The following is a 144,179-nucleotide window of genomic DNA, read 5'->3' as shown; positions in this document are numbered from 1 at the left end:
AGAGACTCTAAAGGACATATAACAGTCCCACCTTGGATGGTTAATCCAGGCTAACCTTCATTTATGGTTGAGAACGTAGATGGTAAAAGTAAAATTATGTTCATTAAATGTCCATTTATTGATTAACATATGATCTCAGCTGAGCAATGCACATCCTTTTACACAGTGTGACGGGAGCTGAAGTGAAGCACGGGATTGTGTAATAAAAGAGGACCAAACCCAATGTAATATTAAAAGGATCGTATGACCATTTGACCATATGACCATATGATATAGGACCATATGACTTTTGTTGTGACAGATATGCAAGACCCCCATCAACACCACAAAACGAAGTTAAAAAAAAAAAAAAAGAAAACAAATCCTAAATCTGTTTGGAGCCTACCTGCACTTTCCCAAGTCCCTCTTTATTGGCAGTTTTCCTGACCTTTACATGCTCCTAAAAATGTGTAGTCTCTGCTTCTTGCCTGAACAGCAGTGAGGATTTGACATGCAAATAACTTTTCTTGGGCCCATTACCAACATATCCTCACCTTAATTTATGAAAAGGAACATGCTCCTTGATTGGCAGGCAGAAATTAGTTACCAAACAGAGTTTACTGTACCTGATAGTTCTCACTTTAATATACTTTACTATAGTATCAACTGAGTCAGTCAGGAAAACAAACGAGAAATATTCAACCATTAAATACCAAAGTGACTTCAGGTTAACCTAATGAAATTAGTAAGTCGTACAAAAATGGAATTTTCCAGACATTTTGTCATGTGCTCTGCCTCAAAAGCATCTAAAGTTATTTTGATCATGTGAGAAAACCAAAACAAGAAATAGCTATATCTGCTAATCTACATGGATTGCAAATTAGTGATACTATTGATGAAGATGTGTTGACGAACCCTGACTCACTTCAAATTTTGTAAAATAATATCTAATGAAGACTGTTAATTACTATTAATTAGTAATTATGTTCAGTGTTTACATTTATGATTATGTTAAAGTAATGACAGCTGCCATTATTAGTGATCCATCATGATTACTCCTATATATGCAATATTTATTGCATCATTACACTATCCACTAGAAACTTTAGTAGGCATTCTGATCAACACTATTCTCTGATCAAGGAGGGGGTAAATTTAATGAAACATCTGTCAATGATTCATATGCTGCGGACACTGTCTTTGTTACACTGAAACCAAAAAAGGAGAAATCACACCAAGTCAATTGTCTTCAGCTCCATTAAAGCTGTCATTTTGGAAAGAAACAAGAAACATGAATTTGGCTTTAGTCTTGTTCTGTTAATGGAAGACATTTTGGCTGACCACATTTTTGTTCATAGCCTTTAACCTTCGCTGTAGGTACACCATTTTTTTCATTCTTATTAGTTACTGCTAAATGTCTCATATGAAGTAGTACATTAAAAATCAGACATTGTTTGACAACTTTAAAATCACTGTAAACTTTTCTTAATATGTCAGTTCATTCACACCAATATTTTCTCATGTCTGGTATATGGAAGATACTTTGCAGGTATATATTCCATTTTCTCTGTGGGACAGAAAACGGACAACCAGGATATTTAAATGGTAATGATGGGAAGCATCTAATCTGCGAAAAGCACAGACACACATCTCGGAATAACTGGCACTAGAGACATGCTGTTTGTCAAACTAGCTCTCAGATAGGCTTTGAAATTTGCTCAGAGTGATGTTAGTCCCAGTCGGAGTCAATGGGATTTTGATGTTTAAAAGGAAAGCGATCATGACATTTACAGCATCAATGATGACATCAATGCCACAGCTGCAGAGGACAGAAGGAAGAGCGTGTGAGTTGCTCCTTAGTTTAAACAAACACAGCTATGCTCATATCCAAAACAAAAACGGTCCCAAGAAACACAAATTGCAATGTGAATAATACAGGGGGTCTGACTGCAACATTGCTGCAGACATGAATCGCACTCATACTAATACTGAAAATAAACAGGCCACAGCAGTGTTCGAATGAATTTAAAATTTTGGTGAAACAAAGATAAGGAGGGAGGGGTCAGAGTTTGGGACCACCTGATCACTGGCAAGTAGAGTGCTCAGCATTTACTACAAGTACTAAAGTACTAAGCTTGTTCTGGGAAGTGTAGCCATTACAGTTTCTCAATTGCTTAGACACAATTCCTGGAACAGCTCACCATTTTCTCAAATCTCCACACACAATTTTAAATCTCACATCCAACGGTACAAATATCTAACTTCTGGGTCCCAATTCAAACTTTGCCCTCAGACAACACACACACAAGCTGTCAAAAACACAGACTACATGACTGTTACACATTGGAGGGATTAATTCAAAACACTACCAAAATATTTAGAACAGGTTTTCAGAGAAATAATTTGAAACTTTGTAAAATCACAGCACTGACTATCCAGATAACCCTTTCAGGAACACCCTGGCAAGAGAAATTCAAAACAGTACTGTAATAAATACCTCTTACATTCACAGGCAAAGTTTGCAGGGAGTCCATGAGCACATGACGGTGGCACAGATTTCATCTGAGATTACTTGTCTTTGTCGTCGTCGTCGTCGTCGTCGTCGTCGTCGTCTCTGTTGTCTTGCAACTTCGGCATTGTTAGGATCCATTGTTCCAAAGCACATGGACATGCCTCTAGGTCCTTTTTATTGACCCTGCAATTCTGATTGGTGTGTTAACTGTTAACAATTTTGAGGCTTAGTGTTTGCACCTGGAGAAATCTGTGGTCTTTGAGATTAGGTTGTGATGACCTGAGTTAATTATACTGAGAGCATGTGTTTGCTGAATGAACATATAGTGCAATGAATTATTTATTTGGCCACTTTTGTGCAGTGTTGTGCAAGTTCACACTTCACAACAGCTAGCTCAAAGTTCAGTTCACACAGATTAAAATGAACAAATTCATTTTAATCGGTTCATTTTCACAAGTTCAAAGTTCATAGTTCACAATTTTTAATTCTGAACACGTTCGCAGTTCCAGTTCATTTCTTCCAATTTTTAAATGAGCTGCTCCAGGGACTATTTCATGCGTACGTCTACATGCGCAGTGATTGTTACGCAGGATATGGGCAATTGGTTGGGAGCAGTCGAGCAGTTTATCTGATGAGTTGCACTCAAGTATGGAATAACGCCGTCTGTGTTTATTCATCAAGCAGTAACTTTAACACACCCAAGGATTCCGAATCTTGCGCAAACCTGAACGAGCTCAAGTTCACGTTCTTTAGTTGCAAACGGATACGTTCAAGTTCACCGGAAAAATGATCACGTTCAATGAACGCGCTCTTTTATCGCGTTCATGCACAACATTGGAGTTCTGAATATTGAAACGTGTGGAAACAGGTGAATAGTGTTTACAGTTGTGAGAAAAGTGTGTATCTTTTGAGAAATGAGGCAAGGCTATAGGTTTTCTTGCTGAGGGAACCGTTTATAGTATGTTAGCTATTGGGAAAAACTGTAAAAACAGCTGGTTACTAACTGGCTATTAACTGCAAAAGGCAAAATTAATGTTAAGAATTTTACTTCGGAGATTCAAGTAAATTTTATAAAATTATTAAAATTCAATTAAAAACTTGACACCTGCTGTATATCATTCAAAACTTTAACACAGATAGCTAATCTCTTGGATTTCAGTCATTTACACAATTACAAAAGAAAAAAAGTATCAATAAATATAATTTATTACAATAAAGGTTAACCTTAAGATGTGTGGTGTAATGGAACAGGACTTGAAAATGTCATATTGTGCTGAACAAGACGGAGGATGGACGAGACTGGACCTGCTAGGAATTAAGCCCTGATACTTCATGCCACAGGCAAAACGTTACCACATTACTAAAAGATCTGTTTTTCAGACAAAGGGAGATAAAGAACCTGGAAAGCTGAACTGTGGAAATTTTCTGTAGGAATGCATGTGTAATCTGGTAAAACAGGACCACCTAGGACATAACATCGTAGTGAACACAGCATCATGGACGATATATAGAAACAGAGGAGTCAGAACAAAGAACTTGTTTGCAAAAAAGTCAACTTGTACTTTTGCCAGTGCTTTTTAAAACAGGAATCGGCAAAGAAACTGCACTGCAAGTGACAACGTTTCTTCACTATATTTCGCTTTATGGTTACAAACCTTTTGCACTAATTTTACAACACACCAAATTCTGTTTCCCCTGATCTTTGATACAGAGACATGAGAAGGGTAATACTACAGGCAACCAAAATGGACGCTTTCAGTTACTCTGACTTGGTGTGTTGATATAAAATAAGTATGCCAGGTAGGCAGTTTATCACTATTAGAAAAGCTCATAGTTTCTAGTTTGCATTGTGTACAAAACCATAACCAAGTTTTGAATTTGTTCACTGTTTCACTCAATAGAAGCAGTTGACTTATGTTTATAAATATTCAGGCACAATCATACTGGAGTTACTGACCTGATTTCTGAATTATCCACTGCTGTGGAGTACCAAGAACAAATGATGACAGCAGTCAAGCTGTGCTTGCTGAGAAAAAGGACTCCATTCTTTGTTAGCTCACACACTGATGTGTAAAAATACTAGACATTAATCTGGGCCTATTTACTAAAAGACAATCAGTCATTTTTGTTAGTGAGCTGTTGATTAAGCAAAAGTGTGACAGTAATTAAAAGGCAGAGCATCACAGCCGATTGGTCTCTTGACATTCACACTGAGCTGAGCAGCCTTCCCCCGACACATTAGCAATCACAGGCAGTAGGGTCTGTGGGAGTCACGCCTGCATCACATGCCTCATTGCCACTGCATAGAGCAGTTCTAATACAAATCTCTGTCAGCTCACCAGCTATGAATATCATCCTCCCAGTCAATAAAAACCACCCGGAGCCACAGTGCCTGTGTGCGTGTGTCTGTGTATGTGTGTGTGCGTGTGTGTGTGTGTGTGTGTGTGTGTGTGTGTGTGTGTGTGTGTGTGTGTGTGTGGGTGTGTCTGTGTGTGTGCACGCGTGTGTGTATGTCTGTGTCTGTGTGTGTGTTTGTGCATATCTATGTGTGTGCTATTTATTGAGTGAGTGAGTGAGTGAGTGAAAGAAAGTGACGTAAGGCCAAAGCAAATGCTGCTACGTTGCCATGGTGTCAACTGAAATGTACAGGCTCAGCCAAGATAGCTCCAGTATAGGACTGGAGGAAGGAGGGGGACTCAACTGTTATGTAACAAGGAAACCTTTTAAACTGCACACATTTACCCACAAATAACAACATGCTACTCCCTTTCAACTGCAAAATTCCCTCTTCCAAGACAAAAAGGCAGGAGTGAAATGTAAAAACAGAACTGACATACTAATGGTACTAATGGTAATTGTACTACTTCTACAATGGGTACACGCATGTACTCATTTCTTTGAATTTGCATTGTGGCATTTCATTTACTAATGCACCATGTTTGTCGAAATCAGCACATTTTTGTTCACAATAATGTGAAGAGGAACAATTTATGGCAAAATAGATCATATGCCCAAAAATAAAAGTGGTGCACACACACTTCAATGGAATAAATACAGTGCAGTAGATAATGCAAGAGACTGCAGCAAAGTACAACTGAGAAAATACACCAGACATAATTGCTCTCAAGGTTTGGATGCATTCCTGATTTCTCTCAGCTGCACCCCATGACCTGCCCAGCCCAAGATCCACCGATCCATTCAGTCCTGAAAACAGTCCACTGACCTTACAGAAACTATAAGGTTATAAGCATATATTGTGTCTGACAGAGCAAGCCATATTTCAGATTGTGTTTTGACTTTGTTGGGTCGTTCTTTTCTCAGTTCCGTTTTGCATATGGCAAGTCTGCTCTTCCTGAAGCAAAATTAAAAGTAATGTGTCAACTTGGAGGTTTTTAGGAGATATTTGAAGGAATAGGAAGTTAAGCCTCATTGTGAATTTGACATTTTTTGCATTGGGTTAAAATGTATCCTGATCACGTGTCTTCAGGATTAAAACTTAGAAAGCAGGTGAATCAATTGAATGTAGGTAACTAGTTTGCCTCTAAAACCTTAAGACATAATATTAGTGATAAGAAGTTATCTTCAAATATACTACAATTCATATGTCTGTAGTAATACCTCCATTTTGTTTGTGCTTTGTTACAAAGAAAATTCAGACATCTTACGTGTATGCTGATGATACCAATGTTAACATTGTCTAATGGATGCTTAGAGATTTTATTTTTACTTTTTTTACACTTTTATGCAGCTCTATTGTTGATTGATAAAGTTCAGTTTCTCTTAGCATGTGATTTGGCTGAATCACACTTCCAAATTTTGTCCATGTAACATGTAATCACACATCACAGCAAATAGGTGTCAGGTTTCCCCCTAAATGTACTGTAAGGACAGACAGGTCAGTGGAATTAGCTCTATCACATTTGTTTGTGACCTTCGCTTTCCCTGGCACTAGTCTGTTATAGCATGCATTGACACAAAACCAAAGCTGTGTTTAGAGTCATAATGTGATCAAGCATTTGGAAACTGCACAGCTGAGAAAGCAGAGGCACATAACTGGGAGGTTAGAGAACAAGTCAATAGCTACCCACATTCGCCTTCCTGATGGAGTAGCTTTATTATAGCGGCTTTTCCACCACCCACAGGACACACAATGGAGCCACCTTGTAGACTCTTATTCTGGCCTAGCAAACTGAGAACAACTCATCTGAAATACAACATTACCATTATGATCAACCATTAAGATCAATATGCACACCTTGAGGCCTTTCACAAGTTTACTACAAACAACCTGAAAGAGCTGCATACTCAGTAACCACTGGTAACTAACAAACATATCATGTTGTGTAAGAAGTTGGAAGAAATCACATTTATAATATAAAAATGAAGAACATTGCCAATTGACTGTATCTGGGTTTTGGCATGCAGGTGGCTTAAGGCTTTCAGATGTGTACCCATGCTTACAAAGAGGTATATAGAGGTATATGTGTTGATCATCATGTGTTGATAGGCTCCTTTAAGACTGCATGCAATAACAATTTACACATTAATAGAAAAATATATAAAATAAGAGAGAATTCATTATAAATCGAATAGCATTATTATCATATTTATAATGTATCGATGCTGATCTAAGATGTTCAGTTCCAGATACGGTATGTAAAATACCATGCTGGATTGGACATTGAATCTTCCCACTAAGAGCCTGGCAATTGCAGGTAACAGCATGCGGTGTATACTCATTTAGGCATTCTTAATTATTCTTGTATGTTCCATCCCACTGTCTCACTCTCTTTGTGATATGAACCTGTGTTTCCCTTCCCCTGTGTATTGGAGAAGCCCCCTGATTGGTCAAGCTGTGTGGTGTGATTGGACTGAGGTTAGTCTACATTGGTCACTCACCAGATCTCTGATTGGCCCAGCTGTCTTGTGTGACACACTGGCACACTTTTGCTTTGGTGCACTTAAGTATACATGGTATATGTGTATATACACTGAGTAACTTTTTACACAGAAACAGTAGCACTCAGTAACCCTCACTTTAAAGGTTACACAACCAATTTAATTAAATGGCTCTACCATATACAAACATGTATAACAAATATGCAAACATTGAGTGAATGAGTATTACAGTATTGTTTACATTGTAAGTTGCCAAATGTATGTAACTTTTACTTCTAGAAAATAAAACTGCTGATTTGTTTAGCTGATGGAAAGTTCCCATACATTTGCATGAAATTATGTATAATATAAACATAGCACTTTTTTGTCACACAGCGTGAATGGCTTGAGCCATTTTAAGGCTCTTGTTTTAAAATGGAGGCCAGGGTCATGTTTCCAGCTAGTGAGAAAGGGCTGACCTCTTGAGGCAGAGTAGAATGGGTGAGGTGGGGGAGGGGTGCAACTTGCATGGGACCACACTGGGAAAGAAAAGAGGAACTAGAGGCTCACAAGACCTTCCCGGTGCCGCATTACTTTTTCTTCAATGTTTAGAATTTAAAGTTTGGTCAAACTTGGTATGTACGTGTCTCTTTCTACAATGTAGTTTCCTATCATCCATTCAAATGGACTTGAATGGATTTTTCAAATGGTTTCCAATGTTACATTTTAAAGACGTGGAAGATCTATGCAGTACTATATTCACCAATCACAAAAAGTTATCCTTTAGGACCATTTCATTGCAATTTTCAAATGGTGAACCAATGGCACATGTTTAGGACATGCACACAGAGCACAATTCAGCATGTTAGGAGAAACTACTGACGTATATTGACAAGTACTAAGGAGTTTAAAAGGAAACAAGTGATCAAAATGCTCAGTTGAATTCTATAGTTTATTCTGGAAGATACAGGAGTGCCTCACCTCTCCTCTGAGGTCTAGCATGCAGTGACTGAATCATTCACTTACTGAATCCTTTCCCTCTATGCTCGAGTTTTTGCAGGAACTCATTGCAGTGTGGAGTCCAATTGCACGTATTCATGCAGAACAAATTGTTCTGTCCCTCCACGATGTGCTCTTCTGGATACTGTTTTCCTGATCCAAGATCAGATCAGCTACCTAACTTCCTAATCCCTGCCATGTTGTGTCTGTGGTAAGATCAGTGATTGGAGGCTGAACATTTCCACCCTGATTTTCATTTCTAATGGGTTGTTTTTGTTTTTTTTTTCTATTAAATGATATATTTTTCAACACAAAATACCTACTCTAATTTGCAAACAAATAATGACATTTTCTGGCATTCCTTTGATAAATAAAAGGAAATATTCCAGTTTAATACACTCTCTCTCTCTCCACTAGGTTATATAATGTGTGTTATATACATCCTATGATGTAATCTGTGTTTTTGTGAAAGAAATACCATGGTTGTAGAAGGGAGTCTGCAGCAGCAGTTGTTTCAGTAATGTCTTGTGTGAGTGATACAAGCACCAGAAAACAATCCAATGGTTTGATAGCCTTTTGTTTATAGTGTCATTCAGTATACAGCCACCATTTTGTGTATATGCAAGCCAGTTTACATCAAGCTAATCTATGATCTTAAATAAAATTTCAGGGTACAGTAAAATAATCTACCATCAAATTTGTCACATTTCATGATTCTTATAATGTATAGCAAATCATCTGTATACATACTTACCTGAAAACCCCTCAATATATTTGAAACATAAAAGCAGAGCGGAAAAACAAGGGGTAGATGAAGAGGAGGAATGTGGGAGCAATTAACACATTGGGTGTTATTGGGTAAACCAGTCAGACTAGGTTTAGGTATTTAAGTAGGGTTGAGGACATAACATATAAATGCATTCATTGCCTATTTGTAAGAGCGATACCAAATTAATTACAGTGCAATCCATGTACAACATAGGAGGAAATGTGCCAGGTTCTTTGCCCTCCCCCCTCCTCCTTTGAATAGCACCCCAATCCCCCATCTAACACCCCTCATCCGCCTCTTCCCAGAAGCAGTCCCAATTTTACACCCCTCCCATGACTCTTTGGCCACGGTGGAATTTTCCACAGCCTATGGAAGATTTGCAGATGGGCAAGGAAGAATGAAAATAGGGCTATCTTCTCGTGCAGATGTAAAGTATTGGGTTTCAAAGTCACAGAGGATGTCAACAAGTTGCTCAGTAGTACACACTGTTCTTGTTTAAAGGAAAAAAAACAATGCTTGTTTTTTTTTTTCCTTTGTCGTAGGCATTTCCAGAGTTGCATGCACTGGCATGCAGACTTTGTCCCGCAGATTGGTCTATGTGGATCGCTGTCCTTTGCATGCACATTGCGGATATGCTCTTTTTGTGCATATTACCAGTCTCAGCCTTTCTCAGCTGAATGGTAGACCACCTACAAGAGGTTAACGTTAACACTGTGTTCTGTCTGCGTCTGGAAATGTATGGTTCCTTAACTCAGAACAGACGTGTTCCAAACAGCCAAGGAACTACGCAGTGCCAATCCAAAATGGCTTTTTTCTTTTCTTTTGTTTTTAAAGTATTGCTACAAGACACTCAGTGTTACAGAATCAGACTGCAGAAATGTGACTTTATGGATAGTGGGTTTGAGGTTCAGTCTAGAGCCAGGATAACATTAAGATGTATCCCAAGGAAAATACAAATGATTAAATTTCAGTAGTGAAGGAAATGTATTCCCCATTATCATTTTCATTAGAAATGAAGCAAGTGATTCTTGTTTTACTTTTCTTATACTCAGATTTTGTGCTCATATTAAAAGATTTCATGAACATCTCTCAGTGTCACAGGACCTGTGAAAAAATGTTACCACTAGTGATAATGCCATTACATATATGTGGAAAACATCTGGTTTATGTGAAATAAAACAAAAACCTGCCAGGCTAAGCTTTAAGAACCTTCAAGGGGAGTATTTCATAATTTACACGTTACTGCAATTGCAGGGAGAGGATACACTGTCAATTTAATATCTTAAGATAATTATGCTCCACAAAATATATGACCAGGAGGAAACTTTTCATAGCTACAAGAACAATATATGAAACATGCAAGCAGATCCAATTGTTTGAGTGCTTTGGGGCTCAGACTTTTTCATAATATGCTATTTCATAGTAGAATTTATCCTATGGGTAAATGAGAGCATACAATAATCACAATTCAAACTTGAAATCATCATGTACAGTACTGTATTCCAAACTGAACTGTTTACAACAATCAAGTTAATATCTAGGCATATTCTTCAGTCATATAATAGACTGTGCTGGTGGAGGTACAGAATGTGATGGATTTGGAGAGCATATTGATATACATACTGGAACAACTGATTTACGGTGTAGTCTAAAAATACCCATGTTGTGTTTTTCTTTACACTCAGTGTAATTGGTTAATATGGCAAAAGAGTAACATTTCAATGTCACCCTATATTTACCTGAACTTCCCCCAGAGTATATTAATCCTTACATGGCAATAATAAGCAAAATAGTAATTACAGTGAATTAAGGCCTTTTCCAAGCAGCAAAGGGCTGCCAGTATTTCATATTGAGCCATTGTGTGGTAATTACATGGTAAAAGATCAGAGAACACTGTTCCCTCCACAGCTAGGGCTCTGTCAAGCTTGCATGCATGACAAAAGAATGATAGGTAGTGTTGGTTGAGCTTGTTTGCTCTAAATGCAGGTAAAAAGCCTCACCTGTTTCAGCTCAGATGGTGCTGATTCAGCTCTGATAAGATTTAATTGTGACAGATACTGTCACAAATAAAAATACTGTCAGCACTTTTCATGTTTATGTAAAACCACTGTGTTTTTGAGAAATGTAAACAGAAATTCTGACCTGAAAGGCATTCAGCCTGCCTCAGTTTATGAATACATAACCAAGACAAATATTAACTGAAGGTGACAAGCTTTATTAGACCTACTGTCAAAAGAGATTCAGTGCAGAGTGTGTCTGGCCTTGGCAAATGTCACCATTTTCCTGTTGTTATGCAGCTGTACTGCTTATCTTTAGTTAAATAGCCATGTAAGCCAGGGAACACTGCTTCTGTGATGCACAATTTCTTGTTGCCACATGCGAAAAGCAAATGCCAATGATTAAAAATCTCCATGTACACATACACTGTCCATAAAGGCTGTCTTTAAGGCACAATTTTCTCACATGCACAAATATACATGAATACGCAACTATGAATGTTGCCCTCCACTCTAAGCCTTCCAAAAAGTGATGTTATCAGTTTCAGCATTAGGGGCAACACAATAGTTACAACGCCACGCCAGAACTGAACTTCACAGTATACTTCTCCAATACTAATGTGCAGCGACAAAACCATTTCACACCCAATGTAAACAAATTATAGACCTGAAGAGGCAGTGGAAAACAGAGTTCTGTGTCCAAAGTATGCTTTATCCAATGAGGATGGAGAAGGCTGACATGTTCCTGAAAGCACAACAGTATCTACTTGATGCTTGGTTTTACAGGTCGTAATGTCATATATAGTATATTATACTACAGTGTTTTTAGTATGGCTGTCTTGATTAGCAAAGTTACTTTCTGGCCTAGTTAAATTCTGGCCTTGATATAGTATACAGGATAGAGTTATGATGCACAATATGCAGAAACTGTTGGATGAACATCTGTTATAGGCAGCTGACACATTGAAGAAGTAGTACAAACATTTCAAGAGATTAGCTTGAGGTTTGTTGGTTAAAGGGTATGATTATCTTTTTATATGAAAGGTCCTGACTTCAATTTCCAAATGATAATACAATCTCTGATTCTGAGCAGCATGCTATGATGAAGTATGTACGAGACAATGACTTACTTGCTACTCTAATCCAACTTCTTGCATGGTGAAAGCCAACTCTTAATTTAATCCCTCTTTGTTACTATATGCATCCTTCACAATGTTAATATGACTTAACATGACGCGTATATCAGTATGTATTACCTGGCTCTCTAGTCTTCAGACTATAGCTTTGGGTACAAGACATCCTGTCCTGTTCATACAACCAGCAACATATCTTTTTGGCAATGATCATTTTAATGGAGGGGGTACTGTGTCTCAAATCTGAAGCCTTTGGGGTAGATTCACCTATGCTTTGATGAAAGGGCTGTTACAGGAAGACAACTAATTCAGACTTTCCCCAATCAATAAGATTTGAAAGATAAGAAATGGGGGTGTGTTTTCCAGTTCCTTTTGTCAATGAAAAACATTGTGATCTAAACTCTACTGTGCTTGAATGTTAAAGGAACAGGCTTCTCCAGGGCTTTGAATTGCCTTGAGGGACTCATAATGTCTGAGCATGTTTGGTGAGAAGGCAATGTGTCCAAATCTGTCAGAAAGTGGACTTTCCTCTCCCACGGTTTCCCACTTTTCCTTTGAATCCAGAGTCCTGGAGAGCTATTGCCTTCTGTCACTGAGAGGTACCACAGCTCAGCAGGGCTGCTTCAAAGCCCATTTGTACATGATTGTGAAATCAGCATTTTCAGAGCTGAGCATTCAAACAGTGCGTTTTTCTCTCTCCTGCACAAAAAAAATCAACATTGTAAGTCTGACAAACTATGCAGTCTCAGGTGAACATTCTGCCCTGTAAAGCATCCATTTCTGTGCAAACATTTTTCAAATCAAAATAAAACTATACACATCTCAACCATAAGTGAGCGTCCCTAGAGACATGAGGAGTGTGCATACACACTGACCAGTCTGGCTGCATTACTATGAACAGCTGAAACAGCCACTGTTAGATTGCAGGGACAGGTTTACAAAGCCAGCCGCTCTGTTCTCCAATGACAGAGACTATTGTTGCAACAGTCTCCCATATGAAGAGAATTCTAGTCTTCACCTGGTGATGCATGACTTTAGTGTTTTTGTCTACTAGTTTGACTCATTGAATAGACACTGTGTGATTGCTAAAGTTGTCTTTCCAGGACTTACCTGAACATATGACACTGCCATTTTTGTAGGTTTTGACCTGCAGTAGCAGAGTCATGTGGTCCCAGCACTCTCGCGGCTACTGCCCCCTAAAGACTACATATGGCACAGCGTTGCTGGAACGATTCACATTTTGCCAAGGGCTGAGGTGTTTCCAAGCCAGGTGTAGAAGCCAAGATAATTGTTCCTAGTTTGAGTGCACTGGGTTTGGTACAGGGGCGTTTCTAGCTATTGAAAAGATCAGGGGCTAAGTCAAGTTTGCCTGGGGCTTGTCTTTTTTTCTTTTTTTTTTTTGAAGGGAGATCGGCATTGGTAGGTTGGGGAGGTTATATCTATCTTTATAATACACAAATATAACAAATAACACCTTTGGACGCTGCAAGTCAAGTTCCGCTCTGTTACACAGTCTGTCAGTTGTTTTGCTATAAATACCTCCTTTTTCAGGGCGAAAATATTCGGGGCTAGGCTTAAAATATTCGGGGCTATAGTCCTGAATGATCTGACCTAACGACACCACTGGTTAGGTAAACACATAAAATGCCACTCAACTGATTATCATGCCTTTCATCATGTATGGTGGAAAATTGGCTAAGCAGATAAGCAGGACTTGCATAACCTTTTTCCTGGCAGTTAAATTGCACAATGCCCTGTGTGAATCCAAAGGATATTTTGTTCCACAAATATTATGCCCTCTACAAATGCAATTAAATTGATTGACCACTTTGAAAGTGGTGATGTGATGTTTTTGGGCTATCTTGCATGCACAGCATGTTTAAGATCTACCCACAGATTTTAATGATGTTCAAGTCAACTTCAGCTTGCGTTTCTTGAAGTAGTTCATGGTGGATTTTGAGGTATGTTTTGGATAATTGTCCTGTTGTAGAAGCCAGCCTCTATTCAGCTTCAGTTTCTTGACTGACTGTGTGACATTAGCTTCCAGAATTTGCTGATATTTAGTGGAATCCATTCTTCCCTCTACCCATGCAATGTTTTCCGTGCCACTGGCTGCCACACAACTCCAAAACATAATAGATCCACCCCCATGCTTAACAGTTGACAAGGTGTTCTTCATCAAATGCTGCTCCTTTTTTCTCCAAACATACTTTTGGTGATTGTGGCCAAAGAGTTCCATTTTTACTTCATCAGTCTCCAGCAAATGCATTTCCAAAATGCATCTGGCTTATATAGATGTTATTTTGCATACTTCAGACTTTGACTTTTGTGTTGAGGTTGCAGGTAAGGTTTCCTTCTGATGACTCTTTCATGCAGATCATGTTTATGCAAGCAACACTGCACAGTGGAATGGTGCACCACCACTCCTGTGTCAGCTAAACCTTCCTGCATGTCCTTTGCAGTCATATGGGGGTTTTGCCTTACCTTTCTGCCCAGCATACGAGCAGTTCTATCTGAGAGTTTTCATGGTCTTCCAGATCTTGTCTTGACTTCCACAGTTCCTCTGACATTTCGGACAGTGGAGTTTGCGAGCTGGAAGTCATTTGATATCTTTTTATAGCCTCCCCCTGCTTTGTAGGCATCAATTAGCTTCATTTTCAGATCGTCAGTCAGTTTCTTTGAGGAGCCCATGGTTGTTCAGCGTTGGCACAAGGTTTGAAGAGTCAGAGCATTTATTAAGCTTTGGAATTGGCATCAGCTGACAATTCCTAATGACATTTTTTGACCTGCCTAATGAGTCCTAATGAGTTAGTTAAGGCCTAATGAGTTAATTAAGTTCTAAGACTTTACAACTGGAAGGGTGCCCAAACGTTTGCACATGCCACAATTACCTTTTTTTCTATTTTCTATTTTTGCCCAAACTTTTGCATACAACTATATGTATATTTATAGTGTATATATATACTGTGTGTGTGTGTGTATGTGTGTGTGTGTGTGTGTGTGTGTGCATGCTGATTTGTATCTGTTTGCTGCACTAGGAACCAGCTTACTGTAGCTGACCAGTAATAGAGAGTTACTGAGGGAGGTGCAGGTAGTTTCTAAATTGTGTTAGGATTTTCCTCACCTGTGGTCCCTTCACAATTATTAATATATGATGTAAATAATTATTTAAATAGATTTTCAATATGTTTGAAATGCATTCAGTACATACTTTCCAATATGTATATTTTTATATTTAAAACAATATATTTTATAATAGAAATATATTCATAATATTAACCAGGAGAGAATTTTTGTTGACCCACATCTTGATGACAGAAGACTTAAATAACTCCCTGTGGTTACCTACTGTACTTAGAGGGATTAAGCCTCTCTCACTCTCTGGTTCTGTGAATCTCCCTGGTTCTCCTTCTTGCTCTCTGTCTCTCCCTCAGGCTCTGGGTCTTTCTTCCTAACTTGTTCAGTGGCTCTGGTTCTGTTTTTATATTATGTTATTTTCGATCCATTTCAATTTCAAATTCATATTTGCTTTGAATGTATATATGACAGTCATATATACATACACACATACATACATACTGTAAATGTATACAGTGCATGAGAAAAAAGAATAAAGGAACAAATAAAAAAAGTGTCTACAAACTTAAACCAGTGAACAGATAATGATTAAACTGGTCATATATTAATAAGAATTGGTGGTTATTCACTGTCCCTTAAGCTATGGCAGGCTGAATTAAATAGTGTTGCTAGTGCTCCAGTTGGTATTTGCTTCCTGTTGTGCTGTGGGACTTGTAATGTGAAAAGGAAACTGTAATGGTGAGACAAGCCCTATGCATAACTAGCAATTACCAAAAGTTGGATGAAAAAGGGGAAAATGCGAAAAGAAGAAGTACTGGACTTGTAAATGTAAAACTACTTACTCATATGTTTGATGCGTGAAATGAGTATGAAGATATGTGCTGTTTGGATATGCAAAACGTACACCTAATTTTGTATAAATTAATGTCTGTTAGCTATGTTATGATGTGTTACAGTAGTCCTGTTCCAAAAAGCCAAAATATTTATTGTTTCTCCACAAAGATTGGATATTAGTAGATATTCCAGCAGCCCCTGTGTAACATCCTGAGAAGGCTTAGTAGACAGTTTTATGTTCTATTTCTTCTGAACACAGTTAAATAAAAAGACCAAAAGAGAGGGAGAGCAAAAAAAGTGCAATTCCACCAAAATCACAAAAGTATGAAGTATACGTATACATGACACATCTCTCAATGGTTTGCTCAGTCAATGAATCTCCACATAGAAGAATTAAATTATTAGAGAAAATAAACACTTTTTATAATAATGATAATAATTTTAAAATATTCTCTCTGGTCCACATTCTATACCTGTCCCTCAAAATGACTATACTGACTTTTAAAAGGTTTATATGGGTGGGATTAGTTTTGTTTGTATGGCATTAAATATCTGTTTGAGGCCACATTCACCCTCAGCAGAAACTAAACCACATTTGACGTATGGCAAGTGACACATTCTAGAGATGGATTGCTGTTTCTTCTTTTTAGACCCCTGAATACTGCTACAAGGTACAGGACTGCCCACCATCTGCTTATCCATGCTTATTTCCAAAAGCCTAGGTAAAGGTATAGTTGTTTGGAAAGGGACATATCTAGCCAAACTACCAAACTAATGAATGGATACCCCACATTAACACTGTAGTCCTGAGTATGAACTAAGCAGCCCATGAAAGCTTGCATTGCAGTGATAACTAGCATAGCACTGTTTGAGTCAAACACAGACTTAAGTCACTTTTGTATTTGTTCTTCATGATGAACACACAGATTGAATAAATGGAATGAAGTTTATTCAATGATGGAAAAACTACAAATTGAATTAGAGCTTTTTTAGATGCAGTGTGTCCCCTTGTAGTACTACTGTAATTTTAAATGTATCCAATAATTTCAAGCAATCAATCAGAGAAGGTTTGAGACTGGATTCTCTTTGTTATTGCCATTGGTCAATGAATGGTCTCTCCTTGAATATTGTACCTATGTGGAGTCTTTTATCATTAGGGGACAATAGCTGGTTATATAATTGATTCATCTGTGTGCAGTTGTCTGGGATCCTCAACAATGACAACTTGTTGGCGCCTGATAACCATTTATAATTAATGACGTGAGCCCTGATTTTCCATACATCCTTAACACACAACAGATTTCCAGTAACACAGTCTGTCTGTGTCAACATCTGCCTCAATGTCAGCAAGTCAACTAAACAATGAAAGCACAGCAATGTATGACTGTAATGGTATATTACTGTTTCATGCAGCCATTTCAGGCTTAAATGACTTAGAGGTCATGCAAACTATGGTAACACATCTGTTTCATAATATTGTCACATATATAGCTTTAATTTAATTCAATTTTATATATAAAAAGCTGAAAATTTAACTATTTAAACATGTTCCTGACCCAAAGATGCACAGATGATGAGCAAGAACTCACGCCCTCTTCACTAAGAGATTAAGCATCGTCTATCCATCTGATGTAGGCACAATACTTTTCCATCGCAGCAATCCCTAGAAACCAGGTGTAATCCTTCAAAATGCTTTATTTTCTTTAAAATATATCCTTTGGATTTAGAGGTTATGGACAGTTCTAAGCAAATCACAAAAGAGTCACTGAAAGAGGAGATTGCGATTGTGCAGGATAAGGCATGTGAGTGGATGAAGTCCGAAGTTTCCACATTTCTTCTTGGTCTTCAGCTGGTAATGTTACAGTACTGGCAGACTGACTGTAAGGCGAAAAGATTCACTCAGGTCTGAAATACTGATAGAATTACCTACAGTTAGCCTCCATCTTGGCGTAATCAACAAAACATTGAATGGATGTAATATTTATTTGTCTTTAAAATGGATTTTAATCTGTTTTGCTTTGTTCACCCTGTTTGTAAATTCACTTTTTGCTGCTCACACTTCCCATGACTGCACAAAAACAGAGTTTCTAAATACTTTCATCCCATTTAACACCCTCTGAGTAATGATTTCTATATTGAGCAAATGCAATGTCACCTTTGTTCACAATTATGTGGCGCTATAGTTATCATGTCCATAATTGCACATTATAATACAATACAAACAAAAATTGTGAAATGGATGAAAACCTTGCTTTAGAAATTGCCTCTGGTTCCCTTGGTTCTATCATAAAAAGCATGGTTTAGAAAAAACTTCCCAGTGAGAAGACTCTCTGTTGAATGAATAGAAACATATATTTCCCCAACCAAACATGAAACACATTAACTGAATAATAATAATTTACATTTCATTGAAAATTAGGGCATTGACCAAGTGCCACTCACATAAGTCTCCAAGGTTACAGAGTTTCATTTGAAAGATATTTAGACAGAATGTGATGCTTATGTACACAGACAAATCAAACAACACAAGATAAAATGAGGTAGGTTCTGTACAGTACAAAAGTAGGAGGGGTGTAACTCATTACATAATCCAGTGTTGACCCAGATCACCAAATTTGATACTGCACCAGCACAAATGGAACCATCTGTGGAAAATTTTAAGAAGGTATGTTCTTCATTAGAGCCAATTCCCCCCGACCACAAAATGCAAGACCCCGCCCCAGGATGACTTTGCAGTTTTTCATATGCTAGATTATCTGCAAAAATCTATAGGACAAATCTATGTAGTTCCCAATTCCCACACTTCATATAGTTTCAGTTATTTTGTCAAAGGTGAATGATATTTTCTCTCTTAGGCCATATGTTCTCACTTTGTGTGCATAAAATAGTTTCTAAGAGACACAGCACCTCTTTACTTTTTTAAATATTATCTCTCACCCAGCTTTTCAAATCAGATTATATTATTGTATTTTGACCTCCTCACAACTGAGAGTGTTATCTGTCTTTACACTCAATATGATCTAAGATTAAAAAAGAAGTCGTTGTCAGGTGGAGAAAGAGTTTTCCTTTTGGGTATTTCATCAAAGTGCTGTGATAATCTACAAATAACGTTGCACATTTTAAATTAACATCAAATGGTTTACTTTCTTGCAAGTGAGTCAATAATCAAGAAGTATGCATCTGACACTCCCAGAAGTGGGCAAACCATAATAGCATGCGTTTAAAATACACAGAGCAATAAAAAAAGCTGTTTCCAATTGTTATTTTTTTATGCATATCCCTCCTTCTCTCTCTCTCTCTAGCTCTCTCTCTCGTTGTCTACATACAGTGGCTTCAGAAAGTATTTAGACCCCTTCACACTGCACACTTGTTGTGTTATACACTTAATCTACAGTGGATCAAGTGTATTCTTTTGGCCGTCAGTCTACACACATTAACCCATAATGACGAAGCAAAAACATTCTTTAGAATTTTTTTGCAAATTTATTAAAAATCAAAAACTGAAATATCTCATTTACATAGGTATTCAGACCAAATTGAGCCTGGTGCATCCTGTTTGCTTTGATTAAACTTGAGATGTCTGTAGAACTTGATTGGAGTCCATATGTGGCAAATTGTTTTAGAAACAGACACACGCCTGTGTATATAAGGTCAGGCCAAAACCAAGCCATGTAATCTAAGAAACTCTCTGTAGACCTCTGCAATCATATTGTGCGTATGTATGTGTGTGTGTGTGTGTGTGTGTGTGTGTGTGTGTGTGTTTGTCTGTATGTCTGTCTGTCTGTGAGAGAGAGAGAGAGATTCCCAGCTGAGGCACTGCTTCTGCACCCTTGGGCCAGTTACTACCCAGAATTGCCTCTGTAAATTCTGTTTTATTGGCTACATGAATATTAAAGATATTTAAAAATCAGGTCTAACTCTGGGGTCCTATATGACCTGGAAAAAATAAATTATCTGAAGGTGGATTTGAGTCAATGGACAATGCATATTCTCCATGGCCTCACCTCACTATTCACATCACATTGTTTAGAATTCTAACAAAATAATTTTATTTCACAAATTCAGGACTTTGTAGTAAAGCATCACTGGGATCTGAACCATGTCTTCCACAGATTTACAAAGTATTTTTCCATGTGTATGGGGTTTTCACACTATAGCCTCAAGTCTAAATCTAGTATAATACAGTATGCACTATTTGGATAAGATGTTTCAGCACACATTCAGCACACACACAAATAACATTGCAATATGTAAGTTTGATGTATTTAAACTGTATTTACAACCATTTTGTTGTAATTATAAGGTATTTCCAATGGAATAACCAAGCGTGAGAGCATTCAAGGAATTATTGTAGGTTGTGATCCAGATTCTACTGTGTCAGAACAATGGCTGTGAAGTTGAGGCCTGACATGTGTATCGGATTTTCAGCGAAGGAGGTGAATGGTGAGGTGAATTCTTCCCTGCGAGTCCATCCAATCCCTGCCCTTTTTCTCCGTGCAGCTGGCCCTGGGAGACCTGCTCCTTATGAGAGAACTGTTGCAGCTGCCCCGCGGGACAGACATGTAAACATCAACACCAGCTGAAAAACAAGCATGTAGCCGACAGGCTCATCTCAGAGTGGAAGGAAAACACTGAATGGTTCAGCGCGTCCTGGACCTCCCCCGCTGACAGATCCCAGCAGTGTGGTCTGTGGTTTCACTCTGTTGGTTCAGCTTGGAGGAGATCAGTGGAGGCAGGGGTCCTTTCTCCATAACAGGCAATGCGACTTGAAGGACATCAGGTGCTGTTAGCTCTGTCTCTTTTGGCCACAGTGTTCATGGATTGATTGGTGTGTCAGATCTGGAAAGTGGAGCATGTTGACCTCCTCTGATCTTCTTTTTCCATCATCCTCAATGTAATGATGGACACTCTAACTGCAAGGCCTCTGGCAATGTTGAACACGTGAGTAATCAAAAAAGTCCAGCCTAAATTTTGGGCCCAGGCTGATATACTCTGAGTCTCAGATAGAATTACAGTGGCCAAAGCAGTCAATGCTTCAGTTGCATTAGAGACTGGAGTGTAACACTTCAGATCAAGGGAGAATAAAGTGTAACATCTGTTGTTGTGTTCCCAGGTGGTATCAATGGATATGGTACATGAGGATATACTGTACTGTCCTGATATGGTCTACTTTCTGTAGACTCAGATATCTAGAGCAATTCTCTTCACTTGAAAGAGATGGGAAAGGGAAGGGAAAGAGGGAAACGGTATATAACAACATATCAACATTGTATTTACATTTATCCCATGTCCTTACCTCACAGCTCTGCTCTTGCAAAAAAATTCCACTGCAGCATTCCAAAAGCCAAACAAATACCATACTGTGAGGCACAGTGCAAAGAGCATACCCACAAAAGTAATATGACCAGTATTTTGAACATGAACATGTATTTTCATATAATTTGAAGTAAAGTAAAACACAGTTTTAAAAAAACAGAGCATGTCACGTATCATATTACATCATATTTCATCAAATATAGATTAAATGCCAGGAGCAATTGCGTGTATGGAGTTCAGCAACCTGCCCATCAAAGTTGTGACCACTTTCGTGAATATAAATGATTCAATACACCAGCGTTTCTCAAACCTCTCCTGCAGGACCCCTTGTCCTGCATGTTTTAGATCTCTCCCTGCTCCAACACAGCTGATTTAAATGATCAGGTTGTTATTAAACAGGAGTTCATGAGGAGTTGATCACTTGAATCAGCTGGGGACAAGGATAAGGACAAGGAGTCCTCCAGGAGAGGTTTGAGAGACACTGCATTACACTACAATGTAGTCTCAATGTAGACTGAAAATGTCAAGATTTCAAGATTTCAAAACCCCCTGTTATCATAAACATCATGTTACAATCATGATTGTGATATCCCAACAATTACAAATGATTACTCTCCAAACCAGGCATCTCTGACATAGGCAGGCGTACTGTGTTACTACGAATGCCTCTGTTTTATGGTAACTTTTACCATAATCTTTCAGCTGCAGAGCTGGCACAGTCGGGTCCGGGAGTGGCAGAAATGTTTGTACCTTTATTTGTGTAGATCAAATCAATGCAGATGGCAATGTAAATAGAAAGCAGATTGTAACATTTAACAAAAAAAAAAAAAAAAAAAAAAAAAAATTCGGCAATATTGTGTGCACCGCAGAAGACTTTGGAAAATATTCAAGCAAAATTTAAGCATGACTGCATTTTGTGATTTTAATCTTTTAAATCAGAGTAGCTCCAGTCCTTAACAGCATAGAGTCATGCAGGTTTAGAGTCACCTGTTGATCAACAGCTGGTTTACACCAGTCAATACAACTTTCTGCCCAAGAACTGACTGTTATTGAGTCAATAACAGCTGAGGCAGAGTAAAAATCAACAGACCCTGCAGCCTTCCAGGACTGGAACTGCCAATCCCTGTTTCAAATGTAATGTACTGAAGATCAAATAAAGTTTGAACTGCAATAACAGACAATAATCCTACCCCAGTTGTTCCACATGGGTAATGAAAGGTGACGATAATTTCATCATGAACGGAGCAACTTGATGAATGGAGTAACATGATTGATGGTTGAATGGGCTATTATTATGAACACACCCCACACTTTCAGGTGAGATGCTGCAATGGGAGGATGGGAGCACTGGGCAGCTGCAGCTCTCAGGGAAGACTGAATCTGGGGCATATTAGTCTGACAGTGAAGGGGAGGGGAGGCGCTGCTTGCGAGGAAGGAATCAAGCCAGCAGAGAAGGTCAAGGAAGGCCCTCCAGTGGATACATGGGATATAGCCCGGTCTGAGGATCACTGCCTACATCTGCTGCAGCATCAGCATATATTAGCCACAAAGCTCAGCACAGGACATGTACAAGTTAAAGGTACGGTACAGGTACAGCAGAGATTCCAGATCAGGAGAATGGTGAAGGGGATTGCACATAAGTGAGTGTGTCATTGTGCAATATGTTTTACAGAGATCAGATGAATTTGGGATTCAGATGTTTTTGTAATCTGTAAAATCTGTAGTTTGTGTATGTCATACTCACATATATGAAGAGTGCCCAAGGAGTAATCCAAGAATGCTATTCTTTTTTTAACAGGATTTGTTTGTACAAGATTACCCTTAAGTGTGTTTAATAAAACCTGTAATTTCAAGTGATCTCTGTCCTCTACTGTCCTTATATTGTGCAATGCTTGTGCACGAATTTCAGAATTTCAGAACCATCAACCTCAATGTCCAATCTGTGAATATGCTTTGAACCAAAATGGCACTTAACTTAAAAGAAGCATAATCTTGATTTGGCAGAGCTTGAAATGGTTTATTGACCCTCAGTCACACTTGGTTTAGTAGAATATTTGGTTTAAGGCAACACTGATGCAAGAATTAGATAGCAGAAATAAGTTGTTTATGCATGATGGAATAAGAGGAACATTCTGTATAACAGAGGTTCTTTTTTGGGGAGCAAATCCTCAACATCAATGGCTTTGCATCATGGTCTTTATCCAGCCCTTGTTGTTGTTCATAGTCTGCTCCTGGTCAGAGTACAGCTGCACACCCAGACATGACAATCCAGTAAATATAAAGATTCTGCATCACAGCAACCTGACCTCAGGAAGAGCATATGCATCTACGGGCAGTATGGTGGTAGCAGAATAGCCAAGCAGCACCAAAACTGAAGCAGTAATTCAATAAGCCTAATGCAGACAGCCTAATTTAATAGATGCCACACCATGCTCTGCTTTGTGACTGCACTCCATTGCTTTGATGAATTACACGAGTGGGAGCCAGCTGTCTGTTGAAAAAGACTGACTGGGGCACCTGCCATGTGGCCAGGATTGTTGTGAACAATGCTATTTATAATTACCTTGTTCTAATCAATTTCAGTTATAATTACAATATGATTTTTAATAACTTAATTATTAATTATTAATAATTAACTTAAACTTAATATTTGTCCCTTTTCAGAGTGAATGACATACTTTATGTATCATCCATCTACATAGCTTCATATTTACTGAAGAAATTTAAGTATCTTACTTAATTTTAATATCTATAGTGTCCCACCCTCAAGATGAATGGAGTGATCTCATCAGTGTGTAACATCTGATGATCGATTGTAGATAAGGGTCCATTCCCCTCACTGCCTGGTAAGGTTACACTACTCTTTCCAAATAGATGCAGTGCATTATCAGAAGCCAGTGGAACGAGATCAGAAGGGATGAGATGTTGTAAAATTTGCACCAATGAAGCATCCGCATTTGATATTGTACAGAAAGAATCTGCAGACCCTACTGACCATTGCAATGTGGTCAATAAAGTCAAATGAAAGCCTGCTGTCAAATGTCAATCCAAAGCTCTTGGAGATCTTAGAGACTGAATCCATGTTTTGATGGTGATGAGGTCCTGAGGGGACAGGATATAGCTGTCACATGGAAAAGAACAGTGTTTGCAAAGCTGAACCTCAGATGATCTATATAAACAACAGAGCCAAGTGAGCTCATCTATAGCAGGAATGGAAAGGTACCAAGCACAGAGCCCTGGTGGACCCCTGTTGAAAGGCTGCTAAGGATTGATATAGACCTTCTTGAGGCCACCTTGTAGGAATACTCAGAAAGGTAGGTTGACATCTAGATATGAATAATGCCCAAGATGTTCATCAGTATCAGGGTAGATAGAAGGATATCGGATCATTAATTTTGAACAACGCAGAAAGGTCTAGAATAATCAGGACAGGGGAGCAGAAGGCAACTTTCAGACTTAAGTGTACCTTTGACAGAGTTTGTCTTTTTGGCAAGACAATCAAACTACAGATAAGGTTTCTTCCTTATTCCTTTACTCAAAGGAGTTTTTACTTGTCACTATCATCCTGGCCAGCTTTGTGGGGGTTCAGAGATTGCCTCGTTAGATGATATGGTTCATTTCATTGTTCTTTCAGGCCTGTTTAATCCATTGTTTATTGTATTAGTTCTTTCTCTCTCTGTAACAGATCCCCCAAATCTAACCTATCATATGCTACCTTGATAATTAATTGATTACTTGATCACAAGTTCATAGTTCCTTTGCTTTTCTTTTCTTATTCTAAAGCACTCTATTTTAAACTTATTAGGAAGCACAATATAAAATACTATTGATTGAATAAGATGGATAACTTAAATAAATGAATCTTGAGTAAACAGTAACTTTGCAAAAACAGATCCAGGAAACACCACATGGCTTTGCCTGCTTATTAGGTCAATGTAACAAAATGTAATGGGCAAAGTCTAAGCATTGAAGTACCCCCCTCCCCTTCCCCGTTTCTGTTCTGTTTTACGAAAATAGTATGTCAAATAGAACTGTCCCTCACTTTGGCTAAGTCACTCTGGCTCAATGTTTGTTTTCCTCCCAAAATATCCCCACATCTGTTTGCTAAAGTAAATGAATAACAGAGGTCATGCTCGGTTTGAAAAAAGTCACTGTTCTTCCCTAAAGATGTCCTAAGATATACCTTTGCATTTTTACATGTTTCAGTGAAATATGTTGGCAGTGAACTGTAAGTGGCAGTTTGCTGACATAATGTCATAATATATGCCAAATATTACCTGTAATAAAGTAGGAAAGTAAGATCCATATTTGTTTTCTGGAGTGACAAACATTTTGGGAAATATGTTTGCAGATGCAGATGGACTTCAGATCTTCTTGCATATGTCCCTCCACATTACTCTTGAACATGGTGCAGCTTGCTTCAGTAAAATCATCGTGCATGAACACAGTTCATGCAGAACAGCAAGAAGTAGTGTTAGAAGTCTTTCCAAGATTTGAGCTCGAATTCCAAACATTTCAAACCTCATACTACTCATCTACTACATGTGAAATGATTTGTCCCAAAACCTATGAATGAACCATCAAGCTAGTTTGAAGAGATTTGTGGAAAGGGATCTTACCAATGAAATATCCTATGAAATAAATTACCCTTAACTGACTCCTCTTTGTGAGTTATATGAGATTAGGAGACGAAACATTTCTTGACTTGAACTTGACTTCACTGTCTCTACAACTTGGTGGTACCTGCAACTTGACAGTCCCTATAGCTTAAGGAACAGAAATTCAATTACTTGAAGAAATGTACATGTAAAAGAGGGATATATCCCTTTTTGATTAGAATGAACACGTAACAAGTAACACAATGCAATGCTTCCTGAATTATATTTAGTGTTATGTCTGATGTGTGTCTGATGTGGAAAAGCTCATTGAAATTGAAGGCACAATGCAGTGCATACAATGTACATCTTAACGAGTTAAAGTATAAAATGAAGTGATTTGACAAATTATAGAATCAGAAGTGTTCCTAACAATATGAGCAGCTGACGCAAACTTTGTCAGATACAAGCTAGAGTACCCTGGGGCGTGTGTGTCATCATCATATATTTTGCTCACCAATTCTTCGGAACAGTACAGGTAGAACCACAGCATGTGTGAATATGTAATTATGACCATTTTCTAAGATTCCAGTGTTATCTGGTTTTTCAAAGTAATTTTTGGATAGTCTGGGAATACCTGGTCACAGAGGGGATGCAGACTGTAGCCTGGGAGTCAAACACCAGGACTGAACCTTTGGCTACTGCTGGGATATAGACAAACAGTATCAGAGTTCAGGTGCTGTTTTCTGACTTATTGCCAATGCAGCTGGACTCTTCCTCTGGGCTCGTTTTCAGTGTTTGTGTTACAACGGATGCCAGGAGACAATAATGATGAGAACAACACTGGAACACATGGAAATCCCAAGTGGACTGCTGCATTGTTAAGACAATAATAAATAATCAAGCTGAAAAATAATGCTCATATATTAGCTTATCTTCTTCTTCAGTATGTCACTAATACATTACTTCCCATTCCATACCTATTCCCCTATTTCTTGTTACCTATAAGTCACTCTGAATAAATACATCTGCCACATTATTAAGAAGGACTGTGACCTGTTGCTTTATGGATTGTCACAATTGTAGAGACCATGTTGCATGCCATGTTCTGATGTATGTACTGTGTACACTGACTTTGTGCAGCAGATGTTTGTGCTGCATGTGAGCTACCTCTCTACAGCAATAGTCCAAGTCCAAGTCTATTTTAATATGTAGTATGGACCAAGAATACTGCATTTGCATTTGTTGTTAAAGCAGAGTAATTCACATTCTGACCTCATGGCATTCAGGGGGCACTGAGTGAGTCTGAGTAGCCTTGCTAGAGAAGTTGTCAAATTAAGGGCAACACTATGAAATGGCATTCCAAAAACCACTGCATTGACTATGTCAGTCACCACTGCTAGCTCTTAATAAATATACATTATTTATTATATAAAAGAGAGGTTACTCACAGAACACCTCTCTCTACAAAGGTCTAGTACATCTAAAGAAAAAAAATAATGGAAAATTACATATATGTGGCCATGCCAGAGGGTGGCTGTCCACTGCAGTCTGAACTGTGAAGATAAATTATGTCACACATGTTAATATAAAATGCACGTACATCAAAAGAGTTTTATTTCCATTTTTCATCAGAAATGAATGTATATAGGAAGCTCTGTGTGTATGTTCTGTCCTTAGGCTTATAAATAATTCGTATTAGGTGTGCTTTAAATGCATTGTTTGGCAAAAGATGACATGTGACACATTTGTTTTTTTTTTTTGTTTTTTTTCTGAAAAAGTAGGGTTATATCCATTGTTGATCTGAAATGGAACTTTAAGCCAGCTCCCACTTTGGATACAAGATGCAACTTGTCTGACAAACATTATCTCTGCAATTAAAACATTCCACTGTTCAACCTCTTAGCTTTATCTATATAGAAATATTTTTTTATCTCTGTCAATCAAAAGTGATTAGCTAATTTTATGACTTCTACATGAGATGTTCTTGTTTGTTTGCATTTTTAATTGACAGTCAACTGTCAGAATTGGGTGTTTAGTTAGCTAGCTTCCTAACTGCAGTGTATGTAAGAGACTGCTTCACAAATTTCAAATTCATCATGATCAAGCTACAAAAGGAGTTTTTGACAAATGGTGCATGGATGTCCATGGAGAAAAATACAGGGCTTTCAAAGAAAATCACACACAAAGAAGTGACAAGATCAGAAAACATTATGGGGAAAGAAAAACAAAACAAATAGGCTGTTGTCACTCAGCTATAGCGAATCAAGGCTTTTATCAAGTTGACAAACTAACCGAAGTCAATGTCACCCTCAAATACCTCAGACATATAGCATTTTGAGAAAAAAAAACTGATCTGGATTTCATAAAATAAAACATGCTGTGTTAGATTCAAAATAACAATGGTTCTGTCATTTAATTAGCTCATGTCATAATCAGACTGAAAAGTGTAAGCTTATACTTTCTTATTTGGAACTTAAATAATAAACATCAAGTTAACAAAAGTAATGCAAATGCATATATGGCATTTTTGAATGAAACTCTTCATGTAATTTTTAGTTTACAGACTGTGTAAATCATATTTTGTTGTTTTTAGCCATTCTTTGATCGTAGATATCCTATTCATGCATATTGCTAATTAGAGGGTAAACTTCATAGGCCATTATTTTGAAGGAGTTTATTCACTGGACCTTCCAGGAGACATATTTGTTCTTACCTTTATGATTTTACAGCTGTTTGATTCTTCATGGAATTAGTGTTCAATCTTCGTACCCAAGTCCTAAAAAAAGACCAGTATGTGAACTTTCTCAACAAAGCCTTCCTGTTTTATTTCAGTCAGGCTAACGTACAAGGTCATGGTTCTATTTCTACCCAGGCCTTTTATTTAAAAAAGTAATTTCCTGAAATGGGAAAATAATAGTGTTAACAGATTACACCATGCCAGCTTTCTGCCAATGGCAGGCTTGGGAACTGTTCCAGTTTGGGATTTCCTCTCAGGACTGTAAATATTATACTTTTCTGGTTCTACCCCAGGCACACACAGTGGTGCTGTGACTCAGTGCTGCAATCCATCCATCATTTGCATTAACAAACAACACTTTCATACACTCATGCTTTTCTGTTTTTTGCAAGAGACTGAATCAGTAATGCTTCCTTGTAATAAGGCATCTCAAATTTGCCTTGCATGACTTCAGATGGCCTCACAGTTTATCCTTATTGCAGATCTAAGCGCTTCCTCCACGCCTGTTTCATGTCATCTCTGCAGGGCCCAATCCCAGGATTAGGGCACTGCTTCACTCCAGTGCAGGATTTCCATTTTGAGGAGATGAACAGGGATTGATTAACTTTGCTGCCTATGTGCTGTTGCAGAGGGCTTACGGTATAAATAAGAATCTGATGACCTATGCTACCTTTTTTATGCCTACTCTAAACAAGAGTCCCTTGCAGGAGCAAGTATGCTGTCTTCATCTTGTCTTTTTCAATATGTCTGTCATCTTGTCATCTGTCATAATGAAGACCATTCACAATAACTCGCCTGCAATCAGTTATATTGATTACTCGCTTACAGACATCAAAGCCCACTTGAATTGTCTGTCCATAGATTCTTTTTTCCTACAAGAAATGAAAGTCATATTGCAAATGGCATTATTCCATCGAGATATGACTTTAAGCAGAAAATAGTTGCTTGAGCTTGACATTTTATTCAATATGTAAAACCTTCATACATGTTCAAATCTGGTTCTGTTATGATATCCAGTGTTTAGAAAGGCCTCAGATGGTTTGCAATGTAGAAACAGCCACTTTCTTCAACACATGAAGCATGGTTCTAAGAAATTTAAAATTTTATGTAATTTTCTAAAATATCTCCATGGCAGCAAGAGGTCTGTCTTGAATGTTTTTGTTTCCACCCTTGCAACCACTTCAGTGTAGTACTAGAAACAAAAATATTTCTAATTTAAATAAATGAGCAGGTGAATATGGGATGGATTTTATGTTGGCTGAGGACATCACATGCAGTCACAAGATGTGTTAGATATTTGATGCAAGAACAATGAAGTCAGCAGTCAATAAAGGCTTTAATACTAACCATGCAGAGTAGCAGCTTGCATACTTTCCCTCTTTAAATGATAAGACTTCTTGCTGATTTCATTTTATATCTGAAAAATGTATATGTGTACTTAAAATACAATATATAAAGCCATGAGGATAGCATACAGAAGCATTATAAAAGACATTTATTTCCAGTGTGATGCTTGAGAGAAACAGTTAATATTTAAAACTTACTAACAATGCACACTGAGCAGAGTAAACAACCAGATCAGTTAAACAGTGCCAATGTAAGTTCAGAGAGCTAAAGCACATTAAACATATACTGAACCTAATGATATCATTTTGAATCTCTTGAATTCTGTTTTTCCAATTTTTTGGATATGCCACTGTCACAGCATGCCAAACACTCATTGCTTTGGAGGGGTGAGGAGTCTAAGTCCCATTGGCTAACCACTGGGGAACCTCAGGGATCGGTGCTTGGCCCCCTCCTCTTCTCACTATACACAACCTCACTGGGCCCAATCACTCAGGTGCATGGCTTCTCCTACCACTGCTATGCAGATGACACCCAGCTCTACCTCTCGTTCCAACCTGATGACCCCACGGTCTCAGCATGGATCTCTGCCTGCCCCTCTGACATCTCAGCCTGGATGAAGGAGTGCCTTCAACTCAACATAGCCAAGACGGAGCTCCTAGTCATCTCAGAAAGGCTGTCTATCCAGTATGACATCACTATACACTATACACTATACGGCTCAATAACACTAACTCCATCCAGGTCTGCAAGGAACCTGGGGGTAGTGATTGATGATCAGCTAAAATTTACCGACCACATTATGATGACTGCCAGATTATGCAGAATGCCCAGAATGTCCTTGTCCAGGCTCTTGTCATCTCAAGACTGGACTATTGCAATGCTGTCTTAGCTGGCCTACCTGCATGCACAATTAACCTCTGCAGTTGATACAGAATGCGGCTGCAGGGCTGGTTTTCAAACAACCAAAGAGGCTCACATTACATCTCTCTTTCTCTCTCTCCACTGGCTCCCTGTAGCTGCCCGCATCATGTTCAAGGCCTTGATGCCTGCATACAGGACGACCAACAAAACTGCACCTATCTACCCGAACTCACTACTACAAGCCTATGTTCCCTCATGACCGCTACGCTCTGCTACCGAACAACAGGACCTGGTGGTCCTGTCGCATCGCAACGCAAAATCACCATCCAGAACCTTCTCCATCGTTGTCCCCCAATGGTGGAATGAACTTCCACACTGTGTACAGTGTCAAATATTAACTTGATATCATGACAACTTGCTTCAATGCCTAGTCCAAGCATGCCACCAGTTACTAACCAAAAATACAAACAGCAGGATGACTGCCATTGCTCTGCTGAATTTCAACTGAAAAGGAGAGAGAAATATAACGTAAGCAAGAGATGCTAATGGATAGTGCAGCTGTGCAAGCACGTGTGTAGCGTTTTTGTAGATATTTAGAGTAAGTAAAAACCAAACAGCAAAGATATAATTTAATATAAAATATAAATATAAAAACATACACACAAATGCATACACATGCATGCACAAAGAAAGGCTTTGAAAACTAGTCAGATCTCGACTACACCAACCCAGTCTTTTCTTCCTCTTTCCCTAGCCCCTCCCTTCATTAGCTATTATGTTAGATAAGAGAGCAGAACAAGGTTACACAATCCCTGCTATTCTCAGGCTGTCGGCAGGGCCTGCTTTAAAAACCAACAAAAATGTGACTTTCATTCCCTGCAATAGAGCAGTGAGATTCCTCACTCAGTTCATTTCCTGTGCATAAGGAAAGCATCTTTCTTCCCTTCCTTGTCCCATCTGCACACGCTCCCTTACAGCTGGGTCCTTCGTGATTGGTTCCCTGGCTACCATGGCAGCCAAGTAGCTTGGAAACTGATACTTCGAGGAGGGGGTGTGGGTGTACAGGGGATATCCATCCACAGAAATTCCCCCATGGCAAAAAAGCAGATGGTGCCAATATTTTTACAAGTTTACAACCTTTTCCCCAAGGGTGATACTACCTTTTTGAAATAAAGTAATTTATCATAGGGCCCTGGAGTCAAATGTTTATACAATTTTTTTTTTACTTTTTTACATTTTGGATGTAAACATATCAGATACATTTCAGCTACTGTGCTCTCAATGACCACTGCAGCAAAATAAAATAAAGAAGAGAGTGAAGGTGAAAGGGGATTGGACCTCTTGTAGCCAAGCCATCTACGGCAGCAGCAGCCAAGCTTTCAGCTCATAAAGCTCTAGCCGGAAACAACATGTCTTCTTGTCCTTACAAGCTACAGGAGACTTCGCATTTTACTGCCCATCTCAGGGCCACAGATCAGGGCAGTTGGCATGAGAACTCTGGGAATGAGAGCCTGATTAAGAGACTCTGACGCCTCATTCTCTTTGTATCACTAATTAACATGGACCACCATGAGTCAGCTAGAATAAAAGCATCTCCTATTCAATTTCTGTCAATGGCAGAGTAAAGGCATTTGCTTTATGATCTTGGTCCTTTGTTGTTACAAATATCCAAACATTTGAAAGCCCAGTATGCTTACAAATGCTTTATCTGTTCATGTGCTGTCTGTGGTACCTCCTAGAACTTGCCTATCTTGAATGAGGAAAAGTTCTGTTCTATGAACTTGATGAACTTTCATATCTATGACCCACTTGCGGACATAAGCGTTCAGTAAGTTCACACCACACATACTTGCCTAATTAGAATTAATGTTAAAAATTATCAACAGAGATTACATTCCCAAATACCCTGTTGAATTCATACTTTCTCATCCTCTACATGTCTTTTTGATGGAAGAGAACTGAGGCTTCACTCATTCGTGGTCTGAAATGCATACCCGTACTTGTGAGGTGAAACCAGAACAAACTCAACACGATGAAAAATGAATTAAGTTCCTACTTACTACCTTGTTTTGGAACACTGTGCCAACAATATTAATTTACATGATCAAGTTTTAAGTTTCACAAGTACTTTTCACACCAGGAAGTAGGGCCCATAAGAGGACTGAAAGAGGATTAAACCTGAAGCCAGTGGGCCAAATGTTCCAAGGCATCATTTAGCCATGTAACAATGACTTTTAGAGCTACAAAGGTGAATAGGTGAAGGTGCATAGGTGACACCCATGAGAAACATTATCCTTAATGAGAGACAACAAAGAATCCATTGGGGAGGACCTTTCATATAGAACTGATTATATTTGTGAAGAATCATAAAATGCTGGCTCAATGTCAGAGATGAGCTGAACTGTAAAGCTGGTGTTGCAGCACCCAAGGAACACAATAGACCATTTAATCCTTGGGGTATTGCTGGTAACTGAGACTTTTACTTGACAAGCCTGTTGCAGAAACAAGTCTGAGATGGCAGGTACATACTGGAAGGGATTCGAAGGGAAGGACAGTTAGTCTACTTGGTGAGGGGGAAAGAAATTGTTAAATGCAATAGGGGTATAAGAAGTTCCAAAAATGAGTCCAAACAGTCCAAATGTCTTTCAATGCTTTGTCTTCACGGTTGTTTCACGATTTCAGGTATCTTCAAATGGACATTGCAACCCTACCCATCTGCTACAGCTTTTATAGTTCTATCCCAAAACTGCTTCTGTCCCGAAACTGCAACAGCAACTAAAACAAAGCCACCCCGCAATATGAAGGGGATGAGATGGTTAGGTGAAGAGGAATAGAAAGCACAAAAAATACATCAGGGAAAGGTTGCAGTCTGGACAGGGAGAGAGCAGTCTAAAAAGAACACCCTGTGGGAGTGCAGCCAAGGACCAGAGCAGAAAAGGTTAAGCTATCATCCAAGGGGAGAGAGGGCATGCTGTTTGCTTGAACCAAACGTTCCCTCAGAATGAAAAAAGTTCCTGTTACGAACAAGTTGATATGGACACCTCCTTTAACCAGTGCAGTACTGCATGACACTTTCACTGAGCTTCACTTAGCAAGGCCAAGTCATGGGCTCCAGCCAATGGGCCTTTTCTGAGTTGCAAACAGCAAAGTGCAGAAATGAGTGCTTGTTCTTTGGATCCTTCACAGCTTTATGTAATGTTCTATACTGACTTGCTCTGGCACTGATCCAAAGACTTATATATAAGCAGATTTGTGTGTGCTCGTGGTGCAGTAATTTGTTTTCCCGCTTCTCGTGCGTACTTCATTGTACCTTGCACTAACATTGCAGGACGAGGAACAATCAGGGACATTGACTACAGTAGTACAAGAAACTATCACTGATGTCACAAGGCTAGATTAGCCACGCAAACCCACAAATCATGTAGCACAGTTACCCCATTATGACAAGTAGTAAGCCATTGTTTTAGTAGAGAAACTTGTCTGACTTTCAACTACCAGCTGACAATGCATGTTCAAAGATCGTAGTAGAAGCAATGCAACTTTGTGGTGTTGTTCTGTGTAGCAGGGTTAAAAACATGACATGCTAAACACCCAGTCCAGACCATACTGGCTCTGCCCATAAATAAGTGGATTAGAGGTGGCTGCTTGGACAGAAATGGCACTCAGTAAGCACATAGCCAGCCAGAGGGCATCGGATATCTTCCCCTAAAATGAGCATCTTAGCCGCTTGGAACCAGTCATGAGGCATGATGCAGCAGCGGGGAAAGGTCCTATTGCTGGATGGACTGCACAGGAAGTGAACAGAACTACCTAATGGTGTGTTCACTGTTCAGGCATATACAAACATAAAGTGGAAACTTTAGCCTAGTACGTACATTCCCATTCAGATTCTTGCCTTCCCACACAGGGCACAAAGCACCCCCTCCTTAAAAGTGTGCGCAAGATCAGTGACCTCATAAATGAATTCCTGAAGGAAGAGGCACTCTGCTTATCCACAAACATGAGCATAAAGCAGATGCTGTGTAGATCCAATTTTCTTTATGTTATATGGGTGCATTACACTAATGACCCGTGGCCAATATCAGAAAATACAACAAAGGAATTGGTGTAATTGCACAAAGATAGTGACAATTGTGGTAAGACCAGTGATCACAGATGTTTAAATAAATTGCTTCACATATTACACTGACCATATCTGAATCAAACAGTGTGTTCTGTGCTCATCATGAACAGTCCAAGGTGATTTTACCATGAATTCACCATGTGGCTTTAATTTTGGAATCTGGAGACGACTATGGATTTTCATATGTAAACAAAACCTTCAAAAATCTTTCACAGCATTGCTGAATCTTTGCTTTCCAAGTGTATGGACTCCAATTACATACAGTTATGGCTCAACAGTGCCAAAAACACAGTGTAGACAGGGCGAGCAAGAGCAGGTTTCCTGCACAGCAGAAAGGAAAAGGATATGCAGTACGCAGCCTGAAAAGAGTGAAAACATACAGTGCTCCCGTTTGAAGTTAGCTTTACAAATATGCCTCAAGGACATGTGCTTCAACTGCTTCTTTTATTTATTCTGTACTTCAATGGTCTATGTTTTGTAAGATGCTGTTTTGTTTATTTTGTTGCTTTTGTATTGTGATAGTGTCTGTTTGTGTATTTCCACATTGGAATAAGTCAATTGGCAATATTATTTGTAGTATCAAAGAAAGATTTTGTAGTTGCTCAAGGCTTTACACAAAACAATGCAACTTCCTGCAAACTTGCATTCATATGTGTGGACAAACCTGAAAGTCTCAGTTTATAATCTCTTTCAGTGAACCTCATTTTGCTATCACTGAACACTCCACTTCCTTCAATATGGCAGTTATGCATGATAATTTCCAGTATCTGCTAAATGTTACATTTTTATTCCCAAACTGACCCGTAGATGAAAATCCACAGTGTTCCAGTGATTCACTTATTGTGCCTGTAAGATTAAGATTGGATTTTCCAGAATGCCTATGTTCTTCAGCCAACCATTTCTGCAATATTATGCACACTGCATGCAAGCACTCATGTCTTCAATGTAGGCTTTTCTTATTTGTCAGGGAAACTGAAACAGCAAGGGGGCCATCAGGGCTGGATTCTGCTGCCATTGTGTTCTTGAGATCGAGGCTGCATTATGCACCTTTTTTGGCAGGTTAATTTGCCAAATGGCCAAGCCAATACCTTGTATGGTCATAGAAACACAAGATCAGGCCATGAAGTAACATTGTCACCCTGTCATGGCTCCTGCAGCTTAAACCAGCTGGGCTGGACAGTGCAAATGCTGTCCCTTAGCCCCAAGTATACAAAGCCCCGTTATCCCCCTTCTTGGCAGGGTGACAGATTGCAGGAGTGAGTTTTAAAATACTGTGGGAAAGTCAATAAAGTTTAAAGCTTCCCTTCTATTTCATTTTAAGGATGATTATGTTTCATTGCTGGTAAGGAAAAGAACAGGGATAGTTCGGTGCCATGTGCTGTCAAGCACCTCTCATATGTAAGCAAGCCCACAAGTACGATACTCTCATCATGAGCCTGTACTTACTGACCACAAGTTTTGGAAACTGCAATACTGTACCTACTCAATGGCAGAGGTGGAAAACCCCGGCTTCAAAAAGTGAAAGTCCTACCATGTATTTCTTCTAGTCATTCACTAAACAAGGTGATTTCACTAATTAGCTCCTCTACCTTGCTGAAGAGTGCTAATTAAATTCAGCTGGTGTAGTGCATGGGTGGAATGAATATGTGGCAGGACTTTTACTTTCTGAAGCCGGGGTTTTCCACCTCTGCTCAATGGATCACAACCAACAAAGCAAATGCTTATGGTCTGACTGGGTCTCACACAAGACTCTTGTATTAAGGCTGTTGCAATGCTTGTGTGAAATGTCTTCATGTGTTATACACTGTATGAGTGTATATGTGCTTTACATTGTAGCTTATCTTAAGAAGGGAATTACACCTTCAGCCAAGAAGCCCCAAAATGAAGCCTGTCTGTCTAACAACAATCAGCCTGATATGTGGACTCCCAGCATTGTAGATGGGTTTATGGGAGTCTATACCATCTTTGATCAGGTTTCAAAAGGGCATTCTCAATTTTCCTTTATATGTTTTGTTCTAAACTGTATCATTTCAGACACCTGTCCGTCAACACAAAGCAGTTTGAATATTTCAATTCATTATGCATACTATAACCCAAGTAACTTCAGCATATAACCAAATATATGTAATGGGATGAAAGTACATTCACTCACTTGATCACAGAAACCTTTCAGATTGACTAGTATGCAATATGTGGACATTAATCATCTTTATACATTGTCCAGGTGTTGGCATTAAGCACAACAGATATTTTATTTTACATCATCATTTGTTTATTCTTTTCAGTGATCATCTGTTGCATGTCACCAACAGGAAGCTGTGTATAGTCAAAAAGCAAATGCAGAGTGAAAATGCAACAGTGGCCAACCTTCAGGAGGTTTTTTTTTTTTTTTAAACTGTAAAATGAAAAGTGAAAATTGTTAAGAGGCTTTCTGTGTTCTCAGAACTGCTGGGAAATTCTCTGTTTTAAACCCTCTGCTGTGTGTCTATTGTCAACTTATTACCAAACATGAAAAGCAGTCTAATTTGTGAAACCTAATTCAATTCTGGCAGGCACTGGAACCTGTCAGTTATCTAAGACACACAAGAGTAAACATGATTTTTAGTGGGAACATAACAAATATTTTGGAAGTGTCCTGCCTTCAATGCATCATGGGTGTCATTTTTCATCATGCTGTTTTTCTGAGGCATAGTGTCCCCCACTGGTTATATGCAATATTACACCTTGTTTACCCTATTCTGTTCAAGGAAGTTGCTGCAAAAATACATGAAGATGAATGAGAAATGTACTGAACATTCTGTACCTATATACTGGTCTTACATCCACAGACCCTGCATTTTGCCCATTAATGTTACAGAATAGGTATGAATACTGCAAAACCATATAATTAAAGTAAAGATCATTTGATACAAATCCATCCAACCCTACAAGTGTGTTAATGCACTTTTAATACATTATACTATTGTATTAATACTTAATACAATTAATAATAAATAAAATGAATTAATAATTAATACATTGAAAACATTAATACATTGAATCAAATTAAAATGAGTGCTTGTAGTGGCCTCTGAGCAATAACGTACAGCAGGGTTAGTAATTTAATAACATATACAAACAATGACCCTAAAAGATATGGTCAATTTCCTGAAGGTGTTTTGGAAATTTTGTCCTAGCAACAAGTAACAGGCACCTCATGCAGTCTCTTTGTGAAAGGAATGTTATGTAACAGATCTCTCTCTGAAAAATCAGTTTGGTCTGTAGCAGTGAAGCAGTACAGCTGTGAGATACTTTGTTGCAGTTCATTGGTATTCTGAGAGCCATTTAGAGAGGCTTGGGATTAGTGCAAGGTCTAAATCTCTGCAGCTGAAACTCCTACTTGCTGCTGGGGCACAGTGCTAACAAAGGTCTGATTGGCAAGTCCACTGGCCCCAGCACAACACAGATGTGGTTCCACTCCTCATGGCACAGCTTCACTGGATGTAGTACTGTGACTGATGCAGTGAGAGCTCAACTACTGTTTGTCATCTGGGAAATGGTGAACCTCATACTTGGATCTACTCTATGAGATAACCCTGCAGTTTCACTTTTTTAGGGCAGCACAACAAATCTTATTTTTGTGTGTGACCTCTGTATGGGAAACAGGTGTTTTCCAGTCTGGTTTCAGTTACATCTCTTCACTGTCATTACCCTTACATCCTCTCAATTCATTACAAAGATACAAAGCAATGATTGTGAGGATCATACTGGATGTCATCACAGCAAGAAACACCTGACCTCTCTACACATTTTCCTGTTCATGTGTCATTGTGCTTCACAACAGTCCTTTGAAACAGTTGAAGGCAGTGAAAACTAGGTCAGTGTTATCTAACCGCTGTAGGCTTAGGTGGACCTCAGACCGATACTCTTTCCAGCATTTCATCTGTTCCCCTGCCTGCCCGCTGCCTGGTTATCGATGGGTGGGTCTGTATCAGGGTCTGTGTGAGGGATAATAAACAGATTTTTTAAACATTTTTTACACCTGTGAAATTAAATGTAAAAAAAAAAAAAAATCTAAAATAATGAATAAATGAATTCAGTATAACTTACTGTGACGGAGTGCTGTCACCACGGTTGAGTATGCGCTCTGACTGCTCTTTGGCATCGCGGCCAAAGTCGCATGTTTAGTACCCCGTAGCCCCGGGTTCGAGTCCGGGTAGGGTGACTGCTCTCGCCCTTCGCTACACTTACCAATTGCATTGTGGAGTCTGTGTCCAAAGCACTGGAGATGGTTCCACTCATTCAGCTTCAAACCTTTGATCATGTTAGTTAGATCACGCTGTCAGTAGTCACGCAGACTTGTCTGTCTTCCCTGAGTTTCCAAGCAGCTAAATGTCGCCCGTGTGGTCTTCATGAAAACAGCATGTCTGGAGGCAAACACTTTGCAGTGTCCGTTCTTCATCGATGAAGTGTACCGTTAAACTCATGTAGGGCTGCACGGTACGACTGCTCCTAAGGTCTGTCGTGGTAGCATAAAATAATGTTTTTTCCAACTTCTCCGCTATTCGTTCACATGTAGCAAAATACAGACGGGGTAGCACTACATCCGCAAAATGTTTTCGGCTGGGCAGTTCTTACTTGAGACCAACTGTTTGTAGCAATTTATTGAACATTTTTCTCTAGTGGAAATGGGAATCATGTCTTTTGCGATATGAAATGCCACCGCATTCGTAACTTCTTTCCACCGGTAGCTCGCCTTGCCATACGGACCAGCACCAGAAAATGCGCAGCTAATGTTAGCTGTCTTTTAGCGGGAGGTTTGGATGTCGGGGGGCAGCTTTTATATTTTTCTTCCCGTTGTTTTACGCATTTCTCCCATTCTACAGGGTTTCTCTGTCGTAAATGCTGGAACAAATTAGTCGTAGGCTACTAGCACTTTTGTTTACAACTGACTTTCGACACACCCTACACTTTAAATTGCTTTGTTCCACATCCAGCTCTTCAAATCCATACCAATTCCACCGAAGTAATATTTACACCTTTCTTTGCTACCAGCTGTGAAAGCTACCTGCCTCCATCTTGCTGTGTTGGAATTTTTGTATTCACGCGCGACAGACTCAAGACGTAGTGTGACTGACAGACGAGTAGAACACCGCCTCCCACCTCAAGTAACAGTCAATAAATGAATCGCGGAATGAAATAATAACTGTTATCATGCTGCTGCTTACAGAACGTTTATCTAGTTCATTTTTTAAATCGATTTGAATGGTTTTCCTGTTTTGAAAATCGTCTTTTAAAAATAAACCGCATTAATCGAGAAAACCTGGAAAATTGTCGCCCAGCTATAGTTGATTGTAACATTTAAATGAAATTCAGCCATTGCTCTTACACTCAGTGACCACTTTATTAGGTACACCTCTCTAATACATGTTGGCTAAACTGACGTTTTTTGCAACTACACAAACAGTTCAAAATTTCTTTTTAAATGAAAAACACCATTTCAAATGGACAAAAATGCCGTCAGAGAAAATGCAAAAGAATCAAAGGATACTAAATATCAACAAATTAATATCTAATGATAAAAACTTGCTTGGACAGCAACCAGTACCATTTCTGCATTCCAGGAATGTACCAACCCTTTATATATTTACTGGTAGAAAAATACAGAAGAACACTAAGTCTGAGCAATTTGTGAGGGTTTTGTTTTCATGATATTGTTACTGTAACACACAAGTACACTTCTCATGCGACCACACAAATTGAATATTGTGCTTGTAGATGGAGCTGAAAGATATCGGTAAACTGTCATACACAGTGTGATTTAAGATTTAAACTGCAAAATTTTATGCTGCTTAGTGTTAACAGCTGACGAAACTGAACAGATAAACTATACAGGTGTGATCTAAGGTTTAAACCATTGAATTTTATGCTCCTTAGTGATGGCAGGTAAATAAAGATCATAGCATGCCATAATGGTAATGTATTGATCTGGTGAAGATTGTTTCTTACTGACATCTGCTGGCATGGAATACAATTACAATATTACATAATCCAGTTTCAAGTACAGTGCTCTACCATCCCCTAATGGCGTCATGTAGAACTGAATTGATACAAACTAAGAAATTCACTATATTTGTTAAATTCTACTCTGTAAAGTATGATTCTGCACTACTGGCCATGTTATTAACAATAAATGAATGAAACCTCAATATACTCAGATATTCAAGTCTTTCCCCAACAAAATGACTTGTATACTATCAAACAGTTTTCCTGCTGTATTGTCAGCATTGCTATGCATTTATTATTCTCTGCATTACATGTCATCCATTTACATTTAAATTACATTACATGGATTTAGCAGATGCCCTTATCCAGAGCAACAGTGTCAGACTCCCAGACCAGTGAGTGTGAGCATAACACCACTCAATCCCTAGGACAAGACAACTTGTGTGATCTGACTAGGCAATGGAAGCCAAGTATACTACGATACATCAGACGCTAGAACACAGAATCCAAGATACATCACAATACTGCACGTAAAATAAATATATAATAAATACTGGAGGTAGCAGGTGTTAAGGGGCAGGGACTGAGGTAGAAATGAGATGCAGTCTGAAGAGGTGGGTCTTCAGTCTGCATCGGAAGATGGCCAGCGAGTCCTAACCTCCGTGGGGAGTTCATTCCACCACTGAGGGACCAGTAAAGACAGGGACCATGCCTGAGAGGAGCGACCCTGTCATCACAGGACAGTCAGTTGCCCCATAGTTACAGAGCATAGCGATCTTGACATAGGGTTTGAAGATGGATCGTAGGTATGAGGAGGCTGTCCCATTCACTGTCTTGTATGCCAGCACCAAGGTTTTGAACTTGATGTGAGCGATAACAGGAATCCAATGAAGTAAGATGAGGAGGAGAGCAACTTGACTACGTTTAGGGAGATTGTAGACTAGTCATACCGCTGCATTCTGGATTAGTTGTAGGGGTTTGATGCCACACACAGGAAGGCAAGCAAAGAGGGAGTTACAGGCATGTCCAGGCATAAGAGGACCAACTAGGAGCTGTGTTCCTACATAATGATATAGGGGCAGATCCTTTGGATGTTGTACAAGAAGAATCTGCATGCCCGACTCACCACAGCAACCTGAGAGGAGAAGGACCGTTGACTATCAAGCATTACACCAAGGCTTTCGACAGTACTATTGGTGATAAGGCTTGTAGAGTCTAGGCTGAGGTGGAGGTCCTGAAACGGGGAGGAGTTGTATGGGATGAGAAGCATCCTGATTTTAGCCAGGTTCAGTTTTAGGTGGTGATCCAGCATCCACTGTGAAATGTCTTTCAGGCAAGCTGAAATGCATGCAGAAAAGACAGGAAGAGTTCTGTGTCTTCAGCATAGAAGTGGAATGAAAAGACATGGGAGGAGATGACAGAGCCGAGAGATTACATGTTAAGGAGGGAGCTGTGTACAAAGTCTTCAGGGACACCAAAAGACAGGCTACGGGGTCTAGACAACCCACCGTTCCAGGACAACATGAAAGACCATCCAGAGAGGTAGGATTCAACCCAATGGCAGTGTCAGTGATCCCAAACATAGCTAGGGTAGACAGAAGTAGAGTGTGGTCCGCTGTATGTGCAGAAAGGTCTAGAAGAATTGAGACTGATGAGTGGGAGGAAGCTCTGGCTGACTGAAGAGCTTCAGTAATGGAGAATAGGGCAATCTCTGTGGCATGACCAGCAAGACTGAAAAGGGAGAAGTAGGTTGGTCTGGGAGAGAAAGGAGGATAGCTGGTTAGCCACAGCTCATTAAAGTGTTTTAGATAGACCAGTCAATAGTTCTGGACAGCAGAGGTGTCTTAACTTCTGCAGGGGTGTAATTTGCACCTTCTTGAAGGCTGCAGGCACACAGCCACAATAAGTGTCTTTATCTGTAACCACACTCTAATGTTACCCCTGGCGCAAGTATTCATGGAACAGATCAACTTTGGGTCTCACCTGACCAAGACCTCTGAATAACTGAATAACCTCTGAATGGCTGGTTTTACAGTGTTCCTCTCTCAGAGGACAGAGAACCTAAAAACCAGACATTGATGACAAGCTGTTCTTAACAGAACACAATCCTATGCTAACCTTGTCTTTCCAAGTACCTTTTCAACAACATTAAAAGAACCAGTATGTTTCTCACCTCCTACTCAACCCAGCTACAAATGCAGGCCCCTGTCCTGATGGAGACAGCAACTCACTGTTTACCAGTCACAGTGCATGCCCTGGCAGACAACTTCAGCTAATTCAGATTACTGCTGCTAGTACAGTCTTCAATCTCTGAAAATATGTCCATGTTACACCTCTCCTCATCCTCCCTCACTGCTCTCCAATCACATCAAATTAAAGGCCTATCTTACCAAGGCAGTCCAATACAGCTCATCCCTACCTTCAAAGCATCATGACACAGGATACAGCAGAAAGATTATCATGTCTGAAGAGCATAAAGGGGGTCCTTACATTAATCAAGAAAAAAGCATTAATTTCACTTACTCATCTCTGTTTTCAGTTTTTTGGAGAAGTGGTAATGGAGCTCAGGTCTTTCAAAGAATGACGCTCACATGTGTTGTTGCTACAGGTTTGATTGCAAAATTCAAATACATTCAAACATCTTTTGATTCATAACAAATCTGTAAAGCCCAGGCTTTAAAATGTTAGCTTACCTTGCTTTCTGGCTACAGGTAATGATAAATGAAAGACAGCTTTTTTTTTTTTTGGAATACTTAGAACAAAAATTATCAGAAATTACTGAGCATGCAAAAAGCACTTAATGAACTTAATGAAAGTGACATCCAATTCTGATACAAGGTTATCCAAAATAAACACCTAACAGTTATGCTGGCCAGTATGTTCAATTCAATTAACATACCCACTTTTTACCATTCAGTTCAACTTACTTCTGAGTATTATGTTCATACCAAAGTCTGGTTTGTGTAGTGCAACAGACCAAGGAAAAAGGAGCCAAGATAGCTCATGGAGTAGACAGAGTGGATGCAATTATTGAACACTTTTAGACAAAGGTGTAAATGTGCAAATAGGAACCCAGTGGATGCACTGGCATTTTATCAAAAACAAATATCCAAGTTCAGGCAAAAACCAACACACAAAAAAAATCTAACCCCACTTTGGTGCCTACCTTAACTTGTTGGGTGAAGACTCTGTATATCCAGGCTGCTAAGCAGCTTACCAAGGCAAAACAAACAAATAAAGCCATAAAATGTCATTGTAATCCTCAGTCCAGTCTAAAAGTTCAAATCCACCATGTTCAAAGACCGTCAGTACACTGATTTGTCCTGTAAAGTTTGTGATGAAGTTCTTTTTTCATATAGGGTGCTTGATGACCCACGTAGGTTTTAGGTGCAGTGATTAGGGTTGTAAGGGCTAGCTAGCAGCTATGGTTTCCTCTGTTGGAGTCATCCTTTCCTAATGTGCCATTCCTCACATACTTGTCCCTTCATTCTTTCATAGTAGCTTGAAATGATGCTCACACAAGCATGACCAACTTTCCATTAGTAAAACTGCTGTTACAGCAGGGTACCTGTTATGTTACATTAAGAAAGCAAGACTACATGCTGAATTAACTACTCTTAATGGTATAAATGCTATTTTAAAAGATTTAAAAAGTAGAATCAAAGAATCACAAGTTCTCCATCAACCACTCATGGAATTATACTATTTAAAGAATTTAAATGTAACTGCATTAATGAGAATAGAAATTGACTATGGGGGATACTTTATGCAACCACATAGTGCTGCATGCTAGCAGATTTGCTTGTTATCTCAAAATGGTAAAGCACTGAGGACTTTGGGGGCACAGTCACTTACATCAGTTTAGACTAAAGGAGTAAATAAAATGTCTCTCACTCTCCAAAAACAGATTGCCATCCTTTTTAGCCTGTAATTTATATTAAACTGTATTTTCTACATATATCAGCAGTATATTAGGAGCTGCACTAAATATTTTGTCTGATATGGACAGAGTTTAACAGGTGTTTGAACTCAGCCACACATCACTGTCTTCTACTCTCATATTTCCTCAGCAACATAGTTACTTGATCCGTGTACGCACTCACAAGGCACTTATCAAGTGGTCAGACATGCATCAGCATGTATTATTCTTGTCACAGATCCCCGTAGTCAGTCATTCATTTGCATTCCAAAACAATAATTAGTAGGAATAAACAGTGTAATTGTATCATTAGATTTGGAAAGCCATGTGAACATGACATCTTGTGAGATGTATGTGAGAGAAGTTGCGTGCTACTTAAAAACATTTCTCAAGAAGTCACATTATTATTCCTGTTTTTATCACCACTCTTGCCTCCTACACCATTTTATCACTACAACATTCTACATGATAATACAAAATAAAAATGAAGAAATACATATTAGATCCCTATGTAAATGACTGGAAGAATGAATGTTTTGAAGAGATAATGATTGTGACTAAGAAACATTAATATATCCATAGCACCATAAAGACAATTCTCTCCTCACTTTGATAGTCTTCCTGATTGTATATGTTCATGTTCATCACCTGCCGCTGTGCTATCCAGTTACTCCCCTCTCAGCCCTGCAGGGCACATGCATCTCAAAGCACAGCACATACCATGGTCTAAACCACAGTGGCTCTCCATCAATCCCTGCCTGCCTTTGTACTTCTCTGCAGTGGCCCATCCATTTGTCACCCTTTTCTACCAAGGCCAAACCAGGTCATCAACAGACCCGCAGAGGTGGAATGAGCTATCTTCATTCATGAGCCATACTCATCAAAACAGCAAAGCAGTATAGTTACTATTTACTTCATTAGAAACCTTATGGAAATGCTCCTTGTATTGGCAGACATATTGGCAAATGCTTTTATTAAATATGCCAAACAAACTGAACACATGCAGGAAACAATGCATTGCTCAAAGAAAACAGCTTTGTTAAGTTTGACAGTTCAAAAGATATGCATTTCAGAGAGCTTTAGTCTCCAACTTACTTTTCCAATGGTTCCCGTCGATCCAGAATGACATCACTGTTCAGATAAGCTCAACAACACTAACTCCGTCCAGGTCTGCAAGGAACCTGGGGGTAGTGATAGATGACCAGCTAAGATTTACCGACCACATTGCTACGACTACCAGATCATGCAGATTCACGCTGTACAACATCAGGAAAATCAGGCCCTACCTATGCTGCGCAGCCCCATCTCAAAACTGGACTACTGCAATGCTTTCTTGGCAGGCCTACCCGCACGCTCTACTAAACCTCTGCAGTTGATACAGAATGTGGCTGCAGGTCTGATTTTCAGCCAACCACAAAGGGCTCATGTTATAACTGTCTTGTTCTCACTCCACTGGCTCCCTGTAGTTGCCCACATCATGTTCAAGGCCTTACTGCTTGTGTATAGGATGACAAACAAAACTGCACCTACCTACCTACCTGAACTCACTGCTGCAACCCTACTTTCCCTCCCGACCACTACGATCTGCCACCGAACGGGGCCTGGTGGTCCTGTCACATCCTGGCATAAAATCACTATCCAGGACTTTCTCCGCTGTTGTCCACCAGTGGTGGAATGAACCTCCACACTTCTTCCATTCTGCTGAATCCCTCTCCGTCTTCAAGAAACATCTGAAGACACAGCTCTTCCGCTCTCACATGAGCACCTGAAACACTACCCCCTAAAAGGAACTTCTCATGTCTCAAAACTATCTCCCACTAAACTATAAAATAATTTTTTAAGAATCTAATGGTTTAACACACTCCTTAGCTTTACCTGCTAGTTTGTACCTTGCCTGGCCAACCTTTGAAACTTGGTCATGCAGTGCTTCTAATATTGTTGACCCCTGTTTTATTTTTCGCTTGTATTGTACTCTGCCTCACTTGTAAGTCGCTTTGGATAAAAGCATCTGCCAAATGAATAAATGTACATGTACTTTGGACTATACCTTCTCCAGCCTCAGATCTGCCATATCTTTCAGTTGTATCTTTGGACCCAGAGTGCACAACAGAAGATGATTGGTTGGAACTTATGAATTAAATTAGCCTTTTGTAAGTGGTCACAAAGTGGGTGCAATGCGCTGTATCATTTCGTTCCTCCTGTTCGACTGCCTTAGGAGCCTAACACAACTGTAAGAAGAGACCGCTTTCACCCCGAAATGGTCAGTGATTGCATGCATTTTTCTGTTTAGCACAAAAATTCCAATGGGTTGCTCTACTCTAGTAAAATTTACACGTGACCACGTACTATGTGCTACTTTGGAAGCTGTCACCTTGATATTTTCTGTCAAACACATAGTGCCCTAGAGCACTGACCCGGGACCCTTTTCCGTTGTTTGTACTCTTTGTAGTGTACTGTTTGTACACTTTGTCACTCTAGAATTGGGTTGGGTGAGCTGAGTTCGACCATGGAGGCTGGCTATCTATAAACCTGCCTGGTTTAAGGGAGCAGTTCGCTCCGAAGTGTCTCAAGCGTATACGCGACTGCTGTTGACTTCTATTGAAATTTGAGATCGCGTTGCAGCGTGGTTTCAAGTATAACTGACTACATGTTGTGTGGAGGAAACCTGCTGACTATTCGCAATGACCGTCGTATATCGACTCGTATAGCTGGGGTTTGGGATTCACTTGGTCATTGCAGAACACCTTCTGTTAGTCTCCTGAATAGCATAAGCACACTTAAACCCGAAAAGATTTATAAATTCTTTTGTCACTGGGACAAGAAGTTTGATACGGTGGTGTGTTGCAGTAAGGTAAGAAACTCTGTCTGCATCCAACCAGTGTGCATAAGCGCGTTTTTGCAAAATAATTCAGTAAAGAGGTGATGACAGCTGAGAATCAGTACCAGCATAACGCTTCTCCGTACGTCACTACCAAGTACAGACTTAAAACTTTTTTGGCGAGTGCATGCGTTAAATGGCTGAATTGTCCAAGAGAATTTGTGGATAATTTATCCTATATTAGCCTGACACATTCTAGTTGCGTTTCCATGCAAAACTGTCAACACCTCAGCCGAACATGTAGGATGAATACCGGTTTATGAATTGTATTTTACGAAAAGTGTACAGAACATGTTACCAGTTCGTCGTGGATAAGTGTGTGACATAAATTTATTTCAGTGGTATGGTATTTATCCGAACGGATTGCTGATATTGCGAGTAGGCTAAGCTTCAATTGAAGGAGATGATTGCTGGTTTTCTGAATAAATGGAACATGGTTGATATATTCGCATGGTTATATGATCTGAGTGAAAACAGCTGAACTTAAAGTTGATTGATTAGCACAGTGATCCTCATGTTTCTTTTGATTTACGCAAATGCAATGCTTATTTAAGAGTTATGTTCGCCGGTATTTCAGTTTATGGAAACATTTGTATTTGGAGGTGCTCGAAAGTAATACAACGGAAAACGTTGCGAAAGTAAGTTGTTTCTTACATTCTTACTAGCCACCCTGCCAATTAATGTAGACCATGCCAAGCTTTCAGAATGAAGAATTGTTTTATCATCACTTATTGTTCCCCGTAACATTTTCATCCTAACCTTCTAATGAAGACTTTTTTTTTTTTTACAAAAACCTTTTAATCCATTCTTTAATAATTTCATTAAAGCAATGGTTTGACATTAACGTTTGACATTTGACATAATTGAGGAGGGAGGCATTCTTAACTAAATTCTTAATCCTTAATTAAATGGGTTGGAGGAATTCTTCCTTCTGGGCCAAGCAAGCCAAACACTGGTCCAGTGATGCAGACTTTAGGTTCGATAAAATGTTAAAAGGAGGTCCTGACATTTTATCACCGTTGAGTGTGTTTGGTGTGTTCAGATGCTCTAGGCAATGCTGAGATTTACATTTTGCCTTGCATTATTCAAAGCTCATCCACACCTGTGGTCACTGACATAGTTTCCTTATGTCATCAGGGTCAGAGGTGAAGTGGGGAAATGGATAGATGCAAGCCCAGAATTCTAGTGGTGAACATGTTGAAGCAAGGTAAATTTCTCCTTTTCCCTCCAAGCAAGTCAGAGATTTGTATCAACCATAGGTTTTTACTAAGTAAGAGAAGAGGCTAGCCTTTTCATATTCAAGATGACTCAATGGCATTTACTAAAAGAATAGGAGTAGTGAGATTTGTTTCCTGTCCATATTCTGGCACCCCTGTATATGAAGAAGTCATATTGGCATAGTGGCTGTGGGACATCCATATGTGGTTTGGCAATATATCAGACTGTTTAAGCCAATAGTACACGTGTAATGTCAAATATGATGCCAACACATTTGCTATCACAATTGTTCTAATGGGAAATTTGCACACTATACAATAATGAGAGCTTGCTCCTTCTCAAGACTTAGGAAAAGACAACACCAGAAAATGCTCATGGTTATTTTTGTCTTCATCAGCATTAAATACTATTATAAAGGGTTAGGCAAATGGGAAGTGAGTATAATGTATAAAGATGACATAAAATGATGCACCTAAAAGTAGAGTTGGAACTATATTCTTCCATCTACTCGGTACAAAAGGCAAAAGCTGCCAAGAAGGAAACTCTTGTGTTACCATGTGAACAGGGACCAGACCAGAGTGCTGTGTGATGGGCCTACTTAAGATCTCAGGTTCTTGACAAAATTGTATGCCTTACACATGCCAAGGGCAGAGCTCACCAAGAAGATGTGAGAATTCTCAGCCTGGTTTGTGAAACCCACCTGGTAATGTCAGACACATGACCTGTTTTAACAGTCTGTGAAAAGGCCTATACACAACAACAGTAGATGTCTTTGTCATATACTGAAGTTCCAAATGAAGATTTGGGAAGAGAACTTTCAGATAATCACTATGCAATTAACTAAGTCTAGCCAAACAGTAACTTGCCACTTCTCTTCTGTGCCAGCTGTTCACAGCATCCATCCTCTACCCCATCTCCCCCTTTCTATTCCCTGTTTATGAAGTCTAAAAGGGGGAGGGGGGGTCACCAACATTAATTCATGGCTAGGTGTGATCCTTTTGCCAGACTCCAAACCAAACAAGTGTACCACTATAACCATATCAATGTGCTGTGCTGTATGAATGGTACTATTTTATTGAAAAACAGCTGATATTTTCTGCTGTCACTTTATCTGATTTGTCACTGGTAGCTAAAGCAATACACAATGCGGCTATGCTACCACAGCCATATTTACATAGTACTAAGTGCAAGTGAAACACTCTTTTTTCACACTCTCCATTCAGTGACTTTTTGCAGTCACACATATATATTTGTTGTGCATAAATCTGTTACATTGGGGTGCATTTGAGAAAATGGAGACCAAATCAACAGGCTGAATCGGGCAGATACTCAGCAGATATATTTACCTCATCAAAAGAGTAATGTGGGGATGTGTCAGAGGTATTTGTGGTCTTTTTTAGTTTTTATGGCATACCTTTCTGCCTATACTGTCCAGTGTACTAGTGATGTTCATTATGCTCATTTTCCTGCTTTCAGATGCTGCAGTGGAGTTAAATGCATGAAGAAATCTGTGGAGACATATACAACGCAATCTTGTGTAGCTGGTAATGTATCTTAGTAAGGGGAAAATTATTTAGAGAAAAAAAAACAACAGATGTCCAAACAGATGCGAGCAGGGCTCAGTCCTGGGCTTTAAGGGAATCCAAAGAATTTGAATAACGACACCTTTTCACTGGGAAGAAATGAAATAAATTGCAATAGTGACAAGGCACTCCACTTTCTACCTGACAGTGTTACTTCTATTAACTCTGAGGGGAATGTCAGGAGAGTACACCCTGTCTAACTTGTCTTCGGACAGTTTTTCTACTGTGCTAAACTACCCATACACTGCAGAATCACATAATTGGACTGTGGCAGAGAAGCTCAGTGGACGGGCCTTTGAGGATAACAGAGCCCCATGTGGTACTGTCCATGTTTGCAGCCAGTCACTCACCCCTGTTACTGTTGGCCTCATTGCAGCAAATTCACTGGAGGCTTTCCACAGCGGCCACCAGAAAGCTACCTCAGGTGAGCAAGACGCAGTACGTGAGGGACCAAAAAACAAAACGATGGAGCAAGTAAAGGCAGATCCTATGGAAAAACAGACAGCCCCATTTGTGTTTGCCACCATGAAGAAACAGGGTGTCCAGGGAGACCCTGAGAATCGCCCTTACAAGTGCACGCACTGCAGCTGGGCTTTCAAGAAGTCCAGCAACCTCCTGAGCCACATGGACACACACAGAGGTCTGAAGCCCCATGTATGCGAGCTGTGCGGCAAGGCCTACTCCCACCAGGGCACTCTGCAGCAGCACAAACGCCTGCACACTGGGGAGCGGCCCTACCACTGCCCCTTCTGCGATCGCACCTATATCTGGTCCTCGGACTACCGCAAGCACATCCGCATGCACACTGGCGAGAAGCCCTACACCTGCGCATCCTGCGGAAAGGACTTCGTGCGCTCGTCCGATTTGCGCAAGCACGAGCGCAACATACACGCCAACAACAAGCCGTTCCCCTGCACGCAGTGCGGCCAGACCTTCAACAAGCCCCTGTCCCTGCTCCGCCACCAGCGCACCCACCTGGGCGAGAAGCCCTTCAGCTGCCCAGACTGTGGGAAGGAGTTTGCAGTAGCCAGTCGCATGGTGGAGCACCAGAAGACCCACAGGGGGGTGCGGCCCTACACCTGTCCCATCTGCTCCAAATCCTTCACTAAGTCCTCCAACCTGCTGGAGCACCAGACGCTGCACAGCGGCCTGCGGCCTCACAAGTGCTCTGAATGCGGGGTGGCTTTCGCCATGGCCTCCCGCTTGGCACGCCACCAGCGCGTCCACACGAGGGAGCAGCCGTTTGGGTGCCGGGCCTGTGGCATGTCCTTTAGTCGCTCTGCTGCCCTCAAGCGCCATCAGGAGCAGCACTGCAGCCAGAGGACCTAGACCCACAGCGAGTGTGGCAAAGCCTTCCAGTCTGCACTGCAGCTGTCGTAACACATGCCATACACTAATCTATTATAACATGTAAAATCCCAAGGAACATGAGGAACACATTAAGTAAGCTATTTCTGCATATACTAGAAAATATATCAATTACTGCTAAATCAATATACAGTGGTGCTTGAAAGTTTGTGAACCCTTTAGAATTTTCTATATTTCTGCATAAATATGACCTAAAACATAATCAGGTGTTCACATAAGTCCTAAAAGTAGATAAAGAGAACCTAATTAAACAAATGAGAAAAAATATTATACTTGGTCATTTATTTATTGAAGAAAATGATCCAATATTACATATCTGTGAGTGGCAAGAGAGAGAACTTGACATCAATAAGTCATGGTGAAAACACAACTATCTACCTTCTTAGCTAACTACTTTGGTCTCACTTTGAGCCACAAATGCAGTCATATTACCACCATAGCTATCTAAAACAGATGGCTAGCTACATTAGCAGAGTGTACATGTATTTTTAACCTTTCCTTTTCCACTGCAGTAATGGACAGCCATATTATACATACACAAATAAGAAATCAAGCATGGTAATCTGTGCATTCATGCCTGGGTGTGGTGATGTAGCCTTACTAAAAGCCAAGTAGTTAAGTGCTTAATTCAGCAAATACTACCACTGTGTCTACCCACCACAAACAAATATTCATTTACTACATGTATTATTTATATTGTACTGCAAAAGTTTTTTTGCTATCCTTTGCTAGCTGGCTGACACATTGATCAAAGGAAGTAACACAAAAGAGTCAATGGGGCCAGCACTAGGATTACAGTGTCATCACCTTCAGTAACACACTAGTTTGAGCAAATGCGCGTTAAGTGTCATGGTGAGGGGTATTTTTATGTTCAAATAGTGAGACTTTTATGGATGCAAGGGCAGAATGGCTGAAGTTCCAGTATAGCCCATAACCCCTGGCCTCTTGCTGTGAGTAGCCTCCATGTCATGTGTTTCTGACATCAAAGGGTGTATAAGCGCACTCCACTGGACACCCTTCCCCGTTAATTACTATTTCAGTAGAATCTGCACAACCAACATGTGTATGTGGATGGAACCAGCAGCCACAACTATCATTAATGACATCATCTCCATGATTTATGTGATTACATTGTGGGATCTACTTACGTGGTGTACATTGTTGCTATTGTTGTGGGATACCCCACGCGTTATTGCTGGCTTGATCAAAGTGGAAATTTGAGGGCCACATAAGCCTAAAATGTTGCTGCAGGGCTGATTCACATGTCAATGCACAACACTGAGGTGTAGCAGCTAGGTGAGGATTGTAGCAACTGGACTGAGACACAGCCAATAAGTAACTTGGCGAGAGACGTTTTGGCTTCTTGAGCGTCCTCCAGGGCTTGTAACCTGAACTCCAGCACCCTGAGGGTGTCAGCTGTTGGTGCAGGCATCTTAATTTAGTGTTGTATTTTTGCTGAGGCTCCATATACTGTAATAGATTTCTCACAGTTACAACCTTCAACATATTCTTAACCTTTACTACAAGAATATTGGCCAATTCATCATGGACCTGTTTTTATAACCATATGAAATTAACCATGCAGGATAATGTCTACCCAGCCAAGTGTATTCAGAAGAAATGTTTTGTTGCTGCAATAACTTTCATCAGGGTCAACTGTGGAATGACACATAGTTCAAAACAAAACGTACAAATAACAGCTTCTGCTAAAAAATGAAGCTATATTAATTTGAATGTATGAAGAAAATAATTCCTCCCAAACTGTTTTGCAGGGATAGTGACCCATGAATTTTAACTCTGTCAGAGTTTCTTTTCATACTGAATTACCAAGTTAAACTGAGTTATTTAAATTTGTAATTGATACAAGTAATCTTCCACTCTTCCATTAGGTCCTGTTACATGTAATGAGACCACTGTCTCACACTGCAGCTCTGATATACTTACCAAAGGTCGGTCAGAATCAACAAACAGCATAAAAATAAAGTTGTAACATAATATAGCATTGTAGAAAAGCCTTTATTGTGAAATGTACAACTTATGCAAGGAGACAATTTAGAGCCCATTCTCATTTTTTATATGTCTCCCATTTTCAGTTCAGTTTTTCAATACTTGGTGTAGATTCATTGTCTCTAGGGCTACTTCAGCTTTGTCTGAATGAAAAACAATTTAGAATAGCAAATATATTTTCAACACACTGCCCCAATATTGTAATTTAACCTCATTAAAGCACTTTGTGATCTATGATGCGGACTGCAGTGCATCTTTGGTGTAACGCAGCGCTACGGTGAGAAATTCTTGCTAAATGCAACAGGATTACCTTTCCTGCTGAGCCTTGTCAAGAAGGTCCTGAACAGGCTTGGCTTGTGTCACACACAGCTGCAGTGCAGAGTAATGGTAAAAGGAGATGGCCCTGATTGCTGTGAAATTCCTTCCCCTGACTGATAAGCATCCTATTACATTTTCATCATGCTTTAGCCAGCATCATCTTTAACAGCCACCGTGGCCCATCATCAGAAACGTGGCTTCAATAAATCAATACAATGATTGTGTCTACAAGATTCATGATTTATCTTGACATTCTTTTTTGTCTTGTTATTACTGTTACTTTTAGTATGAATGACAACAGCAATGATAATAAAGTTTTTCTTTTTTAAGTACTTTCCTAATTTAGGAACACAAATTCTGAGACAGATTGCAAAACATTTCAGGCATATTAGGCAAGACAATATTACCAACAATAGAAAACGTGTATATTAAATCAAATAATGAAAAATATGATGGTATATAAAAGACACAAAAGCAACAAAACAAAAACAACTGTAGCTACCAAAGAACAATGACAGGTGTACACTAGTTTAAAAAGATGGGATTTCAGTGTACTTTTCATGGTGCTCACTGACTTACTGCAGTAAGTAGTACAGCTGAAAGGGTAACTGTCCCTGGTGCAGAGTTGAGATATTGTGATGATTACAGTAAGTGGCCAGCACTGGACAAGCAAAGAAAATGGGTGTCATTTGTAGACTTGCAGATCAGCAAATTAGCTTAGTGGCACAGCAATGCAAAGATTAATATGTCAGCACTGGTATCTTGTACTGGATTCTAAATTTAACAAGTATCCAGCTGAGCTTGTGGGTGTGAACTGGAGTGATGCTGGGATTTGGGGTGCTTAAGGGGATCCCAAAAGGGAATGCTAAATATTTCTGACCATGTTGAGGGTTGTCAAAAAATTGGGCCAAAACACCTGTTAAGATTGCATTACAATAATCCAAACAAGACCTTAAGATGGCCTGGATAAGAGTTTCATTATCTGTGTGTGAAAGAGCATGGTGTGATTTGATGTTAAAATGTAATTTTGTATTGAAGTATTTAAAATGTTCTTAATGTTTCTTCAAAAACTATGAATATAGGATGACACCCAGACTCTTTGCCTCAATAAAAAGAACAACTTAAAACCCATCAATAATAGGAAATCATCCATTTTGGACTGGACCACATCAATGACTTCAATTCTCTGTTTAGTTTTAGAAATCCAACTTATCCAGTTATCAATGTCCAGAAAGCAGCTGGCTAGGACAACTGGTGGTAATTTAGATGTATAATCAGCGCTGACACGAACAACAATATTCCTTCTGACATAAATTAGTAGAGCAGGGAAACTGTCTGATGGCTATAGCAATCCATTAATGGGGGAGCTCAGAACACTATGATTGCCTGTACAAGATGATGTTAAAACAGAATCAAGATGTAACAGGTATTTCTGAAGTTTCTCAGCAGGAACTGAAGGGTGAACAACATACCTTATCTGCCCATAAACTGATTCTATAGTTTGTAGTTCAAGGTAGTTCATTCACGAATTCAAAACGACAGAGTACAACATAAAACCCCTCCTCAATGACAGTGTCAGAATAACCCAGAAAATTCACAAGCTTTATCTGAAAAACGACTGGAAGCATTGCTTCAGTATAATCTCATTAAAAATAAATATTCTTAATAAAAATAATATTATGTGAAAACTTAAGGGTAGTAAAAAAAAATTGAAACATCAATCAATGAGACATGGATGTTGAAATACTGGTTTGAGAAATGTAGAAAAGAAATTATTTCAAAATGATTTTCATAATATATCAATTAATTTACAGATATTCTTACAGGAATGGACTATTGCCAAATTAAAGTTATTTAAATAAAACTGATGTGTGCAATTTTTAAAAATATTTCCACTATAACAAAAACTATACAATGTCACAAATTTGTAATTTATTAATTGTACATCCATATTCTTCAGCAACCCCAGGTTTGAAAAAGGAGAAATATATCTGATGTGTGTTCATTTTTACAAATGTTTATAAGATTAAATGAATAAATATTAAATACTGTTAAGGTACTTTTAAAAGCTTCGCTCATTTCTATTAAAGTTATGTATTGTGAAATGTATATTCAGTGGCTTAATTAACAAAAACTTACACATTTTATATATTTTCAATATGAACTTTTAACATAATATAAAACAGTAATTTTAATATTAACTCTTACAGTACATTTTAAATCCCACAGAAATTACAAACAAAATTAATTACTTGACTTGCCCCCTTTTGAAAAGTTGAGATGCTTATATTTGGGCCCAACTCAAGTCAATCCATATAGGGTAACAGGAACCTTCTCTGCAAATTACACAGTCTGGGAATGTGTGTGTGTGTTACTGCTGTAAGCCTACAGAGTTGTACACCCAACTTATGTCTGGCTGAAGTGACCCAGCCCTTATTCAATTGTGACTGCATTAATGACACATTTGCATCAGTATATTTAATGCATGTATGTGTATGTGTATGTCATCTGGTACTAAATGTTAAACCAGGCCAAACAGTGGTGACATGAGAAGGAGGCAAAGCAATACAGCCTTCCACCTCACAACAAGCTGTTAACACACACATACATTGTACTGGGGTCTTTGACATGCTGCACTGATATATACAGGCATTGCCTTTTCTTTGGCTTTTGTTCAAGGTGTTAATCATACAGAATGCACAACCTCAGGTGGTGGCTGCTGTGACTCATCGTCCATCTTCTACTGCCACACCCAGCACATTTTCCAGTAGCAATTTCCCCAGGGCACAACCTCAGCTGCTCACTTTCTTCAGCAAATTGAATGTGATGGACAACACTGAAAGCACACTAATCACACTAGTGTTTCCAGTGTATTTTTGTAACTACTGGACACTGATGGAGTACTGGAGGTTTGAAGGGTCATCCAGAAAAAGAAATAAGGGGAGGTGGCCAAGAGGTCCCAGAGGTGGCCTTCAGCTTCAGCCTGACATCAGAATCCAGTCAATGTCTTCCCTGTTACCCAGCTTTCATGAATATTATCACAAAATTGTGGTATTGAGGGTCCTCTAAATTATAACAAAGGAGAAGAAAATAAAAACTGATAAGCTGAATAGGAAAGTGCTTATGAAGTGTTTATGTACTTGTTCAGCAAAGTGTCCACTTTACACAGTCTCTTACCTAAGAGAGGGCCAGCGAGGTGGACCCAGGGGAAGAATGTCAACCTTCGAAACTCTGCAGTCTCCCTGCGCAAACCAGATCATATCACAAGCAGTTAGACAGAAACACAGTGTTCTTGGCTGTACTCCACCCAGCATTATAAGTGTTAAGACAGATGCTATTACATGTGGCAAGATCACTGCTTGTACAGGGTGCTTAAGTGTAAAAATAGTCTAGATACAGCAGAGCATGGCACCAACAATCTTAATAGGAAAACACTAAAACTATAATGACTACACTACACCAGAATGGTTTAAGGGATAATATAGATCATACATATATAGTATTGTGCAAAAGTCTTAGGCTACTCTGAAAAATTCAAATTAAAGCCATGTATCTGAACAACATTGTTCATTTGTTAGAAAACACACTGTATAACACTGAAGTAAACGAAAAAATTCTTGTGTTTTTAAAACAAGTCAGTATTTTTTTATGTAGCCTCCCTTCGAATGCAAAACTAAAGTGACTCGCTTTGGGAGCCTATCATGAATTTTTTTCAAGTAGTGTGTCACAAAATTCTTCCAAGCTTCTTGCAGGATTTTTTTTATCTTCTCTCCCTCTCTGTCTGTGAGTGTGAGTGTTAGAGTGTGAGTGTGTGTGTGTGTGTGTGTACACATGCAAGTGTGTTAACGTTCCTAAAATAATCATGAAACATGAAACAGAGCCATGATACTTCATTTTTTTCACATTGTCAATACAGATTTCTTCATGACTGAATGTCTACATGCACTGAGATAATTCAATAACATACTCACCGGCATTTTTAGAGAAGGGGTTAAACCCCGTGGATGCAGGCAGAGATAGGAATGTGTCAGGTGGGGGAGGAGGAGGTGAGGACAGAGGGGGTGCTGGTGTCTCCTTCAGAAAGAAGGTAAATCTGAGAAGAGCCCCTCTATACTGCAAAGGGACAAATGGCCCTGAACCAGCTAGGTTATTAAAGTGGAAAACAAGCTGCTCGTAAGCTGGGCTGTAACCCTATCAGCATGTAGCCAGTTTTTGCCTTAAAATTAGCCCTAAAATGCTGTTTTGTTTTATTAAACCTAAGGACAATGAGAAGTAAAGTGTTTGTTGTATTTACTGTTACTATAATTTATTGCTCTAATGGCTGATTATTTTAAATGTGGATTAATGTTATTAAGTATTTCATGGAAAAATCAAAAATGACGAAAACCCTATAGTTCTTAGAATTTATAGTCATTTTGCAGCAATAGAAGGCAACAACATGAGCTGACCTAAAAATGTGTCCAGTGTCACGTTACAAGATTGCTTGTTGTGCCCTTTATAGACACTGAATTTACCTTTTCCATAGAGGTATGCTTTAAATCTTCAGTACCCTCCTTCTGGATGTCTTTAGGCTTTGATTTGAACCAACCACTAAACAATCCCGATTTAGTGCCCTAGAAAGAAGATGAAAAATGAAACTTGACTTATCTTCAGAAGTGAGGCGGAAAGTGTACAGAATTTAGGACAGGAAGTGGAGCTGACAGGAGGTCATGGCTCACCTTTTCAGGCTGGGCACCTCCCTGCCCCGTGGCCATTCTCTCCTGGACAGGGGGCTGCTGGCTGGCCTGTCTCTGCTCGTCTGGGCTTGGCATGACCTCACCCATCTGCACATCCAGACACGCAAAACGCAACAGGCTTAAGGCATTCACGTATGCCAATTCTGAGATAGAGCTTTTAACTCTAGCTCACTGCAAACAGCTCAGTTTTTGCACCAGGAGGAATATGACACATCAGACCCACCCCATGTTAATGTTTGTGCACAATGCATGTTTGCTGAGGATACTGAATGTGACATGTGACTTAAATCAGTGGACAAGGTGTTTGTTTTTTTCAGAGTCCTCCTCTAACTTACCCCACAAGTATCAGGCTGGCTCTCAACCCCTGTGTACATGTAACAAAACAAAAGCTTGATTACCTTATCTTATGCCACACAGTAGCTTTAGCAATTATAAGGGTTATAAAAGCATGGAATCACTGGGAAATTTTCCCTGAAAAATTTACATTAATGTGAACGATAAAGGAATACAGACAGTGTGCATGTACTCCCTTCCCTTGATATAATGTGGTTTTACATCTCGTGGTTCAACATTGTGTGGCATTCCTGAAAAACTGAAGCCAACACTATAATTGGTAATAATTTAGACACAGAAAGATTTATATACAGATAGATAGATAGATTGATAGATTGACAGATTGACAGGTAAATCTTGAGGCTTTTCTCTATTAACATACAACTGAAGTAAATAGAAACATTGATTCCATTCCAGATTCAAGCTGATTCAGTGTCTATAAGCGGAACTAAGATGCAATACATCCTGAACACTGCATTTCAATGCAAAGGGCTTATGGGGCAGCATAATGAATCTCTGAAAAAATTTCCATGGAAAAGATGATTCATCACAATTATATTCCATTGTTGTTTAGCAGGATTAAACAACTAGTTATCCAGCCAGATGGATAACTGTACTGCTACATTTAGTTTTAAAGTAATGACCCAGATGTATAATGAATAATTACAAGTGTGGCAATTCTGGGCCGGTGGTGCTGGCCATGTATAAGAAACCATTTTTCTGGTGCCAATGCACCACAGCTGCTCTACATACAGACCACCACAATTTTGTGATAGTATTCATAACACCCAGAGCCTTCAGAACAAGTTCTCCCCCAGGTATGTGTTTGTCAAAAATGGAACCGTATAACCTACTTACCTTGACCAGCTGAGAGTTGACCACTGAGTGTTGGGTTCAGAGGTGCAGTCTCGGAATATGTGCCGTTTGTTAACACAAGGTTGCAATCTTGACCTCCAGTCACCGGGGTTGCCGCAGGCTGGCTGTGTGCTTGCCAACTAGCCTGCTGCGTCCAGGTATAGGGTGTGTACAGTTCAGCGGCATTTTCAAACTGTAGGTGCTGAGCATCTGGATGCTGAATGTCACCAATCATTGTGTCTGGGGAGAGCTCATGATCATCTGTATAAGGATCTACAGGGAATCCAAATACGAGAAACTTCAGGAAAACTTAACATCAGATTAAAGTCCCATTTTCAAAACACAGTCTTTAAAATCATCAGCCAGCCATAAGACTCAAATATAAAGTGCACACTTCTGCCACCTGGTGGAAGAAACACCACCATGCAGAGGCTTTGACACTGGGAATGATGTGGGACTTCGGGGTTACCTGGATACACTTTCTTCTCCTCATTTGCCATTGTATGTTCTTCAACAGCTGATTCGCATGTGTCAGTGAAACCATAGCTCCCCATCTAAGCAAATGCATTAATTTTACTGAGACATCTTCATTTGCATGTTGTGAAAGATGCTTCCCGGTTCATTTGAGCTCATAGTGACTCTTACCCTCTGGCAAACAGTAGTAAAAGACATTTCTAAATATTCATGACTTTAGCATGTGTGAATTTACAACAACAATAACAGCAAACACAAAGTCAAAGAAAGTTAATAACTTTGGATAAACCAGGATATGAGATAAACTTGAGGGTCTTCAACAAAACTTGCCTAAAGCAGGTCCAGTACTTGCCAGAGAGTGAAGCAGCACATAACAGCGATTCAATTTGAAACCAAGATAAATGCCATGATCACAGCTGAACAAGTCCCAAAAGAAGATTCATTATTTCTTGGGCAGATATTCTTTATGGGAATCAAAGTGAGAGGAATATTACCTGCCCACAGCTCTCTTCTTAATAAGGGAAAAAACAGAAATATAAGAAGAAATGAAACTAAAACAGAAGTATCTGTGTCTGTCAGTACTATAACGCTGTGAGTGATTTATCTCTGTGGTCCATCCCACACACATGCACACATCCTCACCTGAGCACCCTGCTGCCGCAGCCGCAGCTGTGCTAGCCAATCAGGGTCCTGAGCGGACCTGTCCGCGCTGACATCACTAAAGTGTGGATCTGATTGCTTAAGCCTGTCAGCCAGCTGTGGGGGAGGAGGGTAACAGTGCTGAACAGGCAGAACATGCATCTACATATACAAGTCTAAAAGGGCACACTTATGTATACACTTAACCACAGGCATGTGGTGAATGAGGTCTGCAAATATCAGCCTATGTGTGTCATTTGTGTATCTGTGGTGGTGCGTTTGGCATGTGTGAGCACACGTGTATGTGTGTGTTTCTGTGTATGTGAGGGTTTGTGTGTACTCATGTATGGTTGTATGTATATGTGTGTGGGTGTGCATGTGTGGGCTGGTGCTCTACCTTAATAACCTCTCCCAGGAGGACTGTGCTGGGGGTATGCTGCTTCAGCAGGGCTTTTCCTATCACCTCACAGTAGTGGAAGGCCTGAGGCGCCAACCCACAGTCCAGCAGGCGACACGCATACAGGAACTTATAGACCTGAAAAAAACAGCTGCCTGAGTCCAAATGATGGTTCAACAATTCTCAGTACCCCACATCAGCATTTGGAATCAGAGATATGTATTCAGAGTTAAGTATTCACTATTTGGAGTAAACATCTGATTAGTCAGTAGACTGGGAATATCTCTCACCTGGAAGGAGGGAATGAAGAAAGAGGAGTCTCCCAAGCTTTGGCTGTATTCAAATACCTCGGTACACTGGATAGCAGAATTCCCGGCGAATTTCAGGAAAGGCAGACTAAGGAATATACAGATGCCCACATCATGATAAACTCATTGTTTAGTTGGGTTTTAGTATGGTACATAAGCAGTACGGACATGCAAGCCACTATCTGACTACTGGCTATGTTTGAATCTGACCTGCTTTTGGCTGTTAAAAGGTCATCACTCACTATCCGGATTGAGACAAAACTGAGCGTACCTATGGCTGCTTCCCAGAAGGACCAGTTTTTCTGCACTGGAGGTGTACACTCCAAAAGAAACACGTGCCGTCAGATAGCAGAAGTGGGCAGCGCCGATCATGCCCCGAGTGGCTGGAAAAGAAATGTCAACACCAAACCGCAGTGAGATGGTCTGAAATAGGCCGACCAGCTGACCACAATAAAACTCTCCACAACAACCACTTAAGTGTAAGTGTCCAAACAGACTGTTTTGGCTGATACCAGGACTAACGCTGCCATTGTGTATGAATATTCACTGAGCAGGAGGTCCATACCTAAAGTGTCCCCCATGGTGACAATGGCCTTCTGATGCACAGCAATGTCTTCAGTCTCGTTGGACAGCATGACGGCCAGGTGGGGCTTCCAGTCCCCCCACCTCTCACTGCCACAGCACTGTGGACAGGATAATCTGACACACTACACTACAGACCAGATGATCTACACTCACAATGCAATATAAAATAAGACAGAATTAGCTTGTGTTAAAATCGGACAGCAATAACATTCTTGAAGAGCACTACAAGAAAATCAGTCTTGTACATGTTTATCATCATCTAGATATCAGAAAATGCTTTTGATAATGTGGTTAGAGCATGGGTTTAAATGATTGTCAGGATATAGTGTTACTGCTATAGTAAAATTAGTTTTACTTGATGAGCCCCATTAAAATATCTACCTCTTTGATCAGACAACTAGCAGAATATAAATGCATCGGTACAGCCAGCTAAAAAAAATCTGATCAGTGAAAGCACTGTGTTGCATGTCTGAGCCACTGCATTGCCCTGTGGGTGTGTACTGCTTCCTCGTAGTCACTGGACGGAGTGAAACTGGCAGTGCACAGCTGGAAGTTTCCAGGGATAAAATGTGACTGCGGCACATGAGAAATAGGGCAGTAACACAGTGGGTGTGCACTGAGCATGCTACATACCATGGTGATGGTGGGAATCCTCCCAGAGAGCAGCTGGAACAGAGTCTGCAGGGGGTCGCAGGTAGACAGACTTCCCATGAACCTGCAATGCAGCACCAGCCAAAAGGGTGCAGGCCACATACTTGTAAATACCAAACGCTGTCCTGCAATATCCCTACTACTATCTTCCACACCCCCCACCCCATCCCCTCCCACTATCATTTCTGCTACTCACTCCCGGACAGAGGGAGACACTGCTGAGCTTAGCAGTTAGCATAGTGTGCATGGTAAAAGCCACCAGGATGCAATTACAAGAGCTTGCTGGTGGCCTGCAGCATAAGCGTTCTCCCAGTAAGGTCAACTCCTCGTTTTTAAAGGCAGACAGGCAAGCCCATTTTGGTAACAAGATACACCTGTCGGAGACTTGACAGTGAAAATGTATATACAGACAGTTGACCTCTGAGTGACACAGTGTGGTAATTAACACCATTAACATGCATATCAGATGAATATCCACATAGTCATGTAAATGACCTGTTTAATGTACCACTGCAGTGAAAGACTTGACATCAATTAATCAATATCATTTTATTCAATACAACAACCCTGCAAGGACATGGCTGTATGATTTTGTATCATGTGGCTGTTTATTTTAGTATAAAAAACAATGTTTATGTTATTGCATACTATAACAGTAAATATGTTTTTAAAATATTCCCTGATGTGGCTTCAGAAACCAACATGCAGAAATGATTTTCTACTCTGAAAGAACTCTCTAACTCATTTCTTCCAATGTTTCAACATTTTGAAATAAGACTTGAGATGCACTTGGGAATTAGATATTAAAACACACAACCTTAAGAGTGAATCTTTTAAATCACTGAATCTTTGTGGTCAGGTTCATGCCAATAAATCACAGTGGCAACGTTCACTTACCTGTTCAACACAGTGGTGTAAGACCTGTTCTCCATCTTACTGGCCAGGAACAGGGCATGTCCCCACAGGTCACTCTTCATGGCCAACTCCAGGGCCTCCTGAGTAGCCGACAGGACAGCAGGGCATGAGTGAACTGGACACTGATGTTGTTAGTAAATGCGATGTACTGTACAACCCACTCATGTCCTGAATTGACCTAGCCACAAATGAGTATCCCAGCAAGTGTAAGACAAAGGGCAGTAATGTGGAGAATGGTTACCATCTAATGAGAGCCCTATGGATCACGGGTTCAGATTCCCTGCTGCCATTTTCTTCAGCTGCACTGCTTTACATACAATTCAGCTTTATTAATGGGTGAGTACTAGACAATACGAGACACAATGCATAAAGACGTCTATACTGACCCCGTATTTATTAGGAATATATAGACTTAAAGGTAATATATTCATTTTATCATCCAAGAGATAGGAAGAAACTTCCTGATGCATGGTGATAGATTTCCGCTTTCCACGTTACCATGTTTTACTAGGACATGACCTACTATGTCCTTTTGCAGAGTATCAAGAATGACACACATGGAGACCTTGCGTACATCTGTGCATATGAAAAATGTGCCTTGCAGTGCTGAAAGACACTGAAAGCTGTAATGCTTCAAGAAATATGACCGAATGAAGTTGAAGGAAGTTGTCCTTCAACAGGCTGGAAATTTAAAGTTTATTAAGTCTATATTCTGTACTACTTAAAAGCAACCATGCATGTTTATTGAGAGGAGAACATAACCTTTTTCAAAACTTTCAAACCTTTTTCCTAACCAGCTACTCAAGATTTCCATAAATTATGTTGCCAAAATAAAAATTTGATAAGGAAAAAGCTGAACCTCCATTCCCTGCTCAATAAACAGACACACATGGCAGCTCTGAGGACAGCCATTAATCGTCCTTTATCGACTGCGACTTTGACCTTCTTCCTCCCAGACAGCAGGAGCTGGGTGTATGCCTGCAGGGCCTTCTCTCCAGGTTTGGCACTGGACTCAGGGGCCCCAGTCAACAGGTCGGCGCTGTCCAACACCTCCATCTCAGGGGTGGGACCCTCACTCAGATCGATGAGGCTGGGCCCATCTGAAGGGCCAGGCTTGCTGTCAAACTGCCCTGGGGAGCAGGAGTCTCTCATCAGGAGCTCTGCGACATCCGAGCCCGTGATCCTCTGCACTCGGAGAGAAAGGGAGAGATTTTGTAGAGCACTCAACAGGAGCTGTCTGTGAGCTTTACACTGCATCAGCATTTTGACTCATAATCACAACGTTTGAATCCTGAGTGAGACATCTATGTTGAACCCTTGAGCAAAGTATTTCAGTAACAGTAATTATCTAGCTGTACATACACATAACATGTCCCATGTAAGGTAATGTAATTTGCCATGGATGACATGGTGTTTAAAATGATATATTTATGATAACTGGATAACATATTTCTGACCAACTAAATGATCAGCAACATTGCAACCAAATTTCAGTTGATCTCTATTGGCATAACCGGTCAGGTGGATACGACCCATCTTTGTCGTTGTGAATAAAGATAAATCAGGTACTCAGACATTTAAAACATGAGACAATAATAAAACTGTTCCAAACATTCTACTTCAAATAACAACACCTGTTTTCCATATCTTACACAAGCTCAATATATCTTAAGTACCTACACCATTCTGTCTGCAAAGAAGTACCAGTAGCATCCACAAGAGGGCAAAAGAGGCACTGTCTTGCAATGATTCTTCCTTCAGGCAGGTTTCTGCCTTCTGCAGTGCGAAAGAGATTGCATCCACTTTGTGCAGGTCCTCCCTGGAAAAGCAGGTAATGTTTTTGGCAAGTAACATGCACAAAAAACTGACCAGGACCATGTGTCATCTGTATCATTAGGCTGAAACCAGTTTTCTGCCACAAATACATTGACGAGTACCAAAGACTGTTTGGATGAAGCAACATACAGACGATGGAGTTTGTGTTCTTTTTTATATATTTACAGTCTGTGGCTCTGCTAATGAACTCTTTCTGAACTATGTATTACTATTATATACTGTATTATTATAACTAATTAAGTGCTGAAGTGGAAAAAAATCATTGAAGGGTAATTTTGACATGAGTGCATTATGGACAGCTTCAATCTCTCTTGCAGATGAGTGTACCTCGCCAGTGGTCCAGGGAACTCTCTCATTTCCTCTTGCTCCTGTGTCTCTGCCAGGATTACCTGTAGAAACAGCCAATCACACACTAACACTGGTCTGAGCACTCTGTTCTCTGCAGTGAAACTAGTCTAATCACAGCTAAATGGACATGAGTCTGTATCAAGGTCAGTGAAATCATTAGGAGAATGTGCTTCACTCTTGCTGTAACACTGGCCCTCTAAGCCTTGATCACCAGTGGAATGAGAAATACTCCTGTAACGCTGGTTACAGCAGTAGTTGTCATTCTACTGAATGAGAAATAATGCCGGTGCTATTTTAGTTGGGTACAAACAGTAAACATTTTTGTATCATTATTTAAAATCAAAGCCCCGAACAAATCAGCTCTGACCCACTCATGAAAGTACCTCCAAACTGTGAAACTCCACCAGGGCAGGATCCCCCTGCGAGACCAGGCTGGGGCTGACCCGTATCAGCTGACCGCCTGGTCCGAAGCTGACCCTCACATGAGGCAGAGAGAATTTCAGCGGGGCCTCCACACATGGGACAGTGGCGTGCTCTGGAGACATACACAGGAGCCATTATTGCATCACGCTGCAGGCAGGGCCTCACTACTGTGTGCAGTGGGTCACAGACTCCAGCCCCAAATGGCATAGTCATTGAGGCCCAAGTTGCCCCATTCACTGATCCCTTATGGTGCCTTATTCCATCTTCAACAGGTTTAAAAGCAGCCAATAATTTTCACCAGGACAAACCACTGTATTTAGTGCAGTGCCTTTATATTATGTATTGACCTCAATAATTCACATACTCCAATGCATCAAAATAAAAAGAAATCACTGACACTCCCCAAAGCTGCTCTGCAGAACAACAGCTGCTGGAGGGTGTTTCCTGCATGGAGCTTCAGCAGCCACGCCCTTGCAGACAGATTCAGTACTAACTGAAAAGGTGTTAATGACATAGGTGTGACTCACTTTCACTGTGATTATGCACATAACACTGACACTATTTACCATCATCTCTTACAGCAATTCAGATGAAAATCTCAATAACTGAGTTACTTAATTGTACAATTACTCATTCAGCGGGATACAAATAAGATTTAAATGCCAGTTACATGGATGTACTGACCATGATGAGCTCACTGTAAAACTGGGTGCAACACATTTCTACTTATTCTAGTTACATAAATCTTACTGAAATACTACAGCTGAACTGCTAGTAGGAAAACAAACCAAAAATGTTTGCTTGTCCAATACCAGATAAGGTGGAATCAAAGTAATTCCCTGATACCTGAAATTCCTCAGTACAGATCTAGCACATTTTCCCATTGCTAAAACTTCAAGACAGCAAACTAATGGAAGCAGGAGTTCTGCATAATGTTTAACTTAATTGTTTTATAACAGATTCATCGTCTGAAAAACTTTAATCCACTGTTTAAGTTTTTGAATGAAAAAAATAACCTTGGAAGTGTCTGTTCATTGTTAAACAGAGCAATGCATTACAGTGAAAGTGTAATCAGCACCAAAAATCAAAGGGATAAACAGACAAAACAATTCTTAGATCTCTGACTGGCATTAAGAGTGGTGCCTGGTGCCCAGAAAGATACTTCTGGAAGAAATGACCTCTTCTTCATATGTCTTGGAGTAAAAGCCAGCATACAGTCCTTTCAGATATGTGTTTGACCCCCAAGAATGATGATTTGTGATGCGGCAAAAACCTGTAAGGGGGCTCCAGCGAGACTGTACGGGTGGGTTGCTCTGCTCCGCATCATCAATGTACTGGCTCAGCTCATAGGTGCTGGAGGACAGCCCAGACATTTTGGATTCCACCAGGGCCCCAGGCCCATACAGAGAGACCTTGAAGATAAGCACACATAACTAGCCCTGACTAACAGCACCATAACTTCACATTGACAAAGGATTCCTGTTCTAAATGAGACAGCAGATTCCCACAACCACTGTGTACGTACTTCGCATCAAGATGCTATACTTCATCCATACATCCCATCAAATGACATATGAAAAATAAATCATTTTTCTGGGTATAATATCTGCATTCACATTCACAGTTTTTCTTTTTTAAGATTTTCCCCTTCATATCACCTTTTCTGCTGCAAGAGTGCTACTTGCATTTACAGCAGTCCCACAATGCACCACTGTGAAGCGGGCACCAACTGGAGGACAGGTGCTGCTCCACTGACATCCAAATAACTCACAGACGTCCGACAACTCGCATTCAAGACCAGTGCTGTTGCCAGTTGATTGAGCTGAGAGCCATTTTTCTTTCCTTTATGTAAGCTTTTTGATCAGGGTTTACCTCTCCTGAACCTTCCCCATTTTCCCTGGCATGGCCTTCATTGGGAAAGATGGGGTCAAAGCAATGGTTCTCTGTTGGCTGACTGCTGAAATGAAAGGGATAGAGTCAGTTCTGATTTTTTTACACAGTAAGTGTTTCAGTTAAGAGGGTATCGGGTACTGAAAAGTAGTATGGATCGGAATAACCAAACCAACCTGTACTGTTCTGTGTAAGTGGTGCCAGTCCAGTCTTGTTGATATTGTCCTTCCTGATATGTCTCTGACCTCCGGTACTCTTGATCAGGTATGCTGTGAGTCCATTGGCCAGCACCTGGGTATTATTAATTACACATTTATGTATCTGAGAACTATTTGTTGGAGCAATAGCAATACGTTACTCATTTTAATTTAATATTTGAAAAAAAATCTTGATGAAAAACACACCTTAATTAGCCACAATATACAGATCACCAGTCCAGGACAAGAATACTCTGATCATGTACCTGGTTGTTTGTGGTGTCTGGTGTTATAGCCATTATCATAGTACCCATAATCCTCTGTGGTGTACCAAGATGAGTAGTTGTGGGGATGGTGGTCATAACCCTGTCTGAAAATGACAGGAAATACACTGTCAAAAAATGTCTGAACTCCACATCTGAAAGGCATAAATTTTAGGCAAAGGTTGCAAACACCTACACAGCCTAAACAGTCTAAAAATATATTAAATATGACAGCATCTGTCAACTTCTTGCACACTCCAAACTATAAATGACACAAGAGAATGATTTTTGAAGAAATCATGCTTCCCCATTAGCATAAATCAAGGCTGTACAAATGCTACTACCTCTAAAATGTCTGGACTGACTGACTCATTGACTACTCTGTACAGACCAACCTTGGTTGCAGCCAGCCACCTGACCAATGTGGATCATAGCCCGACCTAGAGATGGGAGTGCTCCAGTAACTGGGGGAGAAATCCGGTCTGGGATGGGGGCTGGAAACATAACTCCCAGACCTGGGGTCTGGAGGCAGATGTTGCTTTGCTCTGGGATCTGGGTGTGGGTGGTAGGCTTCACCAAGGTGATTGGGCCTATTATAGCCCTCCCAGTCACAAGACCTCGGTGGGTAGCCAGGCCTGGGACCATAGTACTGAGGTTCCTGAGGCCCAAAGCCTCGCCATGGGGGTCCTCTGGGATCCATCCTCCCTGCTCAACCAGGCCTCAGAGTGCAGCTGCGTTAAACACCTGAGAAAAGCAGAACTCTTTATCTGACTCTTCACTTTACCACTATGGGCAAAAGGGATCACTGTTAAGAACAAATTCTCATTGGCTGTTCACCAAAATGAAACAGCTACAAATTGATTCAATTATTTGTTTAATTCAAAGTAACACACTCATACATACACAAATACAGGGGATCTAGAAAGTCTACACACCTTTTCAAAACTTCTTGTTTTTATTGCCTTGAGGCCTGAAATGTAAACCCATCAAATCAGTTTTTCTACTTTCATTCAGACATTGCAACCCACAACAGGCAACACATTTCTTAATATTAATTTAAAATAGAAAAATTAAAACACCCTGGTTGCAAAATTTTACACACCCGTTAAAATGGTAGTTGTAATTGTGCTTAGATCTAACCACCATCCAAATTATGTGAAACGCTATTTGACTAAACCTGTAACTGCCTGAAGTGATACTGCTTAATCCAGGATAAAATCCTGTAGGTTTTCTCAGCAAGTTTCCTTGTTTCTTAGTACATGCCAGTATAAAGAAACATTTATGGGCAACAAAGAGCTACCAAAACATCCCTTGGATTGAACTGCTGAAAGCTAAAGCTCAGAAGAGGGGTATAAAAAGATATCAAAGGCCTTACACATATCATGGAACACAGTAAAAACCATGGATAAAAAAATATGGATTGAATATGGCACCACCAACACCTTGCCTAGATCAGGCTGTCCCTCCAAGATGGATGACTGTGCAAAGAGGAAACACAACAGCCGCAAAACAAAAGAGCTACAGGACTTTATGGCAAGGACTAAGCACCATATGCGCATACCAACCATTTCATTCATGTGTTCTCCACAATTCGGAGCTACAGGCTACACCCAGTCTTGTCCAAATTATGCAAAAATTATGGAAAAACATCTCCTGTTGCCATATGGAAAACGGTGTTGTGGTCTGATGAGACTAAAGTCTAAAGCCCATCAGCCTAAGAACACAGTCCCTGCTCTCAGGTAAGGTGGTGGCAGCATCATGCTATGGGGCTGTTTCTCTTCTGCAGGGACAGGACCTCTGGTGAGGATAGAAGGGAAAATGCTCAGTGCAAAATACCAAAAGATTTGTGAAAAAAACCTGCTACCTTTTGTGAAAAATCTGAAGATGGGGAAGAGTTTCATTTATCAGCATGAAAACGACCCCAAACACACAGCCAAATCCACAGTGGAATGGCTGATAACAGGAAGACCAAAGTCCTGGAATGGCCCAGTCAGTGCCCTGACTTCAACCCTACTGAAAATCTTTGAAATGACATGAAGAGAGCTGTTTATAAGTGGTCCCCTTGCAATCTGAGTGAACTCAAACTCTACTGTAAAGAGGAGTGGGAGAAAATTGCAACATCTACATGTGGGAAGTTGGGAGAGACTTATCCAAACAGATTCACTGCAGTTATCAAGGCAAACAGTGCTTCCACAAAGTATTAATTTAAGGGTGTGTATACTTACGCAACCAAGACAACATTTTTCATCTTTGATACCTCTGAAAAACTGAGACATTTGATTTTCACTTAGATATTGTTGGTTACAATGTGATACAACTTCACTTGTCTTGATTTCAGTGTTTCACTTAGATATTGTTGGTTACAATGTGTCTGACTTCACTTGTCTTGATTTCAGACTTTGAGACACCAAAAACGAGAAACTTTGAAAGGGTGCACAGACCTTCTATATCCACTCTACACATGGCAATATATGCCTTGTGTGCCTAGACTACATCTGTACAGACTCCCCTAAATCACTTAAGATATCAGATAAATGATCCTGGTAGATTATGGATCTGGATCTGGGAAACAGAGTAACCTAAATTCAAGCTTGACAGACGTGTGTTCAATCGTGTGGAAAAAAAAACAGAAATTTAGACTTACAGTTCAGCTCAGCTCGAAACTCTCTGATGTCCCTGTAGCTGCTGTCAAAGTACACCTTCCACATCAGCTTACCGAAATCACAACACTAACTGTGCCAGGTCGACCTGGACCTGCTCTTTTCCTTCACTTCACATGGGCAAAGTTCAACTATGGATTTATGGCATCATATTTCAATCTAGTCTTCCCAGCTATAGCAATCAAAACATATCAGGTAGATAAGGTGGTTATTAGTGTGGCAGGGAAGAAATGCCAAAATACTTGTACAAACAATTTAAAGTTCCAGATAGGTAAAATCAAGTACAGTCTTAAGGATTTATTGTCACAAAGTGAGCTGGATGGACATTCATGAGAGGATTATAAAAGAGAATTTAAGGCTCTACCTTGCAACTTGGTGGTTTAAGAATAAATACTATTGCTAATATATATTTATACAATAAATAAATAAATAAGATTAAAAAAACAATCAAAACAATTTCTTAGTGTTGATGCTCTTCTAATTAGATCACTTCGTCATGAGTAATAAACGGACTGTAGCTGAGTAGTTTAACCAATTTTAACCAATATTTAAGAAAGCTTTGTTAACTCATACAACCCCAGGATTCGTTCGCGAGATGTCAAACGGTCCCACGCAGAATGTACACTAGCTACAGGTTACTCGCTACAAGTTTCACGGGACGTCTCACGCCCTTTGCAACTATCAAACTTTGAATTTAAAAACTTAAAGCCATTGTGAATGATTAAAATACAAAAATACCTGTCATAATATTTCAAAGTCGCTTACTTACATGCGCCTTTTTCTGTTTATTTTGGATTATGGATTTTTTGTACTTATTTACTACGCCTTGAAGGGTAGCTCCATACATGCTCTGTTTTGTGAGACTTTGCCGTTTATTTGCCACGTTGTGCGGAACCATTCACTGGTATGCGGGCGCATACGGAAAATGAATCAGTGCAAGCCAACTGCAATGGTGTTGGATAATCTCCATGTTGAGAAGGGAAGTTTGCTAAGGCAGTCCTCCACTGAAATTGGACCACTAAGGCTGTGTTAAATTGTTTAAAATACATATTTAACATTTTTGTTGCACTAATCTAAACATGTGAATTCTTTACAACTTTAGTGAATTGGCGTTTTTGGAATGCTACACAGTGGACATTACCAACCGAAAGTGGGTTAGCTCACATCATCACCTCTTCAGCACATGTTATTGTTGATGCTACAAGATAGGAGACATTGATGTATTGTGCAATTCTGTAAGTACATAAGAATAACCCATCTAGACTCCTCATTTTGACTCCTTACTGTAGACCTCAGAGCCTGTCTAGCACAAGCAAAGCTGGTCTTGCAATACCAGCCCTAATAAACTACTGTGTGCGTGCGTGCGTGCGTGTATGTGTGTAGTACTTGTTCAGAAGCTCTCTTGTTATTCTGACAGAACTCGTCTTGAGGTAGCTTCTGTGTTTCACGTTTTCGATACAGTCTTGTTCTTTGGTGCCCATAACCAGACACAGTATTTTATATGTTATCTGATGAAAGTATTGTTTAACGTTAGTACAACTTACAATTAATTTAACTTTTATTTATGCATAGTAGTGTTTGTTTGTATTTTATATTCTAGCATCCCATTTGCCTTTTACTGTTTTTGCACAATATCTCTATCCAGACAGACTTACAATCAACTATAATGCTATTATTATTACTTATATGCTGTTGTTAATTTTCCCTTTAATTGTTGGTATTTGTTAATATGTTAAATGTTAAGATGCAACTGTAGTGAAGTTCTGGACGCAGTAACTGTTGGGTTTGTAATACCTTTTGTAATATCTTTATTGTTATGAAGCACCACCCATTCCCAGTGTTGCATGCACTAAATCTCTTCACCATCTTTCATTTTTCTACTACAATATTGAAAGAAGAATTTAGGATTACTTTTTCATCTTTAGCAATGTGCTTCTCTAAGAGTCCTCTAGCAACCAACATTTATTTTTTACATTATTACAATTTACTTGCATATTTTTTTAAACTCCAGAGTTACAGGAGGCAGCTTTGGCTGGCCAATTTACTTGACTGTGTAGACCTCAGTAGCTAAACTAAATCAGGCCTGCAAACTTCATCAGGATTATTACAAGGAAGGGTCTAAACAAGAATTTTCAGTGGCTGATGTAACACATTGAGTTAATACACAGGTCATAACTTAGAACCATAAAACAGACATCTACAGCACATATATAATAGTTGAATAGTTTGCTGTATTTGGAGAGGCATAAATGTAAATTTTGGAAGGGGGAAAAGCCAAGCCTATGATATAGTTCATTGAGGAGACAAATCTAACAGTGGATAAGTGCATAAACGCATAATTAAATTGTTTCCTTCCAAGGGTGTGTAATTAAGTAGTCTTAGTCTACATATTCTACAATAAAAGTATTGAAAGCACAACCAACAGAGAAACAGAGCAAAACAATGTTCAAATATACCTGGATAGCTATACTGGCTGTGGACAATTTGAAGATTGGTGAAAAGTTTTAAAGTCCTATGAACTTCCTAGGTTTTACCTTTTTTCAGTAACAACATACAGATTTAACACAAATTGAAGCTGCAAGAGTAATAATTGCACATAGGTGTTTGCATTTGTTTAGTTGAAACAACACCACACAACCAAATATACTTTATATAGTAACTGTCTCTCTTTGGGACAATACAAGATCATGATTATACAATTTTAAGATTAATTGGTTTATTGAGAGGGGCACCTTGGAGCGCATCCTCAGTTGGTGTCCGAAGGCGTTGGGGGAAGGGCGATACCGCTGGCGCCATGACCAAGTCTTAAGGTCTTTGGCGGACACAATCAGCACAGCGATTCAAGACACCAAGAATCAGCATGCCCCCCAAACAGTCCGTCACCTTCATCAGAGCTGGGGAGAAGGCACACCATCAGCCTAGTTCCATGGGAGGGCTTCTTGTCATCGCATGGGACTGGCAGCTCCAGGTCGACCTAGGAAGGCAGCTCAAGTTCCCAGAAAACGTCGCAACCACTCCGCTCCGCCCAGACATGGTGTTAACAACTGAGTCTAGAAAGCAAGTGGTCCTGCTGGAACTTACAGTCCCCTGGGAAGACTGGATTGAAGAAGCCAAGGAGCACAAAAGGGCTAAATACACAGACCTCGTCACTGAGTGCTGGAGCAATGGGTGGAGAGCCCGCTGTGAGTCAGTCGAAGTTGGGTGTCGGGGCTTTGCTGGCAAATCACTACTGTGAACTCTCCAAACTCCTTGGTGTTAAAGGACTGCAGCACAGAAGAGCCACCAAGAACATCCTGGAGGCTGCTGAAAAGGCCTCACGGTGGCTGTGGATCTGGAAGGGGGATCCGTGGCTTAGTGCGCCACTTGGACACAAGTCAGGGGCTGATCACCCCTGGCTGGGTTGCTCGGGCGAGGGTGTATGATGATTAAACACCCGAAACACCCCATGACCCCAGGTTCATCACTGAAGATGTGTCCAAGTAGCATCAGAAGGTATATGCCTGAACTAAAAAATAACAAGATACAACTGGGAACAACATTCAGCTGCCTACATGAAACTAATCAAAATTTCCACATAATTGGCATAGTACTCATTTTATCTAGAAAATTAAACAAACAGTGCAAACTTGTGTAAAAAAATGAATATGAGAATTTTGTTCAGCCTGAGTCAGGACACAGACAAGTAAACATGTAGGACTGAATGTCTGTGTTTACTCAATAGGACCTCTGTTGACGTCACCATAAATACTGAAACCACAATTATAGTGGCCCACTGAACACCGTCATCCACTGGTGGGGAGAGCTGGACAATATACTGTAGCTGACAGCTGAAGAAATACAACAATATCATGTTTTCTCTCTTGAAATAAAAACTGACCTCTTTGAGTAAGTGAGGCCCAGTCTCTACTGAATTTCAACTGTTGAACAGTCAAATTAGTTTATTTTCAGAGCAATGTTCCAACATTTCATGACTGTTTCAATGCCTATTACATTTAAGTTTTTGTTGGCACATTTATTTGTACGTACAGGCCGTCTTTGTATAACTGAGAGGTTTTGTATTAAAGTGTGACATTAGTGAATCACATGGTTTCCAGTTGATCGGCATAGAATTATAGAGGCTGGCATCCTTCTGAATTACACTATAGTGGGAATTTTAATAGCCTTTCACTTCAGTATGAATTCTAAAAAAGCGAAAAACCGTTTAAGCCTGGTAAGCAAGTCATGCACCCACGTATGTACTGCATATGCACACATATAAGCATGTACAGCATTACACAGCAGCATGCTAAAATAATCCTGAATAGTTTCTGTTTAAATTGTACTTTCCCAATTTGTCTTTACTTCAGCTTTATTATACAGTACATGTATTTACATATGTAGTAAAAAATGAGTTAGCCATGTCCCCACAAATGATAGATTAGGAAACATTAAAGCTAATGACAATGTGGAAATATAGCACAGTTTCTGTTTCTAAAGTAGGCCAATATATGCTTATTATTTAAAATACGTGATAAATTCATAAATCATATGAGAAAATATATCGTTCTACACTATGATTCTGATGACAAACTGACATTTTCTTGTGCAAGTGGATGCTTATATTACTTAAGGTTTCACCTTGAAGAGGCTATAAACGCACTTTCAGTCTAGATCAAACAAAGAAAATTAACCGTTACCGGACGTCGCCCATTTCCTGCATTTTCCTTTACAATAGCTGTCGATTACTTCCCGTATTTTACCATGAGGTGTCGCCTTTTAGCCGTTTTACCTTGTCGAGTCCGAAATGCGGTTTATTTTTTTTTTCTTTCATTTTAATGGCACAAGAAAAATGGCCATTTAAATGCATTAAAAGAAATGCAAGGATTGCTATTTTTGTTTCTATTAGTGCAAGTCGTAATGCATCGACACAAATTTCTATTTTCCACGTCATCACTGAAATGCTTTGTTAATGGAAAAAGTTGATCTAGTAAGCAGATCTATTTCCAGTTTTCAATACAACTATCCAAAATCAAATACGCAGCGTTGGATCCAGTACCGAAACTGTTACTGGCCCACACCTTTCCAAACATGCAAATTTGTGGGCTCACCAACCAACGGCCACTCCCCAGCCATGTCCAGCCCAAGTTAGTTAGCATATGGCCAATAGGCTTCTAAATGCAAATAATGAAGAGGGTAATGAGAGGGATTTGATACTGTACTCGCAGAAGTTGTCGCAGACCACCGAGGACGCTTCTTTCGGATACTGGGAGAAATAAGGAAAGCTACTGGATAATAGTACTTGTAGAACCAACGACAAGCACTACAGGGATCTTGGACTTCATTGGATTTAAATCGGATTTTATGTGCAATATGACATTTGAAGAGCTAAGTGGGGATCATTCTGCAGAAAGGTACGTTTACACTCGCTTGGTAGCTACTTAGCGAACTTTGGTTTAAAATGGTTTATTAAGAATGAATTTTGAGAGCATGCCAACTGATACTGAAGCTAGCTGATAATAAATCGATGTGCTTATGTGCCTACCACTCGATGCTCCAGCAATCCAGCCAGATAATACGTTAAACGTTGACATCCACATCGTTTGAAGTTGGTGACAAACGAAATATTCTGTTAACCGAGCTCGCGATAGACCTCGTAGCTACACAGCTAGCGTATGGTCGCCACAAATTAATAGCTTTAGGTAACTATTTAGGTATACACCTAGATAGGCTGTATAGCAGGTTTCATTTAAAACTGAAACAATTTTCTTCAGTTACACCATTTCAAAGAAACAGATATAGCCAGGCAGGATTAGCCTCATCGATGTAATGCACCACTCAGTGATACAAATGCTCAATTTTAGAATTGTGGCATGAAAGATTATTTGTTTCGGTTGAAAGAACGTGTTTGCACCTGTCGATAGCTGCAGTGCGGGTGTTCTTAGTGGAAGCCCGCGACGTTTTCAAAATGAACGGTTGTCTGTTAGCGATATAGTATTGTAAGGTGGGTAGCAAGGTTAAATGACGTTTCATTTCAACTCGGTAATTTGTTTTATTCTTTCAGGATGGATGCAGTGGCAAAAGCATTGGAAGAGGTTCTTAGCTCTGCATTACCGCAGGGGTGTATCACTGTTGGAGTTTACGAAGCGGCTAAGTCACTGAATGTGTAAGTTTTTGGTGTTGTCTTTTTACGATGCTATTATGAAACTGTCTATAAGACTGATTTTCTTTATTTTCTGTATTCTTTATTAAAATTCTAAGAGCAGGATTGCGACTTTAATGCACACCGTACTTATCGTGGCAAAGCTGTCTAATTGTGTGTAATTCGTTTTTCCACTACCAGGGATCCGGATAATGTGGTATTATGCCTTCTGGCCACAGACGAGGAGGATGTCAAGGACGTCGCTCTTCAGATCCATTTTACCCTGATCCAGGCGTTCTGCTGTGAGAATGATATCAACATCCTCCGAGTGAACAACATGAGGCGTCTTGCGGAGATCCTTGGAGGGGTAAAACCGGGTGGAGAGCCAATGGACCTACACTGCGTCTTAGTCACGGTAAGTGTCATTTGCCCATCGCGCCGTGGCCGTAACTTGAAACAAAAATTTGTTGAACGGAAATAAGCATCTCTTAAATGTTGTACTACTTACAACCTTCTACATCAGCACGTATGACTCATCTCACCTGTTCTGACTTAGAGGTATATACTCACATGAAACCTATACCGGTATACTATCTATGCCAGAAAAAAAGAATATGAGGTTCCTACTATGTTGTTATGTTCCTATTAGGTTTTTTGTTTGTTTGTAAGAAGGAAGTCCAGATTCATATTCCTCCTGTAAATTAACAGAGTAGAGGAGGATAAGACTGGGTGTGAACTATGCAGTTTGCACTTTCATTTGCATCTTTGATTTTGTTAGTCACCTGTCTGCACAGTGCAGCCCTTTTATGGTTAATTCGACAGAACAGAGTGAGGCTCTTGCTGCCCAGGGAGCTTGTTTGCCTGCAACGTAGATTGTGGGCTAAGATTTCAAGGGGACTGGAGCAGCAATAATTGGCTGCTCAACAAGTCATCTAATTCCAGTTTCTGAGATTGGGTGGCTTCTTTGGCAGACTGCAGGGTATTTCCTCTGGGGCACTTCTGCAAACAGGCATTCTAGGAACTACTCACTAGGGTGAAGACTGCATATCATGAAAGGAAGTTCTGTGAACATAGCATTCTCAAAAGTTAGCCAGAGACATGCTTTATGTAAAACACACTGTCTAAATTGTCCTACCTAAGTTGCCTTTGGCCAGCGAAGAGATCAGCTGGCAAGCCATACTTGCAGCAGCTTACGTCTGGACATGATAGTGGTTCCCTTTGATTTTTTTTGTTCTTTTTCTTTGATTCAATGCATGCTTTTACAGCACAACATTAAGTGAATGAACGCTTTCTGTGTTTCTTTACAGAACCCACAGTCATCCACATGGAAGGACCCAGCTTTGAGCAAAGTGAATGGATTCTGTAGAGACAGCCGCTGCTTGGACCAGTGGGTGCCAGTCATTAACCTTCCAGAACGATGAAAAGGGTGCAGCAAGGATTTCTCCACTTTTTACCTTGAAGGACATTGCACTGGATTTGTATGATACTTGTGAACACCTGCAGGGGATAAAAATCCCAAATGCTGATGGGGGAAAAAACCTCAAAACAAATGAAAGAACATTTTAAAATATCCAGCTGTCTCAATGGGCAATGGGGTGAGTCGTCAACCAAACAGAAGGAGCTACATTCTTGGCCAAACTCAGCAGGTTGTGGTGATTCAGCAGTTTGGACCAGAGGATGAAAATGAGTTCAGGCTTTTTGAAGAGAGACACTGCACAGGCAGCTTATCATGTGATGGGATACTGGCTCATATTGAGCTTAAGCTGGGCTTAGACACAAGCTCAGACTGGCCTCAGGAGTGCACAGTCACAAGGAGTGGGCCTCAGGGCTGATTGAAGAAGAGCCCGCAGAAGCACAATGTGGATATTCTGGAGTTTTTTTTTTCCACAGCCATTATTGTCTTCTCTTCACATTGTTGATGTTTTATTGAAATTATTTAAAAGGGAAAGGCTAGAAAGCCAAAGAGTAATAAAAACAACACTTTTGGTATCAACAGAGGTGTGTTACTTGTCATTAAGTTATTTTGTGTTGTAATAAGTTAAACGTATTTATGTTTCAGTGTTTGCCATCATCAACAAACTTGTTAACAAACAGAATAAAATGTTTGAATCGGACTTTGGTGGTTATAGTGCCTTTATCTGACTTTTCTGAAATTCGTCTGCATGTTTATTTGTAGCCTCTCAGCCTGAGCCATGTTAAGCACATTGGGATTAGAGATGTCAGAAAATGACCTTAGAGAAAATGCAAACTGACTGAGCTTTTAACAGCAAATTTGTTTTTAAAGAAAAATTCCAGACCTAATTCAAGTGGCAACCCTGTTCAAGAGATGTATACACATCTGGATAACATTTTTGATACCTCCTACAATTCCACAATCTCTACAGATTTTAATGCATATATTCTTGTACATTTATTTATAAGTTTTGTAATTTATGCATCAGTTTATTTAAATATGTATTGTTACAGCAATAAAATGGGAATCATTTAGATTTTTTTTTCTCCTGCAAAAATGTGTTCTCCTGCAAAAATATGACCTGCAAACCTTCGAAAGGGTCATTTGCATCTCTTTGACGACTACAGTATCTCATTCTTACACTGTATAGGCAGTTTTAAAATTAGGACAAATCGGTCTAGAATGTGGCATTTTATATAGCTAGCGTCTGTTCCCAATTTTTGCCCAAATTGTTTCTGTGATGTTGAAAGGTTATGGAGAGGATATGCTCTGGATAAAAGGGAGAAAGGGAGATGAAAGGATAAATATTTAGCTGCACTTAATAGTGCCTGAGCAGGAAATGGGGCAGCAGCAGACTGTATCTCTGTTGTGGTGAAAGCTGAGTGTCTTCTACACCAACCATACAGTGTTGACTATCTTCATATGTAAAGTTAATCAGACTGTGGGCTCTCTCTTGGCAGATTTTCCCATGCAGGCATTGCAATGCACTGTAAGGTCTTACAGGGGTAGGGGTTTGTATGTCTGCAGGGTCTTTTCATCTCTTTGTTCTGAGGCACCTGTCAGGCGCCTGTACATTGCTCAGATGACATCAACAGTGCACACTTCACTGTGCTGTATCGTGGGACTTGCAGTATCAAAATAGCCATTGATTATGTGGGGGTTCATTGGAGGATTGCATTTATCTTGCTTCAGTGCTCTTGCACAACTGGTGAGTTTTTGCAGCAAGACTAGCCTAATGTTTGATTGCTGATTCCAAAGTAGGGTTGCATAAAACAACAAAGCATTAAAAAATGTGTTGCAAAACAAAACCTGTCCCCATAATATTTCATATTGGTATTAAACATTCCTACTTGCATTATAGGTTTTTCAACAGCATGAGGAAAAAACAAAAGTAGAGGTTTGTTTTTATTCATCCAAAATAAACCTGACCTCTAAAACTGGTGACCCAGGGGCCTTGTCAGCTCTGTGTCATGTTCTCTTAATCAACTGTTTTGCCACTAATGGAAAGAACTTTTTTTCTCGTGTTCAAGGACTTCAGGCTGAAAAATAGACCCACAGCCCACGTTGAAATGCTTCTATGAATAGCTGCTCTAAAGCAGGGAGGAAACCAGAATTCTGGCTGCTTCTATTTTTACCTCCATTTGTTATGCGTGACAAACGAGGCATGGAGATGCTGCTCCGGTGAGAAGTAACCCCCTGGCACTGCCCACATAACAAGAGAGGAAAGGATTATTCACAAATGTATGCCAACACAATGTAAATCCCTTCTTGGAGTTATTTCACCGGGAAGTGGGACTGTGCCATCAAGGAAAAGTATGCCCGTAGAGAATGAGGGCTATGGTGATCTATATTATTATTGGCCGGGGTGAGGAGTTTCTGGTGGAAATTGCTGTAAAGGGCCTCTGCACAGAGAATGAATCCATCATCCAGGATTCTGTTCAGTTTGGCTGAAAGTTGAAACCTGTTGCTTGTTTACGGGTATCACGCCCCATGCCATTCCTTTGGTTTTGCTTATCATCTGCACAGACTGATGATGACTGCATTAGCACATTCCTTTGACAATAAGATGAGTAAATCTGTGCAGAGCATGATCCAAAATAATGATCTGTCAACACACAGTTGGTTGACTACTTGGGGATGAGCTTAGTCATCCTGCAATACTGTGCTCACCCTCAGTACGTGGTGGGACAATGTGGAATATGGAGGGGAGCTTCTGGCTGCTGGGGGTGGGGGGTTATGGGGGAGTATGGTCCCCTAGGTTCCCTGAGGTGGACATGATCTGGAATTCAAGCACGAGTGTGGGAAATAGCCCCAATCACCTGTGCACACAGCAGGGGCCAAGAAAAGGTATGCAGTGCGAAGGATGGGAGGGACTAGAGCACAGGCATTCCAGATTGAAGCGGACAATGGATGGAATGCTACCATCTCGCTCAAGTGAGCCCTGGCGTGCCAGTAACCAGAAAATCCTGGCTCTGTCAGTTTTATTGCCCTGCATTCGGGGAAAGTACAAACCTGGTTACTAATTCACCTGGAGAACGGATGCCTTCCTGTAGGAGACTGCTCTGGATCAAAGTTAGCGGTATCATAAAAGGGACTGGAATCAGTCAGGTGTATTGGTGAAAAAGCATGAAGTTTTTAAAAATAAACATCATGTGCTTTTCACACGTGAAAGACAGACCATAAGACATACGTGTAGTCACTTTGCTGGGTGAGGTTAAGTTGTTTTAGTCAGAGAAGTGACATAGCAGAAATCACAGACAGGAACACCAGGCTCGGCATACATGTGTTGGGACCACCCACCAGCCATAATTGGTACAAACATGACAACATTTTCCTGCCACCAATCTGGAATGGTAAACAGTAAAAGTAGGTGACATCCTGCATGATCCTCTGGGTCCTACAAATTGTAGAACTGCTACACTATATGGACAAAAGTATTCGGACGCCTGACCATTACACCAACAGGGAATGTAATGACATTGCATTCAAATACATATACTTTAATATGGAGTTGGTCCCCGTTTTGCAGCTATAACAGTTTCCACTGTTCTTGGAAGGCTTTCCACCAGATTTTGGAGTGTTTCTGTGGGAATTTGTGCCCATTCATTCTGTAGAGCATTTATGAGGTCAGGCACTGATGTTAGACGAGAAGGCCTGGCTCGCAATCTCCGTTCCAGTTCATCCCAAAGGTGCTCGGTGGGGTTGAGGTCAGGGCTCTGTGCGGGCCAGTCAAGTTCTTCCACACCAAACTCATCAAACCATGTCTTTATAGTCCTTGCTTTGTGCACTGGGGCACAGTCATGTTGGAATAGAAAAGGGCCTTCCCCAAACTGTTGCCACAAAGTTGGAAGCATAGCATTGTCCAAAATGTCTTGGAATGCTGAAGCATTAAGATTGCCCTTCACTGGAGATAAGGGGCCTAGCCCAAACCCTGAAAAACGGGTGTGGCCAAATACTTTTGTCCATATAGTGTACTTACCCGTTTCTGTGCAAGGCTGCATGGTAACGCAATTACAGGAGATGACAATGCAACAAAGCCATCCAAGCTGCCACATGAGAAAAATGAGTAGCAATTACATCAATGTGGGCCAACAACTACGGACTGACCTGATTCTGGGTGAAACTGCACACCCAAGACTGAAAAGGGCGCTTTGACACAGGAAATTGCATAACTGCAAGACATCTTTGCTAGGGCACCAAAACAGAAATTTAGGTGAACACAAATGTTTACCTGACCCGACACAAAGCTGACATTTGCACACTGCATTGGCAGGCATGGCCACTTGACTGGGGGGTAAAAACAGATGGGTCACAACAGTGTTGATGCATACATAGTTTCCCTTAAAACTAACAGCAGTTCCAGCAAAGCTAACAAGTACTTACCAAAAGCAAAAAAATGCAGCCATCAAACTGCAGAAAAAAATCAAGAGACAAAAACAATTCAAATAAAATTACATTTAATGAAGTAGGAAAAAAAAATCAACATTTACAGTACCAGAAACAAAATACAGCTCCAGCATTTATCAAAACACATAAAAAGAAGAAAAACCACCTACATCATAAGTGAAACTGGCAAGGGCAGTGTATCTGCCTTATATCCAAGATCTTTCTTCCAATTTCCAAGGCAAAAGAGTACAGTGGTTAAAAAAAATAAAGGAGCCCGTTATGCAAGTTATTTCAACTACAATACAAAATCAGCTGCAAATGACAGAGACAGCATAGAGGAATAACACAGTATAGTTAGCAGACCTTCACTGTCATACTGCAAAAAGCATATGGGGGATGAAGACCATGTAGGAACACATCAAGGGAAGAGGGCTGCTTGTTGGACAACGGCACATTGATGCTGATAATTGGTTACTCTGGTCAACCCTCGCCACCATCTCCATTAGTAAATGACATTACCACAGATTGATTTATTCAACAGGCAGCCAACTGTACCCCAGAGCGAGAATTAACAACTATTGTGTAGTTAGTGTGACTACCACGCAGTATTTAATAATATATATTGTCAGCGATGCTGACTGTGAGAGTGTTCTCTGTAAAGTCAGGTATAGGTAGGTGGTGCATTTGCTGGGATTGTGTCAGTTTGTTCACAGTATAGCACTTGTGGAGTTACTTAATAATAGAGAAAGTTGAAGCTGGCACGCTTCAATTAAGGCCTTTGCTGGTAAGCTGGTCTCTTTGTCCAATCTGCCCGTCATGATGTGGCATGTATGTCTTCAGTACGGCCAGTTCAAAGTACAGGAAATGGAAATACCACTGTAAACATGGAATGTTGATACTCAGAGGTCCTCACAATTCACCACGCCAACCACATTCATGATGCAATACTGAACAGAGGTCACGTCAAAACAGCATGTTTGTCTAACTCCTAAAGAAGAACCTCTTTTCGAGACAAAGAAAAGCAACAGCTTCACGCTAAGAGCACCAGGTGTGATGCACAATCCAACAAAATGTTTAGTCTCTATTGCTGGTAAAATCTGTGGATGTAATGGCACACGAGTTCAAACTCCTCTTGACACACTATAGACATCAATCAATACAAATCAACAAACAAAAATGTCCTTCATCATAAGGCATACTCATTTAAAGGGTTACAATATATTACCATGATCCGCGATACAATGACTTACCGTCTACCACATACATACAAGCGGATGGAGTTATCTATGCTAGTCACAGGGCATGATCTATAAGGCAAATGCAAGGGAATACAGACATATACTAGGCTTTACACTTCAAGCTTGTCAATAAATGCACAGCATCATTCAAGTGCTGTGGCAGCCATTTTGGGGGAAACAGTAAATAATATCCTGCTCCAGCTGCAATTAAAATAGTGCTTCAGAAAATAACTTTCTGTTTTTGAGAAAAGAAAGAGGAAATCTCAGTGTCGTAAAAATACACCGTCAGAAGTTGAAAGTGGCTGAAGTGGATGTCTAAAATGTGTTTAATCAGAGTGCACAATGGGACGTGTCCATGAACACTAAAAATGGGATTGAAGTTTCTCACATGGGCACCGTTTCAATGAATACTGGAAATTAATGTTGTCATAATATGACTGTGCTAAAGGTCAGACTTGATGGCGCTGTCTTAACACTTAACATGCTTCCTTCTCACGTTTGACTGTAAGGTGTCATAAATTATGTTAGAACTTGCCAACGTTTTTACTTTCAAAATATTAAATGCAACTTGCTAAAATACTCATGGATCATGATGGGGTGACAATGTCTACAGAAGTCTTACATGAATGTTGAAATGAAATACTTATATAAAAATATCCGTTTGATCCGCTGTTTGAAGGTTCAGCTGTTTCAAAGTTCTTGTGTATATGAGCCATCCCTACTTTAGGCAAAGATCAGACTAAGGATTGTCTCTCTGGCTAAATCATCCTGTGAGATTACAGAGAACTAGACAGAACACAGAAGTATAACAACACAAAGACTTTGCAGTAAACACGAGTTAGGAGCAGTCTGTTGGCATTTCTGGTTATATCTGCTCCCAAAGAGAAAAGACACCCAGTCTCCTCAACTTCCTGTGGAGAGATGCAGTGGGTGCGAAAGCACAGAGCTAGTCTGAGTTGAAAATTAGACCCAACAAATTGCTTTTGTTAGGGCAGGGGTTTGAGAGATCTTTGTTTTTTTTATTGCTTTTCTCTCCTGTTCAGAAGTCGAACATTTCAGATGCTCAAAAATTCTAAAACCTGCAAAGCATTCCCGGAGCACCCAAATGCCTCTCCCTGAAAATGTAAGCATCTGGATGCACCTTGTCAGTGTCATTTTTTTTTTTTTATTTCGCAGCGGGGCACAATGGCCCCGGCTGACTTTTTTGGCCACCTCCCCCACCCCCGCCCCAGAGTCGAAAGAGGACTGCAGCTTCCAGAGTTGCATCAATCTGGTGACATCACGTAAAACACCTGCCGTGCTTCACACAAAAGCAGCCTTTCGATTGGTTCAACTACAGTTAAGAGGCTCTTCATCTGCCCTCCCCTCTTTCTGTGACACCAAGGCATTGTCACCTCCTTCCTGGCTGAGGATCATTAACAGTGCAGGCCAGGTGTGTGGAAGATAGGGATACTACAGGATTTATAGAGTTGTGTTGTTACCACGTATATGTACTATTCAACTCAAATTATTTCCCAAGGCATACATGAACCTGCTGTAATCAGGACCCAACAAATAAAAGAAAGTGGGCATGTAGACACTAATATACATTCGTCTTGCTTGCTGAGACGACGCAGTTTACAAACTCCCATTCTTACCAGATCAGACATGCTCAACAACACTCAGTCAACCCCAAACCAATGTTCATTCATCAGTTATCCTGAAGCTTTTTTATGGGGATACAAATTATTGTAATTTGTCTTTGTGCTTGTTTTTGTCTTCTTTTGTAGAAACTGAATGCAATGGGTGAAAAAAAAAATCATCAATGGTTGCAATTCAGCTGGGGTGACTTACACTGGTTTTAGTAAGGGATGGTCGGGGGTGGTCAAAAGACCATAAGGCGACTAGAGAATGATTGTTTTAAATCAGATTTCGGTCTATAAAAAAGGAACATTAAAAAGCAGAAGATTCCGGGGGTCCCACTACAATATAGTGCAGGGCTTCTTGTCCTTGAAGGGGTTCTCTGATGCTGGGATGCCCATGAGCAGTGGGTCGTACTTGGCATGTTCTCCGCAGTAGTGCATGAGGTCCGCAGACGCTTTGGACACCTGCAGGGCAGAGAGCTCACAGGTTACCGCTGTGTGACAAATACTAACACACACATGCATGTGCAAACACTCGCAAACACAGACACACACAAGCACACATGCACAAACACAAACCACACAGTTACATAAAAACACACATACATGCAGACACGCCGACAGACACGTATACACAAACACGCTAACTCACACGCCTGCAGACACCTGCATATGAAAACACAAACACACACTTACAAATATGCACACAGGAATAGTCAAATCAGAAAGCATTCCAAATAACAGAGGTGAATGCTGCAGGGAACAGTTAGGGAAGGTGTAACACTGTTGTCTGAAGAGGGGAGTCAGCACATTCACAGAAACTCTTGAGGGAAGAATGAGCCCCTAGTTTGCTCTTCCAGGAAATTCCAAGGGTTCCTGGAAGAGGCCAAGCGTCACACGGCAGGGCCTCTGAGCACCGCCTGGACCACTTCACGCTGCCTCACCCACAGTCACGTTGCTGCTAAGTAACCACCCCGGTAAATCCAGTCAGATTCTGCAATGGGGAACAAGGCAAAGGCACCACCTGAACAGAGCAGGCCCAAGGTTTCAGTTACTCACCTTTATCCTCTCGATGTTGGCCTCTATTCTGAGTTGCTGCACAGTCCTCCTTGCTTGCGCTATGTTGTTTGAGCTGGGCATTTTAGAGGACATCTTAGCCTCCGCACAACTGCATTCAAACAAACCCATCGGCAGAGAAGAGATGTGTTCTCATGAAAAAGAGACAGTCAGAAAAGGAATTCCACTAGGTTATAGATAGCGATTGAAAACGCTCACCTTCTTTGGCTCCTTCAAACAAACTGTGATGTGCTGTGCCTGCAAAACAGCAAAAGAGAGGGTCATTCTGACATCTCAAAACACATGCATATTCATTTCAACACATTAAATACCTCTTTACATTCAATACATTGCATTATTGATTGAACCTTTGCAAAGCTACAGCACGCCTGTCACCCATCCTAGGGTCTACCCAGAGAATGTAAAGCAGTTACAATACTGATACCGAGCTTGGGCCACACTTTGCAAAACTTTGTCATCATAATCCACATGCGTGTGTCCCTGACAGCATACACATACTCTGAGAGATGCAGCCAGCGACAAAGACCTCAGGACCTCTAGCCACTTGGTGAGTGTCCCAATTCCTGCACTGATACTGATACAGTAAAGGAGGGCTGTCCTGCTGTAACGTGCCTCTCCGTGACTGACTCAGGCCAGCATGAATGTTACTGCCTCGGCCTCTGAAGAAAGACGTTCATCAGCTGGCCTTGTACAAAGGCACGCGCGAGTGACTCTCGCTTTTGGACAGAAGTCATTGCACAAGTGAGCTGCACTGACAGAGGAAACACCCACTTCCCATGATGAGGGCAGGGAGGAGGCAGGGCAACAGGATCTGCGTGTTTTCTATTAAACAGGCAAATCAAGCCTGGCAGAGAAAATTTGTCAAGTCACAGTTTCTGGGCAGGAACACGGCAGTTGGGGTAGGGGTAATAGGATATTTGACTACACTGCACACTCAGAAGTAAAGTACTCAAGGGATGACAAGAGGGCACTAGTTCAAAAGTCTTGATGGTTTATTAATGGGCAAGTAATTGTTTTGTCACTGTATCTTGGAAGCCTGTGATTTTTGCATCCTAGGGAAAACAGATTAGTGGTGCACTGAGCCCTGCAGAAGAGCAACACACAGTTTAACTGAATGTGCAGCGGTGGTCCAGTACTGTGACGTCAAGCTGAGGTTCGTCAGGACCCATTTCACAAGTTCCTCTCCATATTTCCTCTTCTCGTCAATGATCTACACGACTGAAGGAACATGCCCAGACAAAGCCCCATAATCGCACTTCCTGTGTGCTCTCCAGCTGCTCTCTCTCTCTCTCTCTGTCTATAAACACTCTCTCCACTTTCTGCTCTCCCCTGCTCAGATGCCCATTCACGTACACATTGAGACAATGCTACTTCACAAGCCAGGGACATGGGAGTGCTGTGAGAAATATACATTGCACACAGATACACATGCGCGCACACACTGCTACACACTGCTTCACACATCTGTGTACACTCACAACATCACACACACCAAATATACACATACACATACATTCACACACTCACAATCACATAGAAACACATAAATACACTCACACATGCAGAAACTCACACAAATATAAGCTATCTTATGCTGTGTTGTCCTCAAAGTGTACCACAGTGTCAACTCAAAGCCAAGATTCAAAAGATGTTTCCATTGAATTTAAGAAATATTACAGTGCATATGATGACAACAAAGTATTATGTTTATAGTAGGCACATGACTCCTCATTCCACAAGATGACAAAAAGTATACCTATTTCCATCGCCTTAGGCCACTTTGAGTATCATGCTGGACATTATACTTGACAGAGATACCTGGATGCAATGTAAACACACTAAATATGAGCACATGGCGCTTCAGCTGAACCTGGAGACAGTAAGCGGGAAACTACAGAGGTTGGCATGTGCCGATGAGACTCCGGTTCTGTGAGAACCTCACTCCCTACAGCCAGATCAAATCTATCATTCCAAAGAGTGTGCTTATAGATCCTGACACACATAGCACACATCTATCAAAAATACACAGACTACACAGCAACAGGTTTGAGAGCTGGTTTGTGGCCCTACACTGCTCTGAGACAGCTCGGAAAACATGATATCACTGCAGAGCTGGCATAATTTTTGGATTTATCGAGCTCAGCCACCAGGATCTTCTGTGGTCTTATGATACGTCTTGTGTGGCTTTGCCAATGGAGCCGCACTGAGGACGGCCACTCCCTCCATATGTGTGTCAGTGAGCTCTCTCATGGTGCTTGGCCACCAGCTCGCCACGTTTCACCTATGGTTTGGATGCAGCCTGCTTCCTCTCTTCACTTCCTTACGGTTAAAGCCGCCCATGCTCGTGACTGTGGTGTTCCTGTCAGTGAGGGAGGTGAAACAAAACAAGCTCCGATGATACAAGGAAATCGGGGGTGTTGGGCAGCCGCCTGCATTGGCCGCACATTTCAGCACTTTGGAATGAGATGCCAGGCATTCCTCTTTGGATAAGCTTAACGCACAGCAGGATTTTTAAGTATGGCGCATGGCACCCCCCACCCCATATTAGGCAAAGCCAGCTGCCCAGTCCCACCCATTAGGCTCCAGGCAACAGTGGCAACAACAACTTTCGCAGCAGGAGTCCGTGAGGACTGCTCCTGCAGAACTTGAAGCCGCTGCTTCTGTGCAGACACTACATTCTGGCAGTGAGTCTCTTTGTCAAGTCTTCACGCTCAAATCCCACTGGTGAGAAATTCCAGGTGTACATTCGTCTCTCTCCGGGAACTTGACAGCTTCTGTTTCAGTCGTCTACTGACATCAACAAACAGGTTTTCCAGAACACAAGTCATTTATTTCTGTTGCAATAACACAGTAACGGCAGCACTATGAGAGGGCACTGGGTCACATGGAGTCAGGCAGTCTGGTTCGCCCCTTTGCATTTGAGAGGTGGATGGAGAGCACTGATGTGGTGGGTCAAAGTCTGGTCATCAGTCAGAAAGGAAGTTTTATGAGCATAAATTGTGATATGATCTCCTCTGGACACAGAAAACACGCACACACTGTCATGTAAACACGCAAACATTTTGGTCTTAAAATAAGGGATGTAATTTTCTTGCTCTCACTCTGTGTCTATCATGGCAACCCTCTCTGTGGGACTTTTCTGGGCAACCTCATCTCTATGTTACCTTTAGATTTGCAGGATACAGATCAGGGGAGGGGTGTAAGAGCGGAGGAGAGAAAACAGAGGGAACAGGACAAAGTAGAGCCTTTTAGAGGTCAGGCTTCTGGCTGTTGATCTGGCATTTTCAAGTGTTCTAGAACATAGTGCATTAGCACTATCAAAGCACAAAAGCACTAGAATTTTGTACAACTGCCATGCCTTTTAAAAAGTCTGGTTTTTAGTTTGGTATATTTGTAGACTTTGACATGCACAAGAAGACACACTCCAGGACAATTCACCTGCAATCAGCAGGTGCAGGAACCAGCAGACTCTGACCTGTGGGGCAGTTATCAGATCCCACCGATTAAACAGGTGAAGTGGGGACATGACAGGACACAGAAGGAAGAGGAAGGGGTGTCAGGATGCAGTGCGTGCAGGATGCCAAAAGTCTCTCACACCGCTTTAATCAGCCAAGAAGCAACGGTCCAAGTCCCACTGCATAAATGATGTGTTCAGGGGTAAAAATAGCAGTAGAACAGGAAGAGCAGCTTGTCAGCGTTCTGGGAGTTGGGGGAGTGGGTGATTCTGCAGGAGAGGTACACAAAAGAACAAACAAGCTTATGGGATGGAGGCACACTAAGCTATCCTTAATTAGTTTGGCTTGGACAAAACATTGATATTGTGTTTGCAACCTTTATGTTGGTAAATAATTATACTAGAAGTTTGCACTTTGCAGCTGGCTGGGTTGCATGTCAAACGTTTTGCAGATGCAGACATCAATATGTGGTCGCACACAAAACAAGGTAGCAATCCTTTAATGATGCAATAAAAATAAAGTTCAAGCACATTTTATGCAATAAAGTTTTTTGTCTCCTTTCACAGTGACCAGGTACAAAAAGCGAGATGTGCAGCTGCTTTCAGATGGCTGGAGAGGCTGAGGACTGATCAAAGCAAGTCTGCATAGATCGGGCTGCTCTCTGTGTAAGAGAGGTGGTGCCAAAATGGATGTGATTTGTGAGGGAAGTGTACCCCCACCTGGCCTCTTTGGGCAGAACTACTTGGCCAGGCATGGAGTCTTGAGTGTTGGCAAGGGAGGCCTGCAGTCCAGTCTGATTTCATCCACCCAGAGTTTCCAGTACCAGGAGTCATATGGGGTAAAATGGGCTGTGCCACAGCCTCATGCGGACAGGCTTTACCTTGAATAACTTAATACAGACCTGGTGGTGTACGGCAGCCAAGTGCTTCCTATATGCTCCTCTCCGCCCCAGGCTTTTGTTGTGCCATAGTTCCAGTGCATGAACGACACAATGGTCTCCTGCACAAAGCAGTTCTGGAACTTGTGGTGATTTACATTGGAGGCAGGTGAATGGTATACCATGACAACAGTGAGTAAGCTCTGTGATTAACCCTCAGTAGACGTGGGTGAAAGAGGGAGATGCGATCAAAGATTTGATTCACACTTTTGGATGAATCACAGCCTTTGAAGAGCAGCATTGATCCCAGTGCTCCTCCTCTGTGCTCTGCCAGACCTGTCAAGCATGATGCCTAACTTAAGATCTCCATTGGGAGTGCCAAACTGGATGGCAGGTGAGCAAGGCTGTGCAGGCTGGAGGTGATGGCATTCCCATGAGAGTGACAGATGGGATGGAGCAGCTGAGGGCAGAGGAACATAACACGGTCATCCCAGCTCTGCTCCAGGACAAGCTCTCCCAGCTGGGTAAAGTCCACCTGCAGGTGGATCACTGACTTCCTGTCTAACAGGAAGCAGCGCGTAAAGCTGGGGAAGCACATCTCCGACCCCCTGATCATAAGCACCGGTTCCCCTCAAGGCTGCGTCCTGTCCCCGCTACTCTTCTCCCTGCACCTCCATTCTTCCGTTCACGATTCCGTCAAGCTCCTGAAAGTTTGCAGACAACACCACCAGCATTGGACTTATGTATGGTGAGGACGAGTCCATCTACAGGTGGGAAATTGATCATGTGGTGACCTGGTGTAGCCAGAACAATCTGGACCTCAATGCTCTAAAGACAGTGGAGATGGTAGCGGACTTCAGGCGTAACCCAGCACCACCCACCCCCCCCACCCCCCCCCCCCCCTTCACTTTGCATGACTCCCCAGTCACTGTGGAGTCCTTCCGCTTTCTGGGCATCATCATCTCCAAGGACCTCAAGTGGGAGCTGAACATAAGCTCCCTCATCAAACAGCCCGACAGAGGATGTACTTCCTCTGGCAGCTGAAGAAGTTCAACCTGCCAAGGACAATGATGGTACACTTGTACACAGCCATCATCGAGTCCATCCTCACCTGCTCCATCACTGTCTGGTACGCTGCTGCCACTGCCAAGGACAAGGGCAGACTGCAGCGTATCATCCGCTCTGCAGAGAAGGTGATTGGCTGCAATCTGCCATCCCCCCAGGATCCGCATGCTTTGTTTTTCAATACTTGTTCAGTCTTTGTTTGCTTTTCAGTACTTGTTGCTTTTATTACTCACACCAAAAAAAATCCTTGTAAGGGCAACCTACTTGGCAATGAATTAAATTCTGATTCTGATTCTGACTCTAGCATGGGATCACAGGGAAGGTAGTCAGTGCCCTGGCTCTGGGGGAAAGCACAGCTCGTTGTCTCTTTTCCGGAAAGGCCTCTGATCCAGAGCTCCTGGCCTCTGAACCAAGGCTCCAGAAATAACTTCTGATGTCCCAGGCAGGAAAGCCAAGGTGGGACCACCTGGTTGATATTGGAGGGAACTATAAAAGAACAGGGACCCTTGCTCCCTGCGCCTTCACAAACACAGGATGGGACCATCTTCAGCATGGCTCATGCAGGCAGGAAATCTCCACAAACGTGTAATTTACCATTAATCCTGTTTTGTCTACTGGAGCTTGTTTCACTTCAAGCCTTTACAAATGCTGGGCGTGCTTGCCACTCATTATCCTCTGTGCATGTTATCACACTGTGCACATTCATTCTCTCAGCCAGACCTCAACTGCCTCTATTTAACAACAAATGCCTTTACACTGTGGTGGCTTTGCAAGGGCAGGTCAGCTGAGTTAGTCTCCTAGCAACATGATGCCTCCGCCACTCACTGGGCCAAAAAATGTAGCCATCATCAGTTGCTACAACAGGCTACCGAACTGGGAGACTTCAGGACAATTCAGATGTGCTATCAGTCCTGTGACACCTCCAAGTTGCTTAGACATTTAAATGCCAGTCTTAACCATGCCTCTGTAAGCGCTAATGTCAGATGCAAGATGTTATCTGAAAGCAGGGCAACCGAGGAACACAGATTCCTCAAATGTGGGGGGTGGGGGGTGGGGGGGGTTTGGGCAGGTTGGGGTGCTTTTTTTGTGGGGAGACAATCGTGCTACGGCAGGGAAAGTGCAGCCCTTCTGAGGCAGAGTATAGCTGTAAACCAAGCGGCATGTTAGAGAGTGGTATTGTGCCTGGTATACAGTCAGGCCTGCCAGATGCAACATCACTGCAAAAATGCAGGAGCTGCCTGTGTTAATAGCAAGAGAGCGGGGGGAGAGGCACGCAAACGGGCAGTCCGTTGACTCTGAAATAGCCTAGTGAAAAGACGCTACTCTCATTACGTTCCTTGCCCAATGACAAGTGACACAGGAACTCACTGGTTTGCCAGCACAAAAATAAACCTGCTTCTTTTTTGGCATATTTAAATAGAGAAAAAACATTAGCAACTTTCTGTAAGGGGCAAAGTAACCTGTAAACCAGTCTGAGGTGATGACTGTCAAATTTGAGCGGTGCAGAGACACAAAGATGCTCCCCTGTCTTGTCACCCCAGCGTGCTCTCTGTAGCCTCCTAGCTCCACTCAACCACTACAGGAGGGGAAAAAGCATTGAGTGCAATTCACTTGAAAGCGCTTCAGCTACAATCAAGTCACAGGTACTGAAAACAAGAGCCCAGTGTTTCAATTCAGCACACAAGCAAAAATCCCAGAGTCTGCTGTCAATCGAGCAGCACACGTCTCCCCTTATTGTAAAACGCCACTACACAGGAGACGCAAACGATGCATTTATCTGTTGCTCCAATTGTTCTCATCCAAAATCAGCACCCTCTCATTTCTGTGCCCACCACCACACCCATCTGGGTTTTTTTGCCTTATCTTGAACATATGACCATATGAAAACTTCTGAATAACACATGTAATCAAAGGCTTTCTTTCACTTTTGTCTGGGTTAAGTGAGCACACCAGCGGCGATTTCACCATCCTTTTGAGGAAATTGAGAAAGTTGAGGTGGCTGGAGATAAAAGCAGGTGTACTTTTCTCTCTCCAACCCCTGGGTGATTATCAGCAGAACTGTCTTTTGCACAACAGACCGTCCTGGCTCCCTTGTTACAGGCTGGCTCCGCTGATCATTGATGCGACTTACTGTAAAGTTGCAGGGCAGTTCGGGGCAAGGACTTTGTGCAACTCTGTTTACTGTACACCCATGACAACCAGGAACGAGTTTCACTTTCCAGTTGAGCAAGAGAGTGTTGTGCATTGAGGCCTGCCTCATAACTGCACTCCAGCAGTGGCTGCAGAAGGCATGCCCCTCCAGTCTCAGAGGGGGTGTCTCTCCCCTGTCTCAAGGGCTTGCCTCTCCACTGACTCAGGGGGCATGTCCCTACACTGTCTTGGGGGGGAGTGTGTATCTCCACTGTCTTGGAAGGGGAGGAGTGTCTCTCCACTGACTCAGGGAGTGTGTGCCTCCACTGACTCAAGCCAAGAAAAAAAAGGACAATTAGCTAGATGTTGCCCACCGTCTATGACAGAGTCCAGATCATCTATTTAGCTCCGCTGTGGATTGAAGAAGGTGCTAAAAGTGTTGGAGAATATCCTGCACCTCCAATTGCCTTCTCGTTCTGAGCAAGAGCCATTATGTTATGTTCAACAGCATCTCCGTCTAGACAGCAGCTTAAACTGAACTAATTTCATAGGAATCCAGCCAACCCACAGCCACTCATAATTACAAATGGCAATTTGTGTTTATCCCACCCCCTGCCCACCCATGCAGCTCCTGCCAATATAGAGCCTCTTTGAATTCTGCATTTCATATAAATCCACTGGAATTACATGTAAAATGCCTACAGATCTTACCTTTGTTTTGTTTTTAGAGAAATCGCTGTCTGACATTTATTAACATGCTACACAGTGTAAAAAGCTAACACTTTTGGCTTATGTGCCTCTGCATTTGCCAAAGGACAGCATTTAGCCACAAAAGGCCTACTTGAGACATGCAGACTAGCCCAATGATAAAATTCAGCAGCGCACTAATTTTCTTGGTATGTGCTGCTGATACACAATGAAACCCTGTCATGTTATCTCAGGTATGCAATTACACAAAAGTCTAAAATTCACCTCCCTACCTCAACACTGCAAAGGCCAATAGCATAGGACATTGACAAACTTTTCCTCTTTTTCAATAAAATCAACCCTCACAACCAGATGAGATGAAAACAGAAGTAACAATTTAGGCCTCCATAATGCCCCTACTTAGCATTTATTCACTCAGTGTTATTCACAACATTTATTCAGTGTGACACATCTAAACCTGAAACGTGTCGAAAGGGCGGACTGCTCAAAGCTGTGTTCAAGGACTGCCAACAGCAGCTTCTTTATGGCTGTTTATTTTTGAGGAAAAAAAGCAGTTTTTATGTTCTCAGTGGCTTGTAAAGTGCCACTGAGTCCTAACTTGAGGAAGAAAAAACTACACTATGCCCTTCATGTGCAGCTAGTATGATTGAGCCTATAGCAAAAAACTTCAGGTGCAGTTGCAGCTGTAATGGTACTCAGTAAGTGGAAATGGAAAGAAAGTCATTACATGTTTGGTGCAACTCTAATTGCAACTAAAGAATAGGGTGCAAAAAAAGTGCACAGCTCAGGGCAGGTGACTGGCTGATCCTCAGCTAGTATTCCACTAGTAATGACTCTGTTACAGCTGAAAAATCTCAACAACTGTTACAAAAACAGTTATTCCTGTTAACAGACAGGCTGTAAAATAAGCAGAGCTCTTCACAGCCCAAAACACTCAACTTTAACAAGAATCATCTGAAGCCTTGTCATCTCTATTTTAATTGATACTAATGTTGATATTTATTTATGGATCTCCATCTGTTAGGGTGGATGACCCTGAGTTTAACCCATAATGCACAGGTTTTCATTAATCCACATCAGAGATGTCAACTACTATATATTTTCAATAAGAAAACATTTTTTTACATGCTTACATCAATATGAATGCATGATTAGGTATTTAAAAGTTACTGAGTTTCAGCATGCAGAACTTTTACAGCATCATCCTGCATTAAGGTGATTTTAGCTCTCCACAGGAGAACCAGCATAAACCCCTCCCCCCGCAGGTTACTGCATCCCCGGACCCCTCCTTCAGGGTAACAGCAGGCTTTGCCACTGCCATCGTCCTGTCACAGTTATCGTAGCTTTGCTTTGGCCCATTCTCTGCACAGAACAGTGCAAATGCTTTAAACTGGGTGAACTGGCTGCAGGGCAGCTATCTGGATCACTTCCTATCAGCACGAACCTGTACAGCAATGCGTCACTATACACACAAAACACAGAGACTCACACCCTTCTGTCACAGAACAATTAGCAGCCATTACAGTATAGAGTACAAAGCACCATGTGGCACACAAGGGGGCTGGCAGAACATCAGACGCAGGGCCATATTAATACATCTCAGGACAGCCAAGGCTGGCAAAGTGCTCATTTGATCTCGTTCTGAGTGGAATTTTACTGATGACATCATTTAACACAAACATAGGCTGCATGACACACAGGCTTGGATTCTGGACTCCTTTCATGTCTTGCTCCTTCCACACCAGACAGCCACTGCATAGACAGGGTACACGTGTTTAACCACTACAGTCGCTGGGAGCTGAAGCTGAAACTACCGGGATTACCTGCCAGACTGCAGACCTCAGGTGCATCATTTTACAGTGCTGCGCTTTCATGGGTAAGAGGAGCACTGTACAACCAGCTCCCTGTTCGGTTAATACCAGGTCTAATCTGTGAAAAATGAAGCTTGGCCTCCAGGAATCGAGGGCACAAATCCTCAGAATCAAAAGCACAAATCATCACACAAGTACCTCCCAACCCTTCCAAGTGAGGTTCGACCTGGCATCCTGCACTTCTGCAAACCCCACTCCCTGCCCAAAATTCTAGACAACAGGACTGTTGACTTGTTTACAAATTATTGTCATGTCTGATCTGTAACTGATCTTGGTGGAAACAAGAAAATGTGTCCTATAAGACTTTGCCAACATCAGACACCTGACCTCGGACTATTCTGCTCGGTGTTATAGTCACTGCGATGTGTGCTCCTGTTGTCACAGAGCCTCGTGGCATGCAGGTGAGTTCCATCCACTCCCAACACACGGAGAGCTCCTAGTGGGGCCACACTTAAACACCCATAATCCACCTGACCCTGCTCAGGAATGCAGCGAGGCAACAAAAGAGACAAAAGAGGAGAAACTGCAGAGGTGGAACACTGTGGTGAGGACCACACTGATGACACACCATCCTGGCATCTGGATGGAATGTGGGCAAATATCTTTCTTTCTGTGAGTGACCACACGCACGTGCACGTGCGCACACACACACACACACACACACTCACACACACACACACACACACACACACACACACACACACACACACACACGACTTTCTCTGATTGATACCCTTTACATACTATTACATAATTCGGGCACGGGTTGTTATGAACGCCTGGAAAAATGCAGTATGGTACTTTGTGTAAAAAGGGAAGAACTGGTACCCTAGCATACAGAATGGTAGCAGCTGCACCCTTCCCTTCCCTACACCGTATGACTGAGGCTGTCACAGAAATGAAGGGTTAATGTTAATACCATCACTAAGCTAGGTGCCCGAGCATGTACAAAACAACCTGTCCAAGGCTACATTTAGACATTTTGAGGGCTGTTCTTACATAATCCATGCAGTGAAACACCCTGCACTCCAGCCAGACACGCCTCGGGTTTGGAGATTCCAGCGTGTTGCTTGAAGTGTGGCGAGATCATAAAGTCAAAGTGCAGCACATCAAGTTCAAAACCTTGACACTGGCACACAGGACCGTGAACGGGACAGCCCCCCTCATACCTACAATCGGTCTTCAAACTGTATGTTCCACTAAGATCACTACGCTCTGAAACCATGTGGCACCTGATTGTCCCACCTCAGGAATCACAGGCCATCTTCCAGCACAGACTGAATACCCACCTCTTCAGACTGCATCTCGGTTCCCCCGCAATCCCCACCCCCTAACACCTGCTACTTGTATTACGTACTGTTCATGTTAGGTGTAGCGTCACAATGTGTTTTGGATTCTTTGGATACTGTGATGCATGGTAGTATACTACCTTCCCTTGCCTAGTCATGCTGCACAAGTTTGCACACCTTGTGGTAGGGCTTGATTCGTGTTATGCTCACTCTCATTGGTCTTGGAGTGCTGGTAGCCTGGTCTGACACTGCTGCTCATTCAACTTGAATGGATACACTTCTGTTCTTTTGGTGCTGGAAGTCGCTCTGAGTAACAGTGCTGCTAAATGAATGTAATGTAATGAGAGGCATGATTGAGAGAGACGGGGGACCTGGCACGGCACTAAGTGTGAGAAATGCACTATCATGCTGCACGATCCGTGGGAAGGGGGTGATATTCACAGGGGGTGATGTTGAGGCCTTCACACTTTGCCCTGCCCACTGACACAGACATGAAGACCCCTCCCACCTCCCTTTTCTATTATAGCAGTCAGATTTGCCCTATGGGACAGCCTGTTATCTTCAGTGCGCTCTTTAGTACTTAACAGGATTCCACAGAAACACTCAGACTATGTCTTATTGCTTACCATTGGCTGTGAAAGCTTCTTTACTGTGGTGCAGAGCGATGGACCAACTAAACAGAACTGTCTGGTCTGCCAGGCATTTTGAAACCAGTGCAGCAGCAAACCCGCCATACATTATACTAGACAGCACAGCAGAGGTTAAACAACATTAATTTTGTCCTAATGGAAATCCATGCGTTCAGTTCGATTCAGTAGTAAGGATGATTAATTAAAGGTACTGTGCATCACATGAGAGAGAGGACAGCAGAGCTGAAAAGAAAATCTGGGCACAGCTTCCATCCCAGATGCATAAACTCTGAGGGCCTGATTCAATCAACCTGCAGTTTGTCTTTCACTGTGAATAAAGGCAATTCCAAGCCAGGACCACCACTGTCCTGTATCACATTTTACAGACCTAGCTACGCTTTATTTACACTACCAATTTATTGAAAAACCCCACTGCATTTACAGTACAATGAGGTTATCTAGTATCTAGAACACACATACACACACACTCACTAGCGTGTGACCTGAGATCAAAAACATTTGCACATCACCTTATAAGTCACTGATGGCAAATCTGTCCACCTGCAGGGATCTCTCATAAGTAAGGCCGGCATCTCTCCTACACTCTTCTCAGAAGTTGTTTAGGCAACACTGGCTGAAATGTGACTTTCCCTTCTCTTTACACAGAGAATAAAACAAAACCAAACCAGTTTCCACAACATGGAGCAGATGGACATTAAGAGTGTTAGTGTAAGGAGAGTCTACACAGACTTCAGCTCCCCAAGAGGTGTCCACCAAGAGGTGTCATCTGATTCAAAAGAAAAACAAAATGACCACAGCACATGACCCTTTTTCCAGCAACACAAATATTTTATACAGAGGGAGGCAAAAATAGCAAGAAGTCTCTCCTACATATAGATGACATAACTACGCCATCATCACCACAGCGCTCCTGATATGTTCTTACATTCTCACTGTCATCTGCCAGCATTCTGCATGATGTCACGTCATGTCACTGCCGGGGGAGGGGGGACAGGGATGGGGACTGAGTGCAGCACGGCTGACCTCATTGACCGGAAATTGCTTCTCTCCTCCCACAGCTTTTGGAATGCTCCCATGCTGTTGCCGTGAATATCGAGTAGCTTAGGGATGTGGGGACTTTGTAACCAAGGAAGGGGGAGGTGCTCAGAGACGTTTCTTGCTGTCTCTGGTGAGGCAGGAGGAGGGAGCCGTGCCTTCCTGGAAATCACACCATGAGCTCACTACCTGGAAGCCAGCTGCACTTCCACTGCATGGCTTGTGAACCTGCTGGATTAGTTACCTCCATGTAATGACATAACCCTCTCAACTAAAGCCCAAAATATATATCATTGCCATGTCATCTCCAATGCTGTACAAAGTATACAAAAGTCTAAAAAGGGACTAAAATACAACTCGATCTGATATGCACGATTTTATACATGGACACTTAAATATTGAAAAATAGTACTCACTTACATTTCTGCGCTAGAACCTGAGTATGGAATTTAAATTTTGAGGATATCACCAACATGCAACGTCTGCGGCTCCTTCCGTAACGTTGCCAAAAGAGAGTCAACATTGTGAGGGATAAAATAAGACTCAAGCGCCCTTAATAATGCAGACTCATGCTGTGATGATTTTCCGAACCCAAAATAGCTGTTGCACCACAGTGCCAGCTGACAGATGGATATCAGGCCGTGGGCTCACGGTGTGGGCTCACCATGTGTCGCTCCAAGGGTCCAGGCCCGTATTAAGTGACAGCGCGAAAGGCCGACCTGATCCAAAACAAACAGCGTCACCGCAGATAATGTCAAATTTGCGTAAGCAAGGACGCAGCTCAGCGGCCAAGGCCACAGGCAGGTTTCGCCTATTAAAACAAATACAATCCTGCGGGGGAGAGAAAGCGGGAGAGAAGGAGAAAGGGAGGTTTAGGGAGAGCTTCAGTGGAACTCCCCAGAATGAATGGCCTCCATTGAAACGCGATCGTTCGGGGCGAGGGCTGCGGCGAGTTTGCCAGATGCCAGCATCGCTGCGGGAAACGTGCAAATGTGCAGCGGCAGCACTGCAAAAACCTCAGCCATTGTGTCGCCTGCCTGCCCTATCACTCTCCCTCTCCTCGTCCACTCAATACTGCCATTCAACAGGAGTGGAGAAAAATGCGCATACACTTTACATGGATAACAATCTCTCCAATGTGCCATGGCCTCAAACAGCCTGTCTTCAGAATATATAAACCCAATGTTCTCCACTTCCTGGACTCTGCGTTACAGACAAATGTAATGTGATTACAGTAACGTGTTACTTTGTAACGCATTACACCCAACACTGTTTAACAACAGTATGAAAGTATGAAAACATACTTCTTCCGTTCACTCTGCACCCAGATTACCATCTCACAGAGAAGGGGTAAATTGATCCCAACAGTAACAGCAAGTTTCCCATGACTATCTACAGCCTCTCTGAGCAGTAGATTATGGGAAAGACTGCATGAAAAAATGCTCAGAGGACAGCCCAGCACTGCTTCCTGTCTAAACACAGAGACAGAGGAGGAAACAATTCAGAAGAATAGCTTTATTATGGGTGGGAAGAGCCCCAGTCTGCAGTTCTCTTTGTCACTGTGTCAGTATAGGTTTCATTCCCCGATTCACACATTTTTATTTTCACCTGCACCCCTGTAGCAATCCAGGCTCTACAGCCGCATGTCTGCCTCAGAGGCTAGCTACCTTAAAAGAGACTGCTGCTGGTGGTGGCGGTAGGGTGGAGCAACACCTTAGCATGATGGTTCTGACAGGTACCTAGATTATGGGCCATCTTCAAACTTGAGGGTGTAAAGATCATGTACGTTCCACCTGCTCACCATCCACAACAGTCAAAATCTAGTCTAGTCTAGTCTAAGTGCTACAGGTTTCTATGATTCACAGATAGCACATATTGTATGTTTATGCTCAGTTAATGTTTTTCAGTATTAAGCAAAATCCCACCCCCATAATCACAATGACTATGCTGCCCCCCTTTTGGGAGAAAACAACTAAAATGAGCGCTTCTTCAAAATTGGTGACAAATCTGCAGTATTCGCAACACCACCTTACAAAATAATTAACTCATTTGAGTAGTCCTTTGATCATTCTAGAGATCCGCAGATCAAAGTTGGCAGCAAAGAGACGGCTCGCATAGTTGTAGGCAAATCAAGAAACAAACATTCTGTGCTTCCAGTAAAGCTTAATTGAGCAAGGCCAATGTAAACTACACAGACCTTCTGACAAATCTTATCTGTGTTGACAAAAAGAACGTCAGCATTCAAGTGGCGTGAACCCAGCCTTGTTAATTAAAGTTGTCACGCTATGTCTCAGCTGGAGGATATTTCTCATCAACACGGAAATGTGCCAAAGTGACAACTCTATTTTTCCAAAAGCTGATGAAGAAGACGAGCAAGGTTTTACATCAATTGTGTAAGGATACACAACAACTCATTAAAACATACAGTATGCAGTCAAACCCACTGTTCCCCATACGGGGATTCCTTTAGGTTCACGCAGCTCTCAGTCAGGACCACAAGAATCAAACAGCGCTTTCCTTCACTTTGTTCTGGAGCTTGATAACTGCTTGAATACAAGCATGACTATACTAAAAAAGGCACAGGGACCTTAAACATCACAATTTAAGTCCTTACATGCAATCATCATAGACTGCAATATTAAACCATAATCGGGTATATTTACTTTGAAAAGTGGGAACAAGTCTGAGAACTTCTGATCTCAACACTCAAATAATAGCATGTAACTTCAGATAATAACCAATAGATACACCCCCAGAGAAAAACACCAGCCCTTGTCATGATGGCAATTTTTGTTATTTCTTGTTTCAGACTAATGTTTTGACCTCATTATTTGGCATCTGTTGCAGACAAGCACTGCATAGTGGCTAATTACAGCACCTGCTGTGGCTGGGTTTACAATGTCTGATTTTGCAATGCCCTGTAAGAGCCATCAGTAGATGGGCTCTCCACTGAGAGGACACAGTCTCGCTCAGCTGAATCCTTAGGTGGGGTCGAGGAAGAGGTGGAGACCACAAAACATGTAAGCATCTCACTTCAGTGCAAACAGCTGAGGCCTGCACAGAGGAACAAAAGATACAAAACCTTCACGCCATTACACAGCACTAGTTCATATGGTTGGCTGCTAGGTGGACACTCAGGATAGAGAATTGCCTTAGGGAAAAAAACACATCACAATGTTTATATTTGGTTCATTGAGCACTTGACTCACATGTAAATTTATGGATTTCTTAATCGAGCAATTCAGATGAAGCAGTGCTACACCGTTGTCTCTCATAAGTCCACTGGCAGATCCGTGCTGGACCACGCACTGCTGAAACCCAGCCTGGTCTCAGCTCACCAGGCTTGCTTTTCTACTGCAGCACCCAGACTATGATGCATGATGTCCCCCAAATTTGTATAGGGGAGCTATGGAGCTTCATAGACACCCAAAAAGGTAACAAATTGTCGGGTTTATAAATTTCAGTGGGTAATAAAAGTAACCATTAACTGTATTTTGCAGAGATCTTTATTTGAATTGTGTAATCAACCTGTCTGTGATAAATAGTCAGTTATAGTATTTAGCATTAGAATATTTACTACTACCACATATCCAAATTACCAAGGAGAAGGAACTTCTCAGGGCAATTTACAGGAAAATTAGCTAGCTACCCTCTTGGAATAGCTACCCAACCCTCCTTTAACAATTCCTTCTTCCTGAAAGCATTATTAGGACACAACAGTGGAAAGGGGGGAATTAGCTACCCAGAGGGTCCAGCTTACTACCCACAGTGATTATTCCATCTTATTGCCTTTCTTCATGCACTGACGAATGAAAAATAAAACTGAAATGATACAGCTGTAACAGCGTTCTACCAGATTTCCTACAAAACCAGCAACTTGTAAAGGTCAGTTTCCCTACCGCAGTCATGTGACACACAGCGGTAGCGGTGACACCTGACACAGCCGCAGTCATGTGACACACACAGCGGTAGCGGTGACACCTGACACAGCTGGAGCCATTAGTCCCAGCTGCCACACCTGGTCTCCTTGCCTGAGGACTCGCGCATGGGTGGCACTGCCAGCCCAGGTGCTGATGCCACATGGCACTGAGACCAGGCTGGACCACAGGCTTGCAGTGCATAGACCTGCATGTTATCCCAGACCCTCCACTGAAATGGCCAATCTGTCATAACTGTGCCCCACAGAGGGGCAGAGGGGACAATGCCCCGAGACTGAAACAGTAAAGCCGAGGAGGTTTGGATCATCTTCATCGGACTGGCAGCAATGCCTCACTGCTGAGAGGTGTGACAGATACCTGCACCGAGGCTGTCTGAATTTAAAGAAAAATCCTAACACAATCACTGCTTTGATACAGATATGGTGGTGTTTCATCCTAACAGGAGAGTTTGAACATCACAATGATCAATCAAAAAGATCTGACCCTTCCGATCTGCAGAGTATTCATCTAAGCTTGAGGAACATAATGCTGCATAATGCAAAACTTTGATAACATTGTTTTTATTTGTTGAGCATCATGGGTTTGACCCTGCCTGCCTCAGCACCCTATTTGCTATAGGAGCCCCATAACAGACACCACCTGTCCTGTAACCTTTTGCAATAGTGGAGCTGGGAACCAGGCAAGCTGAATTGAGGTACAGCATGTTTTCTTTTCTTTTATATTGCTGTACCTCAAATTAGAGCTGTGCTGGTGCCACATGACATCATGCAGAATGCTGGCATTTGCTCAGGTCGAGATGACTGCTTGAACTTCGTCTGCAAACCAGGGCCGAGGTTTTCCTCCCCAGCTTAGCTCCATGTTTCTTCGACCTCCTTCTATCTGCAGTAATCAGCATCCCTTTCTCCTTTCTGTATACCTCTCGCTTGTGAGTGGGCCAGCACCAATAACACCAACGGGCTACAGCAACGACACAAAGAATGATCGAAAACTCCCCGGATCCTGAGCCTAGCAAGCCAGAAGTGGGCTACTGCTGTTGAAGGCCCTGGGGAATCGTTTACTTATCTAGCAGGAAGCATCAGTAACCCTCAGCAGCCCACTTCCCTCACACAGTTGCCTGCTTTGATGATTGCTCCCACACACCTGCAGGAAGAGGCCCAGCTCTGGGGGGAAGGTGGAATATTAAGGTACAGAGAGAGGGCTCCACTCCAGAATTGGGGAAGGGGGGAATAGGGCATGAAGCTGGAGGACAGATGAGAAGAGGTGGCAAAGCTCCAGCAAAACTGACTCCCAGAGGAGTAACATGCCATGGCAGGTTAACAAAACACTTGCTTATGTAACCCTACACCCCATCTGGGATTAGGAGCTGAGGGAACAATTAGGGATAAGCTTCCATTTACAATGGGAGTGGGAAGTATTCATTATTGCGTAAATCAGGAAGACGTTTGACACTTTACACTTTGGGGCGAGAGACAGAGCAGTGTGCAGTAAAAGACTGCATCTCCAATGTCCAGCACTGCCCTGATCATCTTCAACAAAATGCTCAACCTGACTGAAGACAAGTCCCTGAAGTCTGGCATCCTCCCGCTATTCCTTTAGACAAACCTTCCTTTCCCCACCCCAAAATCTTACGGTGAGAGTCTGAGACCCGCCTCAAAACGGCACTAAATGAGCCACAGGAGAGAGAAACTCAGAGGGACACCGGCTGGAATGCGAGGCGTGTGCTCCGTGGAAGGAATTCTGTGTGAAACCACATCAAGATTCTCTGTGAGCCTTGCGTTCCACAGTCTGATGCCACTCTCATGTCAGAGAGTGAGGCAGCTGGCGCCCTGGGAGGAGCACTGGAAAGGGAGCTCTCGCTGGCTTACAGCTCTTCTCACCGGGTGTCAGAGGATTATGTTTCAAAACCATTCCAAACAAACAGAATAACGCAAGCGATTCATGCAGGGGCCCATATGAAATGATGTCAGGAAGCACGCTGGGTCTGCCCACAAGTGAGGACCTGTGTTTGCTGTCACATTCCTCAAAAAAAAGTGACTCCTCTCCCCACAAAGAGGACACATTATAAGCCACACAGTCCATGTGGGGACATTCCTGGGCTCACACACCTTTGAGGATGTACCGAAAATATGACATTTTTAACAGGATGGAGACCTCAGGAATTTAGGTTATTTCAGCACTTAGGCTGCTCCCCCTTCCCCTTATCACCATGCAACAGAAAAACACTCCAACTTTTGAGGAATATAACCATCTCCCTGCTGGCCCCAGTGCTGGTAGAAAATCATGTCACTGGCAATGTGATCCACCCTGACCTAACTGTGGGAGGAATTAAGTAGGCCAAGCAGCCAGGACTGGGGGTGCAGCATTGAGGTTAATAATGGCAGTGCGCAAAAGAAACGCCCTTCCTGCTCTTCCTCAAAGCATTTACATTGCCTGTGGGACAACTGACCCACTGACTTCCTCTGCCTATTCTCATAGCGTTACAGAAGGACAGGGATTAGGTGACTGCAGGGCTTCGTTGTGACCTATTCATCAAATCCCTGACTGAGCAAGCCAGCAGACAGAGAAGAGACCAGCGAAGTCACTGCAGCCAATGTGAGCGTGGCCTGATGAGTTCTTGCTTTTGTCAGAACTAACATGCAGAGGCAGACTGAAAGCTGGGGGCTGCACAGAGAAGTGATTGGGAAAGAATGAGCTTGAGCTATCACAGACACAACATGCACTGAGGAACTTTCGAGGTGTGGCAGGACTTCAGAGAATGAGACAAAAACCTTTGGAAAATTCCACTGCTGGTCAAGAGAATAGATTCAGCCGGGCCATGTACGATAAGGAACAAACTCATGCATACACACACACACACACACACAAATATCTCCATTATCCAGCAGTGCCAATGCACACAAGACACACCTAATCTGGATACAGGCTGATCGATCAAGGAGTAATAAATCAGGTGGCTATGGATCTGTCACTGTCCTTGGAGTGCAGCTCCAGTAGAGAGAGAGTAAACTGCTCGTGCATCTCCACCACATGGCGCTGAGCAGCTTCCTTCTCTCCTCCCAGGACTGTGAGACAAAGGGGCTCACTAGTGGGAATGGGAGTAGGGAGCAGCTCTGCAGTGCTCTCCACCCTCATCTTACACAGTCAAACACCATTCAAAGGAGAAGGGACACGGCAACCTGCTGTGGGGTCCAGTAAGGATCCATCCGCCTGCTCCTCTTCTATTACAGGCCCCAGAAAACTTCTCCAAGATTGTGCAACTCAGTGCAAAGCTCTCTCTGCAAACACTGACTCCTCTTCATGTCATTTCGTTCCTCCTCCCTGCCCTGGCTGGTGCAGATAAGCTCACTTAGATAACTGTCAGCAGCAGCAGAGGTCTACAGAGAACACTTCCTGCTGACCCGGCCCTTTCCCTGCAATGGAGAAACCCCTCCGCTTTCCCAACACCATGAACAGGAAGTGGCTGAGGACAGGCAGGCTCGGCAGGCAGGACACACCCACAGAGGGGAGGATGGCCTTGTAAGGGCAGCACATTGTTAAAAGTGGTGAACGGACGTTTGGGTGTGGGCCATACAGCATATGGCACTGGGCATCATATGTGGGCCTCACTGCGGAGCTGCCAGAGATCCACCTCATTTCCTGCAAGCAACCTTTTTTTTACCTCACAACTCCAAGCTTAAGTGCTAACAGATAGCAGAGTACCGGCAAGAAGTTTTACCATTAAATTCCTTTTTGACATTTAACATTTACAAAAGAATAAACAGGCATTGTATATGAACATGCTGTATCTCTATATAACTTAATGCATATAAAACATTGATAGTAGAATAGCCTCTTCCACGTGCAGCTCACTTTAAATCAACCACATGGCTATAAGCCGGGAGGGTCCACTGTTGCTGTTGAACTTGAAGTCAAGTCCTATTAGTTCTTTGTCTCTGAGTCATCAGTTTTCCACAATTCTACATAGCTGTGCACACATGACAACACATGCAAGCAAGCAATGTTTTAAGGCAGGACTTCAGGGCTTGTTGCTGAAAACAGGCAATTTCTAAAGCACAGTCATTATGACTTATGAGATCCATGTGAGCATGCCTTAGTCTAATCTATGTGTTATGCAAGTCTGCCTACTCTGGGACAACAGTGGACACCTTGTCACTGCCCAGTTCACATGTTTGTGAACACATGCTGCACTCGAAAGCATGCAAGGTATTTGCCCTGGAGACAATTATCCTATCAGTTACCCAAAGGAGCACTGGGAAAGGGGAGCAGCACACACACAGCTGTACTTGGGCTTACACTGTTTAATTCACAGAACAAACAAAAAAGACATAAAAATGTGCTTGATGCAACAAAATGTGCTAGCCTGTATGCAGATCAGCCATATTTAAAGAAATTGCAGTTCGGGGATCCTGCAGTGTCAAATCAATCCATTCTAAAAGCCAAGGCAAGCTCATCAATGAGGACTTTCATGATAGTGCTGTAGGGCAATATTTACAGAGCCTCCTCCTACCATCTACACAGGCTAACTTAAAACCCCACAGAGAGTCCTTTCAGTCTGTGTTTAACATACCTGTTGAGGGGAGAAAAGAGTCTTTGGCAGACACCTGCACAGTTGGGCCAGGCAGTGCTTTAGTCTTACTCACATGCTTTGCGGCAATTACAGGGGATGAGCACACAATAGCTGCTGTGGCACATGTAATTTAGCACTGACAGAGGGTGAAACCGGGCACCTGGGCCCGAGCGAGGGCCCTTTGTCTCTCCCTGTGCGAGTCTGTACTCAGCCTGCAGCCGCATGCAGCCTGTCTCTGCAGCCCATATGTCACCACTGTCGTGTCAGCTGTGCACAGCCTGGGACAGGCCTGCCCCCTGCCTGACCTAGGAATGTGCGGTGCCTTCAAGGTGCGATTGGCCGTGTGGTTCAGAACAACGGAGGGAAACGAGCTTTCGGACTGCGGTCTGAGGAACTCGCAAAGTGCCTGCTGCCCTCTTCCTGAGATTAAGAGGCACAAACAAGAGAGTGGTGCAAAACTCCCAAAAGCTTCAATGATAAACCTGTTGACAAACAGTGACCCCTTGTGGCAAAGAAAATGTGTGCAGCTGATCAAGTCAAGTCATGTTCACTTAAAGGTTTCTTCACTTGCTTTAACCAGCAGTTGTGTGAAGCCTACTATTATCTGCACGGGACACTTTGTGTGGTGCTCATTTGCGTCGCCATGTTTGTGTTTGTATATTTGTTAAATACTGGGTCTGCGCTAAAGAGCAACTCTACTGACAACACACAAACTATTCACAGCTGATGTAGATACAAGGTGCAATGACCAGAAAGCAAAAATGCAGCTAATAACCATGTTGATTATGACAAAACTACCAGAATGTCGCACATTTGCAAGTGTACAACATTTCAAATGCAAAATGTGCTCAAAGGTGGGGCCTAATGACAAAATGGGGAAAACAGCAATTAAAACATCACAATAGCCAGGCCATCATCATCTTTTTCACTATCAATACAAATACATAGACCAAGCCGTGATGGATTTCACAGTCCTGCTTGACAAAATGCATCCATTAAATCAGTTTTATTCAGCATTATCCATATCAATCAGCATCATCTTTCTGCAGACTGCCTCCTTCACTGTCCACAAACCTCCATACTCTGCATTACACTCACACCACTTTCACATTTGCAGAACCTGTACAAAACAAAGTCTGTTATGAAGAAATGTCATGCTCATGTATGTTGTGTCTTAGGAAGGATGACTTACAATGAAGTAGAACCAGGAAAAGTCATTTAGGGAACTTTCTCAGGGCACTGTAAAAACTGGAACCCACCTCACCAATCCTGTTCAAGAGTAATTCCTGAAGCACTTTCACCACATGATGGCAGTGTTCTCCCAGAATTTTCTAAAGGATGTTTTTTTAGTCCCTAAGGTGGAGTCCTCGTGGCAATGGTTGAATAATTGATGTGTGTACGTAATCTGATCATTTCTGACAAAGCCCGAAACACTATGTATGATTGCAGAGTACTTCTATGAGCACAATGCCTTGCTCAGGTAAGTTACATATAAACATGAGGACCTTCCATTTCATACATACTCAATTAAGGCAGACAACAGCATTGAAATAAATCAACAATATTATCAATGAAGAATCAGTGTAATCTCAATAAAAATGGAACAAAATGACAAAGGAGCCAAATACACAACTAAGCGTGTGTTACGAGGTAAACACAAAGCCAATCTTAAAAATTATGTTGGTTCTACATACACACACTTAAGATATAGGTCAACAGACAACAGCATTTACAGTGCAATAAGACAGGTGCTGACAGCCCTGTTTCAGAGATGCAGTGGCTGTGAGTGGAGACCTGGGCGTGGACCCTGATGCACCCTCCCTCAGAGCAGACGTGGGACGTGGAGGAGAACAGATGGGACTGTGACAGTCAGATGAGTCAGAGTGAGACATCACCATGACGGCTAAAGGCTGTGGGGCAAGAACACAAAGCACGGGCCCCGTGACCTACTGTCAGCTGGGCCATGGACCAGAACATTCTAAAGGTGGGGGGGTTGCAGCTAGATCAATTAATCTAAAAGCATAAACTATCATTACAACATTTTGTAGAAAATGGCAAAATGTACTGTGTCCAGAATGGCGCAGAGCCTCTGGGTCTTTGAAGAGTTTTCTTTCTGAATCTTGCATCAACAATGAAATGCTCCTTTTTGTGTTGAGGAATTCAAAGACTGTGTACTCCCCATGCCAGTTCACTTTTCAGTATGGCAGAGAGCGCATTCTTACTCTGACTGCCACTTCAATAAGCAGATAAGCTAACTGACGATGAAAGAAATATACACAAATGAAATGACTAAGAGCTGCCTAGCCAGTAAGCAGAAGCAATTTAATTTGAAATGGAATACAGCTGTAGACTCAGACTACACATAAACATGTTCACCTCACAAACATGACATTGTCTATTCCGCCATCATGTATCTCAGTGACTGCCCTCACCCTCGAAGTTAGTTCTGATGACCTAATTATTTAATTACTGTCACCAGTTCACACCCCCAACATGTTGACACAAGCACCTTTACCATCTTCCAAGTGGCTCAGGAAGCCAAAGGGCTCGTTCTGAGCATAGGCTGAGTCCTACAGCTCAGAAACACAACGATTTGGAATTGATTACTAGGGACACTATCAGCATTGTAGCTTCATAAGCCACAGTTCCCTCACTGTACCCTTCTCAGCACTCTGCGACTCCTCCAGGTGCCTAAGAGTCACTAAGATGCTGCCAAGAAGATGTACCTGTCCTCCACTCGGCGCCCACTGTGTGGTGCACTGTGGGTCTGTTGTTGTTGCTTTGGAGGGCTGCATTCAATGCCCAGTGCACTCCCGTTTCAGCGCAGAGGATGCCGTAGTGAGATGAACAAGCGTAATGTGCAACTGGAAATTTTTTTTAAAAAAAGGGGGGGGGGAGGAAAGAAACATTCTCAGTCTGCTAAAACCAGCAGGTTGTCCACATCACAGATAGAAAGCCTCAATTCTGCAAGAGGCCTGATGGGACATACACAGTTGAGGCCAACAAGCGCTCAGTGAGGCGGCTGTCCCCAAGGTTCCTGTAGGTTCCTCCCACCTGTTCCCACCCCTCTGCACCACCAGAACTGCGGCCAATAATATTCAATTTTATCTGCCGGCCCCCACCAATGATGCTCCAAACACATTAAGTCCAGCAGAGTTAACCACTTGGGAATCGTGCAAAGGCAACATGTATTTACTGACTGTGCGGTCAAAGGTGAGCCTTTGCTGCTGGGAGCAGCCTGTTAATGATTCAGTGTCAGCGGTGACGCTAGGTCGACGGGATTCTTGCACTTCAATGGTTTGCAGAGGGAAAGATGTCAGGGGTTTCGGGCAGCAGTCAGCTGACTCGCCCCTCCATGCCGCCTCCACGGGAGTGGCAGGGACGGCGCTTTTTCCGAGAAGGGGCCCCTGAGCCAGGCGCCCTGGAGGGGCTCGCTTTCCAGTGCCTGCACTTGCTGACCCTGTTTTGACCCTTTCGTCTGGCCAAACAAAACAATTTGGCTTACTTACACTCCATACCAGCCTGTGCAGCCTTTGTAATTGAACTCTACTACCAGTTCTGAGAACATTCAGTCAAAAAATTTAAAGCAGTTTTAAAAGAAAACTCACAGCAACAGCCACCTGGTAGAGGGCCTGTGCCCTGTGCATCTCAATTTAAGAATGTACACTTGGGCTAAAGTGGGCCCTTGCAGAGGGCCATTTTTAGCCTAAATGATTTTCCACAGGTCAACGAATGGACTCTGTGAGCCTAGTAAGGAAATTGTGTTCCATGGCAGACTGAGCCCTGTGTTTACACAAGATCGGCAGGGTTTATTGGGTTGTAAATGTGAAGCGCATCTCTGACCTTTTACATGGTGATGGGGCTGGAGGGAGCGCTGCAGTCTGTTCAAGAGCGGTGCGGTGCACAACATCTCACATTAAAAATAAATCTATAGCCACATCTTGAATCCTTGACCTGGGGGTTAACCACAAAAGCCTACCAGTGCTGCCAGCAATGTCAAATGAGAGGTGGTGTCTGATCCATGAGAGATACTGGCTTTCAATGGCTTTTACAAAATGGAAGGCTGATAGAACAGCTCTGCATTGACTTGTGCTCACAATGCCTGTGCAATGAGAAAGTGATGTGGTTTCTCTGGGTGACGCACTTATTACTCAGTAATTGTTGTGGGTCACTGTTAATGCGGATGAAAGTTTTTTCAGAGAGGCTTCAGAAGGTTAGCTGCATGGCGGCTCCCTCTCCTGAGTCTCTGCTCAGGTGTAATATACTGTACTATCAGAGTAGCTGCCTCTGCCGGGCCAGTATGTTTGACCCACACCACTGCTAACAGTGTATCTCCAAATTCCTTGCAGTGAGGGTCCTGCTTCCCTTCAGAGTTTGCATACTCGAAGGTGCCAATCCTAAAGTCCTTGCAGCACCTGAGCATTCTTAAATTTTAATACTGTAAGCCATTACTGCTCTCTGACTCTGAGCAGAGTCCCTTCCCTCAGTACATCCACAACAGAGGCTCATTGGGGGGGTATGTGATTGCCTGTGACATTTTCATTAGAGACCAGTTCACAAATGCTGTGAATAAGGGGTGGAATGTAAGCTATCAGAGGTGGGACCATGGTCCACACCATCCTGGCCAAAGCCTAATTAGTCTCAATCTGCATGGCAGCACTTTCGAATGAACAGCATCCAGGGGGGTGAGGCTAACTGCCCTGACACAGGGCATCACACAGAAGTGACTGCTGCTTTAATATTGAGTCCTCTGAGTAGTACCATTAACACCACTATAGTATTTAAAGAAATCTGACTGACTGTTCAACTGACTGACTGATGAACTAATTTATCAACTGACTGATTCACTGATAGACCAATGAATTGAATAACTGACTGACAATTAGATAGCTTGATTGATTGACTGTCTGACTGACTGACTGACTGAACATTTGATTGAGGAGAACTAGGCTGTATGAAGCCATAACAAGCAATTATAACCCTGCAAATTAAAAACCCAAATAAAGTACTACGCCATGGTCATGCAGCAGACTAAACGCCTTAATGTGAGTGAATGACCAATACTTAATGACCAATACTTAACACTGAGAAAAATCAATGTGCAAGACCATCAGGAACCATTCATTTCTGCATAGGTTGACTAAAGAGAACCATTCTGGACAAATGCCATTTTTATAGAGGGAATTTGTTTATTTTAGGTCAAACCATGATGTTTTGGCCATTTAATTCAGCTCTGAAACCAAACCTATCAAAAAACAACATACACAATGAAATGAAATACAAATCTTGTGCAGAGGCACAGAGTCATGTAGGAGATTAGCCTGCAGTTCACCTGCTGATAAGATTTACACTGTTCCTCAGAGAGAAACCTCTCCAGAAGCCTTACCCTTGCAGAAATGTTTATGGCAACTTAGTAAACATTATGTTCAGACAACAAATACAACACAGCTATGCTAGCAAGCTAAATGAAGAAGTTTAATCTACCAAGTAACCACCTAAGAGGTAAGCTTATCAGGACCATCAAAGAACTAAAACCAGGAATGTTCTGTGTAACCTGGTATGCAGAGCTGAAACACACTTAAACATTGAGGGTTATCATGACTGTGCCTGCTTTTTACTTCCTTGGGAGTTTTTGGCATAACCCAGCTTGAATGTGCATTTGCTTTGTTTCAGCCTTCTTTATATTTTGGCCCTGAAATGGTTGTAGGGAGGAGGCCAGGATCCCAGCATTCCATTCCATCTGTCACGACTTTGTCTGTACTCTTTAGGTAATGGAAGTTTTTTCTTTAAAGAAAGATAAAGGTTTGCACATTAGAGGGGTTCATTCCTGCATAGGTTTGTACTGAAACTGACCCTACCAGTAATGACACGTTCTATGCACTGCATTCAGATAAAAATCTTACAATAGTAGCAATAAAAGAAAAGAATTAGGTGAGTTTTGCTGTAACAGCTTTGCCCTCATAATTACATCAGAACACTGTTTGGGTCTGTATGTGAAACTCAGTAAGAGACTAGTTGACTCGTTGTCATTGCAAGAGCCTGCTGGATTGAAAAGTATTATCGTCCTTCTCAGTATTAAATGTAAAATTCATTACTGCCTCTCAGAAGAGGGTGGGAACCTTCAAGCAGGTTTATGGATTGCTAGGCAACAGGCAAGCAACTCTGTGTGGAGACCAGCAAGAGAGAGAGCTCCTCAGATTAAATGCTTTTGAATGAAACAGGTCATAAACTGGGCAAGACTGCAGTCAAAGTCCAAATATTTCTTTCCTGTATTTATTCGAGTGTTTCAAACACAGCAAAGCAAATCCTCCCATCTTCTTGCTCCACTGCCTCCTCCTGTTATTAATATTTCCAACATGCACAGGCAACAGGATGTAAACAACATGTGATTAAAAAAAAATGCATGGCTTTGTATCTATGGGGGGAGGGGTTCCTCTTCTGTCTGTTTGGATGAGAGAACCCTCAGGTTTACAGTGAAAACACAGCTGACATGAGATAATGGCACCATTGTAATAAACCTGGAGCACAGTGTTCCAGTTTTCAGAGGACATTCTGCCATTCATGTTTATGGAAAACAAAGGCAATGGTTCTGCACGTAATGAGGGAAATGGCAATGTCGCTCAAATTTTAATATTCAAAGAGGGCAAAATAATAGCATCTGCATTCAGGGCAAACCACAATACAGAACACACTGTTTTTCTACCTGTATTCAAGGGACCTCCACGACTAATTCATGTTCCCTGTCTTTTTCTATCAAAAACACTACATAATGCACTTCAGCTTTTTTCCACTGTGAATCCACAATAAAAGAGACTGTTTTTCACACCAGCCTTGAATATGTGTTTTCCCTAACTGCAAGATATTGGAAAGAAAAAAATATTTTATGACCTACTGTTTCCTGCAGTTGCTAAGCAACCTGTTACTAACATTACTGTTCTGGGCTAGCTGTGGCTCCCATTCTATTTTTTGCCTGCAGAATGCCAGTTCCCCTGGCTACTTGCACTACATGGCACTGAAAGTCCCACAAGGTACTGTCACTATTATTTGCTTGCCCCCTGGATTAACATGTCATCAATGCTGAAATGATAATGCAAAAAAAAAAAAAACTTTTGTCAGGAATCAGACAAAATGGCCAAAGCAAAGCCTTTAGAATACCTGCAGAATATCGCCTGTTGCTCATCATATGCTAGAACCACCTTTAGAGCAGTTGCAAATCAATATTATTTCCAGCATTATTAATCCATCAATTTAATTTCATAATAAGTGGTATCTTACAGCAAAACTCAAGAAAAATTCAATGGACATCAGAGCTGAAGATTTTTTTATTCTTTCACTGATTTTTTAGCATGAGGGAAACTGACAGCAACTACGATGTATCAAATAAGGGGCAAAGATTCTAATGCAGAATAACAGCACAGCACAAAGTTCACACTCTGTGCAACAGTGTTTGACCCTGCTTGCCCCTGCAGCCGCTCTGCACAGACTGCACAGTGAGTATTCACATACCCAAGGTCCTGCCTACTGGAGCAAATTCTGTTTGCAGTCTCTAGTCACTGTTCTGCTCCACTAGGATTGATGGCACCCAGTACTTAAATACAGTATACAGTACATTCAGTCAACCTGAAATTTCTGTGCTTTTCACTTTTCTGTGAGTGTTTTAATGATTCCTCAGTCTGAAGCCACTTTCGATTCCTCCAGGGGGAATCCAAGGGGAGGGGGGGTGTCCAAAGGGGGTCAAGCATGACATCACAAAGGTGTCACTATGGTCAGTCAAACATATTACTTTCCACCACACATCTGTGAAGACAGCACCCAACATCTGTCAAAACAAATATCTTTCAAATCGCACTTGTTTGATGCATTCAGACATTAAGCTGTTTGTTACAGTATCTGCTGAATCCTGTGTAATAAATTCTCCGGGCCTCCAGGGTGAAGCCCTGGTATGACCCAGGCTGGGCTGCCAGTGGAGACTGGTCACTGGGGTGCGTGTATAATGTGCACATGACATAGTCCAGAGTAGCCTGCAGTCACCCGCTCATAATAGCACATGAGCAGCGCTCTACAAAGAAGCCCTGACTCTGTCATCTACCATGGGGTGAGGATCAGTTGCATATGGCACAGAGAGAGACCTACTCCTGGCAGCTGTTCTGCAGCTACTCCAATTCCAATTGCTGTGTACAGTATCCTAGTTTTCCCAGCTTGGCCCTGTTCACCCACTCACTTGATCTGATCATTGGAGCTGTCAGACCGCGAGCGGCTGCTCCCAAAGGCAGGCCCTGTTTGATTAACAGCCGAAGGCACTGCTGTGCTAGATGCCGCAGCGATTAATAATTCACTGGGATTTGGTTAATGGAGAACCACTGCTCCACTGCACCAGTCCCGAGAGTGTCACAATGAACTTCATGACAAACAAAACAGAATACACACAAAACAGCATGCTTTTAGAAAAATACAGAAATACACATGCTGGATATTGATTGATCGCTTTTCATTGATTATTCAAGTGGCTTTTGCTGTTGCATAATTAGTCCAAAGTGAGGTAGGGCTTCATCCATTTACCTTTGCAAAGCCTCAGGGAAAATGAGACAGAAAAACACAGAAAGGAGCCAATTTGCCATATTTCTCAAGAAGCCAATGCCTTCATGCCATTGACACGTTGTAGACCTAAGTCAGAGCAACGAATGACATTGCACACTTAAGTGTCATTGTAAATCAGAGCACTGACATCAATATCTAAACTGGTAATTTGTTACAGCAACACAGTATTAGTCAGTGATGAGACACAGTCTGTACATCTGCAGCACACTCACAGACGTACATCAAAGTGGTCTCCAGAAATCGTTAATTCATCACCAAAGAGGATTTATCCTTGCTCCAGTGTGTTGCTGATACCAGCTTGTTCTGCCGTGACCATGTGAGGTTGTCTGGCCTGCAAACGAAGGCCAAGCAGCCAATTTGTCTCTCCTGCACAGGTGGCTGCAAGCTACACTTTCCGACACAGCAGAGATGGCAGCGTGAAAAGACTCACAGAGATGTCACGATGTCTTAATGCTACAGAGGTGTTGTGTCTCCCAGATCTGGTCCTCCAGAACATTGCCGACAACCGACAAGACTATGTTTGGCTATAACATCAAAATGAGGGCTTACCCAAGCCTCCAGCAAGACATTGGCACAGAGGATATGTTCCCCTGATCAGCTGGGCATTTGGGTTCCCTTCTGCGTTTTTCTTTCTGGATCTTCAACAGGCTTAACGTTCAACAGTTCACACCACCCCATCATCTATGAGCAGTTCTTGACGGCTGAGGCAATGCAACATCACTCAAGCACATAGCAAAGATGATGAATTAACAAAAAGATGAAGAACATTATTACCAAAATCCATAATCTTGCTGGAGCCTGCAAGGATGCATAGAGAGAGTGTGCAGTTTCTTAGTTTACCAACTGTGCAAGCATTCCAAAAGACTGACCTCGATGGCACAGAACATAAACATTCTGAGCAAGGAGTGGCATCACAGAGGATGCCACCTCTCCCACACACCAGTTAGGGAAGCCTCAGAGAGCAACGTATGGGCGGATGTGACCATGCCCTGAGCTGAACCAGGAATCTTCATGTCAGCATTAAAGGCTGGAAGACGAAAGCAGCAGCAGGTGCACTTTGCCACAGCCAGCATTATCTCCACACACAGGAAATAGCATTCGAGGAAATGGGCCTGTGATCAGACTGTATGGCACTGCTGTGATACTGCTGAACAAGGTGCCTCACTGTGTCAACAATTCAGATAGCTAAACGTATGTATGTATATATTTATGTAGTATTTAATAGTGTGAGTTTTGATGACACAGACTAATGTTTACATTTACTTATTCATAATATGCCTCTACACAGCTAGTCATATGCCCAGACATCAGTCTTACATATGGCCCAGTCAAGATGGCTGTGATAGAAAAATACCTGAAATTTGTGTCACGTTCTTTTCCATTGTACAGAATGGTCTGGAACGTCAGTATCTGCAACGGTCAGCACATAACCTGTGGTTATGCTGTGAAAAATTCAAATTATTCAAATTTTTATTATTAACTTACATTGTTGTGCTTTATGTACATGCCTTCAACCAACAGCTACCCAACTGACAGATATAAATTTCAATAACAAGATATAGGAAAGTCTTCCAATTCAAAAACCTGAAAATAATAGTTTTTCTGGGATACTTTTTAAGGAGAAAACTGTGTCATATTCATCTTTGATTTATCCTGAGATTAGCCATCTTAAAACATTTGCTCAAAGCTTATCAGCTTTTAAACAGCCAAGGTTAGCTGCAGATGTATTTTAATGTGCATAAGTGACAATACTGTTTGAGCTTAAGGAAAATGTTACATCTTTTCAGAAAGCAACATTCCTGTTAATTTATTTGTGCTTCTTCCATAGTGAAGTAAATCACTCTTATTTTATCGGCTAACACAATTTAATAGTGCTCCCTTTTTAATTCACATTATATTAGTTGCTGTACAATAAATGTAGTATGTATGATAAGACTATGATTCTAACAGGGAGGTGTGTGAGAGGAGAACAGAAGCTCCCACAAGCTGTGACTGTGGGAACTACTTTATGATTCTATTTTGAAATGAGCAATTCCATTTTGACATGTCCAGTTCTGTTTGGAAACAAATTTCATTCACAAAGGTGAAACCTGTCTGTGATTCCATTATCACAGAAAAATGCTAGATAATACATCCATACTAGAGACTAAATAATGCATTGTTTCACTGATGGAATCAGCTTATTTATTAACTTGAATCTTTTACCACGATCATACATCAATATTTTTCTAGGTTGTTAAAACACTCATAAAATCTCCTCATCTCTGGAAATATGAATTTGTGCATACTGTCGACCAGTTCTTAATTTGTGAAATTATTGTGCAGTGTCTGGTAAACTGAGCTCAAAGTTTGCAGAGAGCGATAAATGCAAAAAATGGAACACTTAGCCGGTATATACTGACAGGGAGTGACACACTGTCAGCGCTGTTGGATTTAAGATACAAAATTTGGCCAGCGGGTTGCTGGTGGGTGGGAGGCCCGCATGACGAAGTTGTCAGCGCTCATCCTGCACGACGACAACGAGCTGGCTCAGCGTGACGGTTTCCATATGGCAGCCACGAGCATCACCGTCCCGCTGCTGCCCGCTTCCGAAAATGACTCCATTCCTCACTCACACCTCCCTCTCAGAGGAACAGCACCTTTAAGCACAACTAGGGGGGACCAAAATACAATCTCAATCGGATTTTTTAACAGCATGTGAAAGAGACTGTACATGGTCTGAAGGGAAATAACTGTGAAATAGGAATGCAGGAATGAAGGAATGAAGGAAATGAAGGAAATGAAGGAAATTGTCTGATTGTAAATCTTACTGTGCGTTGACTGCAATTACACCCAATAGCTACTGACACTGAATGAATGTGTGATGATCAATCTTGAGGAAAATGACCTTGCTCCGTTTTGTGCATAGTCCTATGTATTCCATTTAGAGTGGAGACTGGTGGCCACTGTCCATTTTTACGGACCTTTATGCTGTCCTGTCATAGTGTTTCCCCTTCATAGGAATGGTGCTGAGCCTGACCTGAATTTGAATGCACCATATCTATTCAGTTGAAATAGTTATAGCAATATCTGTACTATTTGATGGAGAAAGATTTACAAGAACAAGTGTAAGTTTCACTTTGCAAAATTTACATCTCTTAATGTGGTATACTATCTTTCAGGATATATATTTCTTAAATAGGTTTTCCCCAATTTACAATTCAGTTTTTTTTTAGCTAGCTAGACAGCTTCTTATTTCGTGAATAGTTTATATTCTATTTTTTATTTATTTTTATGCATTTATATTTTTAAACATTAACATCATTGTTGCTCCTGAGTGGCTCAGTCGGTAAAAGTACTCATACTGAGCACTACAGCCCGGGTTCGAACCAGGAGCTCACAGGTGGAACACATTGACTTCGTTCTGCCGGCCATAGGGGTGGGTATGTCAGCAGGGGCTTCAGTCCCATTAGCAACAGCGACCCCTGCTGGTTGATTGGGCGCCCGTGGTCCACGTGCCAAAGCTGCATACGAGATGTCTTCCTCCGACTCATCTCTGTGCTAGCTTAGCTTGTGGACCGCAGTGAGAAAAGAAGCAGCGGCTGACATCACGTGTCTCGGAGGAGGGCACGTGCTTGCCCACTCTCTCTCTTGATACTGGGGGTTGTGCAATGGGAACGAGCATTGATGATGATTGGACATTCCAAAATTTGGGGAACCGGCCATTCCAAATTGGGGACAAAATGGAAAAGTGAAAAAGAAAAAAAAAAAAAAAAAAATTATATATATATATATATATATATATATATATATATATATATATATATGAGGCTGAGGTTTTTTCTTCACATTACATCCCGACATGCACCACCTCCAACGCCTCACTGGCTCCAGTTCAAAGAGGGAGTCAGCACTGGCTCACACCGCACAGTGACACAACATGCCTGCATGAGTAGGAAACGACTTGTTAGCGGAGTGGTGCAAGATGAAATCAGACTCATACCAACCAAACTTCACAATTACACCTGCGCAGATGGGTTACCATGGAAACCAGCTGCTGACATCTCTGCGAGCCATGCATGCATGCTCCCCTTACAAAATCTTATTCAGAAATCTTGCATAACAGACCTTTGCATCCAGAACCCTGCAGAAAAACAAGTGTTTGATGAGTGACTGCTGTGTCAATTCAAGTCCGAGCTGCGGGCATCCTGGCAGAACCACGGTCTTATCTTCACAGCCATAACAAAAATGTCAATCTTCAATTTTCATCATGGATTAGAGGTGAGGTGGGATGGGACAAGGGGTCTTTTCATGAATAGTACACATTTTAGATGGCTTCACAATGACACATGATGTGTCTATTTTCCAAAATATGTAAAAATAAACCTAAAACATAAAACATAAATTGTCTATATGATACATTACATGGATCCCTCGACCAATAGCCCCCAAAATTGTCCAAAGAGGCACTGAAGCATCAAGGCGGATCACAGAGATAATGATGGATTTCTGAAGATAGCTGAACTGAAGCTGGAAAATTAAAAGATGCACTTCTAACGCATGTCTGAAGTGAGACTCAGTTGTGCACTAAAACAGCAAAAACATTTCATGTTTCCCTGCCTCTGAAATAACTAAAGATAAGCACTGAAGTCCTGTGCACACCACAGATGTTGAAACAAGGCCAAGTGAGAACTGCTGAGCTCAAAAACAAACTAGCCTGAATTATTCTGTGAGGTCTGATTGGACTTTCAGGTTAAGAGAGCCTGCCATCCTGGGAAGGGAGGCTGTTAAAAACAGAACAACATAAATGGCCACACAAAAGGGGCAAAAAGATTCCCGAGCTGGAATTAAATAAAAAATTGGCCCACCCACAGATGACTAGTTACAAACCTGCTGCCACTATCAGCTCTGCTGAGATTTTAGGAGGCACAGAGCTGACACAAAGCACACTCCTCTATGCGCTAAGAGCCCCTGTCCTTCGTTAGCGGGTGGAAACAAACCATTGAGGGGATCTTCGATGTCTGCATCTCCCTCACAAGGAATTGAGTGTGCAAAACAGAACTGCGGGGGGGAGTCCTGTTGACATCGGAGATCAGTTGGACCCTGACAGAAAAGCTGGTGTGACCTCAGCTGCACTTGGTATGCTGGTGACATGATGTGTCAGCGTGCTCCAGAGTGGAACGTGGGTATGTTTTGTCCTCACATGACCTCTGAAGTCACTTCTCACCCCAGGGTGTCCCTAATTAAAGCCGTCCGTCTTGTCATAACAATAATCGGGCTGCTCCAGCAGACACTTCCAGGTGCAAGGGAAAAGGAGTCATTGTTCATGCTTCACTTTTATTTAATATTCCAGTAAAAGCACCACAAACACTGTTGTTTAATCTGAAAAGGCAAAAATATTGTTAAAACTGATGCTTTTCTCACCGGCCAAAAGAAACACAGCCTCAGGCCCAATCAGGCTAGTTATAATTTATGAATAAGAATTGTATACACAGAACACACATAATGGCATTTTTTTTTTTTACTTTCGTCACGCTGGCTTCTAAATTAGCAGTTTCATGTCAGGTTTGCCTCACTGGCAGCACCTGCTGCATGGAGCCTGGAACCTGCATCTGACCATGGAACCTGCTTCCCTGAACATGTAGCTGCTGCTCCAGCAGGGCTTCCTGCAGGGCCAGTCCCAGCCTGTCTCTGTGTTAGACATATGTCCTATGGTTAGAGATGAGCCACTCTGTTTCTTCACAGGTGTGCACTCAAACACAGACACACACATCCAACCTGTCATTCTGCTGAACTTCCACTGATTCAATCCTAAGACTCAGGAAGGGGGGGGGGGGGTACAACCCGATCTTGATTAAGTTATATGTGACCGAATCAGGTTAAAAATTGACTCTCGCTCACAGGAAAAAAGCATTTCTGTTTTTCAGTTTCCTGTTACCCACTCTGCTCCCTCTGCTACGCTCCCCATTTCAAAAGTTCTCAGCTGAGGGGGATGCTAATCATCACCTCCTGGCTCTCCTGGTATCTATGGGATATTCTGTAAGAACACAATGCTGCAAAGCCTGTAACACAGACACACATCAGTACACTGTGGATGGGCAGTTTTGCAGTTCCCACCACAGCAGCTGATGTCGCAACCATACTGAGTTCTTTATGCCTAAACCTCAGACCATGTCCTGTCACACCCACTGACATCATTACAACTGTGGAATTACACCCAATGATTATCTAAACTGACATGGCTTAACAGGCTTGGAGGGAGGAAACTGCACACAGATGTGTGTTCCAATGAAACAGAACTGAAAAACTGTGCTGAGCTGAGCACACTTCCTAAGGCCTTGCCTGGGTTCTTAGACCTTCTTAAAAAACGCAATCCCAGTTACAGGGAACAGCTGACAATCTGGACTGTATGTTAACTTCTTCCTTCATTTTGCTACAGCTTTGATCGTTCCCTGTACTGTAGATACTTCAATTAAGTGGCCATCATATGAGGGCGTGCTTGTAAAAGCAAAGCCTAGAAATACTTCTGGTCCATTAGTCTGGATGTAAGACATAACTTGAATACTGTCAATGTAAACACACAGATGTACCCGTCAATCGAAATTATTATTCTATTCTCAAAACAGAATACAAAACGATAAGAAACTAACAAGCGACGGCATTTATGTCTGAATGATGTTGCTTATCCAGTTATTCTATATAGTAGGCATTTTCAACATTTTTACCAACATGTCACCAATAACTTGTATTCCCACATAACTATATTACTTCTATTTTAAAGCCCATGCTTTAAAAACACAACATTCCCTGAAATCCATGTTCTGGTCCTCAAGGAATTTAAAGTAAACAAAATAATACATTGTACAAATAAAATGCACAAACACTGTGCACTAAAATTAACATGTATATTTTTAATAACTAGCCACACTGTAACCTAATGTGGTATAAGAATTTTTCTCAGATTTACTTTTTGATCTTTACTTTTTCAATCAGAACCACTTTTTCATTTTTCAATCGTATGTTAGCACAAACATCCTTATTTTTCTGTAACACAATTTTTCTGGTGTGCTTCAAGGATACAGAATATAAATTATGACATAAATTATAATATTAATTATGATTATTATTATTATTATTATACATTATAATATTATTATGAAACATGCAGAGACCATAAAATATAAAATAAATTAAATCTTTATTTCTTGTTATGTTCTACACCAACTGCTTAATTTTGTAACAAATTATCTATATTAACAGCCCAGATAATTTGTTTCTCCATTTCCTATTTCTAATTTCAAATAATTTTAAATCTTTTCTATCAGTGACTGGCATTGTTCCCATTAAGACTAGCAAACCCCTTTTAAGTTCAGTAACCTATTTACACAGATAAGAAAATAGCATAGGAAGATTTATTCAGTTGTCACAGTACATGAGAATAAAAGCCCATTTCCTGCTTTCAGACTTAGTTTAAAGGGCACTTTCAAGACAGGTTGGCTTCTAAGTGAGTCACATCTTGTGCACTTTGAAATAAGCATAAAGGCAAACTTTTTAATTTAATATAATCAATATTCAATTAATATGATAAATTGAGAACAGGAAAATACAAGTGATTTGCAAACAACTTATTTTGTTTATTTTACTTGCTACTACATGCAGATCAGAACTGTATTTGCTTCATATTACAACTTTTCAAATGTGTCCAGCATGCTTGCCATCCAAGTCTCCTGGACATTCCACAGGTATGAGGGACAATACAGACAATCTAAGTACAAGAGTTTGTGCTTGCTACAGCAAAAATGATCTATGGGACACATAATCAATTAACTTTTATTTGGTACAACAATCTTGACTGTAAAATTGTCACAGTGCTTTAATGTGCAATAATTCCCCATGAAAACAAAACAAATTGAATACAGGAAAAAAGGTAAACACTGAAATCATTCCTTATTCCCATGCAAACAACAATCATGACATACTCCTTGAAATACGTGAGGCTGGATGCTTCAAACAGGAGTTGTTACATCACATGTCAGTAACAACGTCTGCACAGAGCGATTAGCGAGGGTGTGGCGACTGTCAGTACCATCACAGTTGTGAACAGATGGTCCAGAAAAAGGTGACAGGATTAGGCAGCAGGTCTCACCCTAGGTGATCTGTAGGAAATGGTACTTGAGCGAGTCGTGTCCTTTGTAGATGAATCATGAGTCAAACGTGAGCCATGCGGCTGAAGAGAAGGCAAAAAAAAAGTTACTGATATAATTTGGTGCCCTTTCCGAGCAGTTAGTTTCCAGTTCAACCTGAACATACTTGCTTCCATACTGCACATGGAAGTGGACTTCTACCTTCCTAAATACCTTTGCCAATCACTAAGGAATGTTGTGCTTTACTGCCATGACGCTTTGTTATCAATCTTAGAGACCACCATGAAAAGATATTGAGACATCACAGAGTAAACTATGGTGAAGAACGGTACTTTGAAACTCTCCGCCTAGTCGAGCCAAAAAGAAAAGTTACTCCTTTCAAATCTTAGTGCATTTTCATAAAACAATATACATCTGTTTCAAAAGCAGATTTCAACCAAGCAATGGACTTTCACCATGACATCAAAAGCAGAAGCAGAACTCTCTACATTTTTCCATGAATCCTCCATATCGAACAAGACCTTTACACTTACTGTAACATGCAACATAAGCTATTGTATTAGCAAGCTTAGTCACAATCTACGAAGGGCAGCATCATTTGGCAATAACTGACAGCAGTATCCTACATGCTCCCAAACCAAAAAATGTTACAATAGCACTACTAAATGAACATCTTTTACTGCCTTGCCATCAAGCTGGCGTTTGTAAGCCCTTCTTGGAAAAGAGCTCTAGGGCTTTAAATTCCAGTTAAGGGGCATTTCCCTCAAACAGTGCATTTTAGGAAATCCTGTGTGTTACTGCTTAGTGGTGAGATCATCTTTCATCCTTGTATATCGTGTACACTCGTCACCAACAGACCAATATGGCTTGCAAACCAGACCAGACTGGTGCAATGTCATTCACCTGAAAAAATTCTTTTCCTGACAAGATTTACTACTGACATAACCCAGTCATCAAATTTGGTTTCCTGGAATCCTCGCTAATATTCATTTGCAACTTCAAGAACTCCAAGCAGGTGGAAATAATGCTTTATGTGACATTTTTTACACATTCCTTAATTTTTCTCTTTCTCATGCTTGTGATGGGATTTCTAAGGATAACAATAACTAACCACACTATATTTAGCACAAAAAGAATTTAATTTTGTAATAACATCTATCACTAACACCAAGTTCCTGCATCCCAAATCCCAAATATGAGACTTGCTTTTTTGGAAGAGCCCTCAGTCTCTGTGAAAAAAATACAGTTCTGCACATAAAGACAATATCTGAACAGAGCCCAAGGCTTTTCTAATCAATCTTACTTCTTCACTTTCAGATGACTTTTGCCACATACAGTAACTGCTCAAAGGGGATTTTGCTTCTTCTCATCTTTTTGGCCTAAAGACTTCCAAATGACACTTTCCAGCAAAACGTAATATAGACTGGACGTCTGGCACAGAATCACCCAACAGCAACTGAAAAATATTGTTATCATTCACCATACGAAGGCTACAATATGCACTGTGACATATTAAGCATGACGGGTCAGTAATCAATCTCAAAACAGACCGCTCTGTGTGAAATAAGAATTTCTGCTGAGAAAATGCAATGTAATCCTCTGCTATTTTCATTGGTTTCTGTGCCAATGTAGGTAAAGCTCTGTGCTTGAGTATAAAACAACAAAGTCCTTCCCAGAACTCAAACTCAGATTTTCATCACATGTTCCAATATCCACCCCACACACCTGTTGAATCAAATGCATTTTTTGAAATGGTTTCAAAGAGAGATTAGCTTGCTAGAATTTATGGCTCCACTACATGCACTGCAGCCAAAGGTCAGATGATCACTGATGTTCATTTTCCAAAGTTCAACAATTAATGAGGTGTCACAGCAGACAACGACTCACACAAGCTAAAGGCTGTGGTGATTTGATCAAAGAACCAACCCAGCCCCCTGGAAAAACTTATTTCTCTACTTATTAGCATCAAAGAACAGGTATGACAAAGATCACAGCCAAGGAGGTGAAATACAATCTTTTGCATTATCAAAGCTGCAGACTGTATATACCTGAGGCCTTTTATGGTTCAGAGGCACCAGTAAAAGACATCTGAATCTGAACTGACAAAATCAAGAAGGGACCCCACAACTAACTAGTGGGACCTACTGTGCATGACTGGCAATGACTCTGATGCAATTTCCACTCTCACTTTTTGAAGAAAACCTACTTTCTCTTTTTAAAGAAAATAATCAATTCCACAGCAGGGTGAGCTCAGCTGCAATTATGAAAGTCGGTTTGTTAAAGAGCTAAATATTTCTGATGATCTTTTTTTTTTTAGATTTTGTTGGTCAGTCTTATATTTGGCTGCTTGTCACTTGACAACACAAGAGGTAGTTTTGTTTACACACACTTACTTGCTTGGGGTAGGGGCCTCAACCCGTTCATCACATGGAAAGAACACATTCTGCTACCACTTCCATTTAGCACCCAAATGGCCACTGAGGGCTGTATTTTCAACAAGCAACTGAGGATGGCTTCTTATTTGCAGATTCTTTTAAATTTAACTCATTTTAATTTAATCTTTAACAGAGGGTTGCATAAAGGAGTCATAATTCACATGATTTTAATGAGCATCAGTATTTTCCTGTGCGATTTTCCACATGGAATTGTCTTGACTAGCCTATAGCTAAAACAGCTCAATGAGAAGTCTATGTCTTACTTTAATGTGAATGTTTGGTACGCTTTAGAGTGGTCATGTCAACGTAATCACAGTTTCTTACAGCAGGGATCCCTGAATCTTAACTGTCACCTTCATCTGCTTCTCTTTGACAGCTAATCCTACTGACAGGGTGATTAGCTTGTGGCGATTTAAACATGACCAAACTAGCTATCATACTAAAATGCAACTTTGACATCCATTCTATTAAAGCAAATTTAACAAATTTTTCATCTTCTGTTCATAAATCTATTTACCTGAAGACCATACAGGGGAAATCTTTCATTTCCCAACCTGACTATTTAGCTTTTGAGTTCAAACACCAGAGCCTCACCAGTTGACATAAACCATGGTCATTATTATTTATTTCAGGGGGAGACAGAGCCACAGAACCTAGGACACAACACCACAGAACCAGGGAAAGAGACATAAACAAGGGATACAAAGACACAGCCTTTAGGTACTGATTATGGGATACTACATTTGTAAGGAATGTAGTTTTATTTTTAAGGAGGTTTCTTTCTGTTCTTATCCTCTACTAAGTAAGTGGCTGTTTAAGCGTCTCTCAAAGATTAAACACTTTTACAAGCTGGTCTCTGCTATGAACAAGACTGAGAAAATACGGCTCTATGCTAATTTCACACAGTGGGTTATTTAAATTAGAATTGTTCAAAACAGTAAGTTACTGTTGAGGCAGGTTAGAAATAAAGAGTAGCACATGTTAGTGTTACAAATGTAAAAAGGTAGCGGTGTTATCCTGAAATTTACCTTAAGCAATATTCCATTGTTCAGCATTAACTTAAAAGATGTAAGACACCGCACATGCCTTTTATAACTCAACTGCAGAAGAAATAATTTGGGCTACACAGTGTCACACCCCAGATGAAATTTCAAAATAATTGTCCCTGGCCTAAAGGAAATAAACAATAGACTTAACTGATAAATTGAAATCTAGTTAATTTTAGCGGTGAAAAAGTGTTTTTTTTTTTTTTGACACAGCACATGGCAGTATCTGGCACAGCTGCACTATGCTATGGTTCGACAAAATAAAAACTTTTTATTAATATCAATAACTATGACAATAACCCGCTGCTCTAATTTAAAAAATGTAGCAAGAAGAATGGCATGTCGTTAAGTGACTGGCTAATAACCCCACCAAAAGTAACCAGGAAAATGTAAAATCTAAATGACAACTACGAAATCAAATAATGGCACAAATTATAATTGGAATAAACTTCGCTGGTGTATCCAGAACAAATTCTAAACAACGCCCACGATCCACTCAGAAACGGAGCTACACCCATGGCATATTACAGCGTTTATGAATGCGTTAGCTAGAAACCGATTATTTCGCGAATATTCCTAAATACCCTAAATAGTTTAATATATTGTGACAAAATGGTAGGACATGGTCTAGTGTCGCGGAGACCAACAATACAGATTAATTTTATTCACATAAATTTACATTTTCATTAACTGCAACTGACAAGCTAGTCAGGTAGTGGCTAGTACAGTACTGTGGATGGTCTTACCTGACTGAAGCCTCAACGTAACGATGGACTTTCCGTAAACCCGCAGAAGGGGAGGGGATCTTCACAGCCTTTCCTACAGTAGAACAAAACTGTTCTTCGACACTTTTGTGCCAAATACAACAGCCCTGTGGCATTTAAGAGAAAATCCGTCTCGTTCTCTTTTTTATGATATACTATTTCTTATTCGAGGATTTCAGAATAAAAACCACCTCTTCACCCTACAACTCTTCTCGCCTCCATTGGTGACCAAGACAGCCGACCTTTCACTCCGCTCCGCCTAAGACACGGAATGGTGGGAACGCTGGAGGACTTGTGCTGAGTATTTTTTGGTCCCCTTTTTTCTTTTCTTCAACCTGGGCGCCCTCTGTCTGTAAATGTGTCAGCTCTTGGTAGGCATTTCTGTGTAGTAATGGCGTTTTATAAGGATGATGTTTAATTTAAATAATTTCATTCTTATTTTCAAACTACTGTCCGTTATTATTTAAGAATATGAAACCTAAACCTCAAGACATATAGGGTTGTGTGTATCATTTTTTGCTGAATGTAAAAGGTATAGACATAAAGACAGTACGGAAAGACAGAAAGTCACTATTTAGATTAAGTGGTGACACAACACTGGATTCATTCACACAGAATTATGAAAGCATGAGCCCTTGAATTTTCCCATAATGAGAAAGTCTGTTTCTTGTGTATTTCCATTTAAGACAAACTACACAGAATAAAATTTCAGACAAATGGTGGATGAAAGATTTCAGAATCATTTCAAATAACATTACAGAATGTAATATTAATATAGAACATATAGAACAAAAAGCATAAAGAATAGACAACTAGATTTGTTTACAAGAAAAACATTTTATTTAATCTTATTCATTTTAAAGATGTGTTAACCTCAAACATTTCAGCAAAAACCTTGTTTTGATTAAACAGATATAATATACAAGATAGGCCTAACCTTTGTTTATTAGCCTAATCGACAAATCAGTGAAGTGATTTTAAGGCATTGTACTGCATCAGCTACTGTATAATAAGTCATAATAAGTGCATTTCCATTCATGAATGTGAGGGCATTATTTGGTGCAAAGTAAGGTGAAGACCCCCATGTTACATGGCATCCTCTCAGTGCATCCTGGGCCTCTCACTGACTTCAAATCCTTTCAAACTTCACCCGATGAGCATGTCCTGCTAATATAAAATTAATGAAGTGATTTGATTTCTCATTTCTTTGATGCTTTTCACCAAGCCCCCTCAGCTCTTCAACCCAATTTGGAATGCCCACATATATACTAGGCTAACCCCCCTTCTGCTCACACAGAAATGCTGAGGAGAGCACTATCCTCTGACATGCACGGACACAGCCAGCAACTATTTTGTCACACTGCAAGCCCCACAGTGCGTGACAGTGGGGCATGTGCTGATTGGAGAATGGGCAGATCTTCACTGACATCAAGAGGAACTTCACAGGTGCCTCATTAGCCACAGGAGGGAGGCAAAGTGGAGAAATGAGGGAATGCTACTGACATGCCCACCCCTACCCCGCAAAGGCAGCCTTTGAGCTGGACAGAAGAACAAAGAGGGCAGTGAGATGCAGTCAGTGCAGGTCTGGTCAATTATGGCTCAAAATAAAACTGAAATGATGAAGGGCTCTTGGAGGCTTAGCTAGAGGATGCTTTCAGGAGATGCCCTGTCCCTTGCCTCCTCCGTAAGTGCTCTGTGGATGGTGGATGGATGGTTCCAAGTGCTCAGTGGAAATGGTTCCACAGACTCACAGCCAAGAGCTTGCATGTGTATGCATCTCTGTTTTTTAATGCCTGTGGAGAGCCTTCACCACCTCTCCCTTGAACCTAATTGTTAATTGTTGTAAATCATTAATTGTGTGCACCTGATGGTGATTTGTAAGGGTACCAGCCTATTGGGTAACGAGCCACAACCTACTAATGGAAGCCTGATTAAATACAGGTGTGGCGGGGGAGAAGGGGAGGCTTACTATGTTTTGTTCTCCTACACTTTTAATCAAAGTGAGAACTTTGAGGGCTTAAAATAATTTACTCTTTATTATAATAGTATTCCAGTCTAGCCTCCTCTAAGTATCCACTGAATTCACAGCTTAATGACTTTTCTGTTTCATTGCACTGGATCTAGGAATACATTAGGTTGTAGAACAGGGAGAGATATGGGTCTATACCCAGCCAAACAGTGTGCTCGATCCACAGAAATGTGTCAGAGTGTAAGATAAACGTGTTAATATGTAATTACTTTGACAACACAAGCTGAGTGATTTAAGTCAAACACTACAATATTAGATTCATTCATATTATATACATTATTTGAGTAAAAATGCATTTAAGATAATGCATCAAAAGCAACGGCATCCTTGTTAATTAGCTTTAAGTCCACAGCTCAAAACAATGTTGAAAGAAGTTCTTGCAATTCAGGGTATCTCTATCAGCAATAATTATGTTCACTACTGGGATTTCCCAATGATTGTTGTGCTTTCAAACACACGCTTCACAAAGGTCAGGTTGTGGTATTTTTAACTGATTGTAACCTCTACACAGGATCTCTTAAACCACTCACACACAGGACAACAAAAAGATCTTAAACTCTTCAGATAATCTTGTGATATTGTAGTCTCCTCTAGAGGGCAGCAATAAATTTAAAATCCATTATAATTGGAACTGAGATAAAAGCAGCTGCTAATTGTGTTTTTCATGGGATTTCATGTGACCAAAACAAATAAGATCAAATGGGGACACTTATGCAGCAGAAATGCAACGGGAAGGACACAAAGAAAGGGGCAAAACAATGGCTTAAAAACATTTTTTAACGTAATAATAATTTGAAAGGTGGTTAACTTAATACTTACAGTAGGAGATACACTGTATGTCACTCTTAGAACCAGGCTTCTGCTGTGACTTTGACCATACAAACAATACACACAGAAACAGCACACAGATAACAAATAGTAAAATAACTACCTCTACAGAATTATAATTGACCTTAGTGGACTTTAAGTAGATTACTGGTATATGTAGACTACCGTAAAGGCCAATACGCCAAATTGAATCAGAGAATCAGAGAAACCCTCCCACTGACCTTTTTGAAGCGATATCACCATTAGGGAAAGCAGTGAAGCCAGGCATACACTCCCACAGTCTTGTGGCTTTGTTCAGCATGTCACCTGCTCATTTCCTCCTCCTCAACTAAACTGCAGTCACCACGCTGCAACCCCTCCCCATCAGAAATGCAAGAAGGAAGGGCTGCCTGCCTCCATCAATCCTCCTCCCACATAGTCCACACAAAGCCAGAGTACAGAGGAGCCTCATCAAACAGTGCAGCTAGGACAAATGAAACTGTGGCGCAACAGAAGGCTGGAATCCTGACTGTGGGGGCGCTGAGGCAATGACAGTGCCCGGTATCCCTGTACTGACAAAGGGTGTAGGAGGGCTAAGAGGAGAGCCTATCAAGAGGAATCACATTGTAGAGTGGGGGCAGACATCTCCCCTGCCCACACACACAAGACAATGTCCTTAATGAGGGGGAATTCAGCTACTGCAGGGGAGGGAATAGCATTTAATGCTGCCATAGGGATTCCCTTCCTCTGCCTCCAATGTTATTAACTGCTTGGCCTGAATCTAAAACCAAAACTGGTGAAGGCTAATATCTGCCACAATTCTCTTTGCACAGAAATAAATGCTCCATGTGACCTGCTTGGTCCAATCATAAATACACACATGTTGTAAGTGAAAACAAAAGCAACATGTCCAAATATTAATTATGTATTGGCATATTTACTGGATGTTCAATTTTAAGATAATGCAACATCCATATCAATTGGAGTTAGAAACAGAGATGCAAAAAAGATCTGATTCCAAAATCGAATATCCCACACTTTGTGTCTCTGTGCCTGCCCACTCCTGAGCGAGCCACTTTCTTATAGTCTTATGTCTTCCTCCTCTTATCTCTCCTCATGTCATGTGCTCCTCCTTCTTTGGTCATTAGTACACCACACCACAGTTAGGACCCATTCATTTTCTACCTTTTCACCTCCTCAGTGGTGGAATGAATGGCCTACCTTGCCTGCTTTTGACTCACCTTTTTAATTGTCATACAGGTTCATCCAGCTCTCATCGGCTGCTTTAACTTTGGTCTGCCATTTTGTACTGATGGTCAACAACACATTTGTGATCATGATTTTTATTGTTATGTTTAGCGGTTTATGTTGTAATTAGACAGCATGACTCTGTGCTTGAATGCTGTATGTTATGCTCGTATTTTGCACTGTAATGTGCATGTAACTCTTGAGTCTATTGCTCTAAAACTCCATTCACGCTGACTTGCCACTTGGAGAACTTCTCAGTAATTTCCCGATCACATTTTTTTGCGAATTAGTATAAATGTCTCCACCTAAATTTGGGTCTTACACTTATGCATCTCTTGACCTAGTACAACTTCTGTAACTTTAGCAGCCACCTTCACTATGAAAAGAGCAGAGAAACTCCTCAGTATCTATGTGATGGATGCTGGCATGTGAAATCTAAGTGCAAGGCATGCTTTAGCTACAGTGGTGAAATCATTGGGTGTAATGGTCTTTTCTTCAAAATTGATCATACCGCCAATGGCAGAGGAAAATGGGCAAAAACAAGAATGTGCACCACAATCAAACCAAACACATCCATCACTCCACAATTAATTCCTTTTGTTGAGATTAGGAAGCTTTGCACAGGTCAGATAACACTGTGAAAGGTACCTATTAGCAAAATTCCTGAAAGCCCTTTAGTAGGAAGAATGGCAAAAGAGGATGGACCTGGGTTTCATCCCCCTACATTTGACATTACCGGGAATAAAGTCACGCAGGATAAGAAGTCTTTCCGGTGAACATTGACACTCAAAATTTCCAGCATATACTTGCCTCTCTTTATGACAGTGGGAGGCGTCTAAATTACAGACAACAGACTGTTTCTGCTCATGACACTTACTTTTAATTCATTTATTTTATTCATTATATAAAATAAAATAATATTTTATTCATTTATATTTTTCATTTTAAATATTATTATTTAAAAATATCTTTACTTTTCTTAAGGTGTACTCATTCTTTTTATCTATAACACTCAAATCATTATTTCTATGTACCACATAGAAATTCTAAATTGCACCTTTTCTTCTGTCTCCCATGTCAGGCAAACTACCAGTTGAGAAGGCCCTGGGGAGATGGGATGACCTCTGAGAATATCCTCTTAATCACAGTTAAGGTGGAAGCACCAAGACTGCAAACATAGTGGAGTACTCACTTCTTCTCTTTTTTAGTGCTACTCTGGTACAATCTGTAAGCCTCACAAGGACACTGTAAACAAAAACGTAGGAGTGAATACTGCGAGAAAATCTCACCAACCTTACAGGTTGAAATGAGGATTGAAGGCCGAATATGACAACTAAAAAAAGCCCACTTACAGAATGCTAGGATTTTATCACCATTGAAAGATGAAAGATGACTATTACTTACTAAGCGACACTATCTCCTAAATATAGCTTATCCATTTTATGACTTTTGCCACTATATTCACTTGAAGACAGGATGCTGTCTCACTGGCACCTGCTTGAAGCATAGGAATTGACGATATTAATCCAAGATCTTGATCTCCTAGTTTACTGCTCCTGACATTATGTGGACAAAATCATCAAAATGCATATTAAGCCAATTTTACTTATACTAGTAAAGATGACTTTACCACATGTACCACTTTACCAATGCTAAATTAATGAACAGAAACACTCGCCTAAAGCATATTTGTATTACAATGTTACATGACTCCTCTTAAGTAAGGAGTTGTCATCGATCACTCCATTGGTAAAAATGTTATTTGATAAGCTGTGATCACAGTTAATTCTGATTAAAAAAAGGCAGAACATGACTGAACAGACTTCACTGTTGATTTTAAATGAAGAGAAGAAAGCTTGTTAGGCAGTTAAGAATTTTTAATATTCATGAACAATATAAATACATGCCAATATGGAGAACATTTATTTATTCATAACCAATGGGCATCTGTGATTTAAACCCAGACTAAATTCATTATTCTGAAACTTTGGTTACAAAACTCCTCTTCAGCACATACACATCCATTTTAATGGCAAATATAATGGTGAAATTAAATGGCAGTTGATAATTTAAGATTTAAATTTCACACATAATACTAACATTAAAAGCATTTTATTACTCTGTAACACTTATGTGCTTTAATGCAATTAGAGAAACAGATCAATAAGAACATTCAATAAGCAAAACAGAAGCATGATGAGTTCAATATCCAACAGGAGAGCCTATAGACGCCTAAAAATACAAATGAAAGCACATAAGTCTTACAGTTGTTGCAGAATTAAATTGCTTGTGTGACTGTTACACTCTCCCATTGGTAGTCATGTCATAATTATGTTTATATACACATATTTATAATATATCTTGAAACAGTGGCTTTGATAATTATTCAATGTCCAGTGCTAAAACAATACCATGCAGTACTATTGCCAATCACATAATGACACATTTCCCCTTCAGTCTGTCTCTGGTCCTCATTGCCTTGGACTTCCGGCCATCCACCTGCAGACTGACTGCCCTCCTCCTCTCCAGGTTCAGCAGCTCCTGAAACAGTTCCTGCACATTGTAGTTGGTCTTGGCTGAGGTCTCCATGAAGGAGCATTTCCAGCGAGCGGCAAGGCCCTCACCCTCACTGGTCTGCACCTCCCGGTAAGTCTCATCTGTCTTATTGCCCACTAACATGACAGGAATACTCTGCACGTCGCCGCCCTTGATCTGGCAAATCTGCTCATATATGGGCTGCAGCTCCTCCATGGACTGCCGGCTGATTACGGAGTAGACCAAAATAAAGGCGTGGCCCCTGGAGATGGAGAGGCGCTGCATGGCAGGGAACTGGTGGCTGCCTGTGGTGTCGGTGATCTGCAGGGTACAGATGTTCTTGTCACAGCTGATCACCTGCCTATAGGTGTCTTCAATGGTGGGGATATAGGTCTCCCGGAAGGTTCCTTTGACAAAGCGCAGCACTAGGGAGCTCTTTCCAACCCCGGCAGCACCAAAGACCACTACCCGGTAGTCGTTGCTCTGCTCTGGCATGGTCTCTCAAATATCTCTTTTGAAAGTGCTGATGGGTACCCAGATTAGAGAGTACGCTGAAGGATGTTCAGCAGGCAGTGACACCAAGCGTTTGCACTTACATACCCAGCAGACCCAGTTCATCTGTTGAAGGAAGCAATGGAAAACTGGAATTGTTTTTTTTGTGTTAAATGTGTTAAGTCATAGAAACAATTAAACCAAATGAAATAAGAATATTGAATTAGGACTTTACCTCTCTCCATCAAACTATATGAATCAGAATTACCAGGGGAATTCTAAAAGTGATAGATGTTCTGGAAAAAAAAGCTATAGTTCACATAACTCATTTTAACATGGCAATTATTTTTAAATAGCTATCAGTTCATTCCTTACCCACTATATAAGACATAACCAGTAATGGGCTGTAGGATTCAACAGTTTACTAGCTAAACCTTTTTTCCTTAAAATAGACTTTGCGTGGCTTGTGACGTTTTCCCTAGCCATAAAGCACTCTAAACGAATACCTAATAATAGACATTAACCACCCAGGTGACACGTCTCTTGTTGCCTCTGTGATTGAACTGATTGTGCACAGTTTTAGAGGCCAGCGCGTGAAATCCTAACAATCAAGTAAATCAACAAGTGTTACGGACAACATAATATTTCGTAACATCTGCTCTCACCAAGGAGGTTTATTGCTGACATAGAAAGGACAACGAATGAAATATAATGTAGGCCTATCGTTTAACAATATATAATTTTGTTTGGTATTATTACAGCTATTGAGCCCTTAAAAGACGCCCTTGTCGAGAGGGACTTACACCATATAATTTATTAACGTAAACGAGCACAAAAGCAGATAGCCAATCGTCAGACAACATTTGGGCAATAAAACCAAACATATTACAATATCTAAAATAAACAGTCATTACTTAATACATCACGTGATACACCTGATGCTTTCGCTGTATCTTGAAATGAGGCGACCCTTTTCCAATTTGGCATTATTACTGGATCTTAATATATACCACGCACAAATGTACATTAATTTAATGGTTCAGCAAGATTAAACTGTATAAAGCGGCGATAGTAAAGTGCAGTGTGTTGGCTCTTACTGCATCATACATCTCAATTCATGCAGCAGGTTTCAATTTATTTACTTTACAATTATTTACCTATACCGTCAGCATCGTAGCAATATTCATATTTTCCATTAGAAAATGAAAACAGTTATGGACCTACATTACTATCTTCTTGACTTTTAAAATGGTTAGCAAAGACTCCCAAAGGAGCCCATGAGAGAATTCACATCGACTGCAGAGCCAGACACTCCCAAAGGCTGACAAATCTGTATTGATTGTTTTTAATCATTCTCGGAACTTATTCGCTGAATGTGGTCCGCTGTCATCTTCTGTTGCTGACAAGACTACAGTAATGCTAAGGTTTCCAGCGAGATTCACTTTAATTAAAATGCAGCCACAACCACCTACCTGATACAAACGGCTGGTGAGGGCTCCTTGCCTTATTGTAAATAGAAATTCCAGTGTTGTGTACTCACTAAATAGCAGCGACACAGATTGGGAAATACCATGTTTGTAATGGGGGGTGTCACACAAGATTTTCGGTTGCGAAGTATTGCCATTTTTTCTCGCCTGTAGAGGAAAACATTCAATATGTATTCCCCTATTTTGGCCACATTGTAATTAATACATACTGAAATTAATATATAGGATCTTAAATTTCGCGTGGTCGCATAGAACTTTGATACACTGCGAACGTGATCACCCTATTTTTTCATTCATTCTTTTTCATGGAATAGCCCATTCATGGAACAGCGGTAAATGTCGTGTCAGTGACAATGCTGCATGAATACCAACCTGCGTGGTGCTGTGTATTCTTTGGAATTGTGTTTTGGATTTTGATTTTATTTAAACAGTTACATCACAACGCTCGCTCTTCAGTTTTTCTTTCTTTTTTTTTTGTACAATTGATCTTAAGCTTTTTCTCCACTCCTTTCATTTCTGTCCTTGGCCATTTTCAGAGATAAAATGAAGATGACATTTGCTGCCTCATGAATTTCCCAGAAACCACTCAAAATATTGTTAAATTTACCATCTCAGTTTTTGCTGAAATGCTGAAGAAAAAAAAACAGACAGGCAGTCATTAATGCGCATCTACAGCCTCTTTTAAAAATAAGATTAATGTAATTCTAATGCTCGATTTAGAGCACTACCTGATTTTTTTCAGCAGACCAGTTATGGGACGGCAGACAACCGTAAAATTAATTCACATCTCATAACGGTGACATTTCAATTCATTAATTCAACTACACTGTGCTCGTATCTGTACATTTTCCTTTACCAATGTATTCATTTTACACATGTGTGGCTTTTGCAATGATGCTCAAAAAATGTATGTACTAGGCTAGGGGTTCAGTTGAATAAAGCACTATATTGTAACAAAGTTGTCAAGACTGCGGACGTTTCAAATTCAATTTATTACGAGTTTCTCAATTACCACTGCTCCAGTTATACAGCAATTGGCATATCAGACTTGACTTATAACCAATACATAACAGAATAACCACACCACTGCTAGATACCCGTGTGCACTAGTCAACTTCCAGACAGTGGCACACATGTTTAAGTCATTCCCTGAGTAGATAACTGCAGATAACAAGCACACACACGACATAACACATTACAGAACAATAATCTTCTTAAGCAAAAAAAAACAAAAAAACAAAAAAAAAACACAACCCTTTAACAACATTACTGCACAACAAAATTCCACTTGCCCTGTACCAACTGGGAAGTAAGCAGCAACCGAACTCTGTTACAATATATAATGATAAAGCTCCTTGGCACATTCGCGTTAAACATCACAACAGCTTTGTTAACTAAGTGTTTCAGAAGTAAGCATTTTAATTCAGGTTGCCATAAATACAAACGCAGATTTAATACTCGTAATTTCTTTCCATGGTGCTGTGTCTGAAGACAAAAATGATCTAAAGGTCTTTCATATAGATTGTCAGAATCTGATAGATAGTGACTCTGTGGGTGAATTTGTCTCCCGCTCTAAGCTCTTTATTGTGTCTGCCCAGGATATTCCATGTTCATTACCATCAGCTGACGAAGGCTCATTTAACCCTCCTGTTATGTTCAAATTTACTAACATCCGTTATGTTTGGGGTCAATTTGACCCCAGCAATTCAAACCTCCAGAAAATGGTGGAAATGAAAATTGCTACCCAAATTTATGTGTGAGGTACTTTATGTTTCTTTGTTGACTACGTAAATAGGCTTTAAATAACCCCCCACCCCCTACCCCCCCCACCCCTATACATGTAGAATACCTATTATGCAACTATGGAAAAACATGACAATCACCATAAAATCTCACTGATTATCCTAAAATTGAAGAGAAAGATCTTTTTGGTATGTTAAGGCCTTTATATTATTTCTAAGTACAGATATGTTATATGTTATGTTATTACGAAATGCACTCAGACATTCATCCACAGTCATGTGGGGGCCTGAATTGTAAAGAAGAGGTAATCGCTGAACCCACTTGTCCCATACATCCCGTATTGCTGCGAGTTTGTCACGCTCTCGTCGGCCCTGCCTTGTTTCTCTGTCATCAAAGCGTATGACACAGGAGAAAAGATGAAATTTCTGTAGAGATATAGTGGCTGGAGATATTGCCCTTCCAGTGTCAGCATTCCAAAGGCTTGCTGTTGCTTCGCCTTTTGACTTGTAAACTCCTGCCAAAATGAGCAACCCAATATAGGCTTGCAAGTGGGTCACATCCAAGTGTTTCCAACTGCCCCTATACACACGCCTCCCCTCCACGTTTGTCATCTCCAGTATATCCTTTTCAATTGATTATCAAGAGCTCAAATGCTAGTTTTATGTCTTGGGCATGGCTGACAGCGTATCTGGTAGGGCCTGAAACCATCCTGATGACATTAGCAGCACTAAGTCTACCCTGTCATTCAAGTGGGGAAAGGGACCATAATAACTTTCCATTTTTTGAAGGTAACATGCCTTCTGGTGGTTGAGAAACAGGAGGGTCAACACTTAGAGTCTCATTCTCATCAGAGGAGGATGCCTCATAATCAGGGTCCTCCTCAACGTTATCCTCTGTCTCATATACAGTCTCCTCTATGTGACTCTCACTGGCAAACAGCTGTGACAAAACCTCATTGGCAGAAAACTTTTGCTTAGAGTTCATTTTCAATAGAGAGAGAGAGAGCATAAAGAGAGAGCACACAGAGCACCAAGAGGAATGGTTTTGAAGGATGCTGTGCAAGCTTTTATATGTTTGCTCCTCCTCTACTGTCATGCGCAGACACAGGTGTGGGAACCATAGTTCCCCTCCCTCACAGCACGGGAAATATCAAAATTCTCATGGAAATTATGTTTTCCCCTCCCCCATGTCATGTGAACTGTCCGTGGTTCTTGCACTACTACAGGCATTATTATGATAGGTTATGGCCCTAAAACAGAGGGAAGTCTTATATTATATTATAAAATTAAATTATAAAATTGCATGTTGCAGTGTCCTCAATATCATCCAAAACAAGTAAAACAAATGTGTGTAAAATGTTGATATTTCTTATATGTTTTATACAGCTAAAACAGCCTGGGGTCAAATTGACCCCAAACAACACCAATGCGTACAACATGAGTACAGGGCATTAAAAACATATCATCATGTAAATTTTGTGTTTACCCAGTTGTCCCTATTAAATTAGGAAAAGTCATTAAATATGAAGCAAAAAAAATGATGTTGAGCATTTATTTAGAGACGTTAAACATTGAATGGGGTCAAATTGACCCCAAACATAACAGGAGGGTTAAACGCGTGAGTTGTGAAAATCTATCAACATAAAAAAAAACACCCTCTTCAATTCATATGTCTGAGTCACACTGTTGTTTAAATAAAATGAAAATGAACAAATTTTATAGTTCATTAAGCTTGAACATTCTCTGATGAAACAGGGTAGGGCTAAAGCATACAGACCTCCTAATGATGTGTAAGATAAATGAATCACAATTTGACCTAAAATATTAAGGAGTGACTAATGTAAATGACTGCAATATCAGCTTTCTGCTTCATGTGCCCCCATAGGTCCATGACAAATACATATTCAACACACATATTCAGCAGCAGATGGGAAAAGGCCTTTGAAAAGAGAGCAACAACCTGCCCAATGCAAAAAATGTAACAATGTACATTTGGCCCAATGCAATAAAAAAACGATGAGGAAAAGAGTGTGGCTTAAGTGGCCACACTCAGGCCAGTATCATAAACCACAAACATCGAAAACACACCTTTAAATGACATAGATATCTGGTTTTGATGGTTCCCATTCAGAGAAATAGTATGAATATGCAGAGAAACTGTTATTTACCAGCATTGTTCAATATATAACAACAAAATGCCCTTGGTCTTGACCAAATGACACCTGCATAGAGTAATCTCCCTAATGCCAGTGGCCCATGTGCACATGAAGCAATACTAAGTCAGAAAAACAAGGGATCTACATGCCAACTACAGCCCAGCATAAAACAGGCATGTCTGTAAGATTGTCTTTACCCAGAAGTAAAGGACAGCATAGTAGGTAGTTAAATAACTTCAATGACAGCACTCTAAGCCATAGCTTGAAGCAGATGGGTGTTTATCAGATGTGTGGTTCTTCAGATCGCATGTATTCTGTTAAAAGTGTAAATGAGGCCCATTATGCTTTGAATGATATGCAAGAACACCTGGAAAAGTGTTCCAGAACAGAAAACATCCTATCAAAATGAAAATAACCTAAAGATAACCATCTCAAAACATTTATTTCTGTGTAGGTGTATACAACGCATCACCACCAGTGGAAAACAGACCTGCAACTACTTACTGCAACAACTCACCAGCTTTCCTATGAAAATGAATACTGTGCAAGAACAACTGTGATGGGAATTACCTGCAGTTAAAAGACTGGCAAAAAAAATATTAAGTGACAACAACAAAAAATTGCAGAAAACTTTTACTTTTACTAAAGACAAATGCTTCTTCTTTTTCACAGCCATTCTGACAACAGAAATGAATTGGTGAACACCCATTGCTTGTACACTATTACATTGCATTACATTACTTCATTTAGCACACTATGTTGGCCTAAGGGGAAACAGCCCATATCAGAGAGACATTAAGTGAGCTGAAGCTTAAAGTAAGAAAGGATTCAGGTAAGGTTTTTAAGCGTGTTCCTCACCACTGCAACAGAGTCTTCAAATTATCCAGCAATGGCGTTTCTGCTGTTGACATACTCATACAAGTGTTTAGTTTCCTCTGCATGTCACACAGTAGATCCAGCATGCAAGTATCTACAGCAAACCGAATACCTTCCACATTCAGACAGGTTAAAATACATTATAAGGATACAGGAAGTTGTCTAGCAAATGCTATCTCTACCTAATACCTAGTTTACTGTGTGAACCTATCATTAGGTTATTTTGTACTTGCAATATAATTTGATAGAGCTATGGTAGACCACAAGAACTAGTGATAGACAAGAAACATTACTGGGAATTTACATTTGGCCTGTATATTTTCCACCCATGTTACCTTGTTGCTAGACAGCAAGCTAAATCATTGACTGTAATTTTTTTCCAGTCATGGTTCCAGAGTAAAAACCTGGACAATAT

The 144,179-nt window shown here is 41.1% G+C and overlaps 5 protein-coding genes across 12 annotated transcripts; 2 read left to right on the top strand and 3 right to left on the bottom strand.

Moving 5' to 3' along the window:
• The first annotated feature begins 47,765 nt into the window (after positions 1-47,765).
• On the top strand, positions 47,766-52,073 carry znf648 (zinc finger protein 648). Its single transcript, XM_036518762.1, has 4 exons — positions 47,766-47,916; positions 49,081-49,150; positions 50,638-50,705; positions 51,121-52,073. Exons 2-4 carry the CDS (start codon positions 49,110-49,112, stop codon positions 52,071-52,073), a joined length of 1,062 nt encoding a protein of 353 aa, XP_036374655.1. The 5' UTR covers positions 47,766-47,916; positions 49,081-49,109.
• Positions 52,074-56,644: 4,571 nt separating this feature from the next.
• sec16b (SEC16 homolog B, endoplasmic reticulum export factor) lies at positions 56,645-72,810 on the bottom strand. Of its 8 annotated transcripts, XM_036521751.1 has the most exons (27): positions 72,717-72,810; positions 71,932-72,119; positions 70,223-70,257; positions 69,683-70,031; positions 69,291-69,394; positions 69,004-69,118; positions 68,810-68,894; positions 68,211-68,349; positions 66,898-67,049; positions 66,494-66,555; positions 66,011-66,149; positions 65,273-65,515; positions 64,313-64,410; positions 63,398-63,479; positions 62,745-62,862; positions 62,451-62,562; positions 62,162-62,267; positions 61,872-62,009; positions 61,478-61,591; positions 60,831-60,915; positions 60,365-60,634; positions 59,509-59,537; positions 59,156-59,260; positions 58,952-59,050; positions 58,409-58,511; positions 57,615-57,679; positions 56,645-57,502 (listed from the first exon to the last, which is right to left on the bottom strand). In XM_036521751.1, exons 4-26 carry the CDS (start codon positions 69,985-69,987, stop codon positions 57,654-57,656), a joined length of 2,829 nt encoding a protein of 942 aa, XP_036377644.1. In that variant the 5' UTR covers positions 69,988-70,031; positions 70,223-70,257; positions 71,932-72,119; positions 72,717-72,810; the 3' UTR covers positions 56,645-57,502; positions 57,615-57,653. The 8 variants fall into 8 exon arrangements, with proteins under 8 accessions (XP_036377644.1, XP_036377647.1, XP_036377641.1 ...); XM_036521754.1 differs by lacking the exon at positions 70,223-70,257 and having other exon boundaries at positions 56,645-57,534; XM_036521748.1 differs by lacking the exon at positions 70,223-70,257.
• A 4,355-nt stretch (positions 72,811-77,165) lies between these two features.
• LOC118772848 (growth arrest and DNA damage-inducible protein GADD45 alpha-like) lies at positions 77,166-80,068 on the top strand. The gene is made up of 4 exons (XM_036521482.1): positions 77,166-77,337; positions 77,988-78,089; positions 78,267-78,480; positions 79,373-80,068. Exons 1-4 carry the CDS (start codon positions 77,288-77,290, stop codon positions 79,484-79,486), a joined length of 480 nt encoding a protein of 159 aa, XP_036377375.1. The 5' UTR covers positions 77,166-77,287; the 3' UTR covers positions 79,487-80,068.
• A 3,951-nt stretch (positions 80,069-84,019) lies between these two features.
• Positions 84,020-88,090, bottom strand: si:dkey-44g17.6 (guanine nucleotide-binding protein G(I)/G(S)/G(O) subunit gamma-12). The gene is made up of 3 exons (XM_036522398.1): positions 88,040-88,090; positions 87,824-87,932; positions 84,020-87,229 (listed from the first exon to the last, which is right to left on the bottom strand). The coding sequence occupies exons 2-3, from the start codon at positions 87,914-87,916 to the stop codon at positions 87,104-87,106; spliced, it is 219 nt and encodes a 72-aa protein (XP_036378291.1). The 5' UTR covers positions 87,917-87,932; positions 88,040-88,090; the 3' UTR covers positions 84,020-87,103.
• A 48,763-nt stretch (positions 88,091-136,853) lies between these two features.
• LOC118773424 (GTP-binding protein Di-Ras2-like) lies at positions 136,854-139,053 on the bottom strand. The gene is made up of 2 exons (XM_036522359.1): positions 138,976-139,053; positions 136,854-137,629 (listed from the first exon to the last, which is right to left on the bottom strand). The coding sequence occupies exon 2, from the start codon at positions 137,504-137,506 to the stop codon at positions 136,907-136,909; it is 600 nt and encodes a 199-aa protein (XP_036378252.1). The 5' UTR covers positions 137,507-137,629; positions 138,976-139,053; the 3' UTR covers positions 136,854-136,906.
• Positions 139,054-144,179: the final 5,126 nt, after the last annotated feature.

Source organism: Megalops cyprinoides, chromosome 2 (assembly GCF_013368585.1).
Source record: "Megalops cyprinoides isolate fMegCyp1 chromosome 2, fMegCyp1.pri, whole genome shotgun sequence".
Classification (NCBI taxonomy): Eukaryota; Metazoa; Chordata; class Actinopteri; order Elopiformes; family Megalopidae; genus Megalops; species Megalops cyprinoides.
Note: the sequence above shows the minus strand (reverse complement) of the source record. Positions and strands in the feature narration are given on the sequence as shown.

Bases quoted from the DNA above. Each gene is read 5' to 3' on its own strand.
- znf648 (XM_036518762.1), top strand. From the start codon at position 49,110: ATGCAAGCCCAGAATTCTAGTGGTGAACATGTTGAAGCAAG. The intron at 49,151-50,637 runs GTAAATTTCTCC...TCCTGCTTTCAG, and splicing joins GGTGAACATGTTGAAGCAAG to ATGCTGCAGTGGAGTTAAAT. The intron at 50,706-51,120 runs GTAATGTATCTT...GCCTCATTGCAG, and splicing joins AACGCAATCTTGTGTAGCTG to CAAATTCACTGGAGGCTTTC.
- sec16b (XM_036521751.1), bottom strand. From the start codon at position 69,987: ATGGATCCCAGAGGACCCCCATGGCGAGGCTTTGGGCCTCAGGAACCT. The intron at 69,395-69,682 runs GTTGGTCTGTAC...TGTCATTTTCAG, and splicing joins GGTGGCTGGCTGCAACCAAG to ACAGGGTTATGACCACCATC. The intron at 61,592-61,871 runs GTAGAGCACCAG...CCTCCCCCACAG, and splicing joins TCCTGGGAGAGGTTATTAAG to CTGGCTGACAGGCTTAAGCA.
- LOC118772848 (XM_036521482.1), top strand. From the start codon at position 77,288: ATGTGCAATATGACATTTGAAGAGCTAAGTGGGGATCATTCTGCAGAA. The intron at 77,338-77,987 runs GTACGTTTACAC...TTATTCTTTCAG, and splicing joins GGGGATCATTCTGCAGAAAG to GATGGATGCAGTGGCAAAAG. The intron at 78,090-78,266 runs GTAAGTTTTTGG...TTCCACTACCAG, and splicing joins GCGGCTAAGTCACTGAATGT to GGATCCGGATAATGTGGTAT.
- si:dkey-44g17.6 (XM_036522398.1), bottom strand. From the start codon at position 87,916: ATGTCCTCTAAAATGCCCAGCTCAAACAACATAGCGCAAGCAAGGAGG. The intron at 87,230-87,823 runs GTGAGTAACTGA...TCTGCCCTGCAG, and splicing joins CCAACATCGAGAGGATAAAG to GTGTCCAAAGCGTCTGCGGA.
- LOC118773424 (XM_036522359.1), bottom strand. From the start codon at position 137,506: ATGCCAGAGCAGAGCAACGACTACCGGGTAGTGGTCTTTGGTGCTGCC.